Genomic DNA, 144,179 nt, shown 5'->3' with positions numbered 1-144,179 from the left:
TAGTATAAAGAAAAAAAGACACCACAGGTATACAATGTAGATGGATGGATAGTATACTTATGGATGACGAGTGACGACATAGAGGTAGGTACAGCAGTGGCCTACCGTACTGCTATATACAGTATAATGGACCTGGTGGACACTGTCAGCAGACTGCGTTTATAGTATAAAGAAAAAAAGACACCACAGGTATACAATGTAGATGGATGGATGGATACTTAGTATACTTATGGACGACGAGTGACGACACAGAGGTAGGTACAGCAGTGGCCTACCGTACTGCTATATACAGTATAATGGACCTGGTGGACACTGTCAGCGGACTGCGTTTATAGTATAAAGAAAAAAAGACACCACAGGTATACAATGTAGATGGATGGATAGTATACTTATGGATGACGAGTGACGACATAGAGGTAGGTACAGCAGTGGCCTACCGTACTGCTATATACAGTATAATGGACCTGGTGGACACTGTCAGCAGACTGCGTTTATAGTATAAAGAAAAAAAGACACCACAGGTATACAATGTAGATGGATGGATAGTATACTTATGGACGACGAGTGACGACACAGAGGTAGGTACAGCAGTGGCCTACCGTACTGCTATATACAGTATAATGGACCTGGTGGACACTGTCAGCAGACTGCGTTTATAGTATAAAAAAAAAAGACACCACAGGTATACAATGTAGATGGATGGATACTTAGTATACTTATGGACGACAAGTGACGACACAGAGGTAGGTACAGCAGTGGCCTACCGTACTGCTATATACAGTATAATGGACCTGGTGGACACTGTCAGCAGACTGCGTTTATAGTAAAAGAAAAAAAAAGCCACCACAGGTATACAATGTAGATGGATGGATAGTATACTTATGGACGACGAGTGACGACACAGAGGTAGGTACAGCAGTGGCCTACCGTACTGCTATATACAGTATAATGGACCTGGTGGACACTGTCAGCAGACTGCTAAACCAGTACTACTAGTATAAAGAAAAAAAGCCACCACAGGTATACAATGTAGATGGATGGATAGTATACTTATGGATGACGAGTGACGACACAGAGGTAGGTACAGCAGTGGCCTACCGTACTGCTATATACAGTATAATGGACCTGGTGGACACTGTCAGCAGACTGCATTTATAGTATAAAAAAAAAGACACCACAGGTATACAATGTAGATGGATGGATACTTAGTATACTTATGGACGACGAGTGACGACACAGAGGTAGGTACAGCAGTGGCCTACCGTACTGCTATATACAGTATAATGGACCTGGTGGACACTGTCAGCGGACTGCGTTTATAGTATAAAGAAAAAAAGACACCACAGGTATACAATGTAGATGGATGGATAGTATACTTATGGACGACGAGTGACGATACAGAGGTAGGTACAGCAGTGGCCTACCATACTGCTATATACAGTATAATGGACCTGGTGGACACTGTCAGCAGACTGCGTTTATAGTATAAAGAAAAAAAGACACCACAGGTATACAATGTAGATGGATGGATAGTATACTTATGGACGACGAGTGACGACACAGAGGTAGGTACAGCAGTGGCCTACCGTACTGCTATATACAGTATAATGGACCTGGTGGACACTGTCAGCAGACTGCGTTTATAGTATAAAAAAAAAAGACACCACAGGTATACAATGTAGATGGATGGATACTTAGTATACTTATGGACGACAAGTGACGACACAGAGGTAGGTACAGCAGTGGCCTACCGTACTGCTATATACAGTATAATGGACCTGGTGGACACTGTCAGCAGACTGCGTTTATAGTATAAAGAAAAAAAGACACCACAGGTATACAATGTAGATGAATGGATACTTAGTATACTTATGGACGACGAGTGACGACACAGAGGTAGGTACAGCAGTGGCCTACCGTACTGCTATATACAGTATAATGGACCTGGTGGACACTGTCAGCAGACTGCGTTTATAGTATAAAAAAAAATACACCACAGGAGTGTTTTTCAGGCAGACAAACGTATACTGGTGGTCACTGTCAGCAAAACTGTGCACTGTACTCCTGCTATAGCTGCTCCCCAGTCCCCACAATTAAGCAGTGTGAGCACTCAGCACAGATATATCATGCAGCACACTGAGCACAGATATGGTATGGAGCGTTTTTTTCAGGCAGAGAACGGATAAAAAACTGGTGGTCACTATTAGCAAAACTCTGCACTGTACTCCTCCTAACAGCTGCTCCCCAATCCTCCCCACAATAAGCTAAGCAATCAGATCAACTGTGTAATTATATAAACGGAGAGGACGCCAGCCACGTCCTCTCCCTATCAATCTCAATGCACGTGTGAAAATGGCGGCGACGCGCGGCTGCTTATATAGAATCCGAATCTCGCGAGAATCCGACAGCGGGATGATGACGTTCGGGCGCGCTCGGGTTAACCGAGCCATACGGGAGAATCCGAGTATGGCTCGGTCCCGTCTAAAAAGGGTGAAGTTCGGGGGGGTTCGGTTTCTCGGAAACCGAACCCGCTCATCACTAGGTGCAGATGAATGTGGGGTCGCCGCCGACGGCGCCGACACCTGATTGGATGGATATGTGGAAGGTGTTAAATGATAATGTAAACTCCTTGCATAAAAGGTTGGATAAAGCTGAAGCCTTGGGACAGTCAGGGTCTCAACTCTCAACCCATGCCTGATCCTACAGCGCAGAGGCCGTCAGGGTCTCAGAAGCGCCCACTATCCCAAATTGTTGACACAGATATCGACACGGATTCTGACTCCAGTGTCGATGGCGATGATGCAAAGTTGCAGCCCAAAATGGCTAAAGCCATCCGCTACATGATTATAGCAATGAAGGATGTATTGCACATTTCAGAAGTAAACCCTGTCCCTGACAAGAGGGTTTATATGTTTGGGGAAAAAAGGCAAGAAGTGACTTTTCCCCCTTCACATGAGTTAAATGAGTTATGTGAAAAAGCTTGGGATTCTCCTGATAGGAAAGTGCAGATTCCCAAACGGTTACTTATGGCGTATCCTTTCCCGCCAACGGACAGGTTACGCTGGGAGTCATCCCCTAGGGTAGACAAAGCTTTGACACGCTTATCTAAGAAGGTGGCCCTGCCGTCACAGGATACAGCCTCCCTAAAGGATCCTGCGGATAGGAAGCAGGAAGGTATCCTGAAGTTTGTTTATACACATTCAGGTACCATACTGAGGCCGGCAATTGCGTCGGCCTGGATGTGTAGTGCTGTAGCAGCATGGACAGATACTCTGTCTGAGGAACTGGATGCCTTGGACAAGGATACTATTTTACTGACCCTGGGGCATATAAAAGACGCTGTCCTATATATGAGGGATGCCCAGAGGGACATTTGCCTACTGGGCTCTAGAATAAATGCAATGTCGATTTCTGCCAGAAGGGTACTGTGGACTCGGCAATGGACAGGTGATGCCGACTCTAAAAAGCACATGGAGGTTTTACCTTATAAGGGTGAGGAATTGTTTGGGGACGGTCTCTCGGACCTAGTTTCCACAGCTACGGCTGGGAAGTGACATTTTTTGCCATATATTCCCTCACAACCTAAGAAAGCACCGTATTACCAAATGCAGTCCTTTCGATCACAAAAAGGCAAGAAAGTCAGAGGTGCGTCCTTTCTTGCCAGAGGCAGGGGTAGAGGAAAGAAGCTGCACAATGCAGCTAGTTCCCAGGAACAGAAGTCCTCCCCGGCTTCCACTAAATCCACCGCATGACGCTGGGGCTCCACAGGTGGAGCCGGGAGCGGTGGGGGCGCGTCTCCGAAATTTCAGCCACCAGTGGGTTCGCTCACAGGTGGATCCCTGGGCTATACAGATTGTGTCTCAGGGATACAAGCTGGAATTCGAAGTGATGCCCCCTCACCGTTACCTCAAATCGGCCCTGCCAGCTTCCCCCATGGAAAGGGAGGTAGTGTTAGCGGCGATTCACAAATTATATCTCCAGCAGGTGGTGGTAAAGGTTCCCCTCCTTCAACAGGGAAGGGGTTACTATTCCACATTGTTTGTGGTACCGAAACCAGACGGTTCGGTCAGACCCATATTGAATTTAAAGTCCCTGAACATTTACCTGAAAAGGTTCAAGTTTAAGATGGAATCGCTCAGAGTGGTCATTGCAAGCCTGGAAGAGGGGGATTTTATGGTGTCTCTGGACATAAAGGATGCTTACCTGCATGTCCCCATTTATCCACCTCATCAGGAGTACCTCAGATTTGTGGTACAGGACTGTCATTACCAATTCCAGACGTTGCCGTTTGGTCTGTCCACGGCACCGAGAATATTTACCAAGGTAATGGCGGAAATGATGGTGCTCCTACGAAAGCAAGGAGTCACAATTATCCCATACTTGGACGATCTCCTCATAAAGGCGAGGTCCAGAGAGCAGTTGCTGATCAGCGTAGCACACTCTCAGGAAGTGTTGCAACAGCACGGCTGGATTCTGAATATTCCAAAGTCGCAGCTGATTCCTACGACACGTCTGCCCTTCCTGGGCATGATTCTGGACACGGACCAGAAGAAGGTGTTTCTCCCGGCAGAGAAGGCTCAGGAGCTCGGGACTCTGGTCAGAGACCTCTTAAAACCAAAACAGGTGTCGGTGCATCAATGCACGCGAGTCCTGGGAAAGATGGTGGCGTCTTACGAAGCCATTTCCTTCGGCAGGTTCCATGCGAGGAACTTTCAGTGGGACCTGTTGGAAAAGTGGTCCGGATCGCATCTTCAGATGCATCGGCTGATCACCCTATCCCCCAGGGCCAGGGTGTCTTTTCTGTGGTGGCTGCAGAGTGCTCACCTTCTCGAGGACCACAGGTTCGGCATACAGGACTGGGTCCTGGTGACCACGGATGCAAGCCTCCGAGGATGGGGGGCAGTCTCTCAGGGAAGAAACTTCCAAGGGCTGTGGTCAAGTCAGGAAACTTGTCTGCACATCAATATCCTGGAACTAAGGGCCATATACAACGCCCTGAGTCAAGCGGAGCATCTGCTTCGCAACCAACCGGTGCTGATTCAGTCAGACAACATCACCGCAGTGGCTCATGTAAACCGCCAGGGCGGCACAAAAAGCAGGGTGGCGATGGCAGAAGCCACCAGAATTCTTCGCTGGGCGGAGAATCACGTGCAAGCACTGTCAGCAGTGTTTATTCCGGGAGTGGACAATTGGGAAGCAGACTTCCTCAGCAGGCACGACCTCCACCCGGGAGAGTGGGGACTTCATCAAGAAGTCTTCACACAGATAACAAATCGATGGGAACTGCCACAGGTGGACATGATGGCGTCCCGCCTCAACAAAAAGCTACAAAGGTATTGCGCCAGGTCAAGAGACCCTCAGGCGATAGCTGTGGACGCACTAGTGACACCGTGGGTGTTCCAGTCGGTTTATGTGTTTCCTCCTCTTCCTCTCATACACAAGGTACTGAGAATCGTAAGAAAAAGAGGAGTGAGAACAATACTCATTGTTCCGGATTGGCCAAGAAGGGCTTGGTATCCGGAACTGCTAGAAATGATTACAGAGGACCCTTGGCCTCTGCCTCTCAGACAGGACCTGTTGCAACAGGGGCCCTGTCTGTTCCAAGACTTACCGCGGCTGCGTTTGACGGCATGGTGGTTGAACACCGGATCCTAGCGGAGAAAGGCATTCCGGATGAGGCTATTCCTACGCTGATAAAGGCTAGGAAGGACGTGACAGCAAAACATTATCACCGTATATGGCGAAAATATGTAGCTTGGTGTGAGGCCAGGAAGGCCCCTACAGAGGAATTCCATCTGGGCCGTTTCCTTCACTTCCTACAGGCGGGAGTGACTATGGGCTTAAAATTAGGGTCCATTAAGGTCCAGATTTCAGCCCTATCCATTTTCTTTCAAAAGGAACTGGCTTCTCTTCCTGAAGTTCAGACGTTTGTAAAGGGAGTGCTACATATTCAGCCCCCTTTTGTGCCACCAGTGGCACCTTGGGATCTTAACGTGGTGTTGAGTTTCCTGAAATCTCACTGGTTTGAGGCGCTTAAAACCGTGGAGTTAAAATATCTCACGTGGAAAGTGGTCATGCTATTGGCCTTAGCTTCGGCTAGGCGTGTGTCAGAATTGGCGGCTTTGTCATGTAAAAGCCCCTATCTTGTTTTCCATATGGACAGGGCAGAATTACGGACTCGTCCGCAGTTTCTGCCGAAGGTGGTGTCATCCTTTCATTTGAACCAACCTATTGTGGTGAATGCGGCTACTCGTGACTTGGAGGATTCCAAGTTACTAGATGTAGTCAGGGCTTTGAAGATTTATGTAGCCAGAACGGCTGGAGTCAGGAAAACTGACTCGCTGTTTATCTTGTATGCATCCAACAAGCTGGGTGCTCCTGCTTCAAAGCAAACTATTGCTCGCTGGATCTGTAACACGATTCAGCAGGCTCATTCTGCGGCTGGATTGCCGCATCCTAAATCAGTAAAAGCCCACTCCACAAGGAAGGTGGGATCTTCTTGGGCGGCTGCCCGAGGGGTCTCGGCATTACAGCTTTGCCGAGCAGCTACTTGGTTGGGTTCAAACACTTTTGCAAAATTCTACAAGTTTGATACCCTGGCTGAGGAGGACCTTGTGTTTGCTCATTCGGTGCTGCAGAGTCATCCGCACTCTCCCGCCCGTTTGGGAGCTTTGGTATAATCCCCATGGTCCTTACGGAGTCTCCAGCATCCACTAGGACGTTAGAGAAAATAAGATTTTACTCACCGGTAAATCTATTTCTCGTAGTCTGTAGTGGATGCTGGGCGCCCGTCCCAAGTGCGGACTTCTTCTACAATACTTGTATATAGTTATTGCTTAATTAAGGGTTATGTTTGTTGGCATCCGTTTGTTTGATACTCTGTTGTTGTTCATACTGTTAACTGGGTATGTTATCACAAGTTATACGGTGTGATTGGTGTGGCTGGTATGAGTCTTACCCTGGATTCCAAAATCCTTTCCTTGTAATGTCAGCTCTTCCGGGCACAGTTTCCATAACTGAGGTCTGGAGGAGGGGCATAGAGGGAGGAGCCAGTGCACACCAGTAGTCCTAATTCTTTCTTAGAGTGCCCAGTCTCCTGCGGAGCCCGTCTATTCCCCATGGTCCTTACGGAGTCCCCAGCATCCACTACGGACTACGAGAAATAGATTTACCGGTGAGTAAAATCTTATTTTTTCCACAAACAGCCCTGCACCACTATTCCAGTGATCTTGGCACACATCCCCCCTATTTTTACCTGTGGGTGGAACACTTGTAGCCCCTAAACAGAAGTTGCGAGACAATGCATCCGCATTGGCTAGTTGCGCCCCGTGTCTATGTTTCTCAGCAAACATAAAGTCTCTACTCTTACATACATTCTGCACTTTATTTACAGACATCCATTTTAACAGAGCATGATCAGTCACTTATTTAAATAATATGCCGAAGAGGTAATACCTCAAGGTGTCTTATGCCCACTTAATGGCCAAGGCCTCTTTTTCAACAATAGCGTATCTCTTCTCATGTTCACTGAGTTTTCTACTCAAATAGATAAAGGGGTGTTCCTCCCCATCTCGGTTTTGGGACAACACGGCACCTACCCCTACCTCTGAGGCATTCATCTGAACTACAAATTATTTCAAAAAGTTGGGTGTTATCAACACCGGTTGTGTAAATAACGCCACTTTTATTGCCTGAAATGCTTATTCTGTCTCAGGGTTCCATTTCACCATATTTGATTGTTTACCTTTGGTAAGGTGTACCTTGTATGTACCTTGGTATTCCGATTATTTACTCTCTGTTGAGCTTGATGGTCCTGCTCCATATTTTCCTTGACAATGGGCACCAGAGCCGCAATCCTGTCCTGCATCTGCGATACATGTTCAATTACACCTTTATAGGGTGTGGGCTGACCTTCCCATGTCTCTTTAGCAACCGTCTGGGATGTCTCCCAAACAACAGATCAAAAGGATAGAATTCCATAGAAGACTCAGGTACAGCTCTAATAGCCAGCATCTCCTATACGGCTGGGGATCACAAGCTGTTCTACCACATCCTCACCCCTTTTTGTCACTTGGTACAATAGCGGGGGCCATTTGTAGGCATGTAAGCCTGTTATGAGGATCTACTGGTTCCCCATTGATAACGTTCCCATTTTCTGGCTCTTATCAAGGTGGGATACCTTAACCATTCTGATGCAAACAGATCCTTTCTCACTTCAAGATGAGACATACTTTCAGCACCATCTACAGCTTCTCTTTCCTGTGGAGGAGTAACTCTATTTTGTTCGTCATTGTCTACTGCTTCTTTAGACATACTAGCCAAAGGACATGGGTCGGAGGGTTTCGAGGTCACACCTGTGGCCAGCATATCACCAGGATGGTCTACTGCCTCTATACCGTTCACACCTGTGATCATACGGGATTCCCATAATTTCCAAAAATGGGGAAAATCTCTCCCTATTATAGCATCATGTACTAAGTAAGGAACCACTCCCACTTTAACAATAGCTGAACCTGCCTGATATAGAAAAGGGAGTGCTTTGGTTCTACCGTAAATGGGGCCCATATGTAAACTCATTATTGAATAAGGAACAGATTAAAATATTTAAGATATGTGAACATACAGAATTGTATTTACAGTACATAAAAAATGATTAGAGTCCTCTTAAGGTTTAATTCTAAGTAAAAATATCACTGCATATGACTCCTTGACTCTTCATGTGCTTACACTGTTGAGACCTTTCCTGAACTTTGATTATTTCATGTACAAATATTTAATGTTTTAGGAGCAGAAGCACTTCTTTCCTCCTCCTCCTCCTCCTCCTCCTTTACTTGTCACTTGATAAAATAAATAATAATAATAATAATAATTTATTAATGTAGCAAGTGCAATTCACTTGTTATTACGCAGCCAATCACCCTCTTCACCTTCTCTCTTCCCACTTCTGTCCTTAGTCTCTTCTTCCCACTAATTGTTTGTAGAGATGTGCAGCTGGCACTTTTCGTGTTTTGTGTTTTGGTTTTGGTTCTAATTCCACTTTTGTGTTTTGGCTTGGTTTTGCCAAAACCACCCTTTCGTGTTTTGGTTTTGGTTTTGGATCTGGATGATTTAAAAAAACACACACCATAAAAACAGCAATTTTGGGATAATTTTGCTCCTACGGTATTATTAACCTCAATAACATTCATTTCCACTCATTTCCAGTCTATTCTGAACACCTCACACCTCACAATATTGTTTTTAGGCCTAAAAGTTGTACCGAAGTGGCTGTATCACTAAGCTAAGCGACACAAGTGTGCGGCACAAACACCTGGCCCATCTAGGAGTGGCACTGCAGTTACAGACAGAATGGCACTTAAAAAAAACTAGTCCCCAAACAGCACATGATGCAAAGAAGAAAAAGAGGTGCAAGATGGAATTGTCCTTGTGCCCTCCCACCCACCCTTATGTTGTATAAACAGGACATGCACACTTTAACAAACCAATCATTTCAGCGACAGGGTCTGCCACACGACTGTGGCTGAAGTGACTGGTTTGTTTGGGCCCCCACCAAAAAAGAAACAATTTATTATTATTATTATTATTATTATCCTTTACTTATATGGCACCACAAGGGTTCCGCAGCGCCCAATTACACAGTACATAAACATATAATCAAAACAGGAAAACAGCAACTTACAGTTGACAGGGCCGAAACTAGGATTTTCGGCACCCGGGGCAAGGCTGCAATTTGGAGCCCCCTCCCTCCCCAACGCACCACACACGCATTATCACACTAAATGACCATATATTTAGAAAAAAGTGGATACTATTAGACTATACTGCCCCGTGTGCCCCAGATGCCCTAAGCATCTGTCATATGTCACACAGCAGCGTGTTCCCCACATGTCCACCGTGTGCCCCAGATGTTCTTAACTTCTGTCACATGGCCTCCCTAACAGCGTCTTCCACTACATGCCCCGTTTGTCCCCATACATTGCACGACGTAACTGCACTGCATCATTACACTACATCACTATACTACATCACAAATATCCCCCTATATGCCACACTGCACTACACTACATACCCCTATACACTGTACTACATTACTACACTATAACCCCTTATACGCTGCACTACATTACTACACTACATGCACTACATACCATATCTACTACACTACATAACTACACTACAGCCCCCATTCCCTACAATACCATTACAACATCTTACTGACTCCACATAAGCTTACCTTTAGTAAGGTGTGTCTTTAATTCTTAGCTCCTCTGTGCTACTATGGAGGTCCATAGTTTAAATTAGGGCAGTATGGAGTGGGCTCGGTTGATGAAGGGGGGCGGGCCACCTGGTTCACATCAACGCAGCACACGGGTGGCTGGTCCTGGAGCAGGGACCAGCCACCATATAATAAAGGTCACTTGCAGAGAAGACAGGGCGTAGCAGAGATTGCAGGGCGGGAGGCAGGGCGTAGCAGAGATTGCTCTGACACTCTGCTGGCCGCCTTCTCTTCTCTGGCCGGGACGCCTGCTAACTGACTTCAGCAGGCTGCCAGAGAGCTGAGTAATCACAGCGGTGCCTGAACCTTGTGGTGAGTGACAGCCACGGCTGTGAGAGGCAGACTTGGGAGGCGCGGCTTCACCAGTGCTCCAAGGAGAAGCCGGCATCTGTGTCACAGCTCCATCGCGGGTCCGCCTCTCACAGCCGCGAGCTCCAAGTTATGTATACCGCTGCTGCTGCCGGGTCTGCCACCTGTTCTCTCTCTCTCTCTGCGCCCCCCAGAATGCTGCGCCCAGGTCACGTGCCCCCCTAGCCCCCCGCTAGTTACGGCCCTGCAGTTGACGACAATTTAGGACAAATACAGGGTAAATAAATATAGCTACATCAGCAGATGACCCTGAAATAAGTATCAGGTGGCAGAAGACTGCTGGATTTGGTGCAGTTGAAGATGATTAAAGTAAGAAAAAGGATAAGCACATGAGGGAAGAGGACCCTGCTCGTGAGAGCTTACATTCTAAAGGGGAGGGGTAGACAGACAGTGGTGACACAGATGGGGTACATAGAGAGCGTGGAACAGCGGGTTAGGAAGAGATTTGGCTGGGTTTGGTGAAGAAGTGAGTTTTGAGAGCCCGTTTGAAGTTCTGTAGAGAGGTGGAGAGTCGGAGGGGGAGAGGTAGGGAATTCTAGAGTAGTGGTGCAGCACGTGAAAAATCTTGGCGGTAGGAGTGGGAGGAAGTAATCCGTAGGCAGGAGAGTCTGCGTGCATTAGCCGAGCGAAGAGGACGGGTGGGAATGTAAAGGGAGATAAGGTAAGAGATGTAGATGGGAGAGGAGTGGGTGAGTGCTTTGTAAACAAGTGTGAGAAGCTTGAAATGGGTACTGAAAGGGAAGGGAAGCCAGTGAAGGTCTAGTAGGAGAGGAGAGGTGGACGTAGTGCATTTGGTTAGGAAAATGAACCGGGCAGCAGCATTGAGGATAGACTGGAGTGGAGAGAGGTATTTGTCAGGAATGCCAGTCAGGAGGAGATTACAGTAGTCCAGTCTGGAGATGACCAGTGAGTGGATAAGGGTCTTAGTAGCGTCCTGGGTCAGAAAGAGTCTGATCCTGAAAATATTTTTTAGATGAAAACGGCAAGATTGTGAGAGGTGCTGAATGTGTGGTTTGAAGGACAGGGAGGAGTCCAGGATTACTCCAAGACAGCGCACTTGGGGGCTAGAGGAGATAGTAGTGCCATCAATAGATAATGAGATTGTAGGAGGTGAGGTTATGCGGGAGGGAGGGAAGATGATCAATCTCTCCTTGCACAAACTGGCTCTACAGAGGCAAGATGTCGACCTCATCCTCCGATTCCTCACCCCTTTCACTGTGTACATCCTCCTCCTCACAGAGTATTAATTCGTCCCCACTGGAATCCACCATCACAGGTCCCTGTGTACTTTCTGGAGGCAATTGCTGGTAAAGGTCTTCTCGGAGTAATCTATAAGTCTTTTTGATGAACATCATCTTCTCCACATTTAGTGGAAGTAACCTCCTACGCTGATCGCTGACAAGGTTACCAGCTGCACTAAACACTCTTTCGGAGTACACACTGGAGGGGGGGCAACTTAGGTAAAATGAAGCCAGTTTGTGCAAGGGCATCCAAATTGTCTCTTTTTCCTGCCAGTATACATACGGACTGTCTGACATGCCTACTTGGATGCTGTCACTCATATCCTCCACCATTCTTTAAATGGTACAGAATCATATGCAGTGACAGTAGACATGTCAGTAATCGTTGGCAGGTCCTTCAGTCCGGACCAGATGTCAGCTTTCGCTCCTGACTGCCCTGCATTACCACCAGCGGGTGGGCTAGGAAATCTTATCCTTTTCCTTGCAGCCCCAGTTGTGGGAGAATGCGAAGGAGGAGCTGTTGACGGGTCACGTTCCGCTTGACTTGACAAGTGTCTCACCAGCAGGTCTTTGCACCTCTGCAGACTTGTGTCTGCCGGGAAGAGAGATACAACGTAGGCTTTAAACCTAGGATCGAGCACGGTGGCCAAAATGTAGTGCTCTGATTTCAACAGATTGACCACCCTTGAATCCTGGCAAAGTGAATGAAGGGCTCCATCCACAAGCAGGGGCGTATCTACCCCTTGGCCAGGATGGCACTTGCCAGGGGCACCCGCAGATGGGGGGCACCATCCAGCTGTGCCAACCATGGCTATGGGATGGAGTTCTGCTGTCTCGAAAGGCGCTATGGCAATCAGCGTGGGACTGACAAATTAGATGGCGAGGGAAGGATACTGAAATTGTCCCAACCCTGTTACAGTATAAAACGCCCCTCAACTGCTGTCCACTGCGTCACTCCTAGCTCTGCCCCTTTGAAATGATTAATCCCTGCCCCCCGGTAGGCGGAGTTCTCCAGGCCCATACTCAGGAGTCACCACTGCTGTACATTATGTGCCGTTGTAGAGGCAGAGCGGGGAACATCAGAGGAGGTGCCCGCCACGAATTACACAGTGGGCAAGGAGATGGCTGGAGACAGCTGCACAGCCATACCTTGCAAGTTCGAGAGAGCTGTTGAATTTCTGCACTTCGAGTCAGAGCCTGCCCCCTGCTGACATTGTGGTGAGCCCAAGCAGTCCGTGACAGTTAGTGTCGAGGCGGGGGGGGGGGGGGGGGGATTTGTGTATGTGTGCTATCAGTGTGTGCGGGGGGGGGGGGGAGGGGGGAGGATGTGTGTGACTGCGAGGGAGCTGTCAGTGTCAGTGGGGTGAGGAGCAGGGGGGAGTTGTCAGTGTGTGAAAGTGATGAGAGTTGTCAGTACAGGGGAAATGTGTGTGTGTGTATACTAGATTTAGGAGTGTGTGTTTGTGAGAGGTTTCAGTTGGGGGATTAGAGTTCATACAGTAATTAAGTGTTTTGATATGGAGAACTACATCTCAGTGTGCTGGGGATGCTAACAAGCTAATTTAAAAGTTTAAAAAACATTGCTTTTATGACTGGAATGGTTAAAAAGGGAGAGCTATAAATCAATTTATCAGTGAATGATCGCAGTTTGAGCTGTTACATTTTACTTAACCACCTATCCCTCCACACTCACTACCTGTACTCAGGATACGTTTACCATCCCGGCAGACGGTATACCGGCGGTCATTTGACCGACGCCGGAATCCTGACACCACTTGGGAGACTGGTGCCGGCACACTGACAGCCAACATCTCGAAGGCGAGTATTGGAGGGGGGGTTAGCCCTAGCTGCCACACCCTGAGGGTTAGCCCTATCCGCCACCCCACCCCCCCAGAGGGTTAGTATTAGGATTGGGGATCATGTGACCGCTGGAATCCCGACCGTAGCATAGGGTATAGAGGGGTCAGGGATGTAGTGTAGGGTATAGAGGTGTCAGTGATGTAGTGTAGGTAATATAGGCATCAGTGATGTACTAGCAGGTATATAGAGGTCAGTAATGTATTGTACTGTATAGAGGGGTCAGTAATGTAGTGATAGTTATAGAAAGGTCAGTGATGTAGTGTAGGGTATAGAGGGGTCAGTTATGTAGTGTGGGGTATAGAGGGGTCAGTTATGTAGTGTGGGGTAAAGAGGGGTCAGTAAAGATACTAAGCTGAAGTACTTAGAACACTTCTTGAATTAAGACACAACCTGCAAGAAAAAGTATGCAATATGGGTGAGAATGCAAAATGTCAGAGGTCTGATACAAGTGACCAGCTCCATACCTTGCACCACATAGCGTTATGTTAAACTGGGATATGTTCATTTTTGGTGTGTGTGTGGGGGGGAAACGCCAAAGGAAATTTTTGCCATTGGCTCCTTTGGTCTAGAACCAGCCCTGATCACAAAATACTTTTGTCCGTGCAGACTGGACACTGATCAGCGTTGGCTCATTCTCAGCCCCCCGCCCAGCCTCTGCTGCCAACAGACTGCTATTACCTAGCTAACCTTCTGCCTCCCCTATCTATGACACAGACTGCTGCTAATGCTACCAGAATGTTCCCAGTGGCTTCACACTGACAGTGAATCCCAGCCGATGATGTAGGGCAGCATGTGGGGGACGGGGGGTCAGTTGCTGTGGCTCCAACATAGTAACCGCCAACGGACTGCAATGCTTTTTCTGCAGGGGGAGGCGCCAGTCCCTTACTTTGCCAGGGGCGCTTGGACCCCTAGATACACCTCTGTCCACAAGTCCCACATACTTTGCAAAATCGCTCTGTCTTAGCTCCTCCTTCAATTTCTCCAGCTGCTTTTGCAAAAGCCTGGTGAGGGGAATGACCTGACTCAAGCTGGCAGTGTCTGAACTGACTTCACGTGTGGCAAGTTCGAAGGGTTGGAGAACCATGCACAAGACGGAAATCATTCTCCACTGCGCTTGAGTCAGGTGCATTACCCCTCCTTTGCCTATATCATAGGTGGATGTATAGGCTTGAATGGCCTTTTGCTGCTCCTCCATCCTCTGAAGCATATAGAGGGTTGAATTCCACCTCGTTACCACCTCTTGCTTCAGTTGATGGCAGGGCAGGTTCAGGAGTGTTTGCTGGAGCTCCAGTCTTCGGCACGTGGTGGCAGAATGCCGAAAGTGGCCCGCAATTTTTTGGGCCACCGTCAGCATCTCCTGCACACCCCTGTCATTTTTCAAAAAGTTCAGCACCACCAAATTAATTGTATGTGCAAAACATGGGACATGCTGGAATTTGCCCAGATGTAATGCACGCACAATATTGGTGGTGTTGTCTGATATCACAAATCCCCAGGAGAGCCCAATTGGGGTAAGCCATTTTGCAATGATGTTCCTCAGTTTCCGTAAGAGGTTGTCAGCTGTGTGCCTCTTACAGAAAGTGGTGATATATAGAGTAGCCTGCCTAGGAATGAGTTGGCGTTTGCGAGATGCTGCTACTGGTGCCGCTGCTGTTGTAGTTGCTGCGGGAGGCAATGCATCTACCCAGTGGGCTGTCACAGTCATATAGTCCTTAGTCTGCCCTGTTCCACTTGTCCACATGTCCGTGGTTAAGTGGACAATGGATACAACCGCATTTTGTAGGACACTGGTGACTCTTTTTCTGACATTCTCGGTATCCCATGCCTAGAGAAGTGGAACCTAGATGGGATTTTATACCGGGGACACAGTACCTCAAACAATTCTCTAAGTCCCACTGAACTAATGGAGGTACCGGACGCACGTCTAACACCAACATAGCTGTCAAGGCCTCAGTTATCCGCTTTGCAAAAGGATGACTGCTGTCATATTTCATCTTCCTCACAAAGGACTGTTGGACAGTCAATTGCTTACTGGAAGTAGTACAAGTGGTCTTCCGACTTCCCCTCTGGGATGACGATTGACTCCCAGCGGCAGCAACAACAGCAGCAGTGGCAGCAACAGCAGGTGTACCACTCAAGGATCCTCTGGAGGAATCCCAATTAGGAGAGGACTCCTCAGTCTTGACAGTGACATGGCCTGCAGGACTACTGATGTTACTGACTGAGGAGGAAGTTGACATTGAGGGAGTTGATGGTGTGGCTTGCAGGAGCTTGGGTACAGGAGGAAGAAGGGGTTTAGGGTTCAGTGGACTGCTTACGCTCTTACCCAAAGTTTCACAACTTGACAATGACTTATGATGAATGCGCAGCAGGTGACGTATAAGGGAGGATGTTCCTAGGTGGTTAACATCCTTACCCCTACTTATTACAGATTGACAGAGGCAACAGATGGCTTGACACCTGTTGTCCGGGTTTGTGGAGAAATAATTCCACACCGAAGAGGTGGCTTTTTTGGTAGTTTGCCCAGGCATCACAATGGGCTTCTTCATCCCACGGACAACAGGTGTCTCCCCCGGTGCCTGACTTAAACAAACCATATCACCATCAGAATCCTCATCGTCAGCTTCCTCTTCAGCGCCAGCAACACCCATATCCTCATCCTGGTGTACTTCAACAGTGACATCTTCAATTTCAATATCAGGAACTGGACTGTGGGTGCTCCTTCCAGCACTTCCAGGGGGCATGAAAATGGTGGAAGGAGCCACCTCTTCCCGTCCAGTGTTGGGAAGGTCAGGCATCGCAACCGCCGACACACTTGGACTCTCCTTGGGATTTGTTATACCATCTCAGAATGCACAGTTCTTTTCTGTTCTCTTTTAATTTTTCTAGCGGGAGGATGAGGGCTTCCATCGTCATGTGAAGCTGAACCACTAGCCATGAACATAGGCCAGGACCTCAGCCGTTACTTGCCACTCCGTGTCGTAAATGGCATATTGGCAAGTTTACGTTTCTGCTCAGATGATTTACATTTTTTTTGGTTCTTTTTACTGAACTTTGGCTTTTTGGATTTTACATGCCCTCTACTATCACATTGGGCATCGGCCTTGGCAGACGACATTGATTGCATTTCATCGTCTATGTCATGGCTAGGGGCAGCAGCTTCAGCACTAGGATGAAGTGGTTCTTGATCTTTCCCTATTTTATCCTCCAAATTTTTGTTCTCCATTGTGTTTCTGGAGTTATATAACAAAATATGCGGCACAGGAATGACTGATGGCTGATGGCCAGGACACTACCAATGGTCTGATGCAGCACAACACAACAACACTGTAAGGGACTTGTGGTTGTTGTTATTATTATTATTATTATTATTATTATTATTATAATACTGTAGCAGTGGACATATAGCAGCAGCGTATACCACTGTGACTGCCTCGTCACTGGAATGACTGATGGACAGGACACTACCACTGGTCTGATGCAGCACAACACAACACTGTAAGGGACTTCTACAGCTACACTGGATATATGGCAGCAGAGGACACCACCACTGTGACTGGTCACTGGACTGATGCACAAGAGACTTCCCCTGGTCTAATGCAGGACAACACAGCAAAAATGCAAGCCAGCAGCACTGGGGACATATAGCAGCAGAGGACACCAACACTGTGGTGGACTGATGCAGCACAGTACACTGACTACACTGGACTGGACAGCACAACACAGCACAAGACTCGCCACCCCACTTTCCTGCCCCCACACAGACACTGAACACTGAGGACACGTCCTCTCAACACACTCTCCGAGAGTGGAGTGAAAATGGCCACGACGCGCGGCTCCTTATATGGAATCCAAATCCAGCTAGAATCCGACAGCGGGATGATGACCTTTTACCTTGTTCGGGTTTCCGAGTCAGGCGGGAAAACCAGAGCCTGACTCGGATCCGGGCTCAGAAGGCAAAGTCCGGTAGGGTTTGGTTCTCCTAGAACCGAACCCGCTCATCTCTAGTATTAACTGTATTTTGGTATACAGTATGTTGACAATTACTTGATCTTTTATATGGACCAAAACAATCTCTTTGAATGATTATTGTTTTGTACTTTCCTCTATAATGTGTTTAAATTTTTCTATTTGCACAATGCTTCTTGGACAAAATAGAAATGATCAACTACTGTATTAGTACTCTTGTACAGTATGTACAGTATGTTCTTTATTTTACAGTTTTGAAAACTGAATAAATATATAGAAAAACAAAACAATAGTGGAACCAAAAGGGGTCTCAAAATTCACTTCAGCTGTATTATAATGGCGGTTGTCACCATGAATGCAAGTTACACCAATAGATGTTCGCTGGAACTTTAAAGCATTTGCCAACCCATCTTTCACAAGGGTAATTAAGTTTCCTGAGTCTAAAGGGGGGTACTCACAATAACTGACAAGATTGCTTAGATTTTAAGCATGATCGCTCCGTGTGTACCCCCTACAGCGATAGCGATGCGCAGCCCCGCGCATCGCTATCGCTGGTGCTAGATTAGCCTGCCATGCAGGCCAATCTAGCAGGTCGCTCATTTCACCCGCTGGGTGAAATGAGTGCCCCCCCCCCCCGTCTCCCCCCGCACGCTCAGCACACATCGCGCTGTGCTGAGCTGAGACGTGGGAGAGATGTGTGCTAAGCAGTTCGCTCAGCACACATCTCTCCCACATCGGCACGTGAATACGGGCCTTAACATTGCATCTACATGGTTGCCTTCTATACAAATGTCACACATTTGTTTTGCGGGCTCAGACGGAGGTGCAACAGTATGGGTTAACCTGGAAAAATAAGACATTCTGCAACATTCAAAGACAGCATCACATTGCATGGGTTCTTGAACAACTGGGCAATTAGCAACAACATGTCCTGACGTACTACACAAAAACATTTAACCACATGGCTGTCAAGTCTTTTAGGTGGATAAGACCTTTTTGGCCCCACTGGCCCTTCTTTGGACCGAGCACTCACAGTCTCTTAATATTTTAGTTCTCTTAATTGCTCAGAACCCTTTTCCCATAGAACAATCTTACCAGGTTTTACAGGAATGTGCTGTTGTGGATCTAGCGGACGATGCGGTATATCCAGTAGTTTCTCTGCCGCCTGATACCTTTCCACCATCTCCACTAGCTGGTCAGCTGTCTTATGATCCCCATGACTCACCCACTTGCGCCATTATTTGGACCTCAAATAATGGCCCATGACACTTCTTTCCACCATCTGGGGTCCAGTTACAATCAACAAGATGACATCTGCGTGTGTGTTTGTGGGTGGCTTCATTTTTTACAAGAACCACAAACTTTATACACTCAAGGTGACAATAAAAGTGCACGAACTTCTTTAGACAAGAAATACTGTTTAAAATAAAGATATCAGCCTCTTTATTACTATCTAATACTGCACAAGCACATGGACTGGTACTGATTATTCTTTGCACTGAATTGTGATTTGTAAACTCTTCTTTAGCAATTTATATATATATATAACTTTGATGGTATACTTTCAGAACTGTCTACATTCAGAATGTTGACCTGAGAATGTTGTCATGGTCTGAATGTTGACATTCAGAATGCTGACATTCAAAATGTTGCCATTCAAAATGTTGACAATGACAGAATGTCAACATTGTGAATGTGAACAATACAAAGTCGACAGCCAATTTTAGCGTTAGGACATACATGCCGACTTTTTGGCTACTCCCTCCTGGAGGAAGCAGCCGAGTTGGCTCACCAGGGGGCATGGCTCTGCAACAGGGGGATGGTCCGTGGGTGTGGAGTCGCAATCGCATCATCGTGGCCTATATTACCGTCATTGCAAAGCAGGGGGCAGGGCTATGATGACGCGATTACCATGAATCGCGTCATCACCCTGCCCACTGTTCCCCTCAGTGTGGACAGATTCAAGCTGCTTCAGGGGAAAGTGTGGGAGTGCCAACATGTTGCGGGAGACTTGCCCACTTTTCCAGGGTGTCCGGGAGTGCCACCCGATTTTCAGGAGCCAGGCCATTCTGCGAGAGTAGGCAAGTATGGGTTAGGGTTAGGTTCAGGCATATTCTCTTCCTCAACAGGCAGCCACATGCTTGACATTCTGGAAATGTCAACATTACATCAGTGACCACCCATCCATATCGACATTCTGATTGCTGACGAATGTGTAATATGCACACTATACTTATACCAATATTATTTTGGAGAGAGCTCATGGTGGAATGGTGACAAAGTCCTTATGGGATAAAACTGTTCTTCAGTGGAATGCGCAAAATTGTCACCATGGGCAAAACACACCTACTAATACTGATTACCTAATAAATCTAACTTCCCGCTAATAGTTAAAAACAGGCCTCTATTTGGGCCATATTTATAGAACATATAGTCTGTGCCCTTTAACTTACATTGTACAGCAAATGTTTCAATCAAAACTAAAATATATAGAGTTAGAACTATAGTATTTAGAAAATTTTAACTGGAAACAAAATGTTACCTTGTTAGGATATATTTTGTATTAAGAGTTCTCAGATGGTTTTAATCTATTTTAACATGTTCTTTTGTTTTTAATATAGAGGAAATCCTGGTTATCCGAAAGCTAGAAAACTCTAATTCTAATAATAAATCACAATTTCCTGTACATGATGTAAATATAGAGTAACTGGTTCACAATGTGAACTTTCTACAGATAATCTCTGCGAGCATTCGCTGAGCAGGACAGGATCCGCAGGAAACAATTGTCTGTTCCCCTTTTTCTCTTGTTTGCTGCTTCCCAGTCTATAAGCTATTTTGTTGTGGAAGACACAGAGAAATGTATTTCTTACTGAACAGTTCTTTCACATTGCACAGTAGTGTCCGTTAGTCACATTACACCAAACAGTAGTGCCCGTTATTCAAATTACACCACACAGTAGTACCCCTTATACTAGTTACATCACAGTACAGCCCCTTATCCATGTTACACCACAGAAGAGTCCCTTATACATTTTACACCACAGAAGAGTCCCTTGTAATCATTATACCAGTTAGAGCGCACCTACACATTATGCCAAGTAGCGCCCCTACCAACCCATTCCTTTTCTTGTCTTGTGTGAGAGCAGTATGTGTGTGTGAGCAGGGTGTAGTGTCAGTGAGCAGTGTGTACTGAGGCAAAGAGTGTGTCTGTGTGAGCGTGCACACATGCATCCCCACCCCGGAGCAGCTATGCTGTACATGACATAACATGTGTCTGGTGATGAGCAGGTGAAAGTATGGGTATTATTCCACACAGGAGTTGAATTAACTAAGAACTGGCAACTGGCTTCATTATGGAACAGAATGTAACAGCTGGTATGGTGTGACATAAAGGACCAGATTTATCAAGCCATGGAGAGTAATAAATTTATTATAAATAGCACAGTGATAAAGTACCAACCAATCAGGTAGTAACTGTCATTTTTCAAACACAGCCTGTGACATGGCAGTTAGGAGCTAATTGGATGGTTCTTTATCACCGTGCTATTTATAACTCTCCAGGGCTTGACAAATGGGGGCCTAAGTATACAGCGGTAACAGCGCCGTAATGATATGCAGCGGCTCTCCAGTCACATGCTCTGATACAATACACAGAGTGGGGCTGTCGCATGCACATAGTCTCACTCTCAGAGGGATGATGACATCTAATGATGTCACTGGCTGTATGGCTCCCCAGTATGGTATGCAGCAGGGGACAGGAGCTCAGCCTTCAACACAAACAATGACAGAAGTGATAGTATTTGTAATGCACAGGGGTATATTTACTAAAGTGCAGATTTTTAGAAGTGGAAATGTTGCCCATAACAACCAAACAGATTCTACTTATCATTTATCTAGCACCTTCTAGAAGACAATAGCTAGAATCTGATTGGTTGCTAATCAGATTCTAGCTAATAGCTAGAATCTGTTTGGTTGTAATGGGCAACGTCTCCACTTCTAAAAACCTGCACTTTAGTAAATATATCCCGTATTGTCCATTATACTAACTTAATACAAATTCCTTACTTGATTCTAAAAGAATCTTAGACAAACAAATCATAGTAATGTATGACTGGTATATAATAAATAGCAAATTCATTTTAGATTAAATTTGAACAATCCTGTTTAATTAACAAATTTCCATCTTTTTGTGCAACTGTAATATTGGTCAATGCTTCAAACTTATGCTCTCATCCTTCAGTTCTGCCCTTTTCCTCCCTAAACAGTCATACTTCAAGAACCTCATCTCCTGCCATTCTTCCAACCCCCAGCACCTCTTTGCCACTCTCAGCTCCCTCCTGTGCCCACCCCCACCTAATCTCACCTCCTTACTCTCTGCTTTTGACGTTGTCACTTACTTTACATCCTAACTTGACTCCATATATCAGGATATCACATCCCACCAAACCGTCAGCAACAAGCCACCACCTTTCACTTACCACCCTTCCTCATCCCTCTTTCCAGCTCTGACATTTTTCTCCCATGTATCTGGTGAGGAAGTCATGGCTCTCATCCATCGCCCCACCCCCTCCACCTCCCCATTTTATCTTATCCCCTCCCACTCCCTCCGCTATCGCTCTCTGTCTGCCTGTTACTATCTTGCTCACCTCCCCAATCTCTCACTGTCTTCAGGCACTGTCCCCTCTGCCTTTTGCCCTATTCTTAAAAACAAACCCTTGATCCACACACTCTCTCCGACTATCGATCCATCTCTCTCCTCCCTTTTGCCTCCAAACTCGTTGAGTGTATTGTCTACTGCCCTCTCCTGGCTATCCTCCTACCTCTCTGACCATTCCTTCTCTGTCTCCTCTCATGACTCCCCCCTCCCAACTTGCACTAACTGTAGGTTTCCCCCAAGGTTCTCTTCTTGGTCTGCTTCTTTTCTCTCTCTATACATACACTTTAGGTGAGCTCATTAGCTCTTTTAATTTACAATAGTATCTTTATGCTGATGATACTAAAATCTACCTTTCCTCATCTGACCTCTCCCCTGCTGTCCTCATTCGTGTATCCAACTGTCTCTCTGCTTTGCAAAAAAACAGAAAATAGGTATCACTTATCCGGCGCTGTTGTTTACAGGATGGTCTGCAGAAATGATTCTGGTCTGGCTCTCTCTTAGGGTGATTGGCAATTGCACCCAGATAATGTATACATATGAGAGAAAGAGTTCATATAGTGAAGTACAGTAAAAACATCTTTAATTACATGATATACATAAAAATGAAATATTTAGCTCCACATGGAACATTTGAACAGCAAATCATCCAGAACAGATCAAGTGAATGTAATTACCGGAATTCTATGAACTGAATGAACAGTTCAAAGACAGCACAATACAGGTGAGTCCCGGGCACCCTCGATGTTAAATCAGGCTGTAATGAGTCTCCCGGTGTCACAGTCACACGTCCGTCCTGAGTGGCTTTAGCTGTTCCCTGTCTCTCTGCTATATCTTCGTGGATGTCCCAGCGCTTCCTTAAAATTAACATGTTTAAGACTGAGCTGATCATCTTCCCACCCTCCCACACAATGTCACCTCCCACAATTTCATTGCCCAGGCACTACTATCTTCTCTAGCCCCAAAGTGCAGTGTCTTGGAGTAATCATTGACTCCTCCCTCTCTTTCAATCCACACATTCAGCACCTCTCACAAACCTATCGTTTTTATCTCAAAAATATTTTCAGGATCAGACTCTTTCTTACCCAGGATGCCACCAAGACCGTTATCCACTCACTGATCATCTCCAAACTGAACTACTGTAATCTTCTCCTATCTGGCATCCCTGACAAATACTTCTCTCCACTCCAATCTTTTCTCAATGTTGCTGCCTGGCTCATTTTCCTCACAAAACATACAACATCTACCTGCCCTCTCAGCCCTTCACTGGCTTCCCTTCCTCTTCAGAATCCATTTCAAGCTTCTCATACTCATGAAGACCTCACCCACTCCTCTCCCATTTATATCTCCAATCTCATCTCTCTTTATACTCCTGCCCATCCTCTTTACTCTTATGCACGCCACCTCTCCTGCCTACTGATTACCTCCTCCCACTCCGACCTCCATGATTTTGCACGGGTTGCTGCCTTTCTCTGGAATTCTCTCCCTCAGACTCACCACCTTTCTACAAAACTTAAAACGGGCTCTCAAGATCCACTTCTTCACCAAACCTAGCCATATCTCATCCTAAGTCCTCTTTTCCACGCCCAATTTCTACCGCATCTATGTCACCCCTGACTGTTTGCCCCTCCCCTTTAGAATGTAAACTTTCATGAGCAGGGCCCTCTTCCCTCATGTGCTTATCTTTTTTTAGTTAACATATCTTCTATTCAATACTCCCTTCGATGGCACCAAATCCCTAAGTTGGTGCACAAGGTCGACATGGTCAAAAGGCAGTGTCGGACTGGGGCATGTAGGGCCCACCGGGGGAATGCAGTGGTAGGGGCCCATGTTTAGGGGTGTGGACAGTCTGAAGAGGGGGTGTGGCTTGCCACATCGTTGGTTTGACTAACCATTAGAGAGTGCAACATCTGGGCCCCTTCATAAATATACACAGTAAATTCAGCTGCTGTATGCATGATGATGTACCAAATTAATTAACAGCAATGCACTGTAGAAAATACTCCATAGTCCAGTATAAGGTAACATATGTGTAATTCCAGTGCACAGTCTGGAACCTGATCCTTAGAGCAGGTGGTGGACTCCCAGGCAGTGTGGCCCACTGGTGGTTTCCCCTGTACCCCTGTGGGCCAGTCCAAGCTTGTCAAAAGGTCAACAAAGTTGACATGGAAATGGTTGACACATGAAGAGGTCGACATGAGATTTAGATGGAGTTTTTATTTGGTCAAAATTTCCCTTCCAATATGTGGACCCTTAATTAGTAAGCCATGTCCCCTCGCATGGCTCACTTCATTCATCATGCTTTGGACAGGTTACCGTTCTCAATTTTAGCTCACGTGGATGGTAAATTATGAAAAAGTACTTAAAATGAAATGGAAATAAAATCATGTTGACCATATGCTGTGTTGACCATTGTCATTTCAACCATTTGAACCTGTTGACCTTTTGACCATGTTGACCATATGCATGTCGACAATTTGGTGTCGACCTTCTGCTTGTCATCCTTTTAACTGTTAACCTATCATCTGGATTCCAGGCAAAATGTATTTAATTTAACACTTATTTCCAAATTTATCGATAAAAACCATTTATCCTAGGTGTTCTATGAACAAAATGCGGATACTCTTGGGTGCCGTAATTCAAGAAGCTTGGGTACCACTGCATTAGACTCAGAAATCTCTCTATATTGACCTCTGTGCAATTAAAAGTAGAATGAACAGCTTAGCAATGTAGCAATCTAAGGAAATGTATGTAGACCAGTGGTTCCCAAATTTTCTTGAATCATGGCACCCTAGAGTATCAGTATGTTTATAACGGCATCCCTACGCCAAAAGTTTCTTACTGAGAAATTCAGAAGAAAAATATTAAATTAAGCAAATTGTACTTATGTGTCATCCTTAGGGTCAGTTACAGTATGTGGTGGTAGATAAGGTTGCTCTTTTGCTTGTCCATATATAGTATTATTGTCAGCCACCAGAACTGGTTTTGTCTGTCGTACCGACCATAAATAATTTTAATTGGTGCTGTACCACCAACCTGAGGCACCCCTGCAAGTGCCCCAAGCAATGGTGTTCAGTGTGTGCGATGCACCTGGGCCCCTGAGTCCGGGGGGGTCCATACCATATACGCTGCACCCATTTCTTGATTACTTACCCCTCTGGGGTCCCCTGCCAACGGCAACAGTGCTAAAGAAATCACAGGGAAAATGGCGCAATTGCCATTTTCCTGGCATTTTGCACATGAGCAGTAGAGAAATAAGTGGGAAAATGGCCGCTGCACCATTTTCCCGGAGAGCTGCGTATGTGCATTAGAGTCTGAGCCCTCTAGTGTTCAGCGAGAGGAGGGGGCCTGGATGGAGGAGGCATGCACTCAGGGCATCCTCCTCTCTTAAAATGCCCCTGGCCCCAAGGCAGCCCATGGTTAAATGACATCCAGTTTGGGAACCACTTACTTAGACACAGAAAAGGTACCTTGATGTGTCTAAGGTCAGATGTACTAATCCTTGAAAAGTGATTCATTTTGCGGCGATAAAGTACCAACCAGCTTCTAACTGTTATTTTTCAAACCCAGCCTGTAACATGGCAGGTAGGAGCTGATTGGCTGGTACTGTATCATTTTTTCAAGGCTTAGTACATCACCCCATAAGTAGGTGAATATGTGTACTGAATATAGACAAGGTCACTGGTATGTTGAATATGTGATATTTAATGAAGACTAGAAAAAGTCAGTATGAAATAAATATAATATAAAAAAAATAATAATAATACAGCATTTAGGTTATATGAGTTTAAAATAAACAGTAATAATATTAATTAAAAAAATAGGTAAAAGCTGGATCCATACTAGCTATAATCAAAAGGGCGGTTCTGTTTGTGTGTTTAAAAAAAAATGTACTGTGTGTAATATGATTAAGGTTATTCTCTGTGTATCTGGCTTTTTCAATATATTTTAGTATGGATCAGGTAGGATTCACCTTTTACCAACACCTAGAAAGTCAGATATTAGCCGTGATGTGTATGTCTACAGTGTTCAATATTACTATATAAGGGCATGGCCGAGGGCTAATCAGCGGGAGGTAATGATGTCACATTGGCAACGGACATTACAATGGCATAACTACACTCCCACAGGGAGCTGCTGCTAGTGCGAGTTGGGAAGCAGAGGAAGAGTGGACGAGTACTCTCAGCATCTCTCAGCCGCATCACTTCGCAATCAGTCCAGATTTGTGACTGCTACAGACAACGCTACAGACTCTTATCCTAGTGCTGCTGCTAGGAAAATCGGCTGCGTCACTACCAGGAGGAGAGCAATACTCACTGTACTCGACCATCTATGGTTTACAATTCAGCTTAATGCAGCCTGCAATGCAGTGATTCTTTAAATTGCAAGGGTTTTTTTTCCTATCTGGGTTAAATTTCATAACAGAGGTTACATTTTTTTCCTTAACTGCAAATAAGGGGTCCTATTTATTAAAATTGAGAGAAATGCAAAAAAAACAAAAAAAACTATTGTCGCTATTAATGGTGTTTTGGAAGCCAGTATATGGGCAGTTTATCATAACCATAGACAGCTTCTCTCATTTAATATGAGGCCTGATATTTCTCTGGTTTTATGACTGACTAGTACTTGAAGACCTCAACGTCAGTCAGCTGCAGCCGCCATCTCGACCACCCCTTACTAGGCAGTTGTGCTCGCCATCTCCTTTCTCCCACTCTCCATCATCTCTCTGCCCCTTCCTTCCCATTCTCCAACCACTCACCACTCTCTCCAAGCGGTCTATTCATGAAGCAGTGAAAACTGTGGAGAAGTGAGCCAGTGGAGAAGAACAGCATTGAAGTAACATTTAAAATTTGCATATTATAAAATCATACAGAGCAGCTGATTGGTTGCTATGGGCAACTTCTCCACTGGCTCACTTCTCCACTCTTTTCACTGCTTGATGAATAGACCCCTAACTCTCCATCCTTTATCTCCTGCTCGCCACCCTTTTCACATCCCGCTCTCTGCCCCCTTTCTTCTCTTCTCTCCCAGTGCACATTAGATGTGCATACACTTTAGCCACGCAAACATGCATGATGATCTAATTAAAATCAGGGTCCAATTTGATAAAAATAGATTCAGATATATACTTAATGCATTGTTCCATAGTATATCTAAATTCTAATTTAATTTATCAGGAAAATGCCTAGTAAAAAAAGGTGATCCGAAGGGCAAAACAATTACCCTTCAAGAGGCCAAGAATGCCATCAGGGAGACTTCAGCGGGCAAGAAGAGGCTAGTCCTGTCAAAGATGGGGTTTATTGAAGTACCCAAATGCCTTCAGAAGCTGTCATCAGATGTGGAAGAGCTAGATATTGGGGCTAATTCAGTAAGGATAGCAAATTCTGCTAATCAGCAGAATTTCCTATCCTTTTGCATGCATACTGGGGGTCGCCCAGTGCTGGGCAAGGCCGCCCAGCATGCTGACCGGCACCTCTCCACCCTGCAACAAGCAGAAATTGCGATCGCCTCGCAATTTCTGCTTGTCAGCAGAAACTAAGGTTGACTCCTCCCAGCGCAGCTTAGCTGTGGCTGCAGGAGTCCCGGCGCTATCTTACCTGTTGCGGCAGCTGCGTGTGACATCACGCAGCCATCGCGGTTGCACCCCCAACACGCCCCCGTTCGCGCCACACTGCCCATCGTTCGGGACACCCCGCCCCCACAGCGCACCGTTTCCTCCCTGAAAACAGAGTGTTGCCGCCCCGCGACCGCCTCTGCCAGATTGACAGGCAGAGGCGAACGCATTTTCTGCAGCCCCCCACAGAAAGTGCGGATGTATGCGCAGTACGGCCTGCTGCGCATGTGCCCGTGGCACCACCGCAAAAATTCCGTTTGCGATCCAACCAGAATTAGCCCCATAAGCCACAATTATATCAAAATGTTGCCTGACTGGATCCAGTGCTTTAAAAATCTACGCTGGCTGGATGTACACAGTAATTGTATAGAGGCCCTTCCATCGTCTATAGGGCAACTGAAACATCTATCACATCTGAATCTCAGCAATGACAAAATATCTGAAAAAGGAATACCTGCTGAAATCAGCAATAATAATTTAAAAGAAGTTCCCCCTGGCATTCTGAAACTGAGAAACCTAGTACTAAATGTAAACGGAAATCCTCTAACTCCTCCACCCAGACATACAGAGGAGGAACAACTGCATGAGAGCACCAAAAATAAACTATATCTTGTGCGTAAAGAAAATTTGTTGAAACCTGTCTAAAAAATGTAGACAAAACCAAAAACAAGATTAAGAAATTCATCGATCTGCGCTTTCCTCACAGGACAAAATCTTCTAAATAAAAATTTAGACAAAAACATAATTAACAATTTCCTTGATAAGCACATTCCTGACAGGACAAATTCTTATTGATTAAATAAAAAAATAACATTAATCATCTGTGTGGCTCTTACATGTGTCATTAGTTTTGCTTGCTTTATTTTATTCAGTACAGTATGTATGAGATTTATACCTACTTCTGTTTATTTAAAACAAGGGTAGGGGAATAAAGAGAGATACTCACACGAGCAGAATTTACTGAATGCAGTATTGCAATAGGAAATGCAGAGCCGGCCCTAGGCATAGGCAAACTAGGCAATTGCCTAGGGCATCTGGTATGCCTAGGGGCACAAGCAGCTTCTGCTGATTAAAATGATATGCAGCATGCCTATGTTCTGTGTGTAGCATTTCATATGCAGATACAGCCACAGTTGCACACAGTATATAGACATGCCGCATATCATTTTAATCAGCAGAAGCTGCTTGTGCATCCTAGTCACATAGCAATGCAAATAAGATGCATTTTCATAAAAAAATAGGCGCTCAACGTTAGCAGAGCTGCCAGTTGACTCACGCCAGGAACTACATGTGTCATTATGTGTATAAGGGCATTAATAAGGGTTGGCATAATGTGTTTGGTGCATTATGTTTATAAAGACATTAATAATGTGTGTCATATGTGTAAGGGGCATTACTGTGTGGTATTATGTGTATAAATGCATTACCAATGTGTGGCATTATGTGTATAAGGTGCTCTACTGTGTGGCGTAACGTATAGAAAGGGCACTACTGTGTGGTCTAATGTGAATATAGAGCAATATGGTGTAGTGTAATGTGAATAAGGAGCAATATGGTGTGGTGTAATGAAAATAAAGAACAATATGGTGTGGTGTAATGTGAATAAGGAGCAATTCAGTATGATGTTATATGAATGAGGGGCACTACTGTGAGGGGTAACGTATATAAGGTAAAGTGGTACAACTGTGTGATGTAATGTGAATAAGGGACGCGATCGTATGATAAATTGTGAATAAAGTTGCACTACTGTGAGGCATAATTTGAATTGGGGGTACTATTGTGTGGCCATGCCCCTTGCCAGCAAAAACACACCCTTTTTGGGCTGTACGCCGAATGTGCGCACTGTTCTTATTTAAATTACAGGGGGTAGGAAAAAAAAGGACTGCTATGGGTGGGGGGTGATGGTGCTGGGAAAGGGGTGCAGGGTCAGAGGCAGAACTAGTGGTGGTGCTAGGGGGCACCAGCCAAAAACTTGCCTAGGGCATCATATTGGTTAGGGCCGGCTCTGAGGAAATGTATCAATAAGCAATAAAGGGGCATATTCATTATCCTTTAAATGTCACAATTTCTACACTCCCCAGGGAATGTAGAAATTGTGACACTCATCAAACTCTGGCAAAGCATTTTCTCCAGAGTTTGAACGTGAAACTGTTTGCCATCCTGAGACCCAAATCTCTTCACAAGCTGCCATTTACACAGCAGCTTGTCCATCAGAGAGGAGGAGGACCTCTGACAACCTTGCATCCCCGGCCTGCGGCTGCTGCATGACCTGGCAGCCTTTAATCCCCATTAATAATGTGCTGAGGGAGGGAGGGGTCCGCAGCTACATCATCACCCGGCCACCTGTCATCCCCGGTAATAAGGTGAGCGTCGGGGCTGGGGTCTGCGGCAGCAACGCGACCTGGCAGCCGAACAGCTCCGGCAATAAGGTGCTGGTGGGTGGGCCGCGGCTGCAGTGCTCCCTTCTGCAGCCGGGTCGCCAGAGAGGAAAATTATCACTTTCCGAAAAACTGACTTTTGTAAGAAGTCTAGTTTTTCATGAGTGACCATTTTAAGAGAGGTCCATGATGAATAATGAAAAAATTGTGAAAAAATTACAATGAAAATGTTAAACTAAAAATTTTAATTGCACAATTTTTTCATCATGAATATGCCCCAAAGCATCCAAGGGGATATAAATCAGGACCAGAGGCACAACCAGAGCAATGTGTATATATAGGCAAGAAAAAGAAGAGCTCGATCAGGAGGGCCGCACTCTGGAAAATATGAAAATTAGTATGCAGTATATAAAATTTAAGTTTCAGTCAATATGGTTTAAACATGGAGGATTTGTATACAATACCTTTACAATCTGAACACAACAATGATAAATTAGATAATCAACATAAATATATAAGTGTGTTGTGCATACACACTGCCCGATCTGTCGGGACTTAAGTCACAAACTGGGCGGGCATTTACATGCGCCCACCCAGTTCAGCCGTCAGTCAAATCCGGCTGCTGCATCATGTGTACAGGCGGTCGGCTGTCCGCCCGTACACACACAACGATGCACCAATATCTTTGTAGATGGGCCAGTGATGTATATCATTCATTCGATAGAACGGTAGATATATCGGCCCGTGTGTACCCAGCATAACAATCAAGTTGTGAGAGAGGTGGGCAAATTATAAATAGATATAAAAATAAAAGAATCTCATAGAAGTTATACAGCGGATGTAACGCTAAGAGAAGAGACAACATAACTCAGTGAAATGATTTCACTGCAGTTTTCTCTTCTATAAATAGGGAGAAGAGAAAAAAAAATCTCCAGTGCTGGAGAAAATATGTTTATATGTGTACTAAATAGAGCCCTATGTGATAACGTTATAGAGTAGGATGTATTAAGATGATTGATAACAAAACATACAATTTTGTGTTAAAGGGACGTAGTATAAATTGTACTCTGTGCTATAACATTTTGTGTTATGTTGGCAATTGTTGTTTTGAAAAGATTTTTAATTTAAATGTATTATTTTATTTTTGTAAAGCACAGTGTCAGCTCAAATTTGTTTTGCATAGCTTCAAGAACTCGGCAAAGACCCAAGAAAGTTGTGGTCATCTACACTTTCAGCTCTCTCCCTTAAGTAAAACATTAGCTCTTGGTTGCTCATAGGTCTTGTGTTTGTAAAACCAGATGTTCATAGTCATTAACCTGAGATCTAAGGTATACTGCTAAGAAACGTATAGTCACACTGTCTGAGTCAAAAGCAGTACTATTGGGCAACAGCAGAAACCACATGGCACAACCGTCAATATACCCAGACTTCAGAATACAATAGAGATTTATTGAAGAGTCAGTCAAGAATTGATACACAGAAACCAGACTATGAAGAGTCTACAGACTATGAAGAGTCTACATACAATATACACCATCATAAAGTGCAAGTAGTAGTGATGCCTTATTGGAGACTAGGTATCTGACATCTGTTAGCCTACAACCAAGCACAAGTTTCTGCCTAATAAGTAGGAATTCTTCATGGGGCAGAATGGTGGAGCAATGGTTAGGTTTTCTGCTTTGGAACACTGAGGTCCAGGGTTTGATGTCAACCAGGCCCCTAGCTGTATGGAGCTTGTATGTTTCCCCCCATGTTATTGTGCGTTTCCTCCAGGTGCTCTGGGTTCTTTCCACAATCCAAACACATACTGGTAGGCTGGAGATGATAGGTGGCAGTGCACCATCAACATTGCCAACTGCACATTTTTGCAATCAGCAATCTAAAAGGTCAGGTCAATACGGATTAAGAAACCCTTACTTGTGTGTAGACTTTATCAGGTCATAACTCCTACAATTGCAGCATCAAAACAGTTAGAATTTTGGTTCTCTGCTGGGGCATTTCAAAAGTCTTGTTTCTTTTGATTGTTTATCACCTTCGGGTTCATTGCTCACAATTTTACATTATCCAACCTATCTACTTTTGCTTCATTCATCATCTGCCTTCTCCAACCCATCAACTTAAACACCCACTTTCTCAGTTTCTCAGAACTAAGAATCGTGGTCAGTCGTGGTTTGTCTCGGATAGCTACCCCAGCCAAGTGGTTCTCTCCTGGGAGTAACAAGCATCGGTGCCAGGTCAGCAACAGGCTGGCTGGAGCTGTCAGTCAGCACCACCCCAACCCACACACACTCTGTAATGTGGACTGAGGGCACTACAGTGTGTTTAACACATTTGTGGTGCTGGGTGTACTTACACATTATACTTTTTAATAATATCACCTGCATATCATATCGCAATTCATTGGTAGGGCCCCCCATGAGTTTGTTGCCGTTTGTCCCCCACAAACCTTAATCTGACCCTGACTAGCGCCATAACACCTATCACCAGTTGCTGCCAAATCATCAAAATAATTGTGAATCAATAATATCCACAACTGTGTTCCAATGATCGAAGAGTTAAGGTGCCCATACACTAGGGCCTATATTTACTAATAATCCGAGTTTGACCGATTTGTGTTTTTTTTCTAAGTCCCAACACAGGAATTCACTAAACACAAATCTCGGCAGTGTTTGAGCTATTCGTAATGGTTTTCAAGGCTAAGTTCAGAAATACGAATGAATAGACCATCGGTCAAATGCGGCTGTTATTTCATACAACACGGGTATTCACTATTAATTCGTATTTGGGTGTTAGTCTCTGAATGCTCAAGTGCGGGTGTTTTTTTTTGCGATTCGTTAAAAAAAGCAGCAAAAAATAGACCTGCTTTTTCCTGGCGAGTTTGGATAATCATGCACGGATCAGTGAGATCTGTGTATGGTTATCTATGGGAAAGGGTCGTTTAATGTAAAAACTTAAAAAAAAATTGCGTGGGGTCCCCCCTCCTAAGCACAACCAGCCTCGGGCTCTTTGAGCCGGTCCTGGTTGCAAAAATATGGGGAAAAAATTGACAGAGGTTCCCCCATATTTTAACAAACAGCATCGGGCTCTGCGCCTGGTCCTGGTGCCAAAAATACGGGGGACAAAAAGCGTAGGGGTCCCCCGTATTTTTAACACCAGCACCGGGCTCCACTAGTCAGAGAGATAATACCACAGCCGGGGGACACTTTTATATAGGTCCCTGCGGCCCTGGCATTAAATCACTAACTAGTCACCCCTGGCCGGGGTACCCTGGAGGAGTAGGGACCCCTTAAATCAAGGGCCCCCCCCCCCCTCCAGCCACCCAAGGGCCAGGGGTGAAGCCCAAGGCTGTCCCCCCCATCCAAGGGCTGCGGATGGGGGGCTGATAGCCATGTGTAAAAATAAGAATATTGTTTTTTGTAGCAGTACTACAAGTCCCAGCAAGCCTCCCCGCAAGCTGGTACTTGGAGAACCACAAGTACCAGCATGCGGTGGAAAAACGGGCCCGCTGGTACCTGTAGTACTACTACAAAAAAAATTATCCAAATAAAAACAGAACTCACACACCTTGAAAGTAAAACTTTATTACATACATGCACACCTACATTCACACATACTTACCTATGTTCACACGAGGGTCGGTCCACTTCTCCAAGTAGAATCCATGGGGTACCTGAAAAGAAAATTATACTCACAAAAATCCAGTGTAGATCGGTCCTCTTCTGAGCTTGTAATCCACGTACTTGGCAAAAAAAGCAAACCGAAAAACCCGAAACACGCACTGAAAGGGGTCCCATGTTTACACATGGGACCCCTTTCCCCGACTGCCAAGACCCCCCGTGACTCCTGTCACAGAGGGTCCCTTCAGCCAAGACGAATGTTGCAAACTCGGCAGCTTAGTAAATGACCGTATCAGGATTCAAAAAGTTGCAGTAAAATGCACCCGATACCATTCGAGTTCAAACACTCTTAAAACGGCTAAAACACGGATATTAGTAAATATACCCCTAGGTGTGTTATTATGAGCGTTTTGGCCATTTCCGACTGATTGGAACTACAAATATTTCATAATAGTGCAGATCGTTCAGTGGGGGTAATTCCAAGTTGATCGCAGCAGGAAATTTTTTAGCAGTTGGGCAAAACCATGTGCACTGCAGGGGAGACAGATATAACATTTGCAGAGAGAGTTAGATTTGGGTGGGTTATTTTGTTTCTGTGCAGGGTAAATACTGGCTGCTTTATTTTTACACTGCAGATTAAATTGCAGATTGAACACACCCCACCCAAATCTAACTCTCTCTGCACATGTTATATCTGCCTCCCCTGCAGTGCACGTGGTTTTGCCCAACTGCTAACAAAATTTGCTGCTGCGATCAACTTGGAATTACCCCCAGTGTCTGTGAATGATAATGATCATGAAGCGTGGTTCCACTGATTGTCGGTCAGAGCTTCTGATCTTCCATGACAGCATGCTCCTGGATGTAGCCACTCCCAGATCTTAAAATATATATCTTAAGATATATCTTATGTGTATTATAGTATACCGTTTGCCCAGGACTGCCAGGGAGCTGCTGGGGGAGTTCAAGGGCAATCGTTAACGAGAATCTAGTGTATGGGACCTTTACTTCCGTTGTCCTACTCTTGTTAATTCCCCCTACAACCCCAGCCTAGAATGGTCTATATGATCCTCAACACTTTTCATCATGGGGTTGGTGGCCTCTGATGGGGCATGCTAAGTGTCGGACTGATGCATAAAGGGCCCACCGGGGGAATGCAGTGGTAGGGGCCCATGTTTAGAGGTGTGGCCAGTCTCCTGTAGGGGTGTGGCCAGCCGTCACATTAGGTGCCTAACCCTGAGAGAGTACATTGGCTGGGCCTCTTGACAAATGTATATAGTAAATATTGCTAATGCATGCATGATAATGTACCAGAGTAATACACCATAGTCCTGTGCAGTATAACGTAGCATGTATAATGTACAATCAAGTGCACAGTCTGGAACCTGATCCATAGTGGAGGCGAAGGGGCCTCCAGACAGTGGGGCCCACCGGTGGTTTCCCCTGTACCCCTGTGGGCCAGTCCAACCCTGGGCATGCTGACTTTTATGCCCCACCAATAGAGGCATTAACCACACTGTGTGCTGCTGGGTTTGGGGTGGGGTGGAAGCACTGACTGTATTTAAATATGTTTTTTAGTGCATTGTACATTTGCAAGGTGGTGGGTGATTGTGAAAATGTGCTTTTTTTCCACTGTTTAGGCTGGATGGTCATTTTGCTCTTTAATGTTTCCCAATACAAGTAAATATTCAGTGATTCCCACTTTTGAGCATAAATGTTTTTAATTGTTTTTAATTGTGGCAAACATATTTTTGAGCTTCATTAACAGTACTCATGAGTCAGAAGCATGCAGTGCATAAAATACCAGTATACATTAATGTATAGTAAATGTAAAGGATTAGGAATGTGCGCTAAAATCACATAATAATCATAATATCTGTATATGTGCAGTTAATAGGTATTATAAATGTAAAACTAAAATGTGCAATACGATTACAGATCGTTAATGTACTTAAATTGATTTAATAAAAAACACAACTAAAAAGTAGTAAAAAACAACATATGTTTGGATGAAGTGTAAAGTCAAAATTGCTCTGTCAGAAGTAAGGGTTCATATTTTTTTTGTAAAACAAATATTTTTATTAGTAAACTTTATGGAGTTTGTGTGTTTATAGCCAGAACGTCATGGCGACTTCATCCATTACCTTTCCTATAATCTGCACATTTCAGCATTGTGCAAATAGTCCTAGTATCCAAATGCTACAGACTTAAAACAACACTATTTTTGTGTTCCTTCTGTCAATAAATATTGAGCATTACATCTCAGTAACTACTTTGAAACAGACAAACAAACTGAGCCCCAAGCTACTTTGTAGGTCTTGTTTGGCCTCCTGCCCATTTTGCTCTGTACATAAAATGTTATTTTTATGAATCCCCAGGTACACAATGTTTAACATATGCATTACATTTCCCTATACGTTGTGATTTATTGTAGGAAAATGTAGTTTCTATGTGCCATAAAATAATTTTAGGCATGATTTAAAGGATATTCTCGGCAGACAAATATATATATTTTCAATAGCTAACCATTAAGCAAACTATTTTTATTCCTCTTAACAAACGTTCGAAACATTATGCTGAACCTTTTTTTCCCCATCTGGATTATGGGAATATAACATCACTTTTTGCTCAGCAAATGTATCTCTTTCAACCAATAGCATTTACATTATTGTTTAGCTTCAATTATTATTATTAATTATCATCATCATCATCATCATCATCATCATCATCATCATTGATTTGCAAGGCACTAGAGTGCTCCACTGTGATGCACAGTTCACTGTAGAAACTTGATACATGTAAAACACGTGTAAAGCAGGGACATACTGTGCAAGGTAGACAAAATAAATGCAGTGTTCTTTACATAAGACAGTTTGCATTGAAGATGGAAGAGGACACAGCTAAAATAAGAGCAGTGAGTGGGTCTCAGAGTGGTGTTTGGGACAGTTCTGAGTGTGCACATGTATGAGTATTATATGTGGAAATATGGTAATATGTAAATGTAATAAAGAGAAGGATGTTAGGGGGGTATTCAATTGTTTGAAAAGTCATCTAATAAACAGGAAAAACTGACACCCAACCGACTTTTCAAACATTTCAGTTCCTCCCCTAGGACTCCACATGCTTATACAATTGAAGCAGGTGTAGCTGCTCAAAGTGCACTCCAAAGACTCGGATATTTTGTCAGTATGACTGCAGCACTTATCACTTTTCTCTTCTCTTATATGACTTGGACATTACTGATTTAATGGCACCTTGCAATTCCCAAATCAGCAGTCAGCTGTCAAGTTTAGGATGGGTTCAAGTACTGGCCAATGATACCATGTAATGTTTGTGATAACTTACAGTCAGCAGTAGGTAGTGCATTACCGAAGTGCTCTATGGCTGCTGCATAATAGGCACAGGTGAGCGAATCTATTTTGCTGGGTCAGTAATTATCCCACCTGCTTCCACAGACAGAAATCCTCAAAATGTGGCCTGTTGGGAAACTTGAGGGTTAAGGTTAAGAACCACTGCTGTAAGCCAGGGTCTCAGAGGATACCATCACCCTGCCTTCAGGCGTTCGTGGTGAACTGTTTGAGAAATACATTTTTGGATATGAGGAATGTCTTACAGTAAAGGGCCCTACACATATAAAGATCCGCCGCCGAGCTGCCCGATGGCGGATACGGCCGACGGGCGACCCGGCAGCGGGGGAGGGGGGGCAGTTACGGGGGGAGTGAAGTTTCTTCACTCCCCCCATCATACGGCTCCATAGAAGTGCAGGCAAATATGGACGAGATCGTCCATTTTGGCCTGCATGCACAGCCGACGGGTCATCAGCGATGAATGAGCGCGGGGCCGCGCATCGTTCATCGCTGGTGACTCCACACTCAAAGATATGAACGGTGTCTCGTTCATTAATGAACGAGATCGTTCATATCTTTGAGGAATATCGGCCAGTGTGTAGGCGCCTATTAGTCTTCTACTGCACTTCTGTCATTGTGTATTATTTTAATTTGTATGTCCTGTTTCTGACTTGTCCCTTGTCAGTTTTGTCACAATTTGTTAATTATTTTTCCCCCCCACAAAATGCGCTTTGAACTCTCTTCTCAAATATCTAAATTCCTTTATAGGTCAAACACTCATTTTATTATAATGGTATAATTAAGTTACATATAGATATTTCACTAGCTTTAAATGTACCATAACCTTATGTTTGGCCAATTTGTATGACCCATGGTTATGCTTTTCATAAATTTAAATTAAAAAATAATCAGTGGCAAATACCTGGACATTAATGTACACATTGGTCTTTTTATACACTGGATAATGGGGGTCATTCCGACCTGATCGCACGCTGCACTTCTTCGCAGCCGTGCGATCGGGCCGGAACTGCGCATACGCCGGCACCGCAGTGCACTGGCGCATGGCAGTCATCGTTGCCTAGCGATCGCTAGGCGGGAGGGGGCTGAACGGCGGTGTTTAGCCGCCGTTTAGGGGGAGCGGTCCAGCCAACGCAGGCGTGGCCGGACCGTTGGGAGCGACGAGTAACTCCCGGCCAGCCGCAGGAGCTGCGCTGGCCGGGAGTTACTCCTCAAATACAAAGGCATCGCCTCTGTGCGATGCTTTTGTATTTGTGCGGGGGGTGGGGGGGCGGCACAGACATGCAGGGCGGGCTAGCCCTGTGCTGGGCGTCCCCCCGCATGTCTGAGTTAACGATTGTAGCTGTGCTAAACTTAGCACAGCTACGTTCAACTCGGAATGACCCCCAATCTACGGAATACAGGAATGATAATTAACACTATAGATGGTCTATAGTATAGGTCGTATCAAACATATTTAAATAATACAAATAAGATAACTGGTCAGGAAAAGCTTAAACATACTATAATACATCAATAAATAAATAAACAAACAAACAAATAATCATAATAGAACCAGTACTGCACGTTCTAAGCACACATTCTCCCACCTCATGGTAAGGCTCCTGCCTCTTCTTCCTGGTAGCTACTATCTGGTCCAGTACACTGACTTACGACTCAGATCCAAACACACAACAAACTTGGTAGATGAAGCTGCTACCACTGGGCATGCAGCAGCTCTGCTCTGTACCTTAAACTGCATGATGTGGTGGCAGCCATAGTAATTGTATTATATACCATTACTATTGTTGTCATAATTTGAGTCACTTGCCAAGAGGAGGGTGGATCCAGGCAACCGGACCCCAAGGCGTTTGCCTATGATAATTTATGCATAATTGCCTACTCTGGAAAAGCATCTCAGGGAGATACTGAAAGTAACACCTATAAGCACGGACATGTGCTGCTATATCTGACAGGCGAATCATAAAAAATACTTTTATACAAATGTAAATGAGCCCCAAAGAAATTACTAAAATCAATGAAAAGACACTAAACCTTTTCAGGGCTTGCTCCTGTATTGTGTTTTACAAGTGGCTCCAAATAAGTCGACACGAGCAGCATTTTTTGGCTATGCGTGTAACCATAGCGATCATTGTACCTTATAACCAAGGCAAGGAATGGCACTGATAATTCCATTTTAATGTATAGATCTCTGACTCCCCCAAGAATATAACACCTACATAAAGGTACAATCTGGGAGATTGCTACTATTTCAATGTGTCTCTCTGACAATCAGAAAGAGTTGTCAATTATGAATATATGTATTTACAGCAGTCAATTGTTATTTACATATCATAAATGTAACACATTGGTCTAAAGTCTAAACATACAGACTTGTGTTTCTCTAAACAGTAATTAACAATTGTTCAGAAATAAATATTAACATTAAATGTATTTTTGTAGTCTAATATCAGAGAAGACTTTGTATAAGTGATGCCTGTTTTGTTTCATTACTGCAGAAAAATACTCATATACTGTAAGTTTAGCAGCAACAGAAAAAAAATCAGAGGCAAAAATTAAAATAAGAAACTTTCTGTAGGTGAGTTACCTGGCATGATGTTGTTGTAATAAACCCATCATTATTCTCTGAAACAAAGGTAACACCAGGAACTATGAGATGAGACTAAGGGGTAAATGTATAATAGCGGCACGGATCGTGGCGAAGCAGGAAGGGACATCAACAAGATATATAAACATTTTGTCTGCCGGAGTGAGAAAGCGAAAGCTCCTCCCTCCATCTATGCCCCCCTTAGCACACAGCGCATCAGCTCAGTGCTGATGCGCTGTGTCTCCCTGCCCGGCTCCACTGTGCATGCGTGGGTTCTCGCTAACTCACGCAGGATCCCCTGTGCGGTCCGGAGCTGGCACCTGCCACAGCCAGGGACAGCTCTGTCCTTGTTGTGGAGCTGCAGGTGTCGGAAGGGTCAGTGATGCTGACCGTTCATACATTGCCCCCTCATATTGGCCTGCTATCTGTTAGATAGCAGTTCCAATATAGACAGGGACGCAAAGCACCCCCGTCACTGAGCCGGCAGCGCCGCTGTCATACATGGGGGAGAAGCGGTATAAGTGTACATAACGCGTGCTGATACTGTTTCTCCCCCATAACGACGCATAATACTTTTACCCCATAATTAGTAACATTTATCAACTTACCCGTTTACTGGAGAACCCAAACTGTCTCCTTCAGCTTTACTTTAAAGCAGCTTGGATGAGGCCTTCTGGCTTACAGCCATCTATTGTCTGCAGTTAGGCAAGGATCAGTATGGAGTGACACCCTATGTAGGCAGAGGCAGATTAACAATAGGGTGGATGGGACTACAGCACCAGGCCTCCACATACAAATAGGCCCATTATCATGAAAGCATGATGATGAGCAGCAACCCAACTGGTCACACAGTCAGCCATAAATTATAAGTATTCAAATTACATTTCTCATACGTCCTAGAGGATGCTGGGGTCCACTTAATGACCATGGGTTATAGACGGTTCCGCAGGAGCCATGGGCACTCTCAAGACTTTTGAATGGGTGTGAACTAGCTCCTCCCTCTATGCCCCTCCTCCAGACCTCAGTTTTAGAAATGTGCCCAGGCAGACTGGATGCACTCTAGGGGAGCTCTACTGAGCTTCTCTGAAAAGACTTATGTTAGGTTTTTTATTTTCAGGGAGATCTGCTGGCAACAGTCTCCCTGCTTCGTGGGACTGAGGGGGCAGAAGTAGAACCAACTTCCTGAAGAGTTTCATGGCTCTGCTTCTGGCAGACAGGACACCATTAGCTCCTGAAGGGTACTGAACGCTAGCCGGGTCTAGATGCTCACTCCCACAGCACGCCGTCACCCCCCTCACAGAGCCAGAAGTCAGAAGACAGGTGAGTAGAAGAAGACAGATCTTCTATCAAGAAAAGTGAAGGCTGAGGTACAGCACGGCTGGCAGGAGCGCAGCGCGCCATTGCTGCCCACACACACAGGCACTGCAGGGTGCAGGGCGCCGGGGAGGGGTGCCCTGGGCAGCAAAAACACCTCTATAAACTGGCAAAAAGAGGGCATAAGATGCCCAGGCACAGCCCTACCCCCGCCAGTATAAATATTATGAAAAGTTTCTGAGGTAAAAATGCGCCATTGTGGGGGCGGGGCTTCTTCCTCAGGCAGCCAGCACACTGCTCAGCGCCATTTTCTCTCTCCTCAGGCTGCAGAGACATCGCTGGTTCTCCTTCACTTCTGACTACAAGTATCAGGGTGCAAAACAGGGGGGGGGGGGCACAAGCAAGTGTGTTTTACTGTGTAAAAAGCGCTGCATGTCAGTGGGCATTCTGTGTTCACAGGCATTAGATACTGGCGCTGGGGTTGTGAACTGGCTGCTCCTAAACTGTGTCCCTCTGACAGATTTTACTGTGGGTCTGTCCCCTATAAGTCCCAGTGTGTCTGTGTGGATGTTGTACACGTGTGTGACATGTCAGAGGCAGGGAGTTCCTCCCCGGAGGAAACCATTTTAGGGAGACAGAAGTGTAATGTGGTGGCGCTGCCGGCACACCAAGAGCCTGCATGGGTGAAAGAAATACGTGATAGTATGCATCATATCAATAGGAGATTAGATAAGTCTGAATCTCATGCTGAGTGCTGGAGAAAATCTGTGGAGGATGTGATTTTTCAGGGCTCTCTTCTTCCATCCACAGGCGACCCCTCTGGGTCACATAAGAGAGCATTTGCGAATATTGTGAATACTGATACCGACACGGACACTGATTCTTGTGTCGACGATAGTGACTCCAGAGAAATAGATCATAAATTGGCAAAAAATATACAATATATGATTGTGGCTATAAGGGAAGTTCTGGAAGTCACGGAAGCCACTCCTGTAGCTCAGGAGAAGACTTATTTCTATAAAGAAAAGAAATCTAGGGTCACTTTCCCTCCTTCCCACGAGCTTAATACACTCTTTGAATGGATGTGGGTGAATCCCGAAAAGAAATTTCGTATTCCCAAGAGAATTCAGATAGCTTATCCTTTCCCGGTGGAGGACAGGAAAAAATGGGAGTCACCCCCTGTGTTAGACTGTGCACTGTCCAGGTTGACAAAGAAGGTAATTCTCCCTGCACCTGGCACGGCTTCACTAAAAGAGCTGGCAGACCGAAAGATGGAAACTACATTGAAATCCATTTATGTTGCCAATGGTACACTGCTCAGGCCCACAATTGCTTGCGCGTGGGTGGGTCGCGCTATTGAAAAATGGTCAGAAAGCGCGTCATCAGAAATTGACACGATTGATAAAGATGAGATACTCCTTAAGTTAGGGAAATATCAAAGAAGCTGCCGCATACATGCTAGAAGTGATGAAAGATATTGGACTCTTGAGTTCACAAGCCGCTACCATGGCAGTACCGGCTCATCGGGCGTTGTGGATTCACCAGTGGAACGCGGATGCAGATTCCAAAAGAAATATGGAGGCTCTCCCATATAAAGGTGAGGCCTTATATGGTGATGGACTGGATGCGTTAGTCTCGGCGGCTACCGCAGGTAAGTCGACATTTTTACCCTCTGCGCCTGCACCGGCACATGCAGTCCTTTCGGCCCAATAAATACAAAAAAGCGAGAGGTTCCCCCTTCTTTGCAGGTAGGGCAAGGGGAAAGGGAAAGAAGTCCACAGCAGCTTCAGGTTCCCAGGAGCAGAAGTCTACCCCTACTTCTGCCAAATCTTCAGCATGATGCTGGGGCTCCTTTGCGGGAGGCCGCTCGGGTGGGGGCACGTCTCAAACTGTTCAGCCAAGGTTGGATTCTGTCTGGCCTGGATCCCTGGGTGTTGCAAATAGTGTCCCAGGGATACAAGCTGGAGTTTCAAGACGTTCCCCCATGCCGATTTTTCAAATCGACCTTGCCAGCTTCTCTTCCAGAAAGGGAAGCAGTAACAGCTGCAATCCAAAAATTATGTCAGGATCAGGTCATAGTCCTGGTACCTTTGTCACAACAAGGGGAGGGGTTTTATTCAAGTTTTTTTGTAGTTCCGAAGCCGGACGGCTCGGTCAGACCGATCCTAAACCTGAAAAATCTGAATCTCTACTTGAAACGATTCAAGTTCAAAATGGAATCACTGAGGGCAGTGATTTCCAGTCTGGAGGAGGGGGTCTACATGGTGTCTGTAGACATAAAAGATGCTTACCTGCATGTTCCCATTTATCCTCCTCACCAGGCTTATCTGAGATTCGAGGTTCAGGATTGCCATTACCAATTCCAGACGTTATCTTTCGGTCTCTCCACGGCGTCGAGGGTAATCACCAAGGTGATGGCGGAGATGATGGTTCTCCTGCATCAAAAAGGAGTCAATATAATTCCTTATCTAGACGATCTCCTGATAAAGGCGAGATCCAGGGAGCAGTTGTTACAAAACATCACACTCTCCCTGTCAATACTCCAACAACACGGTTGGATCATAAATTATTCAAAGTCACAGTTGGAACCGACGACAAGATTGTCTTTTCTCGGGATGATTCTGGACACAGTAGTTCAGAGAGTATTTCTTCTGGTGGAAAAGGCTCAGGAAATCCAGAAAATGGTAAAACAGATATTGATACCATCAAGTGTGTCGATCCATCAGTGCATTCGGTTGTTGGGGAAGATGAGGCGGCCTACGAGGCAATACAGTTTGGCATGTTCCATGCCAGGGTATTCCAGTGGGACCTGTTGGACAAGTGGTCGGGATCCCACCTACACATGCACAGGAAGATAATCCTGTCGTCAAAAGCCAGGATTTCGCTCCTGTGGTGGCTACACAGTTCTCACCTACTAGAGGGACGCAGGTTCGGGATTCAGGACTGGGTCCTTGTAACCACGGATGCAAGATTCTGAGGCTGAGGAGCTGTCACTCAGGGGGAAAGCTTCCAAGGAAAATGGTCAAGTCAGGAAGCTTGCCTTCTCATGAACTTGCTGGAATTGAGAGCCATTTACAACCGCCCTCAACAAGCGGTACATCTTCTTCAAGATAATTCCGTGCAGATCCAGTCAGACAATGTAACATCAGTCGCATACATAAACAGGCAGGGCGGAACGAAAAGCAGAGTGGCAATGGCAGAGGTGACAAAGATCCTCCTCTGGGCAGAAAAACATGTAAAGGCTCTGTCGGCAATTTTCATTCCGGGAGTAGACAACTGGGAAGCAGACTTCCTCAGCAGACACGATCTCCATCCAGGGGAGTGGGGCCTCCACCAAGAAGTCTTCGCAGAGGTGACAAGTCTTTGGGGAGTTCCTCAAGTAGACATGATGGCATCTCGTCTCAACAAGAGGCTTCAGAAATATTGTTCCAGGTCGAGAGACCCCCAAGCAATAGCAGTGGATGCGCTAGTGGCCCAGTGGGTGTTCCGGCCTTGTCAGTGTTCTTCCAAAAACAAATGGCCTCTCTTCAAGAGGTTCAGACCTTCGTGAAAGGGGTTCTGCACATACAGCCTCCATTTGTGCCTCCAGTGGCACCATGGGACCTTAATGTGGTGTTGCAGTTCCTTCAATCGGATTGGTTTGAGCCGCTACAAGAGATAGAGTTGAAGTTTCTCACTTGGAAAGTGGTGATGCTTTTGGCATTGGCAACCGCACGCCGGGTATCTGAGTTGGGGGCCTTGTCTCACAAGAGCCCTTACCTGATCTTCCATGAAGATAGGGCAGAGTTGAGAACTCGTCAACATTTTGTTCCAAAGGTGGTTTCATCTTGCCACATAAACCAACCTATTGTGGTGCCAGTAGTTACTGACACATTCACTGAGTCAAAGTCTCTAGATGTAGTTAGGGCTTTGAAGATTTACGTCGCTAGAACAGCTCGAATACGGAAAACAGAGTCTTTGTTTGTCCTGTATGCTCCCAACAAGATTGGGTGTCCTGCTTCCAAGCAGACTATTGCACGTTGGATCAGAGGTACGATTCAGCACGCTCATACTACTGCTGGATTGCCGTTACCGACGTCGGTGAAGGCCCATTCCACTAGGAAGGTGGGCTCATCCTGGGCGGCTGCCCGGGGGGTCTCGGTATTGCAACTTTGCCGAGCAGCTACTTGGTCAGGGTCAAACACATTTGCAAAATTCTACAAGTTTGACACCTTGGTCGATGAAGAGCTCAAGTTCGCTCAATCGGTGCTGCAGGGTCATCCGCACTCTCCCGCTCGTACTGGAGCTTTGGTATAAACCCCATGGTCATGAAGTGGACCCCAGCATCCTCTAGGACGTATGAGAAAACAGGATTTTGATACCTACCGGTAAATCCTTTTCTCCTAGTCCGTAGAGGATGCTGGGCGCCCGTCCCAGTGCGTACTTTACCTGCAGTTTTGTTTATTAGATTTACACATGTTGTATTTTATTAGTTTCAGCATGTTTGCTGTAATTGGTTCATGCCTGTTGGCATGTGTTCTGTTGAATGCCATGTTGTGCGGCATGGTTGAGGTGTGAGCTGGTATGTATCTCACCACTAGTTTAAAGTAAATCCTTTCCTCGAAATATCCGTCTCCCTGGGCACAGTTCCTATAACTGAGGTCTGGAGGAGGGGCATAGAGGGAGGAGCCAGTTCACACCCATTGAAAAGTCTTAAGAGTGCCTGTTGCTCCTGCGGAACCGTCTATACCCCATGGTCATGAAGTGGACCCCAGCATCCTCTACGGACTAGGAGAAAAGGATTTACCGGTAGGTATCAAAATCCTGTTATCTATTTTCCCCAGAAAATGATGCAATTTAGCTACTTTTACATATTTATGGAGACTTTGAGGCTGACAGTGTATGGATGTACCTGCTCACATTGCACTGGCCACACCCACACACCACTGGTAACACCTCCGCTCTTTCTCACAATAGACCAGTGGTTCCCAAATTCGGTCCTCAAGTACCCCCAACAGTTCATGTTTTCCAGGTCACCTAGCACTTGAACAGGTGTATTCATTACTCACTGACACTTTTTAAAAGACCCACAGGTGGAGCAAATAATTTCACTTGCAATCCTATAAGGAGACCTGGAAAACATGAACTGTTGGGGGTACTTGAGGACCGAGTTTGGGAACCACTGCAATAGATCTTTGATCATTTTCAGGCACAGGCCATGTGGCCTTTAATCTGGTCCTGCATGTCGTAAATGACCAAAATAGGTGCTACCAGCAGGTGACAGAACAAAGTCATATTTATAAAAATGAGAGCCATGATCCAGATTTTATAACCTTACAAATTTTGTGTAGGAAGGAATACCACTCTTCATACAAATTTCATTGTCCAGGTTATGTAGGGAATAAAGATGCTTAGAATACTCCCAATAAATAAATGCTAAGAGATGTTAGCAAAAGTACCACTTACTGTATGACCATCAGCCACCAGCAATGCAAATCACTTCCATCCAAGCTGTACGTTTATTGGCGAACTGTCCATGCACAGCATCTCTAAACTGCACTAGGACAGACATGATATGCATTTTTTTAAAGTACAATGTGGCCATAGGAAAAGCTTCCCTATTCAGAGCTGTAAGTATACCAATCAAAGCTTGGGGAGAAGGAAGGATTTCGTGAGAAAAAAATAATAATTTAGTTCCACAATCTGTCAACAGAGGAAAATCTGGCACTGTAACAGGTATAATGCATGGAACAAAACAGAACGTTTTTTTTAATTTTTATTTTTTTATTTCCTCTTTCCCCATGCCCTGAAGAGTATACCTACTACATTTGGTGGCATTCTGCCTAATAAGTAAGCTTGCAGAGGCACCCAAGAAAATCCTTTGTTTATCACTGTATTATTTATTTATTAACAGTTTCTTATATTGCACAACATATTCCGTTGCACTTTACAATTAGAACAGTAATAGAACAAAACTGGGTAATAACAGACAGACAGAGGTAGAAAGGCCCTGCTCGCAAGCTTACAATCTATAGGGAAATAGGTATTGATACACAAGGATAGATGCTACCTACTGCATAATGGTCCACCAGATTGCTGGGTAGTATAATATGGCCACACAGCAATGTTGGCCAAGGGTCAGGAGGGTGTGAAAGTAAAGAAAGACAAAATATGTGAGGTTATGTGTTCTGTACAGAAAGGATGTAATTAGATAGGGAATCATTAAAGGTTATGTGGGTGGGTCTGGAATTTGATAGGCTTGTCTCACAATTTTTTTGCGCCTCCATATTCTGTGGAATATGTATGTGCTATATAAATAACTGGTAATAAATGAATATTCCACTTTGATGTACATACCCATAAAACTCATTACTACAGATTACTCTTCCTTGACATATACTACCCGTACATACATATACCTCAGTACCTGGAAGAATCAACCTCTTTTGAAAAACTGGGGACCTCGGTGTATAGTGTGATTCCCTTATATTTGGGATAGGTGATGTCCACACCCCCTGATTCCCCTTGTAGTTCTATTAGTGGAGTACAAGTACAATATTTTATTGGATCACCCTGCACCATAGAAAATGAAGCTTTGCATGTGTCTAATCCTTTGGTTCCTTTGTCCCCATCCTTGTTAAAATATGATATAGTGATTTTAGGATTTCTACTGACTGACAATAAGAGCAAAGACATAAGAGAGCAGATAGAAATGTATTGTGTTACTGTGAACCTAGTTTATACAAGCATAGACGGACTCCCATATGTTTTTTAAATATGATATTTGTGCTGACATTTTTAACATAAGTAAAAAAAATCGACATTTCATTCAAACAAAAACACAGGTTCCAGATGACATATTTACCCATGCCAAATATCATGGATAACATTTCTTTCTTTATATGCCCTAAAGTTCCAACTGGAAAAAGTCCTAAAAAGCCCTGCTCCAAACTGACCTAATGGATTGCTCTGATAATCTCTAAATTTCAAAAATTCTCTGTGCCAAAAATACTTATCTACTGCCAAATGTTTGTGGAGAGAGTTTATACTATTCCACATTAACCAGCATGTTACAAATAGGAAAATGTCTAGATCTTTTTCTTCTATTTGAGTGATTCAGCAAATATTTCTCTGAGTGTTATATTTATGTTTTTCATGTAGTTACATTATAAGCAACCGTCAGTGACGACGTGTGGGAGCGTCCTTGTGTTATCAGAGGTGACAAGGGCAGTGTGGCTGACACATAGTTTTCCTTAAAATTAAAATAAATTAGCTGGAGAAAGAAGCCATCATACAACCCTTTCCTTCTATCCCCAGAGTCCTCACATCAAACACAGCCCGCTGATTAAAATCTGCCTTACTTACTTTGATTGATTAACTTAAGTGACTCCTTTGTTGCTAAAACTGATTAATTGCTTTTACTGACTTTCTGGTGTTTGTCAACAGATGAGACCTTGCCCTTTTGTTATTGTTTCCAAGATTTCAGAATAGCAGATACATTTGTAAATACTTAGGTTACATAGTAATCAAGAATCTACATTGAAGACCATGGCTGTGGATCTTGCATTATAATGTTGCATTAATTCTTAAAATCTTGCATGCATTATATGCCTTAAGGCCCATACACACTGGGCGATTTTGAGCTGAGAGCAGGTCACTTTTGGTGTTTTGAGCTGCTTTCAGCGCAAAGCCGCCCAGCGTGTATGCACAAGCGATGAGCGGTGAGCGCTGATGCGCGCTCCCGCTTCATCGCCAACGGCCGCCGTTCATCTACTGGTATTACCAGTAGATGAACGGCGGGGTGAGCGGCTTTCCATAGCGTCCTGCTATGGAAAGCCGCTTTCCCGCCACTGACATCGCTGGGCAGGGGGGGGGGGAGCGCTTGGTGTGTATTCACTGAGCGCTTTTCAGCCGAGCGATAATCGCTGTGCATACACGCTGAGCAAAAACGCCCAGAGTGTATGCACCTTTCTTTTCTATGAGCTGATTAAGATTTATATAGACACACTATAAGCTATAGGGTAATAAATACACCCTTAACATGACAATTCATAATTATTATGATTCCTCTTCTTCTTACTATTATTAATATATTTATTTATTTACAGTTTCTTATGTAGCGCGGCATATTTAGTTGCGCTTTACAATTGAAATCAACTGTGAACAGACAGACATAGAGGTAGGAAGGCCCTGCTCACAAGCTTACAATCTATAGGAAAATGACCATATTATGCAGAACTGTACAAATATTTGTCATCACTCATAATGACAGCGGTACATGTTTCAATGTACATGAAATATTTAAGTTCTATGTCTTTGTGGCAATCATGCCAGACAAAAATTATATTTTTATGCTGAAAAGACCTATTGTGGGTTTTATTTTACGACCCCGATGCAGCAAACTTGCTGATTTCTTACCCAGGATATGCACGAGAGGGAGACCAGTTTGGGAAGTGCAAGGGCATGGGCCATTAAGGTTATTGTATTTTTATGTGCTTATCTAGCTCTGTGTGTAAAGCCCCGTACACCCGGGGAGAGATATGTGCTGAGCGATCTGTCACAGACCGCTCAGCACACATCTCTCCCGCCGCTTAGCACAGCACGATGTGTGCTGAGTGAGGGGGGTGCACTCATTTCACAGGCACAATCTAGCAGGTCGCTCATTTGCTAGGTGAAGTGAGCGACCTGCTAGATTGGCCTGCATGCAGGCACAATCTAGTACCAGTGATAGCGACGCGCGTGGCCGCACATCGCTATTGCTGTGGGGCATACACATGGAGAGATCCGTGCTTAATTTCTAAGCAATCTAGTCAGATTGCTTAGAATTTAAGCATGGATCTCTCTGAGGGTACCCCCCTTTAAGGGGGGTACTCACGGAGCGATATTCTAAGCAATCTGACTAGATTGCTTAGAATATCAGCATGATCGCTCCGTATGTAGCCCCCTCAGCGATAGCGATGCACGGCCCCGCACATCGCTGTCGCTGCTGCTAGATTGGCCTGCATGCAGGCCAATCTAGCGGGTCGCTCACTTCACCCGCTGGGTGAAATGAGCGGCCCCCCCGTCTCCCCCCCGCACGCTCAGGACACGCTCGCGCTGTGCTGAGCGGCAGGAGAGATGTGTGCTGAGCGGTTCGCTCAGCACACATCTCTCCTGCATCGGCCCGTGGGTACTGGGCTTTAGACCACCCTCAATCCCTGCTAAGGCACTGTAAATTAATTTTGCACCATGGTTAGGTGCACATAGCTTCCCCATCCTGAGCAGAGTAGTATAAAGCAGGATCCTGGAATGCTGTGGCTCCAATTGGGAGGGTATTACCGTATTCAGTATTTGGAGAACTGAGTAATAAGTGAACAACGAAGGCCCCACAACCAACCCCTATATTAAATAAAGGAAGCCATCTTTAATAATTAGGCCTCCCACAAAACCTCATTAAATTAATGATGTTTACTTTTAAAAATTAGACCTTCTTTCCTCCATCCTCCCTTAAACTAGATAAATAGTATTAACATTTTATGCTTTTTATGATATTTTATACATATGTTAATTACTCTCTATCTGTAAACATTAAGCCAACTCAAACTGATGTGATCAATGATAAAATGAAGATATTATTGTGTTTACCCTGTCTTTTCCTGTAGCCAAAAGGCAGTAACTAAAGTGCCCAGATTTCTCCTATGTGATAAAAGCAGAAAAGTTTCTTGTTGTAATAGACTAAACAGGAGAGAAAACATAACGGTGTTCTAAGTTCTTACTGGGTAATATGATATTGGGGGCTTACCATTTCTGGTGATAAAATAGTTTGATACTTGAAAAAGTATGAAAAAGCATTCTGCAATTATGTAACCATCTAAAATTAACTAAAAATATTCAATGTGCTACAACTGAACAGGTAGAATGTAGATTAATGTACTCACCTAATTACCTGGAGAACATGGTTATCACCCATTTAGTTAGAGAGCCTCAAATTCATATTATAGTCATGCAAACAAAATATTAAACTAACATATATTGCAATATTGTGTATACTGAATTCCTTCACCTTAGAGGTAATTTTTATATTGTGCAAACAGTGAAATCTCCCACATACTGCAATCAGTATGCAAAGTAGTCAACAGCGCGGCGATTAGTTGAAAAAGCGGCAGTTCTGCGCATGCGTACGGGCCACAGTACGCACGTGCAAAGTATTTTCACACAAAACTATGCAGTTTTACACAAGGCCGAACAACGCTTTTCTGTCGCTATGTTGATCGGTGAGTGATTGACAGGAAGTGGGTGTTTCTGGGAGGTAACTGGCCGTTTTCAGGGAGGGTGCTAAAAAACGCAGGCGTGACAGGTAAAAACGCAGGAGTGGCTGGGGAAACGGGGGAGTGGCTGGCCGAACGCAGGGCGTGTTTGTGACGTCAAAGCAGGAACTAAACTGACTGAAGTGATCGCAAGGTAGGAGTAGGTTTGGAGCTGCTCAGAAACTGTATGAAAATTTTTACGAGCAGTTCTGCTAACCTTTCGTACGCACTTCTGCTAAGCTAAGATACACTCCCAGAGGGCGGCGACCTAGCGTTTGCACTGCTGCTAAAAGCAGCTAGCGAGCGATCAACTCGGAATGAGAGCCAGTGTGTGTGTGTGTGGGGGGGGCGGGGGGGGGGGGGGGGTTGGGCGGAGGTTACCACTGTCTATATCGCCTGGTATGAACTTACGCTCCTGTCTACAACAGTGTAATACTATCAGCGTAGAAAATGACTTAAAAGGAATATGCATTTATGTTAAACACCAGTAACATATTCATAAAACACGGAACTCTTATTACAATATATTCCAATCTGCAGCATCCATAATAGTCTTTGAATAATGTCCCGGTCCCTTCGGCTCGTCAGTTTTCTATTTAAAATGACAGCACTTGTAAATTTCTGTGTTTTGTGAGACACTGCTTTCTCTTTCAGACAAACTTCTTCCTACCACAATTGAATAAGTAAAATTCCCATTTAATAAATAGATATACTGGCCCCAAACCAAACACAAAATGGAACTCTTCAAAAAGAGTCATTATTTGAAGCGAGTCTCAATCACTCCTCTGTGAGGAGGCAACAGCGTACCTCACCACTACATAGGGGATGGAGGGGCAGTGACAGATCTGACCTGAGCTGATCACTGATGTCACTGATGCGTGCTGCTCATGTATTAAGGAGACACTTGTCCATGGAATCATATCAATGTCAGGGTTGTTCATAATAATAAGCCAAAGCTGACCTGCTGAGTCCAGAGCAAAAATATTATCTAAATTATTGCTGCAAGTGGCCCTCTCAGCCATCAGCCCACTGGGAAAAATCTCAATGAAGCCTATGGCCAATCCGCCATATTATAGTAATATCGTGGATCAGCATGGGGGATTTTGCCATAATCAGCTGGTGAACTACGTAAAAGGAGGAAGAATTGAAGATTAAACAATATGCTCTAGCTGTATTGTCGTTGAGAATGTAATAATATTAAGGTTAAGTGCTGCCTATTGCATCAGTTTTCTATAGAAGTAGTGGGAGATAATTACGGGTTCCCATGAAATGAGTTGCAGCTGCAAAACTTGGCTTATGCTACTTTTTTGTAACCACAATACATCTTTCCCTAATTTTCTAAAATGTAAAAAGAAAAAAGGACAACACACTATGCAGTACTCCCTAAGCCTTTAGTTGTTTATTGACTATGCTATACCATGTGTGTAGATGCATATCCTTTGATTGCACCCAAGAAAGCTGTTCATTGTGTTCTTGGACTCAATAGATTAGTACAATATGCCTGATTTTCCCATGTTTAAATAAATAAAACATTTTTCATTTTAAAAAGTGATGTTTTTAGTTTTTTTCTCCTAAATTGTTGAACATTTGCAGGGATTAGTGCCAGAAATGTCTATTCTGTTATAACTAGAGAGTGAAAGTAAAAAGCTTTCTGTTCGAATTAACATTTCTTTTATCATGTTTGTTTGGCAAGTTACTCACTTCAGTCTTTATATTTAGTATAGTTAAAAGAAAGGGTGGTCTTCTGTATGCCGAATGTCGGGATCCCTGCGCACAGTATACCGGCGCCGGAATCCCGACACCCAGCATACCGACAACTATTCTTCCTCGTGGGGGTCCACGGCCCCCCTGGAGGGAGAATAAAATAGTGTGGCGCGCATAGCGCGCCACCGTGCCCGTAGCGTGGCGAGCGCAGCAAGCCCGCAAGGGGCTCCTTTGCGCTCGCCACGCTGTCGGTATGCCGGTGGTCGGGCTCCCGGCGCCGGTATGCTGGTTGCCGGGAGCCTGAGCGTCGGCATACCATACTACACCCAACAGAAACACTACTGTCAGGGGGCAATTGAATTGTCAACAATGCGCATATAGGGGTTATTCAGAGTCCGTAGCAGTTTTTGCTAAAATAGCAAAAACTGCTACCAATAAAATTGCATGCTGGGGGCCGCCCAGCACAGGGAAAGGCCACCCAGTGTGTGTAGCGGTGCCCAGCAATGCGATCACAATTCAATTGCAATCGCATCACAGAAACCTCTAAATAGAGGTAGACACCTGTATACGCAGCCAGGCTGCGTATACAGGCGCACTACCACCATGTTTCTTATTGCAGGAAATGTAGGTGACATCATCTGCAATGGCCATGACACACCTGCGTTTCCTGCTCCACTCCCCAATGCCTCATCACCGCCCCAAATGCCCGCCACCTGTCAATCATAATGCGATCACAACCTTCCTGATGCGATCGCATAGTGAAAGTTTGCACATGCGTTACGCGAGCGCTGGTCATGCACAGATAGTCTGTTTGTGATTTTCTCAAAAGACCGATCAGGCAGGAATACCTTCCATGTAACGGTTGCAAAGGCACTCCACTGTGATGCATCTTTACTTATCTTTGGACCGGATTCAGTAAAGATTGCAAAATCTGTCCAGCATTCTGACCCCCCCCCCCCCTTGACCAAGCAATTTTTGCATGATCGCTAAAATGAAGGTAGCCTCCTAACGGCGCAGGAGGCCCGCTGCCATCTTTTTGATAGCAGCGGCTGCGTGTGACATCACAATCATGCCCCCCGTTCGCGCCGCATGCACCGTTTCTAAGCCACCCCGCAGCAATGCTCCATCTCCGCCTTGGAAACGGATCGTTGCCGCCCCCCCGCGAATGCCTGATTGACATGCAGAGTCGTTCGCATTTTCTTCGGGTGCCCGCAGAAAATGCGGGAGCATGCGCAGGACGGGGCCTGCGCAAGCGCCCGCATCCTTTTACTAATTTTTGTGGTTGGATCGCATATTGCGATCCAACCTGAATTGGGCCCTTTGTTCGCACCCAATAGAAGTCTGAAGGAAAATGAGAGCACATTACTTACCGAGATATGAAACGGCATGTTATGGAGAATTGAATTACACCCTATGAATTTAGCGCAATGTTTTGTTATTATGTTAATTACATAGCACTCACATATTCTACAGCACTTACAGAGAATAAATATTTGGCCATTTTGTCCCTTCCCCAGTAGAGTTATAGGGGTGTATTCAATTAGAGTCGGAAACTGCCATCTTGCAGGGGTTGCTGTGCGCGATGACGTCATCGTGCACCGCACAGCATTGTGGGACTGACAGACGCTAGGGGTCATAATTGACCTCTAGTGTCTGTCATCCGAGGAAAGGAGCGGCGCCGGCGGAGATCTGCAGCGGTCGGGAGTGGGGATAGTAAGTATTTTTTTTTTTTCAGCGGCGCTACTCCACTGTACAGGGGGCGTAACTGACCACGCCCCCTGTATGAAGCCACACACCCATTTTCCGCCCGGGGCGCCGAAGGGTCTAGAACCGGCCCTGGTTGGAGGGTGTCTCTTGAGGTGCTCTTCCCCCAATAAACGGGTTAGGCTGATTTTGGGTTCAGCAGCAGCACCCGTACAGATGGGCCTTCTAATCTGTGTAATTGGGAGGGGAGTGAAGTATGATGGCAGGGTAGAAGGCCTCCCATCGAGGCCTATTGTGTTGTGATTTGACGGGTTTAGTTTATTTCCAGTGAGTAAGGCCGTTCTGTCTTTCACCACCTTATCCAATTCTCATAAAACTCATTTAAATAAATAGCCCTGACCTTTTTTCACTGGCAATACTTGTCCGTGTCATTATTTTAGATAAGTTATGTTGTGGTAACTGCCGGGGAAGTGTGGCTGACATCAGCTGATAACTAGTTTACACGTATGAAAAATAAGCAGGAAGAGCCAAGAGTAATGAAAACATTTAGGGATCTATTTACTAAGCCCCTTTACTTGGTCCCTTCCTCAGTAGAGTTATAGGGGTGTATTCAATTAGAGTCGGAAACTGCCATCTTGTCGGAAAGACAGCAGTTTCCAACTGGAATAGGTCGGAAGGGGTTTCCGACCTATTCAATCTGGGCTCAGTTTTTCTGACAAGTCGGGAAATATGATTTGCCGGAATGCTATCGGAATACACGTGGATCGGTGGCTTCAGCCGCCGAGTCGCGTGTATTGTCGGAAGTGGGCCAAACACGACAGATTTTAGCCCTCTTTCCGACAATGTCAATCCGACTTTTAAAAAAAGTCGGGTTGACACTGTTGGGAACGGGCCAAACCTGTCGGGTTTGGCCCGGCATTGAATAGAGAGCTATCGGGTCCTTTCCGTCGGAAAGGACCCGACAGCAATTGAATATACCCAATAGTCTATATTCCCACCACATGCAGCAGGGACAAGTGCAGGATTTACTTAGGGTGGTTTTCGTGTGTGAGTATGTATGTATGTATGTATGTATGTATGTGTGTGTATATATATATATATATATATATATATCACACACACACACACACACGCATACATACATACACACTTACATGCCCACACACACAAGCATACATACATAAACATACATATACACACACAAACTTCAAACTTGCCTGCTATATTATTTATACATACCAGGGGCTTAGAGCAAACTAGTGGCACTGTGAGGTTGGAGGGAGATGTTGTTTAAGCATTTGTAGCCAGCAGCTCTCCCCGGGCATTCTGTATGCAGATAGCTATGGAGCGCTCTGTTGCTACAGATCCGTGGTGACGGCATTTGCTGAGATGGAGACATAACTGTCTCCGTCTCTAAAATAAAAAAATTGGCTCTTCCGGGGGTTGAAGGTACTCGGAAACCCCCCTGCGTGCACCACTGACATATACACACACATATACACTAGGGTTCATTGCTTCATTCATGTACCTAACAGTATATTTTTTTGGATTGTGGGAGAAAACCAGTGTACCTGGAGGATGAGCGCCTGAAATTTTTCGGGTTTTGTGTTTTGGTTTTGGGTTCGGTTCCGCGGCCGTGTTTTGGGTTCGAACGCGTTTTGGCAAAACCTCACCGAATTTTTTTTGTCGGATTCGGGTGTGTTTTGGATTCGGGTGTTTTTTTCAAAAAACACTAAAAAACAGCTTAAATCATAGAATTTGGGGGTCATTTTGATCCCAAAGTATTATTAACCTCAAAAACCATAATTTACACTCATTTTCAGTCTATTCTGAATACCTCACACCTCACAATATTATTTTTAGTCCTAAAATTTGCACCGAGGTCGCTGTGTGAGTAAGATAAGCGACCCTAGTGGCCGACACAAACACCGGGCCCATCTAGGAGTGGCACTGCAGTGTCACGCAGGATGTCCCTTCCAAAAAACCCTCCCCAAACAGCACATGACGCAAAGAAAAAAAGAGGCGCAATGAGGTAGCTGTGTGAGTAAGATTAGCGACCCTAGTGGCCGACACAAACACCGGGCCCATCTAGGAGTGGCACTGCAGTGTCACGCAGGATGGCCCTTCCAAAAAACCCTCCCCAAACAGCACATGACGCAAAGAAAAAAAGAGGCGCAATGAGGTAGCTGTGTGAGTAAGATTAGCGACCCTAGTGGCCGACACAAACACCGGGCCCATCTAGGAGTGGCACTGCAGTGTCACGCAGGATGTCCCTTCCAAAAAACCCTCCCCAAACAGCACATGACGCAAAGAAAAAAAGAGGCGCAATGAGGTAGCTGTGTGAGTAAGATTAGCGACCCTAGTGGCCGACACAAACACCGGGCCCATCTAGGAGTGGCACTGCAGTGTCACGCAGGATGTCCCTTCCAAAAAACCCTCCCCAAACAGCACATGACGCAAAGAAAAAAAGAGGCGCAATGAGGTAGCTGACTGTGTGAGTAAGATTAGCGACCCTAGTGGCCGACACAAACACCGGGCCCATTTAGGAGTGGCACTGCAGTGTCACGCAGGATGTCCCTTCCAAAAAACCCTCCCCAATCAGCACATGATGCAAAGAAAAAGAAAAGAAAAAAGAGGTGCAAGATGGAATTGTCCTTGGGCCCTCCCACCCACCCTTATGTTGTATAAACAAAACAGGACATGCACACTTTAACCAACCCATCATTTCAGTGACAGGGTCTGCCACACGACTGTGACTGATATGACGGGTTGGTTTGGACCCCCCCCAAAAAAGAAGCAATTAATCTCTCCTTGCACAAACTGGCTCTACAGAGGCAAGATGTCCACCTCATCATCACCCTCCGATATATCACCGTGTACATCCCCCTCCTCACAGATTATCAATTCGTCCCCACTGGAATCCACCATCTCAGCTCCCTGTGTACTTTGTGGAGGCAATTGCTGCTGGTCAATGTCTCCGCGGAGGAATTGATTATAATTCATTTTAATGAACATCATCTTCTCCACATTTTCTGGATGTAACCTCGTACGCCGATTGCTGACGAGGTGAGCGGCGGCACTAAACACTCTTTCGGAGTACACACTTGTGGGAGGGCAACTTAGGTAGAATAAAGCCAGTTTGTGCAAGGGCCTCCAAATTGCCTCTTTTTCCTGCCAGTATAAGTACGGACTGTGTGACGTGCCTACTTGGATGCGGTCACTCATATAATCCTCCACCATTCTATCAATGTTGAGAGAATCATATGCAGTGACAGTAGACGACATGTCCGTAATCGTTGTCAGGTCCTTCAGTCCGGACCAGATGTCAGCATCAGCAGTCGCTCCAGACTGCCCTGCATCACCGCCAGCGGGTGGGCTCGGAATTCTGAGCCTTTTCCTCGCACCCCCAGTTGCGGGAGAATGTGAAGGAGGAGATGTTGACAGGTCGCGTTCCGCTTGACTTGACAATTTTGTCACCAGCAGGTCTTTCAACCCCAGCAGACTTGTGTCTGCCGGAAAGAGAGATCCAAGGTAGGCTTTAAATCTAGGATCGAGCACGGTGGCCAAAATGTAGTGCTCTGATTTCAACAGATTGACCACCCGTGAATCCTTGTTAAGCGAATTAAGGGCTCCATCCACAAGTCCCACATGCCTAGCGGAATCGCTCCATGTTAGCTCCTCCTTCAATGTCTCCAGCTTCTTCTGCAAAAGCCTGATGAGGGGAATGACCTGACTCAGGCTGGCAGTGTCTGAACTGACTTCACGTGTGGCAAGTTCAAAGGGCATCAGAACCTTGCACAACGTTGAAATCATTCTCCACTGCGCTTGAGACAGGTGCATTCCCCCTACTATATCGTGCTCAATTGTATAGGCTTGAATGGCCTTTTGCTGCTCCTCCAACCTCTGAAGCATATAGAGGGTTGAATTCCACCTCGTTACCACTTCTTGCTTCAGATGATGGCAGGGCAGGTTCAGTAGTTTTTGGTGGTGCTCCAGTCTTCTGTACGTGGTGCCTGTACGCCGAAAGTGTCCCGCAATTCTTCTGGCCACCGACAGCATCTCTTGCACGCCCCTGTCGTTTTTTAAAAAATTCTGCACCACCAAATTCAAGGTATGTGCAAAACTTGGGACGTGCTGGAATTTGCCCATATTTAATGCACACACAATATTGCTGGCGTTGTCCGATGCCACAAATCCACAGGAGAGTCCAATTGGGGTAAGCCATTCCGCGATGATCTTCCTCAGTTGCCGTAAGAGGTTTTCAGCTGTGTGCGTATTCTGGAAAGCGGTGATACAAAGCGTAGCCTGCCTAGGAAAGAGTTGGCGTTTGCGAGATGCTGCTACTGGTGCCGCCGCTGCTGTTCTTGCGGCGGGAGTCCATACATCTACCCAGTGGGCTGTCACAGTCATATAGTCCTGACCCTGCCCTGCTCCACTTGTCCACATGTCCGTGGTTAAGTGGACATTGGGTACAACTGCATTTTTTAGGACACTGGTGAGTCTTTTTCTGACGTCCGTGTACATTCTCGGTATCGCCTGCCTAGAGAAGTGGAACCTAGATGGTATTTGGTAACGGGGGCACACTACCTCAATAAATTGTCTAGTTCCCTGTGAACTAACGGCGGATACCGGACGCACGTCTAACACCAACATAGTTGTCAAGGCCTCAGTTATCCGCTTTGCAGTAGGATGACTGCTGTGATATTTCATCTTCCTCGCAAAGGACTGTTGAACAGTCAATTGCTTACTGGAAGTAGTACAAGTGGGCTTACGACTTCCCCTCTGGGATGACCATCGACTCCCAGCGGCAACAACAGCAGCGCCAGCAGCAGTAGGCGTTACACGCAAGGATGCATCGGAGGAATCCCAGGCAGGAGAGGACTCGTCAGAATTGCCAGTGACATGGCCTGCAGGACTATTGGCATTCCTGGGGAAGGAGGAAATTGACACTGAGGGAGTTGGTGGGGTGGTTTGCGTGAGCTTGGTTACAAGAGGAAGGGATTTACTGGTCAGTGGACTGCTTCCGCTGTCACCCAAAGTTTTTGAACTTGTCACTGACTTATTATGAATGCGCTGCAGGTGACGTATAAGGGAGGATGTTCCGAGGTGGTTAACGTCCTTACCCCTACTTATTACAGCTTGACAAAGGGAACACACGGCTTGACACCTGTTGTCCGCATTTCTGGTGAAATACCTCCACACCGAAGAGCTGATTTTTTTGGTATTTTCACCTGGCATGACAACGGCCATATTCCTCCCACGGACAACAGGTGTCTCCCCGGGTGCCTGACTTAAACAAACCACCTCACCATCAGAATCCTCCTGGTCAATTTCCTCCCCAGCGCCAGCAACACCCATATCCTCCTCATCCTGGTGTACTTCAACACTGACATCTTCAATCTGACTATCAGGAACTGGACTGCGGGTGCTCCTTCCAGCACATGCAGGGGGCGTGCAAATGGTGGAAGGCGCATGCTCTTCACGTCCAGTGTTGGGAAGGTCAGGCATCGCAACCGACACAATTGGACTCTCCTTGTGGATTTGGGATTTCGAAGAATGCACAGTTCTTTGCTGTGCTGCTTTTGCCAGCTTGAGTCTTTTCATTTTTCTAGCGAGAGGCTGAGTGCTTCCATCCTCATGTGAAGCTGAACCACTAGCCATGAACATAGGCCAGGGCCTCAGCCGTTCCTTGCCACTCCGTGTCGTAAATGGCATATTGGCAAGTTTACGCTTCTCCTCCGACAATTTTATTTTAGGTTTTGGAGTCCTTTTTTTTCTGATATTTGGTGTTTTGGATTTGACATGCTCTGTACTATGACATTGGGCATCGGCCTTGGCAGACGACGTTGCTGGCATTTCATCGTCTCGGCCATGACTAGTGGCAGCAGCTTCAGCACGAGGTGGAAGTGGATCTTGATCTTTCCCTAATTTTGGAACCTCAACATTTTTGTTCTCCATATTTTAATAGGCACAACTAAAAGGCACCTCAGGTAAACAATGGAGATGGATACTAGTATACAATTATGGACTGCCTGCCGAGTGCAGACACAGAGGTAGCCACAGCCGTGAACTACCGTACTGTACTGTGTCTGCTGCTAATATAGACTGGTTGATAAAGAGATGTCTATGTAACTATGTATGTATAAAGAAGAAAGAAAAAAAAACCACGGTTAGGTGGTATACAATTATGGACGGACTGCCTGCCGAGTGCCGACACAGAGGTAGCCACAGCCGTGAACTACCGCACTGTACTGTGTCTGCTGCTAATATATAGACTGGTTGATAAAGAGATAGTATACTCGTAACTAGTATGTATGTATAAAGAAAGAAAAAAAAACCACGGTTAGGTGGTATATACAATTATGGACGGGCTGCCGAGTGCCGACACAGAGGTAGCCACAGCCGTGAACTACCGCACTGTACTGTGTCTGCTGCTAATATAGACTGGTTGATAAAGAGATAGTATACTCGTAACTAGTATGTATGTATAAAGAAAGAAAAAAAAACCACGGTTAGGTGGTATATACAATTATGGACGGGCTGCCGAGTGCCGACACAGAGGTAGCCACAGCCGTGAACTACCGCACTGTACTGTGTCTGCTGCTAATATAGACTGGTTGATAAAGAGATAGTATACTCGTAACTAGTATGACTATAAAGAAAGAAAAAAAAACCACGGTTAGGTGGTATATACAATTATGGACGGGCTGCCGAGTGCCGACACAGAGGTAGCCACAGCCGTGAACTACCGCACTGTACTGTGTCTGCTGCTAATATATAGACTGGTTGATAAAGAGATAGTATACTCGTAACTAGTATGTATGTATAAAGAAAGAAAAAAAAACCACGGTTAGGTGGTATATACAATTATGGACGGGCTGCCGAGTGCCGACACAGAGGTAGCCACAGCCGTGAACTACCGCACTGTACTGTGTCTGCTGCTAATATAGACTGGTTGATAAAGAGATAGTATACTCGTAACTAGTATGTATGTATAAAGAAAGAAAAAAAAACCACGGTTAGGTGGTATATACAATTATGGACGGGCTGCCGAGTGCCGACACAGAGGTAGCCACAGCCGTGAACTACCGCACTGTACTGTGTCTGCTGCTAATATATAGACTGGTTGATAAAGAGATAGTATACTCGTAACTAGTATGTATGTATAAAGAAAGAAAAAAAAACCACGGTTAGGTGGTATATACAATTATGGACGGGCTGCCGAGTGCCGACACAGAGGTAGCCACAGCCGTGAACTACCGCACTGTACTGTGTCTGCTGCTAATATATAGACTGGTTGATAAAGAGATAGTATACTCGTAACTAGTATGTATGTATAAAGAAAGAAAAAAAAACCACGGTTAGGTGGTATATACAATTATGGACGGGCTGCCGAGTGCCGACACAGAGGTAGCCACAGCCGTGAACTACCGCACTGTACTGTGTCTGCTGCTAATATAGACTGGTTGATAAAGAGATAGTATACTCGTAACTAGTATGTATGTATAAAGAAAGAAAAAAAAACCACGGTTAGGTGGTATATACAATTATGGACGGGCTGCCGAGTGCCGACACAGAGGTAGCCACAGCCGTGAACTACCGCACTGTACTGTGTCTGCTGCTAATATATAGACTGGTTGATAAAGAGATAGTATACTCGTAACTAGTATGTATGTATAAAGAAAGAAAAAAAAACCACGGTTAGGTGGTATATACAATTATGGACGGGCTGCCGAGTGCCGACACAGAGGTAGCCACAGCCGTGAACTACCGCACTGTACTGTGTCTGCTGCTAATATATAGACTGGTTGATAAAGAGATAGTATACTCGTAACTAGTATGTATGTATAAAGAAAGAAAAAAAAAACACGGTTAGGTGGTATATACAATTATGGACGGGCTGCCGAGTGCCGACACAGAGGTAGCCACAGCCGTGAACTACCGCACTGTACTGTGTCTGCTGCTAATATAGACTGGTTGATAAAGAGATAGTATACTCGTAACTAGTATGTATGTATAAAGAAAGAAAAAAAAACCATGGTTAGGTGGTATATACAATTATGGACGGGCTGCCGAGTGCCGACACAGAGGTAGCCACAGCCGTGAACTACCGCACTGTACTGTGTCTGCTGCTAATATATAGACTGGTTGATAAAGAGATAGTATACTCGTAACTAGTATGTATGTATAAAGAAAGAAAAAAAAACCACGGTTAGGTGGTATATACAATTATGGACGGGCTGCCGAGTGCCGACACAGAGGTAGCCACAGCCGTGAACTACCGCACTGTACTGTGTCTGCTGCTAATATATAGACTGGTTGATAAAGAGATAGTATACTCGTAACTAGTATGTATGTATAAAGAAAGAAAAAAAAACCACGGTTAGGTGGTATATACAATTATGGACGGGCTGCCGAGTGCCGACACAGAGGTAGCCACAGCCGTGAACTACCGCACTGTACTGTGTCTGCTGCTAATATAGACTGGTTGATAAAGAGATAGTATACTACTAATATTATATATACTGGTGGTCAGGTCACTGGTCACTAGTCACACTGGCAGTGGCACTCCTGCAGCAAAAGTGTGCACTGTTTAATTTTAATATAATATTATGTACTCCTGGCTCCTGCTATAACCTATAACTGGCACTGCAGTGCTCCCCAGTCTCCCCCACAATTATAAGCTGTGTGAGCTGAGCACAGTCAGATATATATATACATTGATGCAGCACACTGGGCTGAGCAGTGCACACAGATATGGTATGTGACTGAGTCACTGTGTGTATCATTTTTTTCAGGCAGAGAACGGATATATTAAATAAAACAAATAACTGCACTGTCTGGTGGTCACTGTGGTCGTCAGTCACTAAACTCTGCACTCTCTTCTACAGTATCACAGCCTCAGGTCAATCTCTCTCTCTCTCTCTCAACCCTAATCTAAATGGAGAGGACGCCAGCCACGTCCTCTCCCTATCAATCTCAATGCACGTGTGAAAATGGCGGCGACGCGCGGCTCCTTATATAGAATCCGAGTCTCGCGATAGAATCCGAGCCTCGCGAGAATCCGACAGCGTCATGATGACGTTCGGGCGCGCTCGGGTTAACCGAGCAAGGCGGGAAGATCCGAGTCGCTCGGACCCGTGAAAAAAAACATGAAGTTCTGGCGGGTTCGGATTCAGAGAAACCGAACCCGCTTATCTCTAGGAGGAAACCCACACAAATATGGGGAGAACATACAAACTACCCAGTTACGGTCTTGATGGGATTCAAATCATTCGAACCCAATACCTCAGCACTGTGAGGCATTAATGTTAAATATTATACCAACCGTGCTGCCAAAGTATTAAAAACAGGACACCTCAGATAAGACCAACACATTTTCTGTCTAGTCTTTTGCTTTGGCCCCCAAAGAGTTCCAGCAATCCAACAGATAGCCTTACGACCTTCGTTTCTACATCATGAAAGACTAAGAGGAAATCCTGGCCATGTATCACCTTATTCCAGCAACAAAAACATAGAATGAAGGTTTTCTGAACTATGAATAAAGCTTCAGGTTAACATGAAACATGTAAGTAAATAATTTATAAACAGACATTGGGGCAGATGTATTAACCTGGAGAAGGGATAAAGAAGTGATAAACCAGTGATAAGCACAAGGTGATAACGCTCCAGTCAATCATTACAGATTTGAAAAATGACATTTAGGAGCTGACTGGCTGGTGCGTTATCACCTTGCTTTTATCACTGCTTTATCACCTCTTTATCCCTTCTCCAGGCTTAATACATCTGCCCCATTATGCACAAAATAGATATGTCTAACCTAACTCAAATATTTACGTAGAATATGCTTCAGTTAGTGCGTTAGTTTAGACACTGCTATATCTATACATGTACATATATACTTAATTGTGAAATGTGCGTTGAAGAATGAGAACCATCATCCATTAGTAAATTCAGCCTTGTGACTCATGGCAACTGGTTCTTTAGTGGGCCGGTAGAAAGCCAGACACATATAATGAGGTAAATTGCATAATTTGTCTTCCTTTTTTCTCCTCACTCCCACTTCTGCATCCTGTTTCCAATTATAAATCAGTCACTGACATGATAGGTTACGTCCATCTTTGGTGGTCAGTTGATTATATGAGTTTTAGTGTGTATATTAATGATATCAATAGTGTTTTTCCAGTGCTTACAGTGTGTCTGATCTACAGGTCTATCACGCATAAATTCATTTGGCCTACTATGCCATGACTGACCTATGTTTTCAGTTTGTCTGTATTTACCTTTATTCTATATGATATCTACATCCCATTCATCTTCATGTTTCTGTAGATGCTGGTTGATGTTAATCTTAGCTATACAAAATGTTGAAGTCTGTTCCCCTTTCATACATCTTATAGTAGGAACATTAAATCAGCTGGTTTTGGAACTGACAGTTCATGTAAATATTTCTTACCCTAATAGGTGTGTTTTTCTATATTGTAAAGAAATGTTTTAAAGCTAAGGCCACAATTTATCAATTAGGCTAGAATGAAAACAATGTTTCCTCTAGGTAAGACAGCCTAAGGAGCAAATGTGAGGTTAACCAAGTTGTCTGCTAGAGTAATATGTGAAGCAACACATTTTCCACTAACATTACCAGGGCTAAAATAGGCTCCAGTGAACTACTGGATCACTTCCTTCACACATGGGGCGGGATGCACCATTCATCGCATTTTGCATGCGATACATCCTGCCACTGATAACAAGCATAGCAGCGTTTGTATAACTGAGAGCGAAATCTCAAAGGACAGCTCGCCCCAGTAAGAGATGTCCTTTGAGATATAAGGACTTGCAGGTTTATGCCCAAGGAGTCCTACTGCGTATCTTTGGCTGCTGGCCAACACATGCACAAGCCGCTGATTGGATTTCTCTCAGGGAACAATGCAAAGAGAAGCCCATAGGCTTCTATTAGGCAATACCATCTATAGATGGCTTTGCTTACCGGGTCAAGCTCACATGGTGCACATGGGGAATGTGGCCAAACCTCAGAAATGGGCATTTTCTGAGTTTAGTGAACAACAGATCTAGACAATTGTCACAGACCTGTTAATATCCGGCGCTAATTGTAAAAAGTAAAATTCAGAATAGACTTAAATAAAAAATGTAAATTGGCAGCTGAGTAGAAGCAACTTGCTAGGTTGCTTATAATTAAAACAATTAAACAGAAAAAGAATTTACTCTGCGCCAAAAGACACTTTACAAAGCCATAGTGTGCAGTCTGTCATGTGTAGTAATTGACTCAATACAACTTCAGATCTATGTAACCACTTTTATATTTGGTCTGTTAAAATTGACACAATAAGACAAAGACACACATATATAACAAACACTTTGTAGCAATAAATTGCTCTCTATATAAGAAATGTAGAAATATACAATATATTTAAAAGTAACTAGTTGGCTCTGTTTGGTTGGAATTAAATTACTAAACTCTGGCGTCCCAGTGTTCAATTAGATAGAAGAAAGTCCCGCAATATAATGATGCAGTCTCTTAATAAATGACTTACAGAAATTGCAGCATATAATTACCCATGTGCTGGTTCCTGGAGTACGGTAATTAGATACAGGGTCCGTTTTGTAAAATAATGCACATATGCAGGTAATCAATATGGTATTAGCACAAGCTCACCCTGATTGTTAGCTTTATCAGGAAACCTCTGTGACTATTTCCACGTCACAGGCAATAGACCCCACAACGGAGGACAGCGGTGAATACCCAATGTGAGCAGGTGGAATCCTGGATGTAGTTGAGGCGGCTATGAACGGCCGTGAGCAGTGATCAGCTGGTATCTGCTGGCTTTGATGTCATTAGTAAGCCTTTTAACGGTAGACGTTGCGGGATGCCGCCGGCTCTGGGCACCTGTCAGAATCACCAGCGAGGTTATCAGCGGGTAGTCGCCGACTGGAGCGCCCGGCGTGCAGCGTGCAGGCGTGTACTGTCAGAGTCTCCAGCAAGGTTTTCACCGGGTAATCGCCGGCTAGAGCGCCCGGCATGCAGCATACAATTTTGTGCTGAGGCGGTGTAGGATAGCAAGACCGCTCTATAGACCAATTGAGCCAAACAGAGAACCAACGTGGAGTGGGCGTCAACGCATTTCGTCTCCTAGGCAACCGGAGACTTCCTCAAGACGGATTTTCTGAGTTTAGACCACATTTTTCTATACTATTATTATTATTTTTTATTTATATGGCGCCATTACAGAGTACATAAACAAATGAGCAAAACAAGAAATAAAGCACTTACAGTTTGAGACAATATAGGACAAATACAAGGTATATACAGGTGCCATCAGAGGGTGTATTGAGTATAATATAAGATGGTGTAAGTAAGAGAAGGAAAGGCACATGAAGGGAGAAGGCCCTGTTCTATACATATCACAAGTGGAAAAATTGGTAAAGAAGTATAGATCACAAATTTGAGAGCAAAAATTATATAATGGTTAAAGATAAATTGATAATTTTGTATTTATTCCAGATGTAAAAAGTATGTGTTATAAGGTGTTGGCATGATTTAGTGAACCCCAGGTTTACTCAATGGTGTTCTTGCCGGACTGCAACTTAGCGGAGTCAAGTTTCCATTCTTCCTCTTTCACCACTACATGAGCCTCATCCCATTAATGTCTACTTATAATTATGTATGCATATTTACAAATGGGGTGTGGTATTTGGTCCATGTGAGAATGCCGTAATGGGTGTAATGTCGACATTGAATATGTTCAGGCTGTCAACATTAATCATGTGTAATGCTGACAATGTCTTTTTAGTGTAATATAGTAACATAGTTATTGAGGTTGAAAGAAGACAAATTGCCCATCGAGTTCAACCTGTATTATAATTCTTGCACTATACTGTATTTAGGTACGTTTACTACAATGACCCAGCTGAAGTAATGATTTTAAGCCTAATTAACAACTATAATTTGTGCTATTACTAAAAAATTTATTTTAAATGCTGTATCCCTGGATATCTTTTTAAACTAGAAATTTATCTAATCCATTTTTAAACATATTTACCGATTTTACCATTACTTCCTTCTCTGGCAGAGAGTTCCAAATCTTTACAGCCCTTACTGTGAAGAACCCTTTCCTTCGTTTGGTATGACATTTTCTCTCCTCTAACCTCAGAGTGTGACCACATGTCCTGTGTAAAGTTCTCTCAATAAATAAATAGCTAGATAGCTCCATGTGTTGTCCCTTTATATATTTGAAAATGTTAATAATGTCTCCTCTTAGACGCCTCTTTTCAAGTGTAAACATATTCAAACTAGTAAGGCTTTCCTCATATTCAAGTTCCTCTAACCAATTTTGTTGCTCGTCTTTGAACTCTTTCAAGTTCCAAGATATCATTTTTATAGTAAGGTGCCCAGAACTGTACACAGTATTCCAGGTGTGGCCGCAACAATGATTTATACAGTGGCAGGATTACACTCTCATCCCTTGTCTCAATACCCCGTTTTATGCATCCTAACACCTTATTTGCCTTCTTTGCTGCACTTTGACATTGTGTACTGCTACTATGTCTATTATCAATGAGCATCCCCAAATCTTTTTCATCTAATGATTCTATCACTAACCTAATGCTAACACTAATGGAAATGTGAGCAATATGTCAATGTCAACATTTCCTATGTTGACATTCTGTCAATGTTGACAAAATGCAAAGGTTGTCATTAATGATGTTGACATTTTAACCAATGGCGACATCATCAGTGTTGACCTTATGAATGATGACATTGTGACTGCATACCTACAATGCAGTGCAGCACAGGCAGTGTAATGGTCAGCATTACTGCCTCACAGCACTGAGGTCATGGGTTTGATCCCCACCATGGACCTATCTTTGTGGAGTTTATATATTCTCCCTATGCTTGCTCCGGGTACTCTGGTTTCCTCCCACAATCCAGAAAAATATACTGGTAGGTTAATTGGCTCCCAACTAAATTAACCCGAGCATGAATGTATGTACAAGTGGTAGGTAACCTTTTGAACTGTCGAGCTGTTGACCCTGTTGACCTAATGCATGTCTACCATTAGTGGTAGACCTATTGACTGTAGACCTTTTTAGTGTAGATCTATTAATCTACACCCTTTAGAAACTGTGATCTAAAGTATCTGTGCTACGTACCTCGACTAGTACCAATTCCTTTGCTGATTTAAGTTTTGGGTTATTTATTAACTCTTATGTACAGTATATTGTATAGTGTCTGCATATTACACAGAGCTTTACAGAGAATGTTTCATCATTCACATCAATCCCTGCCCCTGTGGAGCTAACAATCAATCAATCAATCAATCAATCAATCAATCAATCAATCAATCAATCAATCATTATATTCCCTAACACACAGGTTCATTTTGACAGAAGAGTGCTAACCTATGAGTATGTTTTTGCAGTGTGAGAGCACATACAAAGTCAACACAGTAATCCGTACCTCTGTTCCACCATTTTAATAATACTTTAGTGGCAATGGTTTACATGTCTTAGACTATGAGAAAATAGGCTTTATTAATAGTCATTTGACTATTATTGCATATTTAAAAAATAAAAATTTAAGGAGCATTTCCTTTTAAATGTATGAATGGACAATATATTACATTTTCTGTAGTTATATATCACAACATATAAATATGTAGTACATCTTGGTGCACCCTTCAGCATATTATATTGCAAGATTAGTGGTATGTGAATCAAGTAATGAGACAGTTGCAGGTACTCTTTTTCTTATGGACATTCTTCACATCCTGGAAAATCCTGACTCGGATTGTCTGATACAAACAATCCCCACAAAGCCTCTTGTGCATGTTTGTTCTCTGTACCACATAGTTGCGAGTGTTGCTATAACTGTGTACAAACATCCTTAGAAGATGCCAGGAGTCATAGGTAAAGTGTTGGATGCTTGCCTTGTCTCAGTGGGTATTATAGGAGCAGTGTCTGAGTTGGTCTCCTCTAGCTCACTGTCCTGGTCTTCTAGGATATCTCCTTCCATGGGGATAATTTTAATAACCTTCTCCTCAAAATGCACTTGCTTTTTTTTAGAACACACATCCATAGAGACATCCACATGGCCTTGGTTAAGACCTGGGGTCTTGGATAGTTGACAACTTTTCTTTACTTTGAGAATGCTCCTCATCTGAGTAAGCAGTGACTCCCTCTTTTCTCTCAGGGAGCCAGTAAATGTGTAGGTTTGCTCTGTGTCCCCTGCTCTGGTCATGGCAATGGCAGTAGTGGAAGGATCTGTGTAGTACTCTGCCTGCACAATACAGTCTTTTCCTTTAATCTTCTTCTGCTTGCTCAAGAGGAGGTAGGCTATACCAGTAACAACTAGCATGGTTCCTGTAAGAAGAGTGACAGAAGGCATTCAATGTACCTGGTAGCCATTTAAATACTAAGGGCAGATGTACTAAGCCTTGGAGAGAGATACAGTGGAGAAGGATAAACTACCAACCAACCAACCAGCTCCTTATTTTTCAAACACAGCCTGTAACATGGCAGATTGGCTGGTACTTTATCACTTTCCAAGACATAGTACATCTCCCCCTAAGTGTGAGTCAGCTAACACTGCGAAGACAGGGTTAATGTTTTTGTTAGTATTTCAGTCTTATTAATTCATTGGTTAGGCTTGTAATAGGTGGAGTTAGGAGTGTGATTTGTGTTAGTTCCGGCTGGCTGGAACATTCTGGTTCCTCTTTGATTGTTTGGCATCCTACCCTCCCTCCCTAGCTGTCAGCTTATGTGGACTGGGGGAAGGAACGGCTGCAGTGACTGTCTCTTCATTAGATCTTGAGGCATGTCCTCCAACATTGCAGAGCCAGAAATCGGTACAAAAATGGAAAGGAGGCGTGGTCACAAGTAAAGGGGGCGTGGTTCTGCGGCGCTGCCATTTAACTCTATGGGACTACTGGAGACGTTGAACCCTGTACAAGGCCCCTTTTGGCTGGTACAGACCATAAAAAAAGCTGATACTGTACCGCCCAAAAAGGTACAGTTGGAGGGTGTCTCTTGAGGTGCTCTTCCCCCAATAAACGGGTTAGTCTGATTTTGGGTTCAGCAGCAGCACCCGTACAGATGGGCCTTCTAATCTGTGTAATTGGGAGGGGAGTTAATTACCTCCAGTGAAGTATGATGGCAGGGTAGAAGGCCTCCCATCGAGGCCTATTGTGTTGTGATTTGACGGGTTTAGTTTATTTCCAGTGAGTAAGGCCGTTCTGTCTTTCACCACCTTATCCAATTCTCATAAAACTCATTTAAATAAATAGCCCTGACCTTTTTTCACTGGCAATACTTGTCCGTGTCATTATTTTAGATAAGTTATGTTGTGGTAACTGCCGGGGAAGTGTGGCTGACATCAGCTGATAAGTAGTTTACACGTATGAAAAATAAGCAGGAAGAGCCAAGAGTAATGAAAACATTTAGGGATCTATTTACTAAGCCTTGTAGAGAGATAAAGTACCAACCAATCAGCTCCTAACTGCAATATTACAGACTACTGTTTGAAAATTTACAGTTAGGAACTGGTTGGTTTTCACTTTATCTCTCTCCAAGGATTAGTAAACACACCTCATAGTTTTCTACACATTTTTTTGTTATATTTTGTTTGATCATTTTATATACAGGTCTGAGTACCTAGATGTATCATTGATTATATATTTAGTATTGGGCTTTATAATATACAGGTCTTGGTACCTAGATGTATCATTGATTATATATTTAGTATTGGGCTGTATACAGTATGTGCAAAACCATATCTGTGCTGTGATATAAAAAGTTAATTTAAGAAAAATATCAAGCTTATCCTTATACAAGCAAACATAGGAAATCCTAGTGTTTTTTTTCTATATACTGGTATTCTGAAAAACAAAACAAAACAAAACAAAAAACCTGCTGCTAACCTAGAGTTATAAATTAATATAAGATTTATATCACATTTTACACTCTAGATAAGAGTTCAGATGCTTATGTTATTCACTTCTGAAATGATTTGACTGATTTCTTCCAAAATAGTTATAAGAACTGCAAATTATCACTGGGGGCTATCCAGTTAGCCCTGATAAGCCAGAACTTATCCCTGATGCCGGCACTTATCAGGCACGCAAAGCATAACCCGCGATAAGTGCCCCCTAGACCTGCGATAAGTGCTGCGAAAATATATAGGTCTGTGGCTTTTCATGGGGCCTATGTATTTTCGCACGAAAACCATGTGTTTTCTGCGGGACCTACTTGAATAGAGGTGAAAAAAAAGTGGCACTATCACGGGTAATTGGATACCCCCCTATGAATGCAAAAATTTATGTATTTTCACCGTTTTTTTGTGAAATAAAATGAGGCAACCATTAATGTAGAATTAGGAAATGTGCGCCTCAATGTGTACTACAGATTAAGGGTACTGTGACATAAGAACCACATCTGGCCATGATTTATATGTATAATTACATAATTTTCAATATTAAAAGTAGAGAAGTGTGAGTGTGCATGACAGAGGGCCTGATTCAGAAGTGAACGCAATGGTGATGTTTATGAATTCTGAGCTATGTTTTTTGGACTGCACATGTGACGTTTTTTGGTCATCTCGACTTGTGACTGTTTTGTCGTAAGAGCAGTTGTAAAGGCTCTGATGGCTTAGCTGCAACGGATATTTTGAGCAACCATAGGGTCAACCAGAGGTCTGATGGTTCATCTTCTAAGCAAGAAACAGATTAGAGACACCGCTGGTGGGAATCTCTATGCAAAATACAGCGCCTGCGGCTTTAGCAAATTCTTGCGTTTAAGTTCTCAGTCACAACAGGATTTGCGTCCACTTCTGAATCAGCCTCAGAGGCACTTGGGGATTTGCATATGTCAGTATTGACAAGCATTATAGAGGAGACATGTTGGTATTCTGCTAATCAGCACCAAAGTCAATTACTGAGTTTGTCAAGTTGTTCATTTAGACAGGATGCCATTCGACATATCTCCCAACTGTCCCGATTTTCACGGGACAGTCCCATTTTTTTGGGACTGTCCCGCTCTGTCCCACCCGGGGGCCGCAGTGGTGGTGGTGGGGGCAGTTAGGAGGCTCCTATCAGTGAAGAGAGAGGGAGAGTGGGCATACCAGCAGCTCACAGAGTGCTGGTCATGCCTGCTTTAGTGATGAAAAATGGGGGCGTGACTCGCCATCATGACACTGCCATGGGGCCATGCCCCTTTCATTTAGACCACACACGTTACACGCGCGCAGGAGTCCCGCTTATGGATCCCCAAATGTTGGGAGGTATGCATTAGAGTAGAAAATAAATTGGTACCTCTGGTTCTTTGAAATTGGAAGTGTACACTGAAACAGCACCAGTTGTGATCTGGAATGCTTATTTTTACCTGAATGATAAAGGGCAGCGGTTCATAAACTTTATGGAATCACGGCGCCCTAAAGTATCAGAATTTTTTTCACGGCACCCCTAGGCCAAAGGTTTCTTACTGAGAAATTTAAAAAGAAATATTAAATGAAGTAAATTGTGTTTATGTCATCCTTAGGTTCAGTTATGTGATGAAGGGGATTTGCTTCTGCTTGTCAACATATATTATGATTAGCAGCTACCAGCACAGGTTTTGCCTATTCAATCGACCATAAATAATTTGAATTGGTCCTGGACCACCAATCTTAGGCACCCCTGCAAGTGTCCTGAGGCACCCTAAGGTGCCATGGCACACAGTTTGAGAACCACTGATATAGGGGGAATTAATTCCAGATTAATTATCATTGCTGCGTCATTTAAATGATGGCAATGTAATTCAGTCAGGCAAAATCATTGGCCTGTAATTGAATTCCCCCACAGTATCAATATGAATGGTGACATTTGTATCTGTGTCATATGTACTAACAACACTTCCAGCAATCAGGCCTACTGTACCTGGAATGGTGACATGCCAGACCAGGACAGGGTGAAGGAAGCAGGCCACAGACAACAGGCCATATCCTAGGAATTTCTGGAATCCTCCCATGCGTGCTGCTTTCCCCAAGGACACATATAGACGGGGCTCTGTCTGGCACCTTAAATAGAAGAGACAGCAGATTTATCCATTAGATTACATCAATGCAGGATCTGAAATACAGGATGTTGCAGAAAAAGGCTTATACTTGGTTTGCATTAATATTATTGACTTATTATATTGTTAGTCTATAAATGTTTTCTGCAGAGGTAGTGGGCACGGAATATATTCACTGGAATAAACCCTTATATATTAGCTGCAGTATTATTAACAGTACTGAGAGTAGCAACACACTGGAAACAGGATGACACCCTAATGCCCCCCCCCCCCCCCCCTCTCCTTCAGTCCCATCAAATGCATGGGGAAAAAAATCACACACTGTCTAAATGACAACTGTGGGCTACTTGGCCATTGAAAGAAAACAGATCTGTTCCCAATCAATTCTATAGATATTCTACTTTATGGCCCTCATTCCGAGTTGATCGCTAGATGCTGTCGTTCGCAGCACAGCGATTAAGTAAAAAAGCGGCACTTCTGCGCATGCGTATGGGGCGCAGTGCGCACGCGCAACGTACTTTCACAAAAGCCGATGCAGTTTCACACAAGGTCTAGCGACGCTTTTCAGTCGCAGTGCTGGCCGCAGAGTGATTGACAGGAAGTGGGTGTTTCTGGGTGGTAACTGACCGTTTTCGGGGAGTGTGTGTAAAAATGCAGGCGTGTGGGTTAAAAACGCAGGAGTGGCTGGGGAAATGCAGGCGTGGCTGGCCGAACGCAGGACGTGTTTGTGACGTCAAAACAGGAACTAAACAGTCTGAAGTGAACACAAGCTAGGAGTAAGTCTCGAGCTGCTCAGAAACTGCATATTCTTTTTTTGTAGCAGTGCTGCGATCCTTTCCTTACACTGCCAGAGGGGGCGGCCTAGCGTTTGCACTGCTGCTAAAAGCAGCTAGCGAGCGATCAACTCGGAATGAGGGCCTATATTCAAAACTCCACACAAAATTAAAAACTTTGTGTCATCATCCCTCTCATGCGTTTAAACTTCTCAAAATATTTTACAATTTGCGCAATGAGATGTGTTCCAAGGCCCTTATTCCGAGTTGATCGCTCGCTAGCTGCTTTTAGCAGCAGTGCAAACGCTAAGCCGCCGCACCCTGGGAGTGTATCTTAGCATAGCAGAAGTGCGACCGAAAGGATCGCAGCACTGCTACAAAAAAAGAATGTGCAGTTTCTGAGTAGCTGCAGACCTACTCCTAGCTTGCGATCACTTCAGACTATTTAGTTCCTGTTTTGATGTCACGAACACGCCCTGCGTTCGGCCAGCCACGCCTACGTTTCCCTAGCCACTCCTGCGTTTTTAACCTGACACGCCTGCGTTTTTACACACACTCCCCGAAAACGGTCAGTTACCTCCCAGAAACACACACTTCCTGTCAATCACTCTGCGGCCAGCACTGCGACTGAAAAGCGTCGCTAGACCTTGTGTGAAACTGCATTGGCTTTTGTGAAAGTATGTTGCGCGTGCGCACTGCGCCCCATACGCATGCGCAGAAGTGCCGCTTTTTTACTTAATCGCTGCGCTGCGAACGAAAGCAGCTAGCGATCAACCCGGAATGAGGGCCCATGTACATTGTCCCCCCTCTCCTCACCACTTCCCTTAATTTAGTACTACTTCTAGTTAATAAACTGTTAATATTACTCTTTTTATTTCATTCAGTTATTAAAATATAAGATTTTACATTGTTTTTATTTATTTTATTGTAATGTTTTTTTTTTTCTCAAAAACTGCTTTATTATAGTTTTTTGTCAGCAAAGGTGAATACATGGGCCCTCATTCCGAGTCGTTCGCTCTGTATTTTTCATCGCATTGCAGTGAAATTCCGCTTAGTACGCATGCGCAATATTCGCACTGCGACTGCGCCAAGTAATTTTACAATGGAGATAGTATTTTTACTCACGGCTTTTTCATCGCTCCGGCGATCGTAGTGTGATTGACAGGAAATGGGTGTTACTGGGCGGAAACAGGCCGTTTTATGGGCGTGCGGGAAAAAACGCTACCGTTTCCGGAAAAAACGCAGGAGTGGCCGGGGAAACGGGGGAGTGTCTGGGCGAACGCTGGGTGTGTTTGTGACGTCAAACCAGGAACGACAAGCACTGAACTGATCGCAGATGCCGAGTAAGTGTGGAGCTACTCTGAAACTGCTAAGTAGTTTGTAATCGCAATATTGCGAATACATCGTTCGCAATTTTAAGATGCTAAGATTCACTCCCAGTAGGCGGCGGCTTAGCATGAGCAAATCTGCTAAAATCCGCTTGCGAGCGAACAACTCGGAATGACCCCCATGGAGAGAGTGATAATTCTGACAGTCCATAGAAGGTCAAAACAAATATAAATGAATACTCAATGATAGTGGACCGAAACAGACCAAGAACAATAGTGTACAACTACACCTGTCTTTGAGAAGACAGGAACAATGCTCAACAGGTAAAGGGTAAGGGTAGGGGTGGATGAAGGGGGTAGGGGTGGGGAGGGCGGGGGGGGGATGACGCTTCCAGAGTATGTGGGCATATTGATAAACATCATGATGAAAGTAGCAACATGTGCATTAATAAAGCATATTGAAGGCAAAAACTTAAACAATGCAACTGTAAAGAGAGAGTTGGCCTAAAGCCACCAAGTTAGGGAAAAGAGAGAGAAGAGGAAAATATAGAGGAAAGCAATACAGTTTACCTAAAATAGTGAGATAGTACATAACTCCAAGACAGGTTTGTAGGTGACCTAGATCCAATAGGGAGGGAGAGAGAAATTGAAGGGGGAGAGATGAGACAGAGGAGAGACATATGAGGTCCTATGCTCTGAAATTATCTGACCATTGTCCAGGAAGTGTTTTCAAAGTTCTGAACAAACGTGGCGTGAGTCGATGGGTCTAAGGTGGTGATATAAAGGTCCCACTTCCTATGTTAGCTCCCAAGGCCTGGGTGGCCAGGGAGTTGCATGGTCCTACGGTCTAGGTAGAGATTTTGTAGCATAATTTTTAAAACTTCCCTTAGTGATGGGGCAGAACTAACAGTCCAGTGTTTCAAGATTGTCTTTTTCGCGACCGTAAAGAGCATAGTGAACATGGGGAACAAATAATTGAGGCCCTTGATGTCATTCCACATTTTGAAGTTTATGCAGAGACACGCTAAGGGGTCGGGTTTCAAGGAGAGCGAGAAATGGCTGTTGATAAACCCAAAAAGCTTATTCCAAAAACGCCTAATCTTGGTACAATTCCAGAGACAGTGAAAGAAATCAGCTCTTGCCCCCCTGCATTTCGGGCATCTGTCAGAGATAGACGGGTCGATGTACGATTGGATACAGGGAGGGAGGTAGGCTCTGTGTAGGGACTTGAGATGTACCTCTTGCAGATAGGTCGATCCCAAGGTAGACATGGTAGAGATAAAGTGTTGAGTGATAGATTCGTATGAAGGTATTTCAGGAATATCTGTTTTCCAAGAAGCAATCAATTTTTGTATGTGAGGCGTGGCGGGGTTGTTGACTATGAGAGTGTATATGTTTTTCAGTTTGTAGGGATGAGATTCCCAATACCTAAGGACTTTTGCTAAAGGAGAAGTGGGGATAGGGACATAGGACTCAAGATTCAAGGAAGAGATATAATGCCTAGTTTGAAGGAACATGAAAAAGTGTGAGATGGGGAGGGAGTACCTGTCTCTCAGCATGGTAAACTGGGAGGTGTGGCCCCCGGGGTCAAATACCTGGGAGGCTGAACATAGCCCCCTCTCCCGCCAGCGGAGGAAAAGAGAGTTGTGAAGGGATGGGGTGAATGAAGGGTTTCCCCATAGGGTTACATATGGGGAAGCTGTGTGGACGCTGCACAGTTTTTTGTGAAGTTTCACCCAGCTAAGGTAAGTATCTTTGAAGAGAGGGTGTTCCATAATGGAGGGGGGTATATAGGGTCGTTTAGAATGTAATAGAGCGCAAGGGGAGAAGGGGTGGAAAATGGAAGAGTCCAGGGCCAGATCAGTATATGTGCTTCGTCCAAACAGCCAGTCTGCAGCGTATCGGAGAAACACCACTAAGGAATAAGAAAGAAGGTCGGGGACGCCTGCTCCACCAACTGCTCGATCCATCACAAGCTTAAGGAAAGCAATTTTAGGTTTCTTCCCTTGCCACAAAAAACGGGTCATCGCCTTTCGCAATCTATGCCCGTCCGAATCACGTAGGCGTATCGGGAGGGATTGGATAATGTAGAATATTTTTTGGGAAGATAACAGACTTAAGCACCACGACTCTACCTAACAATGAGAGGGGCAAATTAATCCATCCCTCCAATCTGGTAAGTGTATCTTTAATCACTGGAGAGAAATTGAGATCATAGATCTTAGATAGGTCACAGGGAATGTTAACACCTAAATATTTAAAATGCGACTGAGTAACCTTGAATGGAGAGGTAAGCGTGAGAGAGGAAAGATCAGAAGGGGGAATGTTGATTGGTAGCATTTCAGATTTAGTGACATTGATCCTGTAGCCTGTCGTCACCCCAAAATCCGAGATCAGGTGCCTTAATCTCAGGTATGGAGGAGAGCGGATTAGAAATAAATAGCAACATGTCATCCGCGAAGAGAGCGACCTTTAGCTCAATGTCACCAATATGAATGCCGTTATAAGTCTTAGACTGCCTGAGGGCCAGGGCTAGGGGTTCAAGGGCGATGGAGAAGAGGAGGGGAGAGATGGGGCAGCCCTGCCTTGTGCCCCTTCCTATGGGGAAGGCTTCAGACAGAAATCCATTACAAGAAACATATGAGGTGGGAGTTGAGTAAAGGGCCTTGATGGCGTGGATGAAAGAGTCTGGAAAAAGGAAACGACGCAGGGTGGCATACAAGTGAGGCCATTCGACGAGGTCAAAGGCCTTTTCAGCATCTAGGGAGATTATGGCATACTCTTCAGGGGACACAAGATTGTTGCAAGTATGGAGGGCCGCTATCACTTTCCGCACATTGACTACAGAGTGTCTGCCCGTTATGAACCCAGTCTGATCTTAGTGGATAATGTGGGGAAGTAGTACCTTAAGGCGTTCCGCTAGTACCTTGGCCAGTAGCTTGTAGTCGAGGTTGAGCAGTGATATCGGGTGATAAGAGCCCGGGAGCGAAAGATCCCTGCCTAATTTGGGGAGGACTTTAATAACGGCTGAGTTGAAATGCGGGGGAGGGGAGTTCGATGACAGTATTGAGTTAAATACCGCAACAAGGATAGGGCTGATGCGAGGAAGCAGCAGCTTGTAGAAGTCGCCGCTATAACCATCAGGGCCTGGAGCCTCGTTGAGTTTTAATTGCCTAATCGCATTTTGAACCTCAATGGAGGTGATAGGGGCTTGGAGTGACGAGATCATATCAGCCCCGAGAGTGGGGAAAGGGAGGCTATTCCAGAAGGGAGGTAGGGAATGAGTACCAGAGGTAGAAGGAGAAGTAGAGGAAGCGTCAGGAGAAGTGGGAGAGTAAAGATGTTTGTAAAAATTTTTCATGATGTGAGCTATTTGCTTATTGGTGGTGGTAAACGAACCCTGAGGAGTACGGAGGGGATGGACAGTGGCCGGGGAGTAGGTACCTCGTAGCAAGTTAGAGAGCAGGCGCCCCGTTTTATTTCCGAATCTGTGAAACTTGTGATGGATCGAGAAGAGATATTTGTCACCCATTTCGGTCAGATATTCCTCAAAGTTAGTTTTGGACAGAAGATAAGCTTGTTTTGTGGAGGCAGACGGAGACAGTTTGTAAGTTTGGAATGCCGCAGATAGGGCATCGTGTAGTGAGAGGTAGTGGGTCGAGTACCGTTTGTTAGAGGCTGCGGTGAACGAGATGATCGCCCCCCGGAGCACAGCCTTTGCCGACATCCAGAATAAAGAAGGGTCGGCCCTAATGTGCTCAGAGTTAGACGCGCCAAAATCATCCCACGCAGCCTCCAACATGGTTTTAAACGTGGAGGAGCGGCTAAGTCTGGAGGGAAACTTCCATAGTTTAGAGGAGCCCTGCTCGTCAGGGAAGTGAATTGTGGCGGAGACCAGCGCATGGTCAGAGAGAGAAATGGGAGCTATGTTGCAATCGGTGATGAGGGGGAACAGAGCATGGGAGACAAAGAGGTAGTTTATGCGGGAGAGGGTGCCATGAGCCGCTGAGAGACAGGTGTAATCCCTATCGGTGGGGTGTAAGGCTCACCATAAATCCACAACCTGCAGTGTTTTTGAGAAGAAAGGAACACCTACCTTGGGGAGGGTCGTTGGGGTTCCGCGTGTCATAGATTTATCTAGCAAAGCTGAGGAGACCAGATTAAAATCTCCCCCAATAATTAAATTATCGCCCATGAAGGGGGTCAGGAGAGCCATCAATTGTTGAAAGTAGGTCCTAGAATAGGGAGTGGGGGCATAAATATTAGCTAACGTGAGTTTTTTTACCCAGTATTGTGGCAGACGTTATAACATATCGACCTTTGGGATCAGAGGTATTATGTGTAACTTCAAAAGAGAGAGAGCGTCAAATTAAAGTAACTACCCCACGAGCTCTGGAATTGTAAGAAGACGAAGCCATAACAGACCACCCAAACATACCCAACTTAGCAGTTTCCGAAGCAGTCAGGTTCGTTTCTTGAAGGAATGCAACATCTACACCGCTCTTCTGTATAAACAACAGAAGTTTTCTCCTCTTGGCCGGGGAGTTAATGCCTCCAACATTCCAAGTGGCGCAGCGTAGATCAGGCATGTTTCAAGGAACTAGTGGGAAATGCAAATAGGCCGCTGTAACATAGAGCCAGCACGTTGCATCAACATCATGTACATCAGGAGAACATTGGACAGCGCACAGTGGGAGAGGGAAGGAGAAGGGAGGGAGACTGGTAATGGGAAAGGAGGGGGGTACAGAAACCAATGATAGAGAAAGTCGGCACCCAAGGCGAAGTGCCGCTAGACTTCCTAGACCCATACAAAACATCAGGAAAACATTATTAATAAACATCCGGGGGGAGAATAAGAGCTCCATTCCCCACCCTCGGGCACATGAGTAAAGTAACTGAGGCTCGGAGACCTCCACACTGTTAACATGTAATAAACATAAGCAAAGGAAAAAATATAGATGTGAATTTAGCTATATGACATCCTAATATAGTAGAAAGGCGGTGCTGAGCATAAAAAAAAGGCACTGTTAAGATGCCTAAAACTTTGCAGAATGTAAAAGATAAACTGTAATATTCAGAGGGACTATCTAGCATGCAAGTGATAACATCAGCATATAGAGAGTAGCCAGAGAAGTTCTTATAAGTCAATCCGCAATATCAGAGATATCGGGGTCTTTCGCATGAGCAAGTTCCTGGAGAAACGCCATGGCATCAGAGGGGTTGGAGAAATCCTTAAAAGAAGTACCATCATATATGCGTAGCCTAGCAGGGTACAAAAGGCAGAATTTACGCCCTTCAGCCACGAGGCGGGAGCAAACAGGGGAGAAGGACTTTCTGGCCCTAGATAGCTCGGCAGAATAGTCTTGAAATATGTGAAGTTTGTGACCTTCCCAGGATAGGGATTTCGCCTTGCGGGATGCTGACCAAATTTCTATTTTATGTAAATAGTTCAGGCAGCGGAACAGGTTAACACGTGGTCTCGGCCTGTTAGGGGTCGGTGTTGGGCCCACCCTATGGACCCTCTCGATAACCATGTCTTGGCAAACCGTCTCTATGCCTAAGAGCGAGGGGAGAGTGTTGCGGACAAAATGGGACAAAGCTGTCCCCTTGATAGATTCAGGGAGGCCAACCAGTCTATTGTTATTATGACGCGAGCTATTATCTAAATCGTCGATCTTGTTCCAAAGCTGATAGTTTTCATTGGTAAGGCGTTTAACTGAATGTTGCAGGTCATCAACCTCATGAGAGACTCCAGTAATGTGTTGCTCTGTTTCAGAGACTCTGTGTGTGAGTTGCTGCAGCTGGCCAGTGATATCAGCCACTGCTTTAGACAATAATGGGGACATTGTGGCTGTAATGGCGTCTACCACATCTTTATATGTAACTGGGGCATCAGAGCCTGGACTCACATGACCGCCTGCGGAATACCCCTCTGCTGCGGGCTTTTTATGTAGAGGAAGAGCGCTCTCTGCAGCGGTGTCCGGCTTCATGGTCTCCGCAGCGCACCTTTTCTCCTGGCGTGGAGGCTGTGGCGTCTGCGGCGGCTGCTGGGGAGACAGTGCGGCCGGCGTTTGCGGGGCCGCGGATCGATCCATCCGGACCGCTGGTGAAGCCGGGGGCAGTGTGGAGGGCAACGGAGCCGGAGGGAGGCGTAAGAGCCTTGTAAAAGGTGAGTGCCGTGCGGTGTGAGACGGAGCTCAGACACGGAGCTCCTCACTCCATGAAACCGGAACCTGAAGCCTTTTATTGTAATGTTATTGAAAAAAAGGACTATGTAAACTAATTTTATCCTATTTTGTATCATTTATATTTTGTGTCCTAGTTAAAAAAAAAACAGTACTTTTTAATTATGCAGTACGTGTATTACAATGTACAATATGTACTGTATGTAACATAGTGGTTGCATGCATTGCTTTATGATACTATTGTATATTTTCAATTTTACATGCTATATTACTTTAATGCTATGTTAAGTAAGTTATTTGTACTGGTCATTGGGGCTAGGGCTGGCAACAGAAATCTTGGGGTCCAGTACAGTGATATCTCTGGGGCCCCATACTGCACTCCCATGTTCCCCCACCCCCATCCCAAAGCCCTGTATCCCCTCACCAATTCACTCTTACCCCAGGGAGAGACTCACCTGTGCTCATCTCCCCACTATCCAGACCCTCACACCGCACAGCATGTGAGATGAAGAGGCCAGCACAGGGCACGGGAATCCTGGCCAACAGAGCTGCTGCCATGTCCCATAATTGCTTACAACAAGGTTCCTGTCACTCTGAGGCTGCGCCCACACCATACCTCCCAACTGTCCCACTGTCCCCTGCAGTTGGGGGAGCCTTTGATCACCCACTGCTCTGCTCTGCAAAGCAGCAAGTGATCTCTGAATACATGCAAGTGCACGGCATCTATTCAGTGCTGGGAGGGGAGCAGGGGCTGCACAGGGAGCGCTGGGAACGTTTCCAAAATGACAGAAAACCTGGTCCACGGAACGAGGCCACGCCAACTGGGCAGAAGCCACATCCCTCCCACCAGAGGCCACACCCCCTTTTCAGGTCACGCGCGGGTCCCGACCCCTTACATTGAAAAGTTGGGAGGTATGCCACACTGCCTACAGCTCGCTGCCCTATTCACAGAAGACGGCTAACATCCCTGCCGGGCACTAAGTGGTGTATCCTTGGGGCCCCTTTGATCCTTGGAGCCTGGTTCAGGTGTCCCCTTTCCCCTTTGACCCCCCCGTCACTGGCCCTGATTGGTGCTAATTCAGAAGTGGACAGAGTGGTTAATGCCGCTGCTTCCTTGGAAGTTCTATATGGTAATGCAGCAGGAGACATCTATTACAAGTAGACGCCTCCTGCTGCAGTAGTGATCCGACCTGTGTCCTAGGACTCAGCACTGATCACTGACTCACCATCGCGCAACTTTTGGCACCCATGGGGACACGCAAGCCGCTGTCACAGAGGACAGGAAATCTCCGTTCAATGATGGAGATCTCTGATCTCTTCCCTCCCACTAAATGATGGCAACATGTCCCCATTTTCTCAGAGGTCGTCGCTACCCTGCCCCCAAAACAGCACCAGCCTGTCAATCACTACCAGTCTGATGCCAGTCTTCTTCCTAAATTGCAGGACCCGTTCATGCACACGCAGAGCGGATTCTACGCATGCACAAAGTACCGAACATTGGTACATTCTCCATCAGGAAGAAAATCCAATGGGATCTTAATGAGGGCCCTTGTGTGTTATTACCTAAGGTTGCATATCCATAACTTTTTTGTGCTAAAAAATGTGACTAAAAGTATTTTGGTTTGCTCTTAGCAGGTTGAAGTCATTGATAAGCTATAATACCAGTGGGAAATGGTGTACTAGAAATAAAAATGAATATACATACTTTTGAAAAATAATTAAAATAAAACTTGTGTAAAACCTGCAGGTACTTTGCATAACTGTTGAAAGGGGTGTGGAGGGGCATCTTATGATTGGAGAGGGCCCGTGCACAGTGTCCAAGTGGGCCCTCTCCCGTCATTATGGCACATACTGTATATGTTTAAGGGCAGAATAAATGTAACACTTGAGGGCTGGGAGACTAGATGAAAATTTTATGAATCACCGGAGAGCATTGAAAAGGTTTGGTTCAGTCCAGGAAAAAATCCTGAATATAAGAGTGAAAGTGTTGATCAGGAAGAGGTGAGGCAGCAGCAATCATTAGCAGAGCAAAGAGAAGGGAAAGTATATAGAAATGAGGCTGGAGATGTAGGAAGGAGCAGTGAGGTTAAGACTTAAGAGCTTTATAGCGCTGAGAGAGGAGTGGTATAAGGAGCCAGTGAAGTGACTGTCAGAGAGGGGCAGCACAGGTATAGCGACAATAGCTGAAAATGAAATGGGCAACAGAGAGGAGTATAAACTTGAATGTTTGTCCTTTCATTCCTGTACTTAGCTTTTTTGTCTTATGCGAAACAAGTTCCTTTTAGAACACATTTACGAGTGTGCTCATCATACTTTAACTAGGTAGTCCAAGTCCAAAATATAGTGATTGGAGAAGGCAGAATCAGAGTTATGGACATGAGAACATGATCTGACCATGTAATAGTCCCTATGTGAGTGTTAGATACAATTTGTAAGATAAAGTATGGAATAAAAGTAATCTCTGCAACTGTGAGTCATTTTCTCTGGGGATGATATGCTCTCCAAGCCTCTGTTATTTCATATTTATGAAAAGTATGTTTAAAGTAAAAGCGTAAGTGAGGGTTGTTCTAAAGCACACATTAAAGTACCCTCCAACAATAAGCTGTCTGGTCTGGATTCGATAAGCGGGTTTGGTTCGTCGAGATCCGAACCCCCCCGAACTTCACGTGGTTTTCACGGGTCCGAGGCAGCCTCGGTTCTTCCCGCCTTGCTCGGTTAACCCGAACGAGGCCGAACGTCATAATCCCGCTGTCGGATTCTCGCGAGATTCGTATTCCATATAAAGAACCGCGCGTCGCCGCCATTTTCACTTGTACATTGTAGATTGAGCGGAGAGTACATGGCTACGTTCTCTGCCTGAAAAGCTCAATATCTGTGCTCAGTGTGCTGCATTGTGGTGACCACAAGTATATAGCAGTATAGTACAATAAGCCATTGCTGTATCTTGCAGCTCCGTGTCAGACTCAGTTCTATTATCCTGATCAGTGCTCAATATCTGTGCTGCAGTGTGGTGACCAGTATATAGTAGTACAGTGCTGCATTGTGGTGACCACCAGTATATAGTAGTACAGTACAGTAGGCCATTGCTGTATCTTGCAGCTCCGTGTCAGACTCAGTTCTAGTATCCTGATCAGTGCTCAATATCTGTGCTGCATTGTGGTGACTAGTATATAGTAGTACAGTGCTGCATTGTGGTGACCACCAGTATATAGTAGTACAGTACAGTAGGCCATTGCTGTATCTTGCTGCTCTGTGTCACTTCTAGTATCCTGATCAGTACTCAATATCTGTGCTGCATTGTGGTGACCAGTATATAGTAGTACAGTGCTGCACTGTGGTGACCACCAGTATACAGTAGTACAGTACAGTAGGCCATTGCTGTATCTTGCAGCTCCGTGTCAGACTCAGTTCTAGTATCCTGATCAGTGCTCAATATCTGTGCTGCATTGTGGTGACCAGTATATAGTAGTACAGTGCTGCATTGTGGTGATCACCAGTAGTACAGTACAGTAGGTTATTGGTGTATCTTGCAGCTCCATGTCAGACTCAGTTCTAGTATCCTGATCAGTGCTCAATATCTGTGCTGCATTGTGGTGACCAGTATATAGTAGTACAGTGCTGCATTGTGGTGACCACCAGTATATAGTAGTACAGTACAGTAGGCCATTGCTGTATCTTGCAGCTCCGTGTCAGACTCAGTTCTAGTATCCTGATCAGTGCTCAATATCTTTGCTGCATTGTGGGGACCAGTATATAGTAGTACAGTGCTGCATTGTGGTGACCACCAGTATATAGTAGTACAGTACAGTAGGCCATTGCTGTATCTTGCTGCTCCGTGTCAGACTCAGGGGCAGATTTATTAAGCTTGGTGAAGTGATAAAGTAGAAGGTGATAAAGCACCAGCCAGTCAGCTCCTAACTGTCATTTTTCAAACCCAGCCTGTGACATGGAAGTTAGGCGCTGATTGGCTGGTGCGTTTTCACCCTCCACTTTATCACTACACCGAGCTTAATAAATCTGCCCCTCAGTTCTAGTATCCTGATCAGTGCTCAATATCTGTGCTGCATTGTGGTGACCAGTATATAGTAGTACAGTGCTGCCAGTATATAGTAGTACACTACAGTAGGCCATTGCTGTATCTTGCTGCTCTGTGTCACTTCTAGTATCCTGATCAGTGCTCAATATCTGTGCTGCATTGTGGTGACCAGTATATAGTAGTACAGTGCTGCATTGTGGTGACCACCAGTATATAGTAGTACAGTACAGTAGGCCATTGCTGTATCTTGCAGCTCCATGCCAGACTCAGTTCTAGTATCCTAATCAGTGCTCAATATCTGTGCTGCATTGTGGTGACCAGTATATAGTAGTACAGTGCTGCATTGTGGTGACCACCAGTATATAGTAGTACAGTACAGTAGGCCATTGCTGTATCTTGCAGCTCCATGTCAGACTCAGTTCTAGTATCCTGATCAATGCTCAATATCTGTGCTGCATTGTGGTGACTAGTATATAGTAGTACAGTGCTGCATTGTGGTTACCACCAGTATATCGTAGTACAGTACAGTAGGCCATTGCTGTATCTTGCAGCTCCGTGTCAGACTCAGTTCTAGTATCCTGATCAGTGCTCAATATCTGTGCTGCATTGTGGTGACCAGTATATAGTAGTACAGTACAGTAGGCCATTGCTGTATCTTGCTGCTCCGTGTCAGTTCTAGTATCCTCATCAGTGCTCAGTATCACTGGTCAGTGCCATGTCAGAACAAAATGTTTTGGAGGTTGTGGAGGTATCTTCCTCAGAGGAGTCTGTACCAGGTACTCAGGATTGCCTTGAGTGGTTTCATCCCATTAGGATGGAGACAAAATGGCTGGATAGCCTAGGAAATAAGATTCCTCAGAGTTCATTAGGGCATACTCTATTAAGTTGCTGGAAAAAAGCTACGAAGAATGCTCTACATATGGATCAGTCCATTTCATCTAGGACCCCCTCAGCTCCTGATACACAGGTCTTGCAGGCCAACGCGGACAGCGATGCTGACACAGGGATCAACACCGAAGTTAGAGGGGGGCACTATGATAGATTGGAATATAAAATTCAGCAATTTATCAATGCCATTAGGGATGTGTTAGAAATACCTATACAAATAGAGGAAAATTCTTGTATGCTAACTGCAAAATCATTAGTGACATTCCCGGTTTCGGAAGAGTTGAATACCCTATTTGAAAGATCCTGGTTAAACCCAGAAGAGGTTTTTCACATCCCCAATAAAGTACTTAAGACATATCCCTTTCCTGAGGAGGATAGAAGGAGATGGGAGATTCCTCCCATAATGGACATTTCGGTGTCCAGGCCATCAGGGGTAATTACATTTACCTGTACCAGGCTCGGCCTCGTTAAAGGAGCCGACTGACCGCAAGATAGAGACAACTCTAAAATCCATTTACACGGCTACTGGAGCCGCCCTTAGGCCCACTATTGCATGCACTTGGGTAGCTCGGCCTATGTTAAAATGGTCAGACAATTTAATAGAAGACCTTGATACAATCCATAGGGACGATGTTGTTTTGATTCTAGGTCACATAAAGGATTCGGCTAAATTCATGGTGAAAGCCATGAGGGACATTGAGCTGATGAATTCTAGAGCATCCTCCATGGCAGTAGCGGCTCGCAGAGGTCTCTGGATCCGCCAATGGAACGCAGACGCCGAATCCAAGAGGTACCTCCCCTTCGCAGGTGAGACACCGCTTGGGGACACTCTGAATACAAATCCTTCCACAGCACCACCTGTGAGAAGACATAACTCTGCTTCTCTGATGCAGCCCCCTTGGGCTGCCAGATCGAGAAAATTCGGGAGGGCCTACTTCTGCACGAGGTTAGGCCATAGAAAGAGCAGAAAGTCTGCACCCACTACAGGTGCACAGCAGGTTCAGAGGTTGGAGTCTACTCCCTTAGCGTCCTCAGCGTGATGCGGAAGGACTCCCATGTGGGGGGAGGGGGGGGATCTCATCTACTTCACTACAGGGGAGCCTTAGTGATTATAATTATATCCCAGGTAATAAAAATTATTACCCAGGGTTAGAAACTGGATTCAGGAGTTTCCCCCTGGCTGTTTGTTTAATCAGCCCTGCCAATTGTTAGGACAGTGGGATTGTCCCTGTCATATAATTTTTATTTTTATTTTTTTTAAAGTGCCATCATATCTGACACTTCCGTATATGTCCAGTGGTACTGCCATTTGATATAATTCCCGACATTACTGCCATTTAATTCCAGTGATTTTGTCATTTTCTTCCAGTGATTTGGACCAATAATACCATTGATTAGAACGAATAATTCCTGTGATACTGGCTTTTCATTCTAGTGATTTTGTCATTTTCTTCCAGTGATATGGACCAATAAATAATACCATTGATTAGAACGAATAATTCCTGTGATATTGAGGTGTTTGTGTCGCTTAGCTTAGCCATCCAGCGACCACAGTGCACCTCTTTTTCTCTTTTCTTTGCATCATGTGCGGTTTGGGGACTATTTTTTTAAAAAGTGCCATCCTGTCTGACACTTCCGTATATGTCCAGTGGTACTGCCAGAGGCGGATTGGCCATAGGGTTTACAGCGAAGATCCCCGGTGGGCCGACGCACCCGTGGGGCCTGTTTTGTTTGAGGACATGTGGTCCTTTTTATAGACATAATGAGGATGCAAAATAATTTGCATATATGAAAATTACTTTGCCACTTAGCCTGTGATTGCAGATGATCTAGTGTATGCTCTCTCTGCCTGCTTGGCTGACATATAAGATTGAGTGAATAGTGATTGGGATACGGTTGGTGTAATAAGCAAGAAAATATATCTTTCTAAAGAATGATATAGTTTCCTAAATTCTGAAGGTGTATCCAATAATGTGCTCATAATATTTAATTGTATTTCTTTTTAACTTCCCCCTTGATGCTGGACATGCCAACTATCTGGAAAGTCTTGGGGGGAGGGTGCTGCTGCCATGGACCATGGCTAGACCTTACACCTCTGGTGCTGCCCATGTGGGGCCACTAGTACAAATTTTTCCAGGGCCGCTTTTTGTTCCCAATCTGCCTCTGGGTACTGCTATTTGATATAATTCCTGACATTACTGCCATTTAATTCCAGTGATTTTGTCATTTTCTTCCAGTGATTTGGACCAATAAATAATACTATTGATTAGAACGAATAATTCATGTGATACTGGCTTTTCATTCTAGTGATTTTGTAATTTTCTTCCAGTGATTTGGACCAATAAATAATACCATTGATTAGAACGAATAATTCCTGTGATATTGAGGTGTTTGTGTCGCTTAGCTTAGCCATTCAGCGACCGCCATCCAGCGACCTTGGTGCACCTCTTTTTTTCTTTGCATCATGTGCTGTTTGGGGACTATTTTTTTAAGTGCCATGACACTGCAGTGCCACTCCTAGATGGGCCAGGTGTTTGTGCCGCCCACTTGGGTCACTTAGTTTAGTCATCCAGCGACCTCGGGGCAAATTTTAGGACTAAAAATAATATTGTGAGGTGTTCAGAATATGAGTGGAAATTATGGAAATGAGTGGAAATTATGGTTATTGAGGTTAATAATACTATAGGATCAAAATTCTATGATTTAAGCTGTTGAGAGTTTTTTTTTTTTAAAAACATCCGAATCCAAAACACACTTGAATCCGACAAAAATTCTTAAGGGAGGTTTTGCCAAAACGTGTCCGAATCCAAAACCAAAACACAAAACCCGAAAAATGTCCGGTGCACATCTCTAGTTTGGATTTGTTTCTATCACACTCATAATGTATTCGGTGTTGTGTATTTTGCGTCCAAACAAAAAAAGAAATATCATCCCTCCTCATCCCATACTACTCAAGAAGACTGAATATACTTTGAAATAAACATGGCTACTAATTTAGCCTTACTTAGTTAAATTGCTAATATACACATAGGAATATTATAAGAATAAAATGTAGAAGATTACTCCTTAGCGAATACCACATATGTGTGTGTGTGTGTATATATATATATATATATTAGTGATGTGCACCGGACATTTTTCGGGTTTTGTGTTTTGCTTTTGGATTCGGTTCCGCGGCCGTGTTTTGGATTCGGACGCATTTTGGCAAAACCTCCATGAAATTTTTTTGTCAGATTCAGGTGTGTTTTGGATTCGGGTGTTTTTTACAAAAAACCCTCAAAAACAGCTTAAATCATAGAATTTAGGGGTCATTTTGATCCCATAGTATTATTAACCTCAATAACCATAATTTCCACTAATTTCCAGTAGTGATGAGCGGGTTCGGTTTCTCGGAAACCGTACCCCCCCGAACTTCACGCTTTTTACACGGGTCCGAGGCAGACTCGGATCTTCCCGCTTGCTCGGCTAACCCGAGCGCGCCCGAACGTCATCATCCCGCTGTCGGATTCTCGCGAGGCTCGTATTCTATCGCGAGACTCGGATTCTATATAAGGAGCCGCGCGTCGCCGCCATTTTCACACGTGCATTGAGATTGATAGGGAGAGGACGTGGCTGGCGTCCTCTCCGTTTAGAGTAGACTAGAGAGTAGTAGAGAGTAGAGACACTTGATTTACTAATTTTGGGGAGCATATTAGGACGGAGTATTACTTGCTGATAGTGTGACCAGTGACCACCAGTTTAATTAATCCGTTCTCTGCCTGAAAAAAAACGATACACAGTGTGACACAGTCACATACCATATCTGTGCTCAGCCTCAGTGTGCCCTCAGTGTGCTGCATCATCTATGTAATACTGTATATCTGACTGTGCTGAGTGCTCACTGCTCACACAGCTTAATTGTGGGGGAGACTGGGGAGCAGTTATAGCAGGAGTACATATTTTAACAGTGCACACTTTTGCTGCCAGAGTGCCACTGCCAGTGCCAGTGTGACTGACCAGTGACCACTGACCACCAGTATATTGTGATTGTCTGCCTGAAAAAGTTACACACTCGTCGTGTGGTGTTTTTATTCTATAAACGCATTCTGCTGACAGTGTCCAGCAGGTCCGTCATTATATAATATATACCTGTCCGGCTGCAGTAGTGATATATATATATTTTTTATATCATTATCATCCAGTCTATATTAGCACTGCAGCAGACGCAGTACGGTAGTCCACGGCTGTAGCTACCTCTGTGTCGGCAGTCGCTCGTCCATCCATAATTGTATACCACCTACCTGTGGTGTTTTTTTCTTTTCTATCTTCTTGATACTAGTAGCTTACTTTAGGAGTCTGCAGTGCTGAGCTGACAGTGTCCAGCAGGTCCGTCATTATATAATATATACCTGTCCGGCTGCAGTAGTGATATATATATATTTTATATCTCATTATCATCCAGTCTATATTAGCAGCAGACGCAGTACGGTAGTCCACGGCTGTAGCTACCTCTGTGTCGGCAGTCGCTAGTCCATCCATAATTGTATACCACCTACCTGTGGTGTTTTTTTTTTTTTCTATCTTCTTGATACTACTAGTAGCTTACTTTAGGAGTCTGCAGTGCTGAGCTGACAGTGTCCAGCAGGTCCGTCATTAAATAATATATACCTGTCCGGCTGCAGTAGTGATATATATATATATTTTTTATATCATTATCATCCAGTCTATATTAGCAGCAGACGCAGTACGGTAGTCCACGGCTGTAGCTACCTCTGTGTCGGCAGTCGCTCGTCCATCCATAATTGTATACCACCTACCCGTGGTGTTTTTTTTCTTTTTTCTATCTTCTTGATACTAGTAGCTTACTTTAGGAGTCTGCAGTGCTGAGCTGACAGTGTCCAGCAGGTCCGTCATTATATAATATATATACCTGTCCGGCTGCAGTAGTGATATATATATATATATATATATATTATATCATTATCATCCAGTCTATATTAGCAGCAGACGCAGTACGGTAGTCCACGGCTGTAGCTACCTCTGTGTCGGCAGTCGCTAGTCCATCCATAATTGTATACCACCTACCTGTGGTGGTTTTTTTTTCTATCTTCTTGATACTACTAGTAGCTTACTTTAGGAGTCTGCAGTGCTGAGCTGACAGTGTCCAGCAGGTCCGTCATTATATAATATATACCTGTCCGGCTGCAGTAGTGATATATATATATATTTTTTATATCATTATCATCCAGTCTATATTAGCAGCAGACGCAGTACGGTAGTCCACGGCTGTAGCTACCTCTGTGTCGGCAGTCGCTCGTCCATCCATAATTGTATACCACCTACCTGTGGTGTTTTTTTTTTTTTCTATCTTCTTGATACTAGTAGCTTACTTTAGGAGTCTGCAGTGCTGAGCTGACAGTGTCCAGCAGGTCCGTCATTATATAATATATACCTGTCCGGCTGCAGTAGTGATATATATATATATTTTATATCTCATTATCATCCAGTCTATATTAGCAGCAGACGCAGTACGGTAGTCCACGGCTGTAGCTACCTCTGTGTCGGCAGTCGCTAGTCCATCCATAATTGTATACCACCTACCTGTGGTGTTTTTTTTTTTCTATCTTCTTGATACTACTAGTAGCTTACTTTAGGAGTCTGCAGTGCTGAGCTGACAGTGTCCAGCAGGTCCGTCATTATATAATATATACCTGTCCGGCTGCAGTAGGGATATATATATATATTTTATATCTCATTATCATCCAGTCTATATTAGCAGCAGACGCAGTACGGTAGTCCACGGCTGTAGCTACCTCTGTGTCGGCAGTCGCTAGTCCATCCATAATTGTATACCACCTACCTGTGGTGGTTTTTTTTTCTATCTTCTTGATACTACTAGTAGCTTACTTTAGGAGTCTGCAGTGCTGAGCTGACAGTGTCCAGCAGGTCCGTCATTATATAATATATACCTGTCCGGCTGCAGTAGTGATATATATATATTTTATATCTCATTATCATCCAGTCTATATTAGCAACAGACGCAGTACGGTAGTCCACGGCTGTAGCTACCTCTGTGTCGGCAGTCGCTAGTCCATCCATAATTGTATACCACCTACCTGTGGTGTTTTTTTTTTCTATCTTCTTGATACTACTAGTAGCTTACTTTAGGAGTCTGCAGTGCTGAGCTGACAGTGTCCAGCAGGTCCGTCATTATATAATATATACCTGTCCGGCTGCAGTAGTGATATATATATATATTTTTTATATCATTATCATCCAGTCTATATTAGCAGCAGACGCAGTACGGTAGTCCACGGCTGTAGCTACCTCTGTGTCGGCAGTCGCTAGTCCATCCATAATTGTATACCACCTACCTGTGGTGTTTTTTTTTTCTATCTTCTTGATACTACTAGTAGCTTACTTTAGGAGTCTGCAGTGCTGAGCTGACAGTGTCCAGCAGGTCAGTCATTATATAATATATACCTGTCCGGCTGCAGTAGTGATATATATATATTTTTTTTATATCATTATCATCCAGTCTATATTAGCAGCAGACGCAGTACGGTAGTCCACGGCTGTAGCTACCTCTGTGTCGGCAGTCGCTCGTCCATCCATAATTGTATACCACCTACCTGTGGTGTTTTTTTTTTTTCTATCTTCTTGATACTAGTAGCTTACTTTAGGAGTCTGCAGTGCTGAGCTGACAGTGTCCAGCAGGTCCGTCATTATATAATATATACCTGTCCGGCTGCAGTAGTGATATATATATATTTTATATCTCATTATCATCCAGTCTATATTAGCAGCAGACGCAGTACGGTAGTCCACGGCTGTAGCTACCTCTGTGTCGGCAGTCGCTCGTCAATCCATAAGTATACTAGTATCCATCCATCTCCATTGTTTACCTGAGGTGCCTTTTAGTTGTGCCTATTAAAATATGGAGAACAAAAATGTTGAGGTTCCAAAAATAGGGAAAGATCAAGATCAACTTCCACCTCGTGCTGAAGCTGCTGCCACTAGTCATGGCCGAGACGATGAAATGCCAGCAACGTCGTCTGCCAAGGCCGATGCCCAATGTCATAGTACAGAGCATGTAAAATCCAAAACACCAAATATCAGTAAAAAAAGAGGAGAAGCGTAAACTTGCCAATATGCCATTTACCACACGGAGTGGCAAGGAACGGCTGAGGCCCTGGCCTATGTTCATGGCTAGTGGTTCAGCTTCACATGAGGATGGAAGCACTCAGCCTCTCGCTAGAAAAATGAAAAGACTCAAGCTGGCAAAAGCACAGCAAAGAACTGTGCGTTCTTCGAAATCACAAATCCACAAGGAGAGTCCAATTGTGTCGTTTGCGATGCCTGACCTTCCCAACACTGGATGTGAAGAGCATGCGCCTTCCACCATTTGCACGCCCCCTGCAAGTGCTGGAAGGAGCACCCGCAGTCCAGTTCCTGATAGTCAGATTGAAGATGTCAGTGTTGAAGTACACCAGGATGAGGAGGATATGGGTGTTGCTGGCGCTGGGGAGGAAATTGACCAGGAGGATTCTAATGGTGAGGTGGTTTGTTTAAGTCAGGCACCCGGGGAGACACCTGTTGTCCGTGGGAGGAATAGGGCCATTGACATGCCTGGTGAAAATACCCAAAAAATCAGCTCTTCGGTGTGGAAGTATTTCAACAGAAATGCGGACAACATTTGTCAAGCCGTGTGTTGCTTTTGTCAAGCTGTAATAAGTAGGGGTAAGGACGTTAACCACCTCGGAACATCCTCCCTTATACGTCACCTGCAGCGCATTCATCATAAGTCAGTGACAAGTTCAAAAACTTTGGGCGACAGCGGAAGCAGTCCACTGACCAGTAAATCCCTTCCTCTTGTAACCAAGCTCACGCAAACCACCCCACCAACTCCCTCAGTGTAAATTTCCTCCTTCCCCAGGAATGCCAATAGTCCTGCAGGCCATGTCACTGGCAATTCTGACGAGTCCTCTCCTGCCTGGGATTCCTCCGATGCATCCTTGCATGTAACGCCTACTGCTGCTGGCGCTGCTGTTGTTGCTGCTGGGAGTCGATGGTCATCCCAGAGGGGAAGTCGTACTCGTAAGACCACTTTTACTACTTCCACCAAGCAATTGACTGTCCAACAGTCCTTTGCGAGGAAGATGAAATATCACAGCAGTCATCCTGCTGCAAAGCGGATAACTGAGGCCTTGGCATCCTGGGCGGTGAGAAACGTGGTTCCGGTATCCATCATTACTGCAGAGGCAACTAGAGACTTGTTGGAGGTACTGTGTCCCCGGTACCAAATACCATCTAGGTTCCATTTCTCTAGGCAGGCGATACCGAAAATGTACACAGACCTCAGAAAAAGACTCACCAGTGTCCTAAAAAATGCAGTTGTACCCAATGTCCACTTAACCACGGACATGTGGACAAGTGGAGCAGGGCAGACTCAGGACTATATGACTGTGACAGCCCACTGGGTAGATGTATGGACTCCCGCCGCAAGAACAGCAGCGGCGGCACCAGTAGCAGCATCTCGCAAACGCCAACTCTTTCCTAGGCAGGCTACGCTTTGTATCACCGCTTTCCAGAATACGCACACAGCTAAAAACCTCTTACGGCAACTGAGGAAGATCATCGCAGAATGGCTTACCCCAATTGGACTCTCCTGTGGATTTGTGGCATTGGACAACGCCAGCAATATTGTGTGTGCATTAAATCTGGGCAAATTCCAGCACGTCCCATGTTTTGCACATACCTTGAATTTGGTGGTGCAGAATTATTTAAAAAACGAGAGGGGCGTGCAAGAGATGCTGTCGGTGGCCAGAAGAATTGCGGGACACTTTCGGCGTACAGGCACCATGTACAGAAGACTGGAGCACCACCAAAAACGCCTGAACCTGCCCTGCCATCATCTGAAGCAAGAAGTGGTAACGAGGTGGAATTCAACCCTCTATATGCTTCAGAGGTTGGAGGAGCAGCAAAAGGCCATTCAAGCCTATACAACTGAGCACGATATAGGAGGTGGAATGCACCTGTCTCAAGCGCAGTGGAGAATGAGTTCAACGTTGTGCAAGGTTCTGCAACCTTTTGAACTTGCCACACGTGAAGTCAGTTCAGACACTGCCAGCCTGAGTCAGGTCATTCCCCTCATAAGGCTTTTGCAGAAGAAGCTGGAGACGTTGAAGGAGGAGCTAACACAGAGCGATTCCGCTAGGCATGTGGGACTTGTGGATGGAGCCCTTAATTCGCTTAACAAGGATTCACGGGTGGTCAATCTGTTGAAATCAGAGTACTACATTTTGGCCACCGTGCTCGATCCTAGATTTAAAACCTACCTTGGATCTCTCTTTCCGGCAGACACAAGTCTGCTGGGGTTCAAAGAACTGCTGGTGACAAAATTGTCAAGTCAAGCGGAACGCGACCTGTCAACATCTCCTCCTTCACATTCTCCCGCAACTGGGGGTGCGAGGAAAAGGCTCAGAATTCCGAGCCCACCCGCTGGCGGTGATGCAGGGCAGTCTGGAGCGACTGCTGATGCTGACATCTGGTCCGGACTGAAGGACCTGCCAACGATTACGGGCATGTCGTCTACTGTCACTGCATATGATTCTCTCCCCATTGAAAGAATGGTGGAGGATTATATGAGTGACCGCATCCAAGTAGGCACGTCAGACAGTCCGTACTTATACTGGCAGGAAAAAGAGGCAATTTGGAGGCCCTTGCACAAACTGGCTTTATTCTACCTAAGTTGCCCTCCCACAAGTGTGTACTCCGAAAGAGTGTTTAGTGCCGCCGCTCACCTTGTCAGCAATCGGCGTACGAGGTTACATCCAGAAAATGTGGAGAAGATGATGTTCATTAAAATGAATTATAATCAATTCCTCCGTGGAGACATTGACCAGCAGCAATTGCCTCCACAAAGTACACAGGGAGCTGAGATGGTGGATTCCAGTGGGGACGAATTGATAATCTGTGAGGAGGAGGATGTACACGGTGATATATCGGAGGATGATGATGAGGTGGACATCTTGCCTCTGTAGAGCCAGTTTGTGCAAGGAGAGATTAATTGCTTCTTTTTTGGTGGGGGTCCAAACCAACCCGTCATTTCAGTCACAGTCGTGTGGCAGACCCTGTCACTGAAATGATGGGTTGGTTAAAGTGTGCATGTCCTGTTTATACAACATAAGGGTGGGTGGGAGGGCCCAAGGACAATTCCATCTTGCACCTCTTTTTTCTTTAATTTTTCTTTGCGTCATGTGCTGTTTGGGGGGTGTTTTTTGGAAGGGCCATCCTGCGTGACACTGCAGTGCCACTCCTAGATGGGCCAGGTGTTTGTGTCGGCCACTAGGGTCGCTTAGCTTACTCACACAGCTACCTCATTGCGCCTCTTTTTTTCTTTGCGTCATGTGCTGTTTGGGGAGTGTTTTTTAGAAGGGCCATCCTGCGTGACACTGCAGTGCCACTCCTAGATGGGCCAGGTGTTTGTGTCGGCCACTAGGGTCGCTTAGCTTACTCACACAGCTACCTCATTGCGCCTCTTTTTTTCTTTGCGTCATGTGCTGTTTGGGGAGTGTTTTTTGGAAAGGCCATCCTGCGTGACACTGCAGTGCCACTCCTAGATGGGCCAGGTGTTTGTGTCGGCCACTTGGGTCGCTTAGCTTAGCCATCCAGCGACCTCGGTGCAAATTTTAGGACTAAAAATAATATTGTGAGGTGTGAGGTGTTCAGAATAGACTGAAAATGAGTGGAAATTATGGTTATTGAGGTTAATAATACTTTGGGATCAAAATGACCCCCAAATTCTATGATTTAAGCTGTTTTTTAGGGTTTTTTGAAAAAAACACCCCGAATCCAAAACACACCCGAATCCGACAAAAAAAATTCGGTGAGGTTTTGCCAAAACGCGTTCGAACCCAAAACACGGCCGCGGAACCGAACCCAAAACCAAAACACAAAACCCGAAAAATTTCCGGTGCTCATCACTAATTTCCAGTCTATTCTGAACACCTCACAATATTATTTTTAGTCCTAAAATTTGCACTGAGGTCGCTGGATCACTAAGCTAAGCGACCCAAGTGGCCGACACAAACACCTGGCCCATCTAGGAGTGGCACTGCAGTGTCAGACAGGATGGCACTTCAAAAAATAGTCCCCAAACAGCACATGATGCAAAGAAAAAAAAGAGGTGCACCAAGGTCGCTGGATGGCTAAGCTAAGCGACCCAAGTGGCTGACACAAACACCTGGCCCATCTAGGAGTGGAACTGCAGTGTCAGACAGGATGGCACTTCAAAAAATAGTCCCCAAACAGCACATGATGCAAAGAAAAAAAAGTGGTGCACCAAGGTCGCTGGATGGCTAAGCTAAGTGACCCAAGTGGCCGACACAAACACCTGGCCCATCTAGGAGTGGCACTGCAGTTTTCTAGCGAGAGGATGAGTGCTACCATCCTCATGTGAATCTGAACCACTAGCCATGAACATAGGCCAGGGCCTCAGCCGTTCCTTGACACTCCGTGTCGTAAATGGCATATTGGCAAGTTTACGCTTCTCATCAGACGCTTTTAATTTTGATTTTTGGTTCATTTTACTGAACTTTTGTTTTTTGGACTTTACATGCTCTCTACTATGACATTGGGCATCGGCCTTGGCAGACGACGTTGATGTCATTTCATCGTCTCGGCCATGACTAGTGGCAGCAGCTTCAGCACGAGGTGGAAGTGGATCTTGATCTTTCCCTATTTTACCCTCCACATTTTTATTCTCCATTTTTTAATGTGTGGAATTATATGCCAGTAATATATCAATAGCAATGGCCTACTGTACCGTACTGCTATATATTATATATTGGTGGTCAGCAAAATTATGCACTGTCCTCCTACTATATATACTGCGCACAACTTAAATGCACCACAGGTATGGATGGATAGTATACTTGACGACACAGAGGTAGGTAGAGCAGTGGACTACTGTACCGTACTGCTATATATTATATACTGGTGGTCAGCAAAATTATGCACTGTCCTCCTACTACTGCGCACAACAACTAAAATGCACCACAGGTATGGATGGATAGTATACTTGACGACACAGAGGTAGGTAGAGCAGTGGCCTACTGTACCGTACTGCTATATATTATATACTGGTGGTCAGCAAAATTATGCACTGTCCTCCTACTACTGCGCACAACAACTAAAATACACCACAGGTATGGATGGATAGTATATTTGACGACACAGAGGTAGGTAGAGCAGTGGACTACTGTACCATACTGATATAATACTGGTGGTCACTGGTCAGCAAATTCTGCACTGTCCTCCTACTATATACTACAATGCAGCACAGATATGGAGCGTTTTTCAGGCAAAGAACGTATAATACTGGTGGTCACTGGTCAGCAAAACTCTGCACTGTCCTCCTACTATATAATACTGGTGGTCCCCAGTCCCCACAATAAAGCACACTGAGCACAGATATTTGCAGCACACTGAGCACAGATATGGAGCGTTTTTCAGGCAGAGAACGTAGATATTTTCAGCACACTGAGCACAGATATTTTCAAGCACACTGAGCACAGATATTTGCAGCACACTGAGCACAGATATTTGCAGCACACTGAACACAACTGAGAGAACGCTGCACACGTCCTCTCCCTATCATCTCCAATGCACGAGTAAAAAATGGTGGTGACGCGCGGCTCCTTATATAGAATACGAATCTCGCGAGAATCCGACAGCGGGATGATGACATTCGGGCGCGTTTTTTTTTTTTTTTTTTAGCTGCATGATTATTAAAATGGTTGTCTAGCGTCCTCTGCAGCCTGCTGTCTTCCTGGTGGCACTTGTAAGTGCAGTAAAAGTTTACTTTATTTTAATTATAGTACATATATATCCATGTGCATACATATATACACATGTATATACATACATACATATAAACACACACACATATGATATATACATGTGTATATATACGTGTACTGTATGTGTGTGTATGTATATATATATATATATATATATGTATGCATGTTTAATATGCTATGTATATGTGTTTATGAATGTGTGTGTGTGTGTGTGTGTGTGTGTACATATATATATATATATATATATATATATATATATATACACGGTATATATATGTGTAGATATGTATTATATATATATATATATATATATATATATAGAGAGAGAGAGATAGATAGATATATAGATACCCTTGTAGTAGCCGGCACTCGGAAGGCCTCCGTGGGCTTTCTGGCTCAGGTGCCATCCTATGAGGTTTCCACCTCCATCACTATCCCATGTAAAGAAGGCGGCACTCAGAGACTTGAAGGTGCAAAAGAATATTTAGTAAACAAGCTGCAGAGTTACATCAACGTTTCGGGGCGTGCAGCCCCTTCAACATCCTGATGAAGGGGCTGCGCGCCCCGAAACGTTGATGTAACTCTGCAGCTTGTTTACTAAATATTCTTTTGCACCTTCAAGTCTCTGAGTGCCGCCTTCTTTACATGGGATATATATATATATACACAGACACACTCGTTTTACGGACCCAGCATATACTGGGTCACCTCAGTCCCCACCCCCGTGATTGGCTCCACCCAGTTCTGGAAACCCCCCCATGCAAATCCTGCGTTTGCCACTGAGGTTAACCGAGCAAGGCGGGAAGATTCGAGTCCGCCTCGGAACCGTGTAAAATGGGTGAAGTTCGGGGGGGTTCGGATTCCAAGAAACCGAACCCGCTCATCTCTAATATATATATTAATTTGTCCTCAGAAGAAACAATGATATACCGTAAAGAGCCAGCTGTTCACATATGTTACATGGTAGGGAGAGGAACAAGAATGTCATATATACAGTAGGTAGAGTAGAACTAAGATAACATAATCTAACAATATATTCTTCAAATGCTGAACCCCCCCCCCCCCCCCCCCAACTATTTACACACAGATTAGGTACTTTACTGTAGGTCATATTTATCATCAATAGTAATAATTGTGTTTTAATCTCACTGTGAGTTCAAAGTACCCTTCAAAGGCATTCATCATGGCACATTGATAAAAGTAGCAATTCCATAAAGTTGCTCTTTTTGCGGAGTCGGCTTTCCAGAGAAGTGATACTTCTCACCATCATCTATAATGTCTCCTCTCCGTGTCCACAACCTCTGCCTTTATCCTCTACCTCGTCCCTGATGTCTCCTCTCTCTGCGCTCCCTGCCTGCGCTCTCCACAGCTTATTGTAGTCAATACCCCCAGCCCCCCCAACTTATTGTAGTCAGTGCCCCCAGCCCCCCCCCCCCAACTTATTGTAGTCAGTGCCCGCAGTCTTCCTCCCCACTTGAAGCTTATTGTAGTCAGTTAGTAACCAGGAGATATCTGTGATATCTCCTGCTTTACATGGATGATGAATGGGTCTGACACTTAATTTACACAAAAGTAGGTGAAAATTTAGGGGGTAATTCAGACCTGATCACTGCTGTGCGTTTTCACACAGCGTGCGATCAGATCTGAACTGTGCATGCGTATGCACCATAATGCGCAGGCGTGACGGGCCGCTGCTACGGGGATCGGTGCCCTGCGATGGGATGGTGCAAAAGATCCAGGAAAAGGCTGTGTGTGGGTGGCAACTGACAATTTTACAGGAGTGTCCGGAAGTACACAGGCAGGATCAAGCGTTTTCAGGGAGGGTGTCTGACGTCAGCTCCAGCCCCAATCAGGAGGGTACAATCGCAGTGGCAGAGTAAAGTCCTGGGCTGAGCAGAGATTGCACAAAGTAACTTTGTGCAGCTCTGCTACACATCCGAACGCACACTTGCACAGCAAATTCTCCCTCCCCCTGTAGGCAGCGACTATCTGATCGCAGGGCAGCAAAAATCGCTGCCTAGCGATCAGGGCTGAATTACCACCTAAGTTCATGAATTAAATAAGTTAATTTTCACCAGCTTTTATTGAACTTATGCGATGATGAATGACCTCTGTATATGACAAAATATCCCACTTCATCCTTAATTAAAGATAATGCTGCATGATAACCTGATTTGTCATACAGGGCCTGCCTGATTCAGACCTGGACATGGGAGATACATTGAGTCCAATGTTTTTCCCTCTGTGCATATGTCCAGGACACACTGCACATTCATCTTAATGGTTTACACCGGGGGACACAGATTGGAACTGCACAGAGATCCATGCAAATTCCTGGGTGGTGACTGGGGGGTGGCTTTCGTCAACGGGTGTATCCGGGCATGCCAGTGATTGCAAAGGAAGACAACGTTCCACTAGCACCGGCCATTCTGAGCCACCATAGAGTTGCTCTAATAACTGATGGTATGGACAACGTGCCCAATTCAGCATGGAACGCTGCTGCGGTAGCGTTCACATGCTGATGCCCTGTGAAGTGTGCGCATGCGCAGAAGACACACTGCGCATGCGCACACTGTGAGATGTGATGGCATCTCACATCTGGGAACGCCTCTGCCTAATTGACAGGCAAAATAATTAGTGTGGCGGTAGGGGGTGTCGCAATGGAGTTTAAGTAGCGTTGCGGCGGCATTTGAGGGTGCGCGGTCCGGACAATGCAGGCATCACATGCAGCAGCTACGACCCTAAACAGATAGGCTGCGTGGGCAGAGGGCTACCCTAAACATGCAAAAGAATCGCCACCATGAGATGTTTTCACATGTGTGTGGAGGGGCAGGGTCCAGCACGCAGGGCGGACTTGTCCTGTGCCGCATATCAGAGTACTGGATCATAGATGTGCGATTTTTTGCACATCTACGATCCATGCTGAATTAAGCCCGATGTCCGCATGATGATGTGACTATTTGTGCACAGCAGCAGATTAGTGCCGCAGTCGGCGAACGTCTCAGTAGACATCCCATCGGCTGCGTCATTAACATAATTTTGCAGTAGCGTCTGTGAGTTTACATTAGCATCCACCTCTAAATCAGACCCACAATCACAGACATTAAACTCTCCTCACTCATAAAAAAGTAACATACTGTATGGGTCTAATACTCATCTGTTCAAGGAGGCCAGGTTTGGGACTGTACAGATAGGGGTGGAAAGACCACAGGTTGAAAGGAGTTCAATACTTCCTCAGGCCAGGAAGACTACACACCCAATGAGGAACAGACAGACAGGAACTGACGGACGAGCATGCCACTAGTGAGGGTTGTGAGAGAAGCATGAGGGGAACAGGAGTGGCAGTTGAGGAAAGGAGCTAATGCAAAAGGTAAAATAGCACTGCAGAATCCACAGTACGTGCTGGGAGTGAGCACAGTGGAGGGAAAAGCTGCAGAGACGGGGCAGAGAGTATAGAAAGGCTGAATGTGATAAAGATGGCTGCTATTCCGCTAATAAACGCCACCTGAGAGAGCTGCCAGTCTAACATGGAGAGTTGCTGGTATACTAAAGAGTGCTGTCAGAATCACAGACGGAACTGCCAGTGACAGTGAAAACTAATCCATTTCCATATAGGAATCTGCAAGTATTCTGTAAATCAGGAAGCAAGAAGGCAGTGGTTCAGATTGAATCCAGAAACGTTTCAACTTAAAACCTAGTTTTGTCTTTAAAATAAAATCCCTGCTTTAAATCCTGCAGCAAAGTTGACAAATTGGAACCTATTACACTTGGCCCAAAGTGTTCTTTTATAGGCGGTTAAATAAGTTAGTGCAAAGGGGTAGGGGTAATAATTTATGTAGTCTTTTGTCTTTCCCTCACAACTTTCCTCGCTCTTGGATGCTTTCACCACTGAAACGGTGACTCATTGCTATATGAGCCATCTTGGGGGAGATTAGCATGTGACAGAAACAATCAGTGGTGTGAAGGAGGATTAGGTTTTCACCCTTCCAGCAAAGACTGATAAAGAACTGGGGGCCTAATTCAGATCTGATCGCTGGGCTGCTAATTTTGCTGTCCTGCGATCAGATAGTCGCCACCTACAGGGGCAGTGTAAATTCGCCGTGCAAATGTGTGATCGCATGTTTATGCCGAGATGCAAAAATCCACTTGTGTGCAACCCAGGACTTATTCCCAGAGTGCGATGAGCAGGGCCGGTTCGAGGGCCCTCGGCGCCCCGGGCAGGGAATGGGCCGTGGCTTAATACAGGGGGCGTGGTCAGTTACGCCCCCTGTACAGCAGAAGTGCCGCTTAAATGCTGAGCGGTGCGCGATGACGTCATCGCGCACCGCACAGCAAAAGGTCCTCTCTGCGAAGGGAAACTAGACGCGTAGCGTCTAGTTCCCTTCGTGGAGAGGACCTTTGCTGTGCGGTGCGTGATGACGTCATTGCGCACCGCTCAGCAAAGGTCCTCTCCACGAAGGGAAACTAGACGCTACGCGTCTAGTTCCCTTCACGGGACCACAGCCGCAGGAGCCGGGGGGACACAGCGGGCAGCGGAGGGCACAGCAGTGGTGGATCTTGCCATGGTGCGGCGCCCTCCGGATGGCGCCAGCGCCCTCCGGAAGGCGGCGCCCCGGGCAAAAGTCCTGCTTGCCCGTGGCAAGATCCGCTACTGGCGATGAGAACGGGCTGATCGGGGCCGGAGCTGACGTCTGACACCCTCCCTGAAAACGCTTGGACATGCCTGAGTTTTCCTGAAAACTCCCAGTAAACGCTCAGTTGCCATCCTCAAACAGTCTCTTCCTGTCAATCACCTTGCGAATACCCGTGTGATTGGATTTTTTGCACCATCCCGTCGCTAACCGGGGTTGCTGTCCGACGCGAGCGCATTGCGGTGCATACGCATGCGCAGTTAGGATCAGATCACCTGCTGTGCAAAAAAGCACAGCAGCGATTAGATCTGAATTACGCCCGTGGTACAGTGAACTAAGAGGCCAAATTTGCAAGACTCCAAACCACACCTACTGAAAAATGATGGCTTGTTTTACATTTTCTCACCATTACATATTTCAGTAGTGATTTACCCACATACTGCACCATGTGCAACATGTCCAAAATATCTTCTGTTTATAAGAATATAACATAATGTGTATCATTTTCATTATGTGAGGATTTTTGGGCTGGGAGTGGGACATTCTTCTTTTTACACATAAGTTTCTGTCTGTACATGTTAATTTCTTGGGCCCTGGAGTGCAGGAAATCTAGTAACACATTCCCTTCATCTAGTACAATAGTTTTACAAGGGATTTATCGAAGAGTATTTTCTAAAACAAAGAAGTTTCCGTCCTCCATTTGACAAAAATGTTCCTTCCTGACCCCATATTAGCAATCACACAAATCCCTGGATCAACAAACTATGGGGGTAATTCCAAGTTGATCGCAGCAGGATTTTTGTTAGCAGTTGAGCAAAACCATGTGCACTGCAGGGGAGGCAGATATAACATGTGCAGAGAGAGTTAGATTTGGGTGGGTTATTTTGTTTCTGTGCAGGGTAAATACTGGCTGCTTTATTTTTACACTGCAAATTAGATTGCAGATTGAACATGTCGAAGTCAGAAAAATGTCTCAATGCACACTGCCATATTTGCACCGCACACTGGTCCGTGCTGCGCGTGCGTACGCTCTCCCGTGGAGGCGCATACCCGCAATAGCGTGCACACGCAGGCGCGGTGTGCGCATTTACGGTAGAGTTTATGTGATCGTAGCGTGCGACTCATTCGTTACAAATGTTCACAATTAATGTAGTTTATAGATTATGGTCCCTTTGATAGATTCTGAAAGTTTGGTTAATATAGAATGTCCCTGAACGGAGGAATCCCTCTTTGTATTGTGCGAAGGGTCTAACAGGAGTCAGACAGTGGTGTTTGGTACCTATCGGAAGAGTATTTAAATAGCAATATTCTGGTGTTGGTTTGGAGCAGATTAATTGCTCGTGCGAATAGTTATGGACATAAGAAGTTATGTCCATTTATTTATTTGTCCTTACTTAGTCATGCATCTGAACAGTTGGAGACAGGCATCAGTAGGTCTCAAATGTCTCTTTGACCTCAGAGATCCCCCAAACAATAGTTTGCATGTTAAGAGGGCCTCATACCTACACATGCATAAGGTAAACACAGGAATAGTAATTGAAGATCAATTGTACTCCAAATCAGTATCTTTCCCGCAGACGGAGTACAATAGTCTTTAATTACACTGAGCTTTTGAGACTCAATGAGGAAGGCCAACACCTGTGTTTACAAATGGGGCTGGATTTGTATACAGGAGAATGAGGGCTGAGATGTCATTGTCTCAACTGAAAGTGGACATCATGAATATAGAACAAAACCCAGACAGGATTCTGTTTTGTATTCGCCAAACAATACCCCCTCCAGAAGACAGGAATGTGTTAGTTATCACCCATTGTTTTGCATAACCAGGGCCACTGATATGAATCAACTTGTGACCTTTGTTATAATGCGAAGCCGAGTTCCTGCGTCCAATGGACAGTGAGACTGTAGGGACCAATAGATTGCATTGTGTGAGTAGCATAAAAGACGGGTCTGTGACATCCAGCCTTCACTTCTCTTCAAACTGTTATCATTGCTGATAATCGGGAAGCTGGCTGTCCAGAGGCGCTTGCGATCGTTACCCTTTGTGCGTAAGTTTCTCTCCGTAATCATTGTCTTTCTGTGAGCCAATTTCTCTCATCTCTCTCCGTCTCTCTCTCTCTCTCTCTCTCTCTCTCCCTCTCTCTCTCTTCTTTTCTCTTATATCTCTCATAGTATTATAGTATTGTATTGTATTGCATTTAGGTCAGTGTAGTATTGTCTTTTTGTATTTATTGTTTAGTTCTGTGGTTAGGAAGTCTTTGTTATATTGTAGTGTATCATATGTACTGTTATCCCCTTTTACAAGTATATTAGATATAATACAGTTAATAGGCCTTGGAACCTAAACCAGTATCTGTGTATTTTCTATAGTGTTAAGTGTTCACTTGAGCGTCGGTGACGCACAAGCAGCTTTGTAGATAGTCAGGTTACACAAGGTTGCACTTACACCCTGTACTCACATTAAGGTATTCAGTGTATTTCATTGGTATAAGGTTTTATCATAAAGGTATAGTGTTGTGAGCGTCTGCATCGCTGGTGACCTCCTCGTGGTCTCGAGCGTAAGCTACGCCATAGCGAATCATTACCCTAGACATAACCAATAACGTGTCCTGTGATCCCTGGGCCGTGAGCGAACGTGACGCTTGAGCGTCTCGCCTACGGCTGAGCGATCGTTACGCAACTAGCGTACCATTACGGTACTTCTTAAGTAAACAGCGTACAGTGTTCTTAGCTTCATAAAGGGTTGTTTATACGACAAAGGAATTTAGCATTGTCAATTGCGGGCTCGTCCTATACTTCTCACATCTGCACTAGGTAGATCAGCAGACATTATCCCCCAGCAAAAGGGCGGGAGGTTGTCTCGCAGTGCTGATGGGATAAGCGTCTGCTTCGCTTAGATAAAGAGTGCTGAAGGAATCCGGAGACCAGGAGGTAAGAACAAAACGCTTGTGTCTTTTAAAACTGTATTTTTCTTCTGTCTTGCGTATATACGCACGTATACATATATATCTGCATTTCTTTTCCATCCGTGTATTTCATTTTTTTTTTTCGTATATCACTATCCTGTTTGCCAGTTTTATAGTTGATAAATGTGCTGAGAGAGATTTGTCGCTATTTCAATAATTTAAGTAGAAGCAACATAGTTAAAATATAGACAAACACACAGCTTTGCCAAGAGACAAGGTCAGTGTGGTGCGCGGTAAATGATCAAGGATCATCTACATTGATAAACGTATAAATCGTGTTACGGTGGATCTTTGCTGTGCGTACACGTGTCTCTAACAAAAGACTGAGACTTGCGTACGCAACCCAAAGGCCGACGCACGCAGCGCAACGGAGCGTCCGTGTACGCTCATGTAACAAATCACAAATGTTATAATTAAAAGGCGATAAATAGCGCAAAGCAATAAGTAGCGCAACGCGGTAAATAACGCAAAGCGATAAATAGCACAAATTGATTTCAGCTTTCCAAAACTTAGTTTAAATACCTTACTTTACTGTAATACCTCTGGGGAGAGCTATCAGACTACGGGAAATGATTTTTCTGATCAGAAAACTATAAGAATGATAGTGGGTTGAAAACGGTATGAGTGTATTGAATCCCGCTTTGTGGACTTTGTGATCTATGTGATAAAACGGTATTGAATTCCGCTTTGTGGACTTTGTGATCTGTGTGATCTATGTGGAACGTGATGAGCACGATCTGAGTGAAAACGTGCAACAGAGTGTGATAAAGTTTTCGTTGTATTACGCTCTGGCTGTTTTGGAGCACAGTAGGGAGACTCCAATGATCCTACCATTTATGGGCAACAAGTGTCTATAAGTGGTACGATTGGACCGCACGGTTGTATGTGTGACCAATAACGCAACGTGATATGAGGTCGTATATCCATGCGTAAATCTTGCCCTCATACGTGTTGTAGGGAGCACATGCAAGCGTGATTTGTGTAAAGAAAAAGGAAGGGAATTTTCTCAGGAAAATCTCTAAAAATAGGGCCTGCAACGGCTACACGTGTCTGCTAGAAGGCGGAACGGAGATACCCGGAGCAGAAGAAGTTCAGTGGAAGAGCTTTAAGGATTTCCAACGAAGTTCTGTGTTTGGTGCATTTTAGGAAGTTTTTTTCTGTGTTAAAAAGGTCCACAATGGCAGCCAAGTGCACAATACAGAGACGGTCGGAGGTCAGGATTCAGACTCCAGAGGCTTGCAGACCCCGAGGGTCTGCTCGGTTAGTAATGTGGGGGAAATATGGTCCCCACTCTGAGACCTTTTGTGATGAATGGACACGAATAACTGCGGGGGATAAGGTACCATTTCCCGGGATAGGTAGTTTTGACTTAGAGGTGTTGCATAATTTAAGGCGGAGGATCTGTCTCATAAAATACTTGAAACTACGGGTTAAACATGATGATTGTTTGCAGTTATGGCTACAGGAGAGTGAAATACAGAGAAATGTAACTTACATACCTAACTTTCATCTTGAGAGGAGAAACGTGGCAGCAGGGAGAATTATGATTGCGGAGAAAAGCACAGGGGTGAACAATATAAACGCTCTTAGCAACTGTAGTATAGATGATAAGAATAAGTGTAATAAATGTAACAAAGATAATTGTAATACTGTTGAATGTACAACTATTAACCCATGCAAGTCGCACCCCATGTTAAACTTTCCTCAGGAACACCAACCAGAAAGTGAACCCAGAACGATGTCGGCACCTCTTCCAGAAGCCATCACACAAGACGTCCAGGTGGACGCGACCCAGTCAGTAAAAACTGTAATCAAACCCCCTAATGGAGGGTCAGGTGAGGTCGTGTCCACAGGTATGTATGGTATTATACATCACGCACAAACAAATGTACCTTATATCCTAGAATCAATTCAGAATGACATTACTGGACTTAATCCTGTTAGGATAATTGCAGTACCAAATGGGGAAACTGACTCTTCAGGAATCACTCCTGTCAGGAACATCGCCATGTACTGCCCTTTTTCCCGAACAGAATTAAGAGCAATTCTGTCTGAATTTCCTGATCCCAGGAAAGACTTAGTTGCTTGTCAAAGATACATTAGAGTGCTAGGACATACTGCAGAGCCAAGTAACAAAGATTGGAGGACAGTTTTGAGGGCATGTTTACCCCCCGATGTTGATTCATTGAAATTTATCACTGATTGTAAGCTAGATGAGGAAGTGCCACTAACAAACAAGTATAACCAAGATAATGTAAAAAGAATCAATCTACAGTTGAAAGAATATTTTCCTACAGTAACAAAGTGGAATAAAATCTATACAATAAGACAAAAAGAAGGTGAATCCGCAGAAGAGTATTTTCACCGGGCTCTGCAGGATATGGCTAGGTACACTGGTATAGATGACATTGAAACTAATGTACACCACAGAGAGGTAGCTGTGTCCGTATTAGCGAACAACTTAAAAGATACACTAAAAATTAGGGTACAAACTTCAATACCTCATTGGAGAGGTATCTCGGTGGCGGCATTAAGAGAGTCCGCTATCGAGCATGACCGAAATATCCAAAGAACCAGGGAAGCGCAGGGAGAGCGGTTGATGACACTGAACATCCAAGCACTAGAGGATGCATCAAGTCGACCGGAACCCCAGGCCCCTAGCACATGGAGAAAGCCAAGGATTTGTTACCATTGTAGAAGAGAAGGGCATTATGCCAACAACTGTAATAACCCACATAAAGTTAGACCCCCTAGACCAAGAAATGAGCAAAATTACAATACACACCATTATAATCAGAGATCAGATAGGAGGAATTTTGAGCCACACCCATGATAGGTAGTCAAGAAAGGTGATCATACGACGGATGGTAAGCCTGAGGTAATGGTTAGTAAATTGGGAGGTCATTCACTGAAGACACAGGAATGACCAGGTTAAACGTTGTAAATGTATTTGTGAAACATGTTTTTTCTCTCTCTCTCTATCCCCATCTCTGACGATCATTGGTAAGAATTCAAACATTGCATATTCGCTTGGTCCTTGCAGAAGTCTACCAAACCCCAGCATGACCTATCCACCACAATGTATTCTGGCCAGATACAGACAGTGGAATAATGCAAGTGCTGGTGGGGAGGGACTGCTCAAGGAAACCATTAGACACGTAGATACGACAGCCTAATAGTCTGACAATGTTTTCTTAATGTTGACAATGTTTAAAAATGCTTTGTTTCTCTTCTCTTATTGATGGTTATTGTCGAGTTATGTAATGTATATATGCACATGAATTGCTCTCTATCTCTTTTGTTTTTTTATTTTCTCTCTCTCCTCACTCATGTTTCCATGATTTAAAGATGGTATGTCACCCCTAAGTGTTAACCAATGGTAATGCCAGATTTTTGCTCCACACAGAAAGATCGCTAGTTAGGAAGAAAGATTACATCACCAGAAGGTTCATTCGGAAGACTGAAGAGACAGCACCTTTTGAGAGGACAGCAGAACAAGAAGAACAACAAAACGAGAGAACTTATTATCGTAACGAGTTCTCTCCCCCTCAAACTGATTTTCTTATACCCCCTTTACAAATTTCTTCTTTTCTCCTCCTGTAAGATGGACTTGCCCCAAGAGACTGTGATATGGATTTTCCCGTTAACCATGATGTTGACCAGAGCAGTCTGTTTCGGTGAGAGTACCAGTGAGGTCGAGAAAGGATCCAGAAAGGTCCTGATGACTGAGACGGAGGTGTAAATTTCCAATAGCAACCCAATCACCAAGCAAAGGCGAGTACCGGGCACGATCTAACAACCATGTTATTTGTAAACAATTGTGAAGGATTGTTAGTTAAAAAGAAAACTGTATCTGTAGGCTCGGTAACAATAATGCCAATCCAGTTTTAATATCCATATGGACCGGCATCCATTGAGTGACTATCACTCCTTAGTGGGTAACGTGTTAAACCAAACAGATTGTTGGGTACGCTCTCAAGTACCTCAGGGTCACAGCAAATCAGGGCTAGTACCATTTCCTTTAACGTTAGGGGAGGTACTTGAGCTAAGTGGTGGGAGACCGGTGGACCGGAGGTTTAACATCTCCAGCCCTCCTAGTTTGAAGCTCCACCAATACCATGTGGATAGGTCCCTCTTATGTTTTAATATCTCCAACCCCCGTAAGCCGGGAAATTGGGAAGTGTCATGGAGCAACCTTACCATGACCTTTTCACACAGAGCAGATAGAATGCCTACAGATACAGAGCTGGTACGCCACATAGCCAGTAGAGGAAAATCTTTCCGGTATCGATATACCTTAGGAAATAGGATTACTAGAGTTGGAGAGGTATCACCAGGATACTGTGCACATATCGTACAAACCGATACGTGCATTAAGCAGATGGAAGAATTAGGGTCAGGAGATTTCACCTGGAAGGTTTGTAACATGATCATGTCCTTCTCCGTCCCTTATGTTCTCCCCGATGATGCATATTTCATATGCGGGAGAAAGGCGTACAAATGGCTTGCCCCAAACTCTGAAGGATTGTGTTATATTGGAAAAGTATTGCCTGAAGTGATGACTGTTACACATGACAAAATGAAGGACATACACCGTGGTGCCCAAGCTCCTTATACTCACACTCATTACGAGCACCGGGTTAAAAGACAACTGTCAGAAAGGTTAGAGCATCCGGCCTCTGATCTTATCCATGAATCCACCGGGATTCAGGTTCTGGTAGCGTTAGATTTCACTCGTACCGCTCGAGGAGTGATGAATTATAGATACATTTCCGCACTCGCCAATTTGTTAGATAATATCACTGAAATGTATGATGACACGTTTAGATACACTGGAAGAGAACTTCAAGCTTATAAAACAGAACTAGTTCAGCATAGGATGGTTCTTAATTATCTTACAGCAGTAACAGGCGGATATTGTGTTACATTGGCAACACAGTACGGCATAAAGTGTTGCACGTATATCACAAATAGCACCGAGGATCCGGTAGAGGTCATAGACCAAAAGATGGACGATATTCTCCAATTGAAGTGGGAATTTCGTCGAAAACACAATCTCACCCTTGCTGCTGTAGGTAATGAGCTGACTGGTTGGGTGTCATGGTTGAACCCGCGAAATTGGTTCTCCGGTTTAGGAGACTGGGCTCAAGGAGTCATAATGGATGTTGGAAAGTTTCTGCTATGTATCTTGGGTGTCGTTATATCGATTGGATTGATATTTAGATGCGGGCAGGCTTTAATGAGGTGCAAACAAAGTACAAAAGTGATGAGCTTGAAGAGTGAGGAAACCGTAATTAACCTGGATTTGATTTATGACCCAATGATAGAAACCAGAATGTGATGAAAAATGCGATTATACGGTCCGTTTCTTTCACCTGTTTTTCTGCTTTTCTCCAAGATACAAAGACCCCTTGGACGAGGAAGTTGACGAGACGGTATACAGACAAGACAACAGACAAGACCAAAGATGAAGTTTTGACAACCTATGATATGGACACTTGATGAACTTTGCCATGGATCCCCAGTTTCCCTAGTACTTTTAAACTCACGCTAGCCCAACATTTTTTGTAAATCTGATGGCTCAGACAAAGCTATTTGCTCATGCCTAAGGAGCAATACAGCGCAAAGAAGACGACTCTCAACAGATACCGAACACAACCTCGACGACAGATGTACATTTCCCTGACATAGAATATCATTGCATTCTCCATAAGTGTTCTTTATCTTCATCTCTACAACCCTCAGGTAATAACACACATAGACGATAGGGAATACAGGCACAGATATCAGCAACCACATACCTCCCCCATTCATGTATCATCAATTAAAATGTGCATCCCCATTTTGTTACAACCATAGCCGAAATGAGCTCGGTAGAGTTTGACAGCCCATCCACAGACCCTTAGTACGGGATAAGAAGGAATTCAAATGTATACTTCGCAATACCTCGAAGCTTGATTTACCACACGTACGGCACGATGATACATGACCCTCCAAACATGGACTCATACACACACGCTTCTACTCTCTCACTAGGTCATACCCTTTTCACACCTACTCCTCTCTCCTTCCTTACCCCACCATGGAAATCAATTAACCCCTGACTTACATTTTTCTCCTTAAAAGTTTTGTGGCAGTTATTATTGACTGCCAAAGGGTAGACTGTCGAAGTCAGAAAAATGTCTCAATGCACACTGCCATATTTGCACCGCACACTGGTCCGTGCTGCGCGTGCGTACGCTCTCCCGTGGAGGCGCATACCCGCAATAGCGTGCACACGCAGGCGCGGTGTGCGCATTTACGGTAGAGTTTATGTGATCGTAGCGTGCGACTCATTCGTTACAAATGTTCACAATTAATGTAGTTTATAGATTATGGTCCCTTTGATAGATTCTGAAAGTTTGGTTAATATAGAATGTCCCTGAACGGAGGAATCCCTCTTTGTATTGTGCGAAGGGTCTAACAGGAGTCAGACAGTGGTGTTTGGTACCTATCGGAAGAGTATTTAAATAGCAATATTCCGGTGTTGGTTTGGAGCAGATTAATTGCTCGTGCGAATAGTTATGGACATAAGAAGTTATGTCCATTTATTTATTTGTCCTTACTTAGTCATGCATCTGAACAGTTGGAGACAGGCATCAGTAGGTCTCAAATGTCTCTTTGACCTCAGAGATCCCCCAAACAATAGTTTGCATGTTAAGAGGGCCTCATACCTACACATGCATAAGGTAAACACAGGAATAGTAATTGAAGATCAATTGTACTCCAAATCAGTATCTTTCCCGCAGACGGAGTACAATAGTCTTTAATTACACTGAGCTTTTGAGACTCAATGAGGAAGGCCAACACCTGTGTTTACAAATGGGGCTGGATTTGTATACAGGAGAATGAGGGCTGAGATGTCATTGTCTCAACTGAAAGTGGACATCATGAATATAGAACAAAACCCAGACAGGATTCTGTTTTGTATTCGCCAAACAATACCCCCTCCAGAAGACAGGAATGTGTTAGTTATCACCCATTGTTTTGCATAACCAGGGCCACTGATATGAATCAACTTGTGACCTTTGTTATAATGCGAAGCCGAGTTCCTGCGTCCAATGGACAGTGAGACTGTAGGGACCAATAGATTGCATTGTGTGAGTAGCATAAAAGACGGGTCTGTGACATCCAGCCTTCACTTCTCTTCAAACTGTTATCATTGCTGATAATCGGGAAGCTGGCTGTCCAGAGGCGCTTGCGATCGTTACCCTTTGTGCGTAAGTTTCTCTCCGTAATCATTGTCTTTCTGTGAGCCAATTTCTCTCATCTCTCTCCGTCTCTCTCTCTCTCTCTCTCTCTCTCTCCCTCTCTCTCTCTTCTTTTCTCTTATATCTCTCATAGTATTATAGTATTGTATTGTATTGCATTTAGGTCAGTGTAGTATTGTCTTTTTGTATTTATTGTTTAGTTCTGTGGTTAGGAAGTCTTTGTTATATTGTAGTGTATCATATGTACTGTTATCCCCTTTTACAAGTATATTAGATATAATACAGTTAATAGGCCTTGGAACCTAAACCAGTATCTGTGTATTTTCTATAGTGTTAAGTGTTCACTTGAGCGTCGGTGACGCACAAGCAGCTTTGTAGATAGTCAGGTTACACAAGGTTGCACTTACACCCTGTACTCACATTAAGGTATTCAGTGTATTTCATTGGTATAAGGTTTTATCATAAAGGTATAGTGTTGTGAGCGTCTGCATCGCTGGTGACCTCCTCGTGGTCTCGAGCGTAAGCTACGCCATAGCGAATCATTACCCTAGACATAACCAATAACGTGTCCTGTGATCCCTGGGCCGTGAGCGAACGTGACGCTTGAGCGTCTCGCCTACGGCTGAGCGATCGTTACGCAACTAGCGTACCATTACGGTACTTCTTAAGTAAACAGCGTACAGTGTTCTTAGCTTCATGAAGGGTTGTTTATACGACAAAGGAATTTAGCATTGTCAAACACACCCCACCCAAATCTAACTCTCTCTGCACATGTTATATCTGCCTCCCCTGCAGTGCACATGGTTTTGCCCAATTGCTAAATAAAATCCTGCTGCGATCAACTTGGAATTACCCCCCATGTGCACTGCAGGGGAGGCATATATAACATGTGCAGAGAGAGTTAAATTTGGGTGGGGTGTGTTCAATCAGCAATCTAATTTGCAGTGTAAAAATAAAGCAGCCAGTATTTACCCTGCATAGAAACAAAATAACCCACCCAAATCTTACTCTCTCTACACATGTTATATCTGCCTCCCCTGCAGTGCACATGGTTTTGCCCAATTGCTATCAAAAATCCTGCTGCGATCAACTTGGAATTACCCCCCATGTGCACTGCAGGGGAGGCAGATGTAATATGTGCAGAGAGAGTTAGATTTGGGTAGGTTATTTTGTTTCTGTACAGGGTAAATACTGGCTGTTTTATTTTTACACTGCAAATTAGATTGCAGATTGAACACACCACACCCAAATCTAACTCTCTCTGCACATGTTAAATCTGCCTCCCCTGCAGTGCACATGATTTTGCCCAACTGCTAAAAAATTTCCTGCTGCGATCAACTTGGAATTACCCCCTATATTGTGTTAATGCCAGTAACCCTGCATATTCAGTCTTGTAAGAACAATGTCTAATTCTTTCATAAATATTTCTACAGAATCTGCCAATGCCAATTCCTTTAAGGGCGGAATTTCAGTTTCAGTTTTTCACTGTTCTTACTGTAAAAATCTTTATTTTTTATTTTTATTTTTATGGCATACCTCCAAAGATTTGCGTGGCTTTGTGGCACAGGGGCGCGGTCTCACAACATGGGGTCCTGTCTGAACATCCCTCCCCCTTGTTCTCATGACAATCAGGGTGTGTCCAGCAATTCCTGAGCTGCTTTTTACCCCAATCTGTCTACTTAGATACTGCGCTACGTAGAGCAGCAGGTGCCTGCGGTTGGGATGGCAGGACTAACCTGTCAAAGTCAGGAGGTCTGCATTGACGCTTGCACTGAATTGGATGTTTCCCTTTTTGTTTAGTGTAAATACTCAAGTGTGTTCTATACATGTCAACAAAAAAACAAAGAGCTGTGGTAATCGGATGGAAAAGCCTTCGCTTAGCCGGAGTAGCAGGTGATACATCAGGGAAAAGTTGTAGTTTATCCAGACATTCGGATGAAGAATTGAAAGGAAAATCTGCCTGAAGTATTTGTTCCTTGATATGAAAAAAGTGATCTCGAAGGAGCGTATCCCTGGGGGCCTGAGCCGGGGCTTGTTTAGGTTTCGGGAGCCTGTGAATCCTGCCAATGAGGAGGTCTGTTGCCGAGGCGGAGGGCAGGAGCTTCTGAAATAAACTCATTGCACAGTCATAGAGCTCTGCATTAGACACCGAGAGGCAGATTTATTAAGCCTGGTGAAGTGATAAAGTGGAAGGTGATAACGCACCAGCCAATCAGCACCGAACTGTCATTTTATAAACCCAGCCTGTAACATGGAAGTTAGGATCTGATTGGCTGGTGCGTTAGCACCTTCCACTTTATCACTTCACCCAGCTTAATAAATCTGCCCCAGAGGGGGTTATTCAGAGATGGACACAAATCTTGCTTCTACAGCAAGATCTGCATCCATCTACTTACATGCTGGGGGCCGCCCAGATCAGGGCAAGTAGGCCCAGCAAGTGTGGCGCCGGCCCTGATGCATTTGCAATTTAATTGGGAATGCATCAATTTGAGGTCGAACCCTGCATGCGCAGCCTGGCTGCACTGGCAGGTGGTCCGGCACTTTTTCTTTCTCGGAGCAGCTGCGTGTGATGTAAGACTGGAGCTCAGAAGTGAGATCCACTTTAAATGGAGAGCGCATGAGATGAATGGAGCGGAGCATTACAGGGCCATCCAATGAAACAGTATACTCTGGAGCAGGAGAGACAGAATATTGTGGAGGGGTAGATGATGCACTGGACCCTGCAACATTAGGAGGAGATTTATTGGAGCAGCCTGGTTTATGAGACTAAGCTGGAACCCTAAAAAACTGCACTGGCAGAGACGACTTAGCTGGTTTAAGTGTCTTCAGAGCTATCATATAAAATTCCAACTGAATTAAAGGGAGAATAAAGAAAAGCAGTGCAACACTCGAAAGCTGGCCCAGGGACCAGTTTAGGAAGGTAGATTACATATATTTAAGAAGATCACGATAGCATAGTTGTCAGGAGAAGTCAGGATGGCAGTCATTTTATTAACATGAACCTGCCATAATACAGCTTACTGGAACTGTGGTAATATTGTAATGCCGCCACTAGATGTCAGCAAAGGAGCAAGCATAGATAGCATTGAGAAGTGCTGTAGTGAATGGTGAATAGTCAAAACAGTCAAAAACAGAGATATCAGTAGAAAACACCTGTACATGCAAAATATTATTGTACCAATAGAGCCACCAAGGGATTTAAGTCACTGATGAGAGCTGCATTCACATTCAGTCAGGGGACTAGTAGGGGTTCTATTTACTAAGCTTTGGATTAGGCTAGATGGAGATAACATACCTCCAAACATGACCCTCTCCAGGATGGACAGAATGCTCTGTTTCTGGACTTTTTCTCTTAATTTATGATTGCCATCACCTGTGCTGAACAGGTTAATGAATAAGAAAGGTGTTTTAGCACAGGTGAAGGCAATCATAAATTAAGAGGGAAGTCCAGGAGCAGAGCATTGTGTCCCTCCTGGAGGGGGTCATGTGGGAGGTATGAGATAATGTAGATGGAGATAAAGTACCAGCCAATCAGCTCCTAACTGCCATGTCACAGGCTGGGTTTGAAAAAATGACAGGAGCTGATTGGCTGGTACTTTATTTCCATCCACTTTATCTCCATCCAAGGCTTAGTAAATAGACCCCTAGGTAGCCTGACTAGAAGAGCTAAGTACAGCCAGAGCCGGATTAAGTCGCTGGGAGGCCCGGGGTACTTAAAACAGTGGGGAGGAGGAGGAGGACCGGGGGGGGGGGGGGTGTCACTCACATACCATCCAGTGCCCGCCAACCGCACAGACAGCAGAGCGACGGATCAGCTCTCCAATCATGTATGAATGAAGCAGCCTGCCGCTCAGCCATTGGGGCAGCCTACTTCACTCATACGTTATTGGACAGCTGAGCCGTCCGTGCGTTTCACAGTTTTTTGGTCTATTCGACCCCCCCAAAAAAGGCATGGAGAAAACGGTGCAAAACACTGTCGAAATCTCCCGCTATTAGCTACCAAACGGTCGAATTAGTGCCGATTTTCCGACTGTTGGAAAACTCGGCACTAATTGAATATCCCCCTATGCCTCAGACATGGGCACACTAGTCATGAGCATGGCTATATCTGTAGATATTGATATAAGTACTGTATACACACACATAGTAAAAACACACATTAGAATACATATATACACACACACCCATTGAGAAAAAACACCCACACCTACAGCTAAACACACATAGCAAAACACATATATATACACACAAACACACCCATAGGAAACACATACACACACTAAACACCAATAGCAAAACACATACACACACACCCATAGGAAAACTGATATACACATACACACCCATAGCAAAACAAACACACAAACAGCTAAACATACACACACAGCCAGCAAAACACACACACCCTTGTATTTACTAGAGATGAGCGGGTTCGGTTTCTCTGAATCCGAACCCGCCAGAACTTCATGTTTTTTTTCACGGGTCCGAGCGACTCGGATCTTCCCGCCTTGCTCGGTTAACCCGAGCGCGCCCGAACGTCATCATGACGCTGTCGGATTCTCGCGAGGCTCGGATTCTATCGCGAGACTCGGATTCTATATAAGGAGCCGCGCGTCGCCGCCATTTTCACACGTGCATTGAGATTGATAGGGAGAGGACGTGGCTGGCGTCCTCTCCGTTTAGAATTAGAATAGATTAGAGAGACACTTGATTTACTAATTTTGGGGAGCATTAGGAGTACTCAGTAGTGTACAGTGCAGAGTTTTGCTGATAGTGACCAGTGACCACCACTTTTATTTATAATCCGTTCTCTGCCTGAAAAAAGCGATACACAGCACACAGTGACTCAGTCACATACCATATCTGTGTGCACTGCTCAGGCTCAGGCCAGTGTGCTGCATCATCTATTATCTATATATAATATTATATATATCTGTCTGACTGCTCAGCTCACACAGCTTATAATTGTGGGGGAGACTGGGGAGCACTACTGCAGTGCCAGTTATAGGTTATAGCAGGAGCCAGGAGTACATAATATAATCCGTTCTCTGCCTGAAAAAAGCGATACACAGCACACAGTGACTCAGTCACATACCATATCTGTGTGCACTGCTCAGGCTCAGGCCAGTGTGCTGCATCATCTATTATCTATATATAATATTATATATATCTGTCTGACTGCTCAGCTCACACAGCTTATAATTGTGGGGGAGACTGGGGAGCACTACTGCAGTGCCAGTTATAGGTTATAGCAGGAGCCAGGAGTACATAATATATTATATAGTGAGTGACCACCAGACACACAGTGCAGTTTATTTAATATATCCGTTCTCTGCCTGAAAAAAGCGATACACACAGTGACTCAGTCAGTCACATACCATATCTGTGTGCACTGCTCAGGCTCAGGCCAGTGTGCTGCATCATCTATATATATTATATATCTGTCTGACTGCTCAGCTCACACAGCTTATAATTGTGGGGGAGACTGGGGAGCACTACTGCAGTGCCAGTTATAGGTTATAGCAGGAGCCAGGAGTACATAATATTATATTAAAATTAAACAGTGCACACTTTTGCTGCAGGAGTGCCACTGCCAGTGTGACTAGTGACCAGTGACCTGACCACCAGTATATAATATTAGTAGTATACTATCTCTTTATCAACCAGTCTATATTAGCAGCAGACACAGTACAGTGCGGTAGTTCACGGCTGTGGCTACCTCTGTGTCGGCACTCGGCAGCCCGTCCATAATTGTATATACCACCTAACCGTGGTTTTTTTTTCCTTTCTTTATACATACATACTAGTTACGAGTATACTATCTCTTTATCAACCAGTCTATATATTAGCAGCAGACACAGTACAGTGCGGTAGTTCACGGCTGTGGCTACCTCTGTGTCGGCACTCGGCAGCCCGTCCATAATTGTATATACCACCTAACCGTGGTTTTTTTTTCTTTCTTTATACATACATACTAGTTACGAGTATACTATCTCTTTATCAACCAGTCTATATATTAGCAGCAGACACAGTACAGTGCGGTAGTTCACGGCTGTGGCTACCTCTGTGTCGGCACTCGGCAGCCCGTCCATAATTGTATATACCACCTAACCGTGGTTTTTTTTTCTTTCTTTATACATACATACTAGTTACGAGTATACTATCTCTTTATCAACCAGTCTATATATTAGCAGCAGACACAGTACAGTGCGGTAGTTCACGGCTGTGGCTACCTCTGTGTCGGCACTCGGCAGCCCGTCCATAATTGTATATACCACCTAACCGTGGTTTTTTTTTCTTTCTTTATACATACATACTAGTTACGAGTATACTATCTCTTTATCAACCAGTCTATATATTAGCAGCAGACACAGTACAGTGCGGTAGTTCACGGCTGTGGCTACCTCTGTGTCGGCACTCGGCAGCCCGTCCATAATTGTATATACCACCTAACCGTGGTTTTTTTTTCTTTCTTTATACATACATACTAGTTACGAGTATACTATCTCTTTATCAACCAGTCTATATATTAGCAGCAGACACAGTACAGTGCGGTAGTTCACGGCTGTGGCTACCTCTGTGTCGGCACTCGGCAGCCCGTCCATAATTGTATATACCACCTAACCGTGGTTTTTTTTTCTTTCTTTATACATACATACTAGTTACGAGTATACTATCTCTTTATCAACCAGTCTATATATTAGCAGCAGACACAGTACAGTGCGGTAGTTCACGGCTGTGGCTACCTCTGTGTCGGCACTCGGCAGCCCGTCCATAATTGTATATACCACCTAACCGTGGTTTTTTTTTCTTTCTTTATACATACATACTAGTTACGAGTATACTATCTCTTTATCAACCAGTCTATATATTAGCAGCAGACACAGTACAGTGCGGTAGTTCACGGCTGTGGCTACCTCTGTGTCGGCACTCGGCAGCCCGTCCATAATTGTATATACCACCTAACCGTGTTTTTTTTTTCTTTCTTTATACATACATACTAGTTACGAGTATACTATCTCTTTATCAACCAGTCTATATATTAGCAGCAGACACAGTACAGTGCGGTAGTTCACGGCTGTGGCTACCTCTGTGTCGGCACTCGGCAGCCCGTCCATAATTGTATATACCACCTAACCGTGGTTTTTTTTTCTTTCTTTATACATACATACTAGTTACGAGTATACTATCTCTTTATCAACCAGTCTATATATTAGCAGCAGACACAGTACAGTGCGGTAGTTCACGGCTGTGGCTACCTCTGTGTCGGCACTCGGCAGCCCGTCCATAATTGTATATACCACCTAACCGTGGTTTTTTTTTCTTTCTTTATACATACATACTAGTTACGAGTATACTATCTCTTTATCAACCAGTCTATATATTAGCAGCAGACACAGTACAGTGCGGTAGTTCACGGCTGTGGCTACCTCTGTGTCGGCACTCGGCAGCCCGTCCATAATTGTATATACCACCTAACCGTGGTTTTTTTTTCTTTCTTTATACATACATACTAGTTACGAGTATACTATCTCTTTATCAACCAGTCTATATATTAGCAGCAGACACAGTACAGTGCGGTAGTTCACGGCTGTGGCTACCTCTGTGTCGGCACTCGGCAGCCCGTCCATAATTGTATATACCACCTAACCGTGGTTTTTTTTTCTTTCTTTATACATACATACTAGTTACGAGTATACTATCTCTTTATCAACCAGTCTATATATTAGCAGCAGACACAGTACAGTGCGGTAGTTCACGGCTGTGGCTACCTCTGTGTCGGCACTCGGCAGCCCGTCCATAATTGTATATACCACCTAACCGTGGTTTTTTTTTCTTTCTTTATACATACATACTAGTTACGAGTATACTATCTCTTTATCAACCAGTCTATATATTAGCAGCAGACACAGTACAGTGCGGTAGTTCACGGCTGTGGCTACCTCTGTGTCGGCACTCGGCAGCCCGTCCATAATTGTATACTAGTATCCAATCCATCCATCTCCATTGTTTACCTGAGGTGCCTTTTAGTTGTGCCTATTAAAATATGGAGAACAAAAATGTTGAGGTTCCAAAATTAGGGAAAGATCAAGATCCACTTCCACCTCGTGCTGAAGCTGCTGCCACTAGTCATGGCCGAGACGATGAAATGCCAGCAACGTCGTCTGCCAAGGCCGATGCCCAATGGCATAGTACAGAGCATGTCAAAACCAAAACACCAAATATCAGTAAAAAAAGGACTCCAAAACCTAAAATAAAATTGTCGGAGGAGAAGCGTAAACTTGCCAATATGCCATTTACCACACGGAGTGGCAAGGAACGGCTGAGGCCCTGGCCTATGTTCATGGCTAGTGGTTCAGCTTCACATGAGGATGGAAGCACTCAGCCTCTCGCTAGAAAACTGAAAAGACTCAAGCTGGCAAAAGCACCGCAAAGAACTGTGCGTTCTTTGAAATCCCAAATCCACAAGGAGAGTCCAATTGTGTCGGTTGCGATGCCTGACCTTCCCAACACTGGACGTGAAGAGCATGCGCCTTCCACCATTTGCACGCCCCCTGCAAGTGCTGGAAGGAGCACCCGCAGTCCAGTTCCTGATAGTCAGATTGAAGATGTCAGTGTTGAAGTACACCAGGATGAGGAGGATATGGGTGTTGCTGGCGCTGGGGAGGAAATTGACCAGGAGGATTCTGATGGTGAGGTGGTTTGTTTAAGTCAGGCACCCGGGGAGACACCTGTTGTCCGTGGGAGGAATATGGCCGTTGACATGCCAGGTGAAAATACCAAAAAAATCAGCTCTTCGGTGTGGAGGTATTTCACCAGAAATGCGGACAACAGGTGTCAAGCCGTGTGTTCCCTTTGTCAAGCTGTAATAAGTAGGGGTAAGGACGTTAACCACCTCGGAACATCCTCCCTTATACGTCACCTGCAGCGCATTCATAATAAGTCAGTGACAAGTTCAAAAACTTTGGGTGACAGCGGAAGCAGTCCACTGACCAGTAAATCCCTTCCTCTTGTAACCAAGCTCACGCAAACCACCCCACCAACTCCCTCAGTGTCAATTTCCTCCTTCCCCAGGAATGCCAATAGTCCTGCAGGCCATGTCACTGGCAATTCTGACGAGTCCTCTCCTGCCTGGGATTCCTCCGATGCATCCTTGCGTGTAACGCCTACTGCTGCTGGCGCTGCTGTTGTTGCCGCTGGGAGTCGATGGTCATCCCAGAGGGGAAGTCGTAAGCCCACTTGTACTACTTCCAGTAAGCAATTGACTGTTCAACAGTCCTTTGCGAGGAAGATGAAATATCACAGCAGTCATCCTACTGCAAAGCGGATAACTGAGTCCTTGACAACTATGTTGGTGTTAGACGTGCGTCCGGTATCCGCCGTTAGTTCACAGGGAACTAGACAATTTATTGAGGCAGTGTGCCCCCGTTACCAAATACCATCTAGGTTCCACTTCTCTAGGCAGGCGATACCGAGAATGTACACGGACGTCAGAAAAAGACTCACCAGTGTCCTAAAAAATGCAGTTGTACCCAATGTCCACTTAACCACGGACATGTGGACAAGTGGAGCAGGGCAGGGTCAGGACTATATGACTGTGACAGCCCACTGGGTAGATGTATGGACTCCCGCCGCAAGAACAGCAGCGGCGGCACCAGTAGCAGCATCTCGCAAACGCCAACTCTTTCCTAGGCAGGCTACGCTTTGTATCACCGCTTTCCAGAATACGCACACAGCTGAAAACCTCTTACGGCAACTGAGGAAGATCATCGCGGAATGGCTTACCCCAATTGGACTCTCCTGTGGATTTGTGGCATCGGACAACGCCAGCAATATTGTGTGTGCATTAAATATGGGCAAATTCCAGCACGTCCCATGTTTTGCACATACCTTGAATTTGGTGGTGCAGAATTTTTTAAAAAACGACAGGGGCGTGCAAGAGATGCTGTCGGTGGCCAGAAAAATTGCGGGACACTTTCGGCGTACAGGCACCACGTACAGAAGACTGGAGCACCACCAAAAACTACTGAACCTGCCCTGCCATCATCTGAAGCAAGAAGTGGTAACGAGGTGGAATTCAACCCTCTATATGCTTCAGAGGTTGGAGGAGCAGCAAAAGGCCATTCAAGCCTATACAATTGAGCACGATATAGTAGGTGGAATGCACCTGTCTCAAGTGCAGTGGAGAATGATTTCAACGTTGTGCAAGGTTCTGATGCCCTTTGAACTTGCCACACGTGAAGTCAGTTCAGACACTGCCAGCCTGAGTCAGGTCATTCCCCTCATCAGGCTTTTGCAGAAGAAGCTGGAGGCATTGAAGAAGGAGCTAAAAGGGAGCGATTCCGCTAGGCATGTGGGACTTGTGGATGCAGCCCTTAATTCGCTTAACAAGGATTCACGGGTGGTCAATCTGTTGAAATCAGAGCACTACATTTTGGCCACCGTGCTCGATCCTAGATTTAAAGCCTACCTTGGATCTCTCTTTCCGGCAGACACAGGTCTGCTGGGGTTGAAAGACCTGCTGGTGACAAAATTGTCAAGTCAAGCGGAACGCGACCTGTCAACATCTCCTCCTTCACATTCTCCCGCAACTGGGGGTGCGAGGAAAAGGCTCAGAATTCCGAGCCCACCCGCTGGCGGTGATGCAGGGCAGTCTGGAGCGACTGCTGATGCTGACATCTGGTCCGGACTGAAGGACCTGACAACGATTACGGACATGTCGTCTACTGTCACTGCATATGATTCTCTCAACATTGATAGAATGGTGGAGGATTATATGAGTGACCGCATCCAAGTAGGCACGTCACACAGTCCGTACTTATACTGGCAGGAAAAAGAGGCAATTTGGAGGCCCTTGCACAAACTGGCTTTATTCTACCTAAGTTGCCCTCCCACAAGTGTGTACTCCGAAAGAGTGTTTAGTGCCGCCGCTCACCTTGTCAGCAATCGGCGTACGAGGTTACATCCAGAAAATGTGGAGAAGATGATGTTCATTAAAATGAATTATAATCAATTCCTCCGCGGAGACATTGACCAGCAGCAATTGCCTCCACAAAGTACACAGGGAGCTGAGATGGTGGATTCCAGTGGGGACGAATTGATAATCTGTGAGGAGGGGGATGTACACGGTGATATATCGGAGGGTGAAGATGAGGTGGACATCTTGCCTCTGTAGAGCCAGTTTGTGCAAGGAGAGATTAATTGCTTCTTTTTTGGGGGGGGGTCCAAACCAACCCGTCATATCAGTCACAGTCGTGTGGCAGACCCTGTCACTGAAATGATGGGTTGGTTAAAGTGTGCATGTCCTGTTTTGTTTATACAACATAAGGGTGGGTGGGAGGGCCCAAGGACAATTCCATCTTGCACCTCTTTTTTCTTTTCTTTTTCTTTGCATCATGTGCTGATTGGGGAGGGTTTTTTGGAAGGGACATCCTGCGTGACACTGCAGTGCCACTCCTAGATGGGCCCGGTGTTTGTGTCGGCCACTAGGGTCGCTAATCTTACTCACACAGTCAGCTACCTCATTGCGCCTCTTTTTTTCTTTGCGTAATGTGCTGTTTGGGGAGGGTTTTTTGGAAGGGACATCCTGCGTGACACTGCAGTGCCACTCCTAGATGGGCCCGGTGTTTGTGTCGGCCACTAGGGTCGCTAATCTTACTCACACAGTCAGCTACCTCATTGCGCCTCTTTTTTTCTTTGCGTCATGTGCTGTTTGGGGAGGGTTTTTTGGAAGGGACATCCTGCGTGACACTGCAGTGCCACTCATAGATGGGCCCGGTGTTTGTGTCGGCCACTAGGGTCGCTAATCTTACTCACACAGTCAGCTACCTCATTGCGCCTCTTTTTTTCTTTGCGTCATGTGCTGTTTGGGGAGGGTTTTTTGGAAGGGACATCCTGCGTGACACTGCAGTGCCACTCCTAGATGGGCCCGGTGTTTGTGTCGGCCACTAGGGTCGCTAATCTTACTCACACAGCTACCTCATTGCGCCTCTTTTTTTCTTTGCGTCATGTGCTGTTTGGGGAGGGTTTTTTGGAAGGGACATCCTGCGTGACACTGCAGTGCCACTCCTAGATGGGCCCGGTGTTTGTGTCGGCCACTAGGGTCGCTAATCTTACTCACACAGTCAGCTACCTCATTGCGCCTCTTTTTTTCTTTGCGTCATGTGCTGTTTGGGGAGGGTTTTTTGGAAGGGCCATCCTGCGTGACACTGCAGTGCCACTCCTAGATGGGCCCGGTGTTTGTGTCGGCCACTAGGGTCGCTAATCTTACTCACACAGCTACCTCATTGCGCCTCTTTTTTTCTTTGCGTCATGTGCTGTTTGGGGAGGGTTTTTTGGAAGGGCCATCCTGCGTGACACTGCAGTGCCACTCCTAGATGGGCCCGGTGTTTGTGTCGGCCACTAGGGTCGCTAATCTTACTCACACAGCTACCTCATTGCGCCTCTTTTTTTCTTTGCGTCATGTGCTGTTTGGGGAGGGTTTTTTGGAAGGGACATCCTGCGTGACACTGCAGTGCCACTCCTAGATGGGCCCGGTGTTTGTGTCGGCCACTAGGGTCGCTTATCTTACTCACACAGCGACCTCGGTGCAAATTTTAGGACTAAAAATAATATTGTGAGGTGTGAGGTATTCAGAATAGACTGAAAATGAGTGTAAATTATGGTTTTTGAGGTTAATAATACTTTGGGATCAAAATGACCCCCAAATTCTATGATTTAAGCTGTTTTTTAGTGTTTTTGGAAAAAAACACCCGAATCCAAAACACACCCGAATCCGACAAAAAAAATTCGGTGAGGTTTTGCCAAAACGCGTTCGAACCCAAAACACGGCCGCGGAACCGAACCCAAAACCAAAACACAAAACCCGAAAAATTTCAGGCGCTCATCTCTAGTATTTACAGTACATGTGTTTTCTTTATCCACAACTTACTTTGCTGCACCTCCTGGCTCTGGCTCCCTGGTTCCGGCAAGGCTCTTCACTGCAGGGGGTGAGTGCTGACGTCTCCAGTGCACACACTGCTGCCCTGTCAGTGACTCTCCCTCCTCCCTCCCGGCCTCCCCCTTCTCCCAGCATGCAGTCACAGACAGTGGACATTGACAACACAGAGCCAGCAGGAAACTGATAGCTGCACCAGCAGCGCGGTGCCGAGTTGAAGGGTGATGAGATCACCCTTCTCACTCACTGGCGCCGTGTCCTGTGTGCAGACTACCTTCTTTGTCAGGGCCCACGGCGCAGCGGCAGGCAGCGTGTAATGAGTCAGGCTGACTCATTACATTGCTGCCGGCTGTGGGCCCCTTCATAGCGCTGGGCCTATGTGCATTGCACTGGCTGCCCTGGCGCAAGTTCCGCCGCTGGTGGTGTGGCAGGGGGCCCTTTTGGGAAGGGGGGCCCGGGGGTACGTATCCCCGGGACCCCCCCCTTAATCCGGCTCTGAGTACAGCCATTGTGGAGATTACTACTATCCAATAGCCAACAGAATTACCAGAACTAAGAACTGCTGAGTTCTGGTAGCACATTATCCAAACACCGTCCAGAATCCAAAATAGCGCCTGCGGTGTCCAGACAGCACTCCAGACAGAGACACTAACCCAGAAAAGTAGGATGATGGTGTGAGTGGACTATGCAGCTGAGTATAAGTGGTACTTTTCAGACTGTCAGCCTTCTGTGAGAGGAGGGGAGTCCCGTCCAGGTATCTCTAATATGCCACTGGTGGGTGATGTAGTGGGAGCGGAGCTCCATTCCCCAGTAAGGAATGGCCTGGAGCCAGGTGTGCGGGGCTCAATGAGGTCAGCTGTGGCAGCTAGGCGATACACTGGGCTCTGGCAGGGGACAGAGGAAGGGTATTTGGGACAGCGGAGCTCTGAGATCAGGCATTTGCTATAAAAGCCTGGGAAGGCCGCACCCCCTCTCTCTTACCTTTTAAATAATAATTACAATGGTAAAGATTCAAATTTTTCCTAAACTTATTTATCTCTTTTTCATTCCCAGGGTCGGTGTCCGGGTCTCTATATATAGCAGTGGTACCCAAACTTTCTTGAATCATGGCGCCCTAGAGTATCAGCACTTTTTTCACGGCACCCATAGGATAAAAAAAAAATTTATTGATAAATTTGGGGAAAAATATGAAAATAAGTAAATTGTGTCAAGCTGTCATCCTTAGGTTCAGTAATGTGGTGATGTACAGTTTTGCTTCTGATTGTCCACGTTTTATTGGCAGCCACCAGCACTGGTTTTGTCTCTCAATTTACCCATAACGTAATTTGATTTGGTCCTGGACCACCAACCTGAGGCACCCCCTGCAAGAGCCATGCGGCACCCCAGGGTGCCTAGGCACAGTTTGGGAACCACTGATATAGGATTCTTTGCCCTCTAGTGGTGACTTAATACATTGCTATGGTATACCTTACTTGGAGCTAACAATTTGATACAAAGCTGGGGTGTGATATGTTATGTTGTAGACAGTTCTCATGTAGACATGCATTGGGTTGACATAGGAATGCTGACATGGTCAAAATGTTAACATGCAGCATGTCTATAGGCCGAGCATCTCAACAGTTACCATGTTGCCATTTATCATGTCTACACACGGATGACATGTCAAAATGATAGAATGTAGACTTAACATCCCAGGTGGCACCGTCTCCAGCATCTTCTTTTGGGTCGCAGTGGCCATGTGACCGTCAGTTCCAGCAAAGTCATCTTATGTGTCAGTGTTTCGATAAATATACCTGCTCTATCACTTAACCCTAACCCTACCCCTACTCTCCCTCTATTGCCTATCCCTAACCCCTCCCCCCCCAAAGCCTAGCATTACACTCTTCCCCTACCCCGCAGCCTAACCTGGTGGCACCTATCCCTAACCACCTGCATTCTGAGAAAGTTGACATTTCAGATGTCGACACTGTGAACATGTCAACATCCACAGGATGTCAATATGGTGCCTTACAAAATGTTTAACCATGTCGGCATTCTAGTATCTAGTGACATTATGAAAGTCAACATGGTAACTGTCGACTATGTAACTGGATACGGAATAATGTGTCACTATAAATGATCAATATACTCTGTAGCATTCTAGCAATTAGAGGTTATTTCTGTTTGAAGTCCTAACATTAACATATTATTCTCACTTATTTATAGTCTCTTTAACTAAAAAGCTAAAAAGTATCATTTGCTCGCTATCATCTGTCACTATGCTCTGTAAGATTGTATTCTCATATCGACTCTGGGTCTAGTGCAAAATTAAATGCAAGTTGCCTGTAACAGGCAGGGATGTGCGGTGAGGTAAATAGCTCAGGAGGCACTGGCTAGTACCAGAGCCTGATTTACACACAAAATACACAGGTGCAGCAGTATACACTGCTGGAAAATTGATGAGCTTTGATCAGAGATGTGCGGAAAAGATAGACACTGCCTCACCTGCCATAGACTTTTGACTCCAGAGTTTTCACTATAAAAATGATTAGAATAATACAAAGATATTTCTAATATATTCATTGTATTTTTTATATACTTTATATAGTCAAAACTCAGGCGTATTCTGGAGTATGACAGGAAAGGTTCTGCCTCACCTCACCGCAGGTCACTGGTTACAGCTCCCGTATTGTGTGCATGGAAATAAATACATATATTCGCCTGAGTGCAGGGATGCACACATTTCTGTATTAGATCTGTATCTTGTGCTTGATTTCATAGCCATCACCGCTATCATTGTGTATTTACCCCCATCCTACACAGTGGCGGATTTAGCGGGGGGCGATTAGGGCGAACGCCCCCCCTACACATACCGGCACCGGGATAGAGGCCGGGTCCCGTCGCGGTGTTGGGAACGGGGTGGAGAGCGGTGCAGCGTGGCGGGGGAAGGAGAGAGAGAGAGAGCGTCCTGATGCGCGTACAGGGAGGAGGGGGCGTGGTCAGAACAGAGGCCGGCGGGGACAGGCTACAGTGATTGTATACACTGCTGCCTCTGCCGTCCGTTCTGACCACCCCCCCTCCTCCCTGTACGCGCATCAGGACGCTCTCTCTCTCCCCTTCCCCCGCCGCGCTGCACCGCTCTCCACCCCGTTCCCAAAACCGCGGCGGGACTCGGCCTCCATCCCGACTCCTCATGCTGCTGCGGACAAAATATGAGTAGGTGTCAGTGTATGCCATGTCTCCTCCCCTCCAAGCTAAAGAGTGTGAGTGTGTGTGTGTGTGTCATCCACACCCCCTTCTCCTCCTAGCTTGCTAGCTAAAGTGTGTGTGCCATGTCTCCCCTCCTAACTAAAGCATCTGTGTTCCATGTCTCCCCCCTCCCCTCCTAGCTAAAGTGTCTGTGTGCCATTTCTCCCCCCTCTTCTCCTAACTAAAGTGTATGATATGTCCCCCCTCCTAGCTAAAGTGTGTGTGTGCCACGTCTCCCCCCTGTGTTTTATTTCCTCGCTGCCCCAGTGTAAGTTAATATGGGGGTAGGATTCCCCTTGCCCCCAGTGCCTGCATTATTTTGGCTCATTCAGTGTACTGTAATGTGAATTTCGGCTCATTCAGTGTGCTATAATGTGAATGTCGGCTCATTCGGTGTGCTATAATGTGAATTTCGGCTCATTCAGTGTGCTACAGTGTGAATGTCGGCTCATTCGGTGTGCTATAATGTGAATTTCGGCTCATTCAGTGTGCTACAATGTGAATTTCAGCTCATACAGTGTGCTACAATGTGAATTTCGGCTCATTCAGTGTGCTATAATGTGAATTTTGGCTCATACAGTGTGCTATAATGTGAATTTTGGCTCATACAGTGTGCTATAATGTGAATTTCGGCTCATTCAGTGTGCTATAATGTGAATTTTGGCTCATTCAGTGTGCTACAATGTGAATTTCAGCTCATTCAGTGTGCTACAATGTGAATTTCAGCTCATACAGTGTGCTATAATGTGAATTTCAGCTCATACAGTGTGCTATAATGTGAATTTCGGCTCATACAGTGTGCTATAATGTGAATTTCGGCTCATTCAGTGTGCTATAATGTGAATTTCGGCTCATTCAGTGTGCTACAATGTGAATTTCAGCTCATTCAGTGTGCTACAATGTGAATTTCAGCTCATACAGTGTGCTATAATGTGAGTTTCAGCTCATACAGTGTGCTATAATGTGAATTTCGGCTCATACAGTGTGCTATAATGTGAATTTCGGCTCATTCAGTGTGCTACAATGTGAATTTCGGCTCATTCAGTGTGCTATAATGTGAATTTCGGCTCATACAGTGTGCTATAATGTGAATTTCGGCTCATTCAGTGTGCTATAATGTGAATTTCGGCTCATTCTGTGTGCTATAGAAACATAGAATTTGTCGGCAGATAAGAACCACTTGGCCCATCTAGTCTGCCCCTTTTTTTTTTTACATTATTTTTATCTCTAACCTTATTTGATCCTTATTTCTTTGTAAGGAGATCCTTATGTCTATCCCATGCATGTTTAAATTGCGCTACTGTCTTAGCCTCTACCACCCCTGATGGAAGGAATGGCGATTCGCCAGTCTGTATCACCAGTGCGCAGGGTTCTCTCCACTAACTGGCAACATTTTATTAGTAATGGCAACAATAGGAAATTTTAGAAGCGAACGGAAAGGGCATTACTAAGTGGGAGGGGCTATGATTAGGGGGAGGAGTCATCATTCTTAAACCGCCCCCCCCCCTAAAAGTTAAGTCTAGATCCGCCACTGATCCTACACTAGTCGCAGAACAATCCATCTGAAAACAGGCGTATGTATATGTCAGTGCCGTAACTAGGCATTTTAGCGCTGTGTGCAAGAAACGGCATTGGCGCCCCCCCCCCCATGCAAGATAGGGGCAGTGTGCGCAAAAAATATATAGGGGCGTGGCTTCATAGGGAAGGGGCGTGACCACAAAATAATACCAATCCATACTACGGTGCACAGTAGTCTCCATTATTCAAATTACGCTGCACAGTAGCACCACTACACCAGGTAGAGCCCCTTTTACACATTACAGCAGACAGTCCCCCTTTTTACACATAACGTCAGCCAGTCCCCCTTTTTACACACTGCGGCAGGCACAGTCCCCCTTTTTACACATAACGGCAGACAAGATAGAGAGAGAGAGAGAGAGAGAGAGAGAGATACCATCTCTCCCGCTGGCAGTCAGGCTCCTCGTGCTGGCAGCTCCGGAGGCAGGGGAGAAGGAGAAGGAGGGAGCTGGACTGGAGCCGCAGCAGCGCTATGTCATTGGTAATAAGCGCCGCTGCAGCTGTCCCCTCTCCTTCCGTATTTACTGCCCGGCGCTGCTGTGGATGCTGGGATGAAGAAACCGCATCCCAGTATCCACAGCAGCGCCGGGTAGCCAATACGCAAGGAGAGGGGACAGCTGCAGCGGCGCTTACTACCAATGACATAGCGCTGCTGCGGCTCCAGTCACCCCTCCCTCCTCCTCCTTCTCCGCTGCCTCCGGCGCTGCTCTCTCCTCCACAGCGCGGCGCACACAGCAGAGGCGGCATGTAATGAGTCAATTTGACTCATTACATGCCGCTGGCCGTTGCGCCCTCGGGGCAACTGCGCTGTGTGCCAGGCACACCTGGCACACAGGTAGTTACGGCCCTGGTATATGTATGCACAACTCTGTACAGTCCACAATCCCATCCACAAGCTGTCACTGAGAATTGACTATATGAGAAGGCCCCAAAACAACCCAGATAAGCCCCATCAGTTGTATGTTGAGATACGTACAGCTTGCGTATAACTTTGCATCACCTGTAGTTGTGCACGCTTGGTTGCAGAGCACGGGCAGAGAGAAAACATGCAAGAAGTGCTCCACATGTGACCTTACATTCAACTCTGTGCCAGTCCCTCTCTAGCTAGATGTACTCAGCTCCTCATACAGATTCTAGGCGGGATGTCCTAAAGTGAAAATTTAGTAAAAACCTAGTTTTCAGGGGTTTTAACACATTTTCGTATATGTATTTATATCCGTCTGCGGGTCTCCGGCACGCAGGGTATTGCCAGCTTTTGCTGGCGTTACCTTGTAGATGCCTATGGGACTTCTTCCGCATTGCGAGGTGGAGAGGGTTCCCTCGTGGAACCCTCCCAGCATCCCCTGCGGCCGCCGCTGGTCTGCGCATGCGGACTCCCGGGGACCAATACCCAGAAGTCCAGGGATAGAGACGCATCACAAGGGACAGCTCTGATAGCAAGAGCTTTCCTTCGCAACACTAATCGCGTATGCGATTAGTCTCGGCGCGATGTGTGGTGGGATGTACTGCAATAGGTTTGTACATCCCACCCTCTGTCCCTATAGGTAGTACATCTATACACAGTCATTCACATTCACACACATATGCAACGCTTTGAGTTCATCGTATTTTTGGTTTTGCATTGTAAATGATTGCTGTTTAAAAAAAACGGTACCTCAGAGGCTATTACATTTAGGCCCTAGTGTGCCTTATGGATTAATCATTCGTGAATGTTGTTGAAAAATACATGAACATGAAATGACACAGACACAGGTTACCTAAAACAGTGGGTGAGAAATAGATGCAGGAAGAACGCTCCTTCACAGACTGCAACAGCTGCTGACGAAAACCTGTGTAAAGATAAAGAGAACGGATGCATTTTACTATAGGATACTAGTGACTTACTATAGCCCAGGGGTGAAGCTAGGCTTCCTTTCACCCAGACAAAGACTTGTTTGGTTCAATTTAAATTAAATATATTATTTCCTAATAATAGTAAAAAATAACCAGATTCAATACTAAAGATGAGTCACATGACCATGATGTACTCTTAGTATATTGTGAGGTGTCAGTTTAATCCATATAAAGATTGCTGCCATATGACAGGTTGCTGTACAAAATGCTGCACAATGTTTATATGGACACGAGCTTGACTTACGAAATTATGACATTCAAAATGTCGACTTTATTTGAATGTCGATTGTTGGTTTGTTGACCATCTGGTTTTCTATTGCCGAGGTAAGTATCTGTAACTGTAGCGTAACCCTATTCGCTGCCTAACCCGAATGCTAGGGCCGACCTTAAAGATATTGGGTCACTGGCCCGTGTATAGTATGCATACGGTACACAAGGGAATCCTCAGCCAGTACAGCATGCCCAGAACTGAGTGACTGTTGGTACCGGGATCGGATGATAATGCATGTGGGTCCAGCTCTGCACTTGGTACTTATGATAGTGGTCCCCATATGTGGAACCAAGGACACATGCCCAGCTTATTAATAATAATAATAATAATAATAATAGTGCTTTCTGAAAATAATAATAATAATAATAGTGCTTTCTGAAAAAATAATAATAATAATAATAATAATAAAAAATAATAATAATAATAATAATAATAATAATAATAAGGCTTATATTGAAAGCGTTAGGGAGACTGAAGCCCCCTTATATACAAAAATCTACAAACAGAGCTCAAATTACAAAATGTTTATATACTGTACCTTTTTACTATGTTTTATAAATAAGATGCTTTAACAGATTGTTAGGAGGTAAATGACAAGGTAACAAATGAACATGCACCAAACACTGGCCCCATATGTGCCAAACAATAGGATCTGTTTCCAGTTTTTGCCACAGAGGGAACCAGACAGATTTGGTTATTCTTCATTCATATTATCACATACCTCCCAACATAACCCTCTCCAGGAGGGACAGAATGCTCTACTCCTGGACTTCCCTCTTAATTTATGATTGCCATAACCTGTGCTGAAATACCTTTCTTACCCATTAACCTGTTCAACACAGGTGTAGACAATCATAAATTAAGAAAAAAGTCCAGAAGCAGAGCAATCTGTCCCTCCTGGAGAGGGACATGTTGGGAGGTATGTTATCAGGTCTGTTTATTAATAATCAGCAATAAGACTGGTCTTCTATATCTGCTTCTAGCAGTTACAGAGTCTCCTATTGGCTTAATTTAGCAATAAAACCTCACCAAGACAGATCAGTGTCTCAGGTATCCATCAGTATAGTCTGGCATCAGTAATAGTAAATTTATCTGTAAGTGGAAATCTTTATTTAAATAAAGCTAAAAAATGTTTTATAATAGTAATGGAAGTAGCCTTTGAAACATATATTATGTATAATACATGAGTGTATTACTTATGTTGCAGATAAACTGTATTAAAATATGCCTAAAAGTTATTTTACCAATCCCAGATATTTTACTGAACATAACTTGTTTTGTAGTAAAATACATTGCCATATCAGCTCAATTTGCCAAAATCTTAAGAGATATAAGAACATGTGTGCCCATATAAAGGATTACTCAGCTGCAGGATTTGAAAAGCTCCAAGATCTGACACAGGTAATTAGTTCAAAGATGGAGTTTACACTGTGGCATGAACCACAGGTCAAAGTTCAGCTCTTGTCTTAAAGTGTTAAATGTTGTAATAAATTTAAAATCCCAGATTTAAATTTCTGTTTTCATTTTAAAATTCCCTCTCAGTGTCAGCCTTTCATGTCCCCAGTACTGTGATCTGAGCTGCAAAAGTGTTTCCTCATTGGATTGTCAGATTTCCTTCTACTCTCAAGCTTTGATGTATCCTAGTCAGGCGCATTACATGTACGTCTCACATCTTCCGTGATTAGAAGGGAACGTGCATGTTTCCGTGGGTTACTAAACAGAATTTATGACAAACGTTATTCAAATTATTATGTTGCCTGTTGGAGAGGAAGGGCATATGCGCAGATATGTTCTATAATTAATGTAGGTCGCAGATCCCCTTCTTCTCTCCAGAAAACATGTAAGCTATAAATGGCTGCAGTAAGCTCCTTGCCATTTTCCGCTTGCTCTGTTTTCCCAGAGTCTTTTCTTGTTTCATTTTGTCCCTGTGGAATTTATCATCAATTAGGGCTCACTCGTCCAAACACATACCTCATTTTCTTGCAGTAACCCCACTGCTGCACATTATATATCATTGCTCTCCATGTGAACAGCACGCAGAGTGGCTTAAAGAATAATAGATTTCTAGCCTGCAATATTTTCCCAGTGAGAAATGTGGTGTGAGACAAACTTATAGACTCTTGAAAATAATATAATAGCAAATAACCAATTGTTCCTATGTGGGAATTTGTCACTTTCAGATATTGCATTACACTTGCTAAGCAAGGGTGGAGAATAACACTAAAATAAGGCTGTAATTAGAGGTTGGTAGGATGGTACCCACCAGGGGTGCTGGTGGAAGGGGTAATGTGCCATTCCTGACCATAGGTAAACCACTGCAGTCCTCCTGACTTGACAACCATTGGGGCCCTATAAGAAAGGTCACAATGCCAAGTCATCCATGCTCCACCCAGTATTATAAATGATGCAGATGGTTCTCCCATCTGTTGGCCCGGCTCTCCCTCTTTCTTCACTAGCCTACATGGCAATAACAGTATGTTACTTGGAAAAAGTTCCTAAACTTCAGCCTCTTTCTTCTTCCCCTTGGTGGTTCATGGCATACAGTAGATCACAAAACCTACTTGGAAAGACTAAACAATCTCAATATGTATAGTTTGGAGCAGAAAGGGGTAAGGGGAAAAATGACAGAAACTTTCAAATATATTAAGGGTTTTAACAAAGGGAGGGAAACATTCTTCAAATGAAGTGAAGTAATAGAACACGAGGACATGCACTGAGACTGGAGGGAGGTTTACGGGAAATTTGAAGAAAAATTACTTCACAGAAAGGGTAGTGGACAAGTGGAATAGCCTCCCATCAGAGGTGGTAGAGGATAAGACAGTAGAGCAATTTAAACATGCATGGGATAGACATAAGAATATCCTTACAAAGAAATAAGGATGAAATTAGGTTTGAGATAAAAAAATATGGTAAAAAAGGGGCAGACTAGATGGGCCAAGTGGCTCTTATTTGCCGTCATATTCTATGTTTCTATGATTCAGGACCATTGTCCGCTGCACGCAGAATTTGCTGAACAAGGCCCGCAGTGGCCTGTTAGAAAGGGACAGTCTACACATTACTTACAATTATCTATTCTATAGATTATAACACTGCATTGAATACACTGATATCATAGTAGTTTGTAGACTGCCTCTTTCTGTATTCAATACCCTGTCACCTGTTCTTACTTACTGTACCATTCTATACTTTGCCCCCTGCTCGGATAGCAGTATGCATTTAAAGTAGGGGTGGGCAACAGGCGGCCCGCGGACCGATCCTGCCTGGCCCGCTGTGCCCCACCAGAGTGCAATGACAAGCGGCCCGACATGCCGCTTGTCATTGCACTGCTCTCAGACGCGGCGCCGCTGAGGAAATCCCGGTCACATCACAGGGTCAGCTGACCGGGATTTCCTCTGTTATCATGCGCTGGGCGGCACGGGAGGCGGGCACTGCAGTGAGCAGGAGCGGCGGGCGAGAAGCGGCGGCCAGTGAGGAGAGGAAGCGGCGGGCAGCGAGCGGGAGCAGGAGAGGCCACATCAGCAGTGACTCCGGCCGGCAGCAGCGCAGATCATCGGACAGCGGGGATTGTCTGCCACTGTGACAAACAGGTAAACCCCCTGTCCAGCCAGCCCCTGGATCACTGCTTAACCTGCCATATAGGTTTAGGGGTGGGCAGGGAGGGGAGTTAAAAACTGCAATATGGGTTTAGGGGAGGGGGGGGGAAGGGGGGTAGGGACTGTCTGCCGTAATGTGTAAAAACGGGGGCGCTGTCTGCCGTAATGTGTAAAAACGGGGACGCTGTCTGCCGTAATGTATAAAAACGGGGGCGCTGTTTGCCGTAATGTGTAAAAAGGGGACGCTGTCTGCCGTAATGTGTAAAAAGGGATCTCTTTTTGAGTATTTTGTGTGTGGCCCTCGAATATTCGCTGGAAGTGTTAAGCGGCCCCCCAGCTGAAATAATTGCCCACCCCTGATTTAAAGCCTTACAATTGTACTTCAACACAGAATTGGGCAGACAGTTTTGTGTTGGATTCACAAATGCAAAGTGTCTCCTTTCATATACTGAAGACGTCTGCTGTTTGATTGTAAATTATGAGTGCTGATCTCTGGCATTCCGGAATTTGTAACTTTAGCACCACACATTTGCCAGGTTAGCAAAATATCCAACCATCACACGTTTTGGGAGACGTATTTCATAGATATTGTTCAGGTGAGTTTTGGCAGTTTTTACTGGTTGAGTTACCCGTGTTTCTCTATAACTATACAGATCTAAATAACGATATTGGGCAAGTTTGTAGTTTCTGGGAAAATTGGACCGATAAACCAGACATATCGTTAAGTGTGTATGCCTGATTTGCACTATCCCGTGGTTGCAGATGACATCTTCTGGACGGTCCTGCTGCATGGTCAACCAAAAGATATCGCTAGCGATGTCATGCTGCCGAATGCAGCATAGCATGTTAGATTGCACCATCGTACATTGGGGGTCATTCCAAGTTGTTCGCTCGTTGCCGATTTTAGCAACGGAGCGATTAAGGCGAAAATGCGCATGCGCATGGTACGCAGTGCGCATGCGCTAAGTATTTTAGCACAAAACTTAGTAGATTTACTCACGTCTGACCGAAGAATTTCCATCGTTGAAGTGATCGGTGTGTGATTGACAGGAAGTGGGTGTTTCTGGGCGGAAACTGGCCGTTTTCTGGGAGTGTACGGAAAAAAGCAGGCATGCCAGGATAAAACGTGGGAGTGTCTGGAGAAACGGGGGAGTGGCAGGCCGAACGCAGGGCGTGTTTGTGATGTCAAACCAGGAACGAAATGGCCTGAGCTGATCGCAGTGTAAGAGTAAGTCTCGAGCTATTCAGAATCTGCTAAGAATTTTCTATTCGCAATTCTGATAATCTTTCGTTCGCAATTCTGCTAAGCTAAAATACACTCCCAGAGGGCGGCGGCCTAGGGTGTGCAATGCTGCTAAATTCTGCTAGCGAGCGAACAACTCGGATGACCCCCATTGCTTTGTGCAAGTGTGTATGCACTTTCCAGCGCAGGGTCCCGATGCCTGATGGATTGGCTGGCTACACATTATTCTGATGTTTAGCCGGCCTTACTCTTCATCAAAGCACCGCATATGAGACTACGGGGGAAATGTATCAAACCTTCTAAAGAGGACCAGTGGCGAAGTTGCCAGTGGCAACCATTCAGATTCTAGCTATCATTTTATAAAAATAGTTTATAAATGATAGCTTGAAGCTGATTGGTTGCTATGGCCAACTTCACTCATCCTCTTTAGGAGGTTTGATAAATCTCTTTCTAGTTGTAGTGTAAATGGGTCCTAAGAGTGCACATTTCATACTCACAATAAGTAATAAGCCAGGCTCGGAAACTGTCCTTGTTGCAAAGTTTCAATACCAACACCAATTAGCACTGTAGGATGACAAGAAAGAAACAAGGTATAAAGAATTGAATTAAGGATAGAGCAACAATGTTGTATCAACAAGTAATTTGTGGTATAATAGCGAATGTAGACTAGCCTTCTTTAAACAGCTGAAAAATAAAAAATAACTGACATATGTTTACTAGTTAACGTTATCGTTTTTTATTAACTTCATGCAGTACTTCATTACAGACAGCAGGTGGCAGTATAAGACTGTATAACTACTTTTTTTTAATAATGGTATTCTAATAGACCATAAAATCCTGGCTAGTCTACTATGACCCGTGATAACACCATCAGCTACTTTCTTTACCATTAAATCCACATGTGACTTTGACCAGTGTTGTACTCTTGGAATTCAGGGAGGTGAAGGGTAATAAGGATGAAGCAGTTTATTACTAAACTGCTTTGATGTTCCTTGAATGGTTAATATAGAGATAAATGTTGATTTCAAAAGCAGTTAGTTGTAGCTGTCAAATAAACACATACATGCAGCTGAAGTTTTTCTAGTTAAGATAAATTCCAGTAAATTTGATAGCAACTGGTACAAAGTGTTACTTTAAATTTGCAGCACTCTGTTATAGGAGACAGTTTAATACAGTATGGCTATGATTTGCACCCCACTGTCACTGGAATTTTTGTTTTCAGTTACTATCAAATTATTATTTGGGCATATCCAGTTCCCCTGTTCTGCATTCTCAATAAAATTGTCAATGTGTCCTTACAGTGTATGTAATAGCCAGTTAGGCTATATTTAAAACATTTAATAAACACATGAATTGTGTCATGATCCTGCCAGTGGTTATAGCATATTAATGGTGCTGTACTAGATGTTCCACATCTGATATTATTTATTTATTTATTTAAGAATTTCTTTTTATTCAGTAGATGAAAAATATACAGCCTGCGTAGAGGCTCTGAATAACAGCACAAGATAAACCAAAACATGTGTCAAATAATGATAAAAAATAACACAATTTGGCATCTCGTTCAAAAAGTATTTGTTGCACAAACTTTTCATCTAAATTTTAGAACAGTAAAAACAGAAAGAGGTGGGGTGGGGGGGGGGGGGAGAAAGTAATAAAAGACAGAGCAGTGTGGCGTGGCCCCCACATAGAGGGAAAAGAGAAAGGGAGAAAAGGAAAATTGTTACCCAACTGGACTCCTATATATCTCTACTTACATCTGGAGAACCCAATGTATGCATGGGGATAGACATAATAGAAATAAAGTGTAGAATATCCATGACCGAGTTTTAAAAAAATGCTGGGGGTGTCTGAATGTTTAAAGTCCAGGCATTGGCGTTTCTATGATGGGTGCAATGTGTGCGGTGCACATGGGCCCCTGGGTCCAGGGGGTGCCCACACCGCTCACACTGCACCGATATAGTATACTTACCTTTCCGGAGTCCAGCATTGGGTGCTGCAATTGCGGTGAAAATCGCCGCCGAGTTGGCTGCCGCGAATGCGCAGTAGTTAAAGTGGTCTCCGGAACATGGCAGGCGCCATGTTTCCAGAGACTTGCACATGTGCAGTAGACTCCGGTAAATGCTGGAGACTAGTGTGCTTGAGCAGTGGAGGGGGCCCACCCAGAGGTGCCCATGAGCCCCCACTTCTGTTGAAATGCCCGGGGGTCCCATATTTCAATAAAACTTTTAGAAGAATTGCGCAAAGTGCTCATCATGTATTCCATACAATATATGTGCCACACTTTAGCTAGAATCTCATTTATCGTAGGGACCTTAGTTGTTGTTCAAGCTGCAGCGATGCTACATGTAGCTGCTGAAATAACAAGCCTAATAAGTTTGTGTTAATGATAGGACACATAAAGGCAAAAGAAAATATTTATGATTAAAAGGAATTCCCTTAGAGTGTAAGCTCTCACGAGTAGGGCCCTCATCCCTCATGTGCTTATACTTTTCTTTCTTTAATAATCCTCAACTGCCCAGATCCCGCAGTTTTTGGCCACCTGGAACTTATATTCTTTGTTGTTTACTGGTGTAGTTATGCTTAGTTACCCTGTACTTGTCCTATATTGTCTTCAACTTTAAGTCACTGTTTTCCTGTTTTGATTATGTGCATATGTACTCTGTAATTGGGCACTGCGGAACCCTTTTGGCGCCATATAAATAAAAGATAATAATAATAATAATAATAATAGTGAAACCAACCAAAGTGTGAGGAGAGACCCAATTTCACTCAATAACGAAACAAGTTTTGGACAGGTCCACCAAGTGTGTAAGGAAGTTCCAATATCAATGCCACATCTCCAACACATATTCGATGCATCAGGGAAAATATTGTGCAGTTGCAATGGGATATCAATCATAAAACTAACTGTAAAAGATTTTATAAGCGTTTTCATTTTTGCAAACACACATGGAGCTAGAAGCTACATTGAAAAATATATTAACTCAATCCAAACTATCCAGGGTTTAAGCTATGTCCGCTTCCCAAGCCAATTCGTGTGGCTCTTTTAAGTCAACTGTAGATTGTGATAGCTCTGAGTATAGTGTAGAGATGAGACCTTTGGTACTAGAACCCCGGAGGTTTAACAGACAGTTAGTGGTCTACTGGTAAGCATATATTTCACCATGGAGTGAAAATGCCATAGTTGTAGGTATTGGTAAAAGTATTTATGTGGTATACAGGGGCGTTTTAAGAAAGTAGGTGACCCGTGTGCATCCTCTACTGCAAGTCCCCTCCTGAATGAGTCAGCAAGTAGACTCTGGCATAGTGCCAGAGTCTACTGCATATGCGCAGGTCTCCGGGAACATGAAGCCCGCGCCTTGTTCCCGGGGACATCTCCAGTGTGCATGCAGAAATCACTTGGAAATGACCGTGGCATGATTTGTGTCCGCACTGCAGATCCACCGCCGCAGGACTCTGGAGGGGTAAGTATAATATATGGTCGCAGAGTGTGACGTGTGGGACTCTGCACACACTGCACCCATTATAGAAATGGTGGAATATCGAATTTGGTTTGTATGTCTGCAAATGTGGGGAATATAGGATATTGGGTAATGCCATTCAGGACTTTGATCTCCCCAGCTTGCCATTGCCTAAAAGAAGCTGAACAACAGCCTGGTCGAAAGTCAGGGTTATCAAACAAAGGAACTATGGGGCTTGGGTGTGGAGCAATGCAAAATCATCTGTTAGAAAGATCCCATATTTCTAAGGAGAGTGATATGACTGGGTGAGCAGACATGATTTTCGGTCTGGACAACCGAGGAAGCCATAGTACAGTGGAAGGTGAATCTACTAGTATAACATTTGCTTCAATCATAACCTGAACTCTTTCTGATTTTTGGTTGGATCCACAAGACACACTGAGCAAGCTTATTTGCTATGTAGTAAAGTTTAAAGTTTGGGAGACCTAAGCCACCTTCTAGTATGTTTTTGCAAGATGTCACATCTTACTCTTGGTCGCTTATTGGACCAAATAAATTAGGAGGTGATATGATCCAGATATTTAAAAACATATGGAGGGATTCGAACCAGTAGAGTTTGAAATAAGCACATGTATCTTGGCAATAAGCTCATCTTGATGGCATTGATCCGACCAATCCACAAAATATAGCATCTACTCCAGTTGTCAATATCCGTTTTAATTTGCACTAAAAGCTTGGGATAGTTGGCTTGGAATAATTGATGAGAATTTTTAGTAAGATTAATACGTAAATATTTTATGTGCCGTTGGTGCCATTGGAAGGGATAACTAACTATGCGCCAATGTGTTTTTTAGGTCACTTGGAATATAAAAGTCCAGAACTTCTGTCTTTTGTGTTTTAACCTTATAACCCAAGTGGTAGTCATAGTCTTCAATCTCTTTAAAATTATAAGGGAGTGAATAATTCGGATCAGATATAGTCAAGAGAACATCGTCTGCGTATAATGCAATTTTATGGTCTACCAGGATTAGTTTGGATTCTGGCTGCTAAAGGTTTGATAATTAATACAAAACTCAAAGGAGACAAGGGGGCATGCTTGT

General features: G+C 44.7%; 1 protein-coding gene across 1 annotated transcript; it reads right to left on the bottom strand.

The window, feature by feature from the left end:
* Positions 1 to 69,439: 69,439 nt before the first annotated feature.
* On the bottom strand, positions 69,440 to 134,438 carry TMEM72 (transmembrane protein 72). The gene is made up of 3 exons (XM_063963410.1): positions 134,373 to 134,438; positions 73,838 to 73,977; positions 69,440 to 70,289 (listed from the first exon to the last, which is right to left on the bottom strand). The coding sequence occupies exons 2-3, from the start codon at positions 73,926 to 73,928 to the stop codon at positions 69,814 to 69,816; spliced, it is 567 nt and encodes a 188-aa protein (XP_063819480.1). The 5' UTR covers positions 73,929 to 73,977; positions 134,373 to 134,438; the 3' UTR covers positions 69,440 to 69,813.
* Positions 134,439 to 144,179: the final 9,741 nt, after the last annotated feature.

Source organism: Pseudophryne corroboree, chromosome 3 (genome assembly GCF_028390025.1).
Source record: "Pseudophryne corroboree isolate aPseCor3 chromosome 3, aPseCor3.hap2, whole genome shotgun sequence".
In the NCBI taxonomy this organism is placed as follows: Eukaryota; Metazoa; Chordata; class Amphibia; order Anura; family Myobatrachidae; genus Pseudophryne; species Pseudophryne corroboree.
This window is presented reverse-complemented; position numbering and strand designations above follow the sequence as displayed.

What these genes read in the sequence shown, in the direction of transcription:
- TMEM72 (XM_063963410.1), bottom strand. Translation starts at nt 73,928, where the DNA reads ATGGGAGGATTCCAGAAATTCCTAGGATATGGCCTGTTGTCTGTGGCC. An exon ending in CTGGCATGTCACCATTCCAG is followed by an intron (nt 70,290 to 73,837) that starts GTACAGTAGGCC and finishes CTCTTCTTACAG; the next exon opens with GAACCATGCTAGTTGTTACT.